The sequence below is a fragment of the Rattus norvegicus genome, chromosome 4 (genome assembly GCF_036323735.1).
Source record: "Rattus norvegicus strain BN/NHsdMcwi chromosome 4, GRCr8, whole genome shotgun sequence".
Classification (NCBI taxonomy): domain Eukaryota; kingdom Metazoa; phylum Chordata; class Mammalia; order Rodentia; family Muridae; genus Rattus; species Rattus norvegicus.
Window position 1 is genome coordinate 166,299,666 of NC_086022.1, and position 144,179 is coordinate 166,443,844.

General features: G+C 38.7%; 2 protein-coding genes and 1 pseudogene across 3 annotated transcripts in view; 1 reads left to right on the top strand and 2 right to left on the bottom strand.

The window, feature by feature from the left end:
• Klra1 (killer cell lectin-like receptor, subfamily A, member 1) overlaps positions 1 to 13,950 on the bottom strand; it is a 21,778-nt gene extending 7,828 nt beyond the window's left edge. The window contains 6 exon segments of the mRNA NM_001009718.1: positions 2,109 to 2,212; positions 4,786 to 4,928; positions 9,352 to 9,570; positions 10,448 to 10,537; positions 12,039 to 12,202; positions 13,879 to 13,950. Coding sequence (NP_001009718.1) covers positions 2,109 to 2,212; positions 4,786 to 4,928; positions 9,352 to 9,570; positions 10,448 to 10,537; positions 12,039 to 12,150 — 668 coding nt within the window. The 5' untranslated portion in view covers positions 12,151 to 12,202; positions 13,879 to 13,950.
• A 7,114-nt stretch (positions 13,951 to 21,064) lies between these two features.
• Positions 21,065 to 106,862, bottom strand: Ly49s8 (Ly49 stimulatory receptor 8). 2 transcript variants are annotated; one of them, XR_010066282.1, is made up of 6 exons: positions 102,408 to 103,179; positions 100,544 to 100,686; positions 97,512 to 97,615; positions 42,166 to 42,369; positions 21,970 to 22,150; positions 21,065 to 21,472 (listed from the first exon to the last, which is right to left on the bottom strand). XR_010066282.1 is itself a non-coding variant. In XM_039108865.2 (6 exons), exons 1-6 carry the CDS (start codon positions 105,343 to 105,345, stop codon positions 83,075 to 83,077), a joined length of 969 nt encoding a protein of 322 aa, XP_038964793.1. In that variant the 5' UTR covers positions 105,346 to 106,862. The 2 variants fall into 2 exon arrangements, 1 of the variants encoding a protein (XP_038964793.1); XM_039108865.2 differs by lacking the exons at positions 21,065 to 21,472; positions 21,970 to 22,150; positions 42,166 to 42,369 and adding exons at positions 83,075 to 83,222; positions 103,501 to 103,590; positions 105,081 to 106,862 and having other exon boundaries at positions 102,408 to 102,626.
• LOC108350824 (peptidyl-prolyl cis-trans isomerase D pseudogene) lies at positions 77,495 to 79,467 on the top strand (annotated as a pseudogene).
• Positions 106,863 to 144,179: the final 37,317 nt, after the last annotated feature.

Here is a 144,179-nt window from a genome sequence, read left to right on the forward strand (position 1 = left end):
GACAAATGTGGATGAGTTCTGGAAAGTAAGGGACAGGAGAAGATAAGGATGGATTAAACATAACTAAGGATGTATAAAAGGACTTATGGAAACCCACTAGTTAGCTAGTTTTTAGTTGGCCAACACAAAACTGCCTCCATATTTCCTTCGTGGTTTGGAGTTTTCCATTTTTAATGTGTGGTTTTGTTTCTGTGTTTGTTTTTTTTTTTTTTTTGGTTCTTTTTTTCGGAGCTGGGGACCGAACCCAGGGCCTTGTGCTTCCTAGGTAAGCGCTCTACCACTGAGCTAAATCCCCAGCCCCTGTGTTTGTTTTGTTTGTTTGTTTGAGTGGGGACATTTTTGTCATACTGTTTTTTATTGTTTTAGTTTTTCCTTGTTTGGTTTTATTATTTTCTTTTCTGACGTTGTTTTTTTGTGGAGAGAGAAAAATCATGACATTGACTATGTAGGAAGGTGTGGACCAAGTAGTATTCAGTGAGGATGGAATGTGATCAAAATCCATGCTATGAAAAAAGTTAGTTAAAACATGAAAGTTTAACTTTAGAAAAGAGTTACAATTACAGAAGATATGAGTTTTTAAAAGAAAACCAAACTGCAAGACAAAGCCTACCCCAAAGGAATCACTGATCAGGGAGATGACAGAAGATTCCAATGCAGCATAGGTATTGCTCCTGCACTTGCTTACCATAACATCATGGTTATGGTAACATTATTGCTCCAGATGCTCCACACTTTGACATGAAGAAATAAAGAAGTCTATCTCAAACCAATATGGAAATATCTTTCCTTGGGCTGGCTTTCATAGGGTTAGTATGTATTTTGCAGGTTGAGGAGAGAATAAATAAGAATAGTCCTATCTGCATTGGATTCTGCATACTACAGTGCTGACCTGCTAGGAAAGATATGTCATAGGGTAGCAGTTTTCTTATTGGAACTAAGGTCTTTACCATATAACAGAATAATGACTGATGTTGTAATCCAAATCAAAATCCCAAGATTTAGCAGAGGTCACATGCCTTAGGTTGGAACTTGCTACAATCGCTCTGTTAAGTGGTCAGTGATTAGAATGCATTCTAAACATTTATAGTTACAGCCTAGACTTGTGCTGCTCTCAACCTCCATCACAGATACTTCTTTAATCAGTGGGCCGTAGTCCTTGCAGATTGACAGAATTGGTAAATGAACTTAGTATAAGTGTTTATGTGTAGAGGCTTAAAGGAGACATCTACATCAACTTCTCCCCCTCCATACCACTAGCATGTCTCATGGAACAGCAGAGAAGAAGACATAGAAAGAATGTAAAATGAGAAAAGAAAAAAAAAGCTTTCTGAAATGAGATTTTCCAGACAAGATGAAATTTCTTCAAAGATTATTCCTTGTTAAGAAATCACTATTTATAGGTGAAAACTGCTAGAAAAGTGAATGTTCTTTACTGAGGGTGTGGCCACTTCTGGGTTTCGTTTGTCCAATAGAGAGCCTACACCAGGCACATATGAACAGTTAATTACAATGACAGGTGTTAGACTGGCAAATGTTGTAGCTTTTAGTGGGACTAGGGTAATGAAATGTTCATATATTTTTGATGTATATGAGATATTCCCAAAATATATATTATTAATAAATATAAGCAGTTAAAATGTTTCTACCAGGTTATAAATAAACAAAAATAGTTGGATTTGCATAACAAAACACCTTAAATGGATGGTATGCATACATATGTATGTGTATATAAACATGTTCATAAACCAAAAATTGTGTAAGATAACTGCAGTAAAAACTATCAAATAACTGTCTGAGACACTCACACTCATTGTATCTGTCATGATGATTCAATCACTTCTCACCATCTTAAGTTGTTGACTTGCTATTGCCCTTTGCTTCTTAGAAGACAGAATCATGAGATGTATACAGTATTATAACACTTTTTGTCAACTTCTTGAACACAACTTTCTTCTGTAAAACTTTCTTAGAGACTGCCTTATGGAACTTGCCTTACACATGAGCTCATAGAAAATAAGGAAAGACACGGGAATTGAGAGAAAACCCTTTGTACACAATCCTTCCAATTCCCACACCAGTGTTAGAGTCTAAAGGGTTCAGAAACTCACAGTTTAGATTCTCCATTGTCAGTCCATGCCCATCCCTTTTCTTCATTATGATATTTCAATCCAATCCAGTAATTGTCTGAAATAACCTGGATCTGAAGGAACTTCTGCAAATGAAACAACACACTTTATGATGAAATTTCTGTTTGATGAGAGAAGGACAAGCAGAAAGAATTCCCAGCATTTATGTGTCATTCTCTGCTGTGCTGTCCTCCCACCACTCAGTCCTACTGTGGTGTTCAGTTTCTAAGTGACTTCCTACTATTAGCACATCTAAGTCAAAATTGATGTCAGTTAAAGAAGTTTTTAAAAAAAGACTTGAGATATTCTGAGATATTGGGATCAGGATATGATGTGTGACTGAGTTTCTTAAACCAAGTCTCACTATGTAACCAAGGCTGTCCTTGAACTCACAATCTCCCTACTTAAGAAAGGAATTTTTTAGATTTAGCACTTTCTATGACTGATGTATCAATTTCTTGTATTGTATCTTCCATGCCTGAACTAAAGAGATAATTCTCAACAGAGGAATCTCAAATGTCTAACAAGCACATTAATAAGTGTTCAAAGTCCTTACCCATCAAGGAAATGGAAATCAGAATAACTCTGAAATCCCATCTTAGAACAATAGGAATGGCTAAGATTAAACAGTCAAGTGATATGACATGCTCGCAAGGATTCAGGGCAAGGGGAATACTACTGCACTGCTGGTGGGAGGGCATATTTGTAAAACTATTTTGTAAACCAATTTGATGGTTTTTCAGAAAATTGGTAATAGTTCTACTTCAAAACCAGCTATCCAACTCCTGGACATATACACAAAAGATGCTCCACCATCTCACAAAGACTCATTTATTGTCAGCTATGTTCTTAACAGTCTTACTCATAATAGCAAGAAACTAGAAATATCTTAGATGTCCCTCCACTAAAGAATGGATAAAGAAAATGTGGTACATGTGCACAATAGAATACTATTCATCTGTGTAAAACAAAGACATCATGAGTTTTGCAGACAAATGGATGGAACTTGAGAATATCATCCTGAGTGACATAACCAAGTCCCAAAAGTATATACATGGTATGTATTCACGCATAAGTGATATTAGCCATAAAATAATGATGCCAATGCCACACACCAAACACTACTGAAGCAATGATGCTTTAGTCTCACTTGGAAACATAAATGCAATTGTTATAGAAAGCTCTTAGAGGGAAGGAACTTTGTAGGAAAAGGGATCATGTGGGAGATGAGGATTCAGGGCCAGTTGTAGGGAGCAGCCAGTAGCGGGGTTGATGGTCTTGAGAATGGAGAGAAATCTGAAACTGATGGGGGGGAGAGTTAGGGGACATCTTCAGGAAAAGATTGAGATCACTACAATCAAAGGGAGTGTTCTTAGCTGAAACTCTATGTAGCCTAGGAAAGCTGCCTCCTATAGGAAAGAACAACAAGGGAGAAATAATAATACCAACAATCTCACAAGACTTTTGACCCAAATTTATCTTGTCTATAAGAAATGCAGGGATTAGGGATGGAGCAAAGACTGAGGGAATGGCCAACCAATAACCAGCTCAAATTGATAGAAAAAAAAGATAAACTAATTTATGGTTAAATTGAATTCTTATAAATTTGCGGTACCTAGAAGTAAATCCAAATGTTTTACAAGATCCCTCTAATTTTTGTAACACGCAAAAAGCAATTGATGACGAGTTTTCAAACACTTTTGAGGACAAGGTTTTAGGTAGCCCAGGAGGATCTCAAGCACGACAGATAGTTGGGGATGACTTTAAACTTCTGATCCTTCTGCCTTCACATCTTGAGTGCTGTGATTAGAGGTATGTACCTCTAAACCTGGTACATTCAATGCTAGGGAATAAATCCATAGCTTCACACATGACAAGCAAGTATTTTACCAACTTGTCACATTTATAGTCCAGATATTCATAATATTTCAATTTTTGTTGTAAATATTAGTTATTTTATTTTTATTATGTGCCATGTATCAGTGCTCAGCGTTCTCTCAAAACCCTCCATGTCTACATCTATTTATTCTATTTTTGTTATTATTGTTTTTACAGTGCTGAAAAATAAAATGCAAAGCCTTGAACATGCTAGATAATCATTTTACCAACCCACCTCCTCCAAAAAAAAAAGAATATTGTGCAGGAAATATTGTGGATAGTTTCAGTGAAAATCACCGTGGAGCTAACTGGTCAAATATTTAATTCCATTTTTCTCATATCATCTCATTTTGCACAAAGGACCAGTCCTCAACTACTTTCCCTATTGTTATATGATTACTCATTTCAAGCAGCCTCATGCAAAGAGCCTCACTCCAGGTTCCAAAGAGCAAATCTTAGATGCTGTGGGGAATTTTTATTTGGCACTCTATTAAGATAAATAACTGGAGCCATAGGATGTATTGTACCAAAAGGTTAAACTTCATGAGGGAAAGACATACTTTCTGAGGGACTCTCCTGTAGACTCCTGAGAAAGTGAGGATATTGAAAGGTACAATGTCTCTGTAGTAATGAGATTCCTCTTAACATACCTAAGTCCCACAGTTTTGTTCAAATGACAAGAAAGCCATAGGCAAATGAAAAAACTGGATTTGGTATCTCATTATTCAGGGCTAGAGAAAGAGTCTACAAGAATAAAGGGGCAAATAAGTGTCTACAGTACCAGTTCTTCTTCATGATCTATCTTCAGAAGGGGTAGGCTGGAATTCTGGCAGGTCTGTTGACATCCATTCCATGATTTTTTGACCATGATGAAATAATAACATTTTATACCATAGCAGAACCAGTGTATTTTAACACCTTTGCCTACAAATGTGAAGTGAAATAGTTAAATTTGTTACTAGTATTCTGATATCAGAACACAATGTTAATTACAGTTGTGGTAAGAGAGAGGGGGGGGGAGGGAGAGACAAAGAGAGATACAGAGACACAGAGAGAGAGACACACAGAATGGGAGGTAAAGTCTTGTAGGTCTCAGAAAATGAGATTCCATAATGCCCAAACATGACTGGATACCCATGATATGCAGCATTATTAATATCTTTACAGACATAGAAGAATTTTCTGTGTTAATCATGGATGAATCAGTAGAGAAAATGTAACACACTCACCCAGAGAGAAGAATACCACTTATCTTTGAACGGAAATGAATCAGCTGGCCATAATGACTTATGCCTATAACTTGAGCATGTCAAAGAGAGAGACAGGAAGATGACTATCTGTTTGGGGTCATCCTAGGCTAAGTAATGACTTCCAGGCCAGCCTTGGCTACATTTTGAGTCCCAAGCCCCCCTGGGCTACACAATGATACTATGTCTCACATGAAACCCAAAAGAAAGATGTTGGCCTATTTGACAAACATTGATGAACTTGAGGATTGTGTACAAAGTGAAAAACACCAGGTGTAGGACCATACTTATGATTCCATGCAGATTATAATTCTAAATCAGCCTAGTTCTATGAATCAGAGGCTTGTGAGATACCAGAAGCCAGAGGGCAGGAAATGAAGTCTTGCTATTCAGAGGCAGTTAAACTAATGAAAGAATTCTAGATCTGCAGTAACGCATTGTACCCACACAAGTCCACATACTACTGTGCACTTAACATTGTTTCATGTCTTTATTAAACACTCTTACTTTAAGTGATATAAGAGATATTCCAGGGTGGTTTTGATGTACATAGTCTGTTCTCCTGAGTATGTTGATGCCTTCAATAATATGCTCAAACGCCCAAATGCTTCAAGTTGAAAACATTAAAATGTGTGCAGTTTGTGTAGCAATATTGCCTCAATATAAATATTTTGTTTAGTGGGGTGCTGGGAATGGCCATGCTCAATTAACAAACTTTATCTTGAACCTACATTTTTCTGTGATGAGTTATCTTTGTGTACCTCATTCAGGCCTGAAATTTCTTTAGATGTCCAGATTGTTCTGAAAGTTATAATTCTCCTCCCTCAAGTTCATAATCATAAAGGTTACATCATTAGGACATCCATTATAAATAATTAAGCTATTGTATAGTAATGATACAAAACCTTTTTGATGGGTCTAGAATACATCAAAGATTTCTTTGAAGCTTTTTACTCCTGTCACATATTTCATAATGTAGCACTTTCAAAAACTCACAAATCATATGAGACACAAGCAAAAAGAAGATTACAAGTGTGGATGCTCCAGTCCTACTCAGAAGGGGGAAAATAATTGGAAGTAAATGGAGAGAGGGATCTGGGACGGAGAAAGGAGGGGGTGGAAAAAGCGGGACTTGTTCAGATATGCAAAGAGTTGCAGGAGAAGTACAGATGGTCAGGAATGTGAAAGGAGGTGTATAGCAGTGGGGGATGAGAAAGTGGGGGTAGCACTAGAAAATCCCAGATTCCAGGGAACCAAGAACTTCCCAGTAGTGAACAGAGGGGACAGTACCCAAAATACCTAACAAAGGGGAGTAGAACCTGCACAGATCATAACCAGTGGATAGACACAGCCCCTGGTTGAGGGTTGGGTCCACACACCAACCTCAAAAATATTAATCCAGAATTCCTTATGTCAAAAGGAAATACAAAGAGAGGGAGTGGAGCAGTGACTGAAGGAAAGCCCATCCAGAGCCTTCCCCATCTAGGGATACATCCCATATGCAGACACCAAACCCAGACACTATTGCTGATACCAAGAACTGCTTACAGACAGGAGCCTGGCATAACTTTCCCCCTGGGAGACTCTGCCAGAGCCTGACCAATACAGATACTGATATACAGAGCCAAACATCAGACTGAGAGCGGGGATCCCAATGGAGAAGTTAGGGCAGGACTGTAGGAACAGAAGTGGTTTGAAATCCCATAGAAAGAACAATAATATCAACCAACCAGATTTCCCAAAACTCCCAGGGACTAAACCATTAGGCAGAGTACACCTGGAGGGATTCATGGCTCCAGGTGGATATATAGCAGAGGACTGACATCTGGAAGCACTAGAAGGGGAGCTCCTTGGTCCTGTGGAGGGTCGATGATGCAATGTAGGGGAATGCTAGGGCACTGATGCAAGAGTGGGTGGGCAGGTAGGGAGCACTCTCATAGATGAAGGGACTGGGGGAAGGCGATAGTGGTAGGTAAACAAGAAAGGAGGTAACATTTGAAATGTAAATAGATAAAACAACCAATATAAAAAAGTAAAAAGATAATAGTCCTTACATAATGAGAATCATCACATCCTACTATCACACCACTGTGAGATTACATACAAGAGCTCATTGTAAATTGTAAATCCTGGAAAAAAAACTATTTACAAATGATTGATAAACTGTGTCAGTTAAAGATGCCAGTCAAAATGAAGGATAAGAGGTTTCTTGGGGAACCTGATAGTTCCCTCTTTCCAGCTTCATTCACTTTGTCATTGACAAAGTTGCAATGTGTATACACCATGGTGAAACTCCCTTTTGTGGTCCAGGGAGCATCCCTTTGTTACAAACAGGGTAACTCTATCAAAAACAGTGAAATAGAAAACGCACATACTCACACACACACACACACACACACATACACACACAAACATACACATGCACACATACACACACACAAACACAGAGAGAGAGAGAGAGAGAGAGAGAGAGATGTTTCTTTAACTGCATCCATGCAAATGTACTAAGTCCATTGCAGTGTAAATAGTTAATAAACACTTTCTTAATTAAAAATAAAACTTCTATATTTTGGTCACCAAAAATTTTGGGACACAGATTTAACCATAGTCCAAAACAATCAGAATGCTCAGGGGTACTGATTTGTAATTCTATCCCCAGGAAGCATTAGGAGAGACAAACTGACACTGACTTCTAGAAATGATAAGATTCTCCTAATCCAAATAGATATTTGTGGGTCTCCAGATCCATACATGAAATAGGAGCACCCAAACCATTAACTCAGATATCACCAGCATCTTATGCCGCTTGTGGCCGTTAAAGCTTCTGGAGAGAATGTGGAGAAAAAAGAACACTACTCGACCGTTGGTGGTATTGCGAGCTGGTATATTCACTGGGGTAGTCAGTCTGGAGGTCCCTCAGAAAATTGGATATTGTATTACCTGAGAATCCAGCTTTACCACTCTGGGGTATATAGCCAAATGATTCTCCAACATATAACAAAGACACATGCTCCACTCTGTTCATAGCAGTCTTATTTGTAATAGCCAGAAGCTGGAAAGAGCCCAGATGCCCTTCACCAGAGGAATGGATACAGAAAATGTGGTACATCTACACAATGGAGTACTACTCAGCTGTCAAAAACAATGACTTCACAAAATTCATAGGCAAATGGATGGAACTAGAAAATATCATCCTGAGTGAGATAACCAAATCACAAAAAAAAACCACACACATGGTATGCACTCACTGATAGGTGGGTATTAGCCCAAAAGCTTGAATTACATAAGATATAATCCAAAGACCACAGGAAACTCAAGAAGAAGGACAACCAAAGTGTGATGCTTCAGTCATTCTTAAAAGGTGGAACAAAAATATTCATAGGAAAAGATATGAAGAGAACGTTTGGAGCAGAGCCTGATGGAATGGCCATTCAGAGCTTGCCCCCACCTCAGGATCCAGCCCATATACATTCTGCCACCAAACCTAGACAATTTTGCTGATGCCAAGAAGTGCAAGCTTACAGGAGCCTGATATAGCTGTCTCCAGAGAGGCTCAGTCAGAGCATGACAAATACAGAAGTGAATGCTAGCAGCAAACCATTGAACTGAGAACTGGGTCCCCACTGGAGGAGTTAAAGAAAGGATTAAAGGAATTGAAGGGGTTTACAACCTATAAGAACACCAATACCAACCAACCAAAGCTCCCAGGAACTAAACCACTACTCAAAGTGTGCACATGAAGAGATCCATGGCTCCAGCTGCATATGTAACAGAGGCTGGCTTTGCTGGGCACCAATAGGAGGAGAAGCCCTTGGTCCTGCCAACGCTGGACCACCCAATGTAGGGGAATGTCAGGGTGAGGAGTCATGAAGGGAGAATGGTTGGGGAGGGAGACACCCTGCTAGAAGAAGGGGGATTGGTTGGCAAGGGGGAAAACCCTGCTAGAAGAAGGGGGAGGGGATGAGATAGGGGGTTTTTGGACTGGAAACCTGAAAAGGGACTAACATTTGAAATGTAAATAAAATATACCTAATAAAAAATTAAAGCTTCTGGAGAGAAAACAATAGATAATAACACAATTTTGTCTTCATGACCCATACCTATGTGCTCTGTGGAATTTAAAATTGTCTTGGTTTTTCTATTCCATCTTTCCTGTTCTCGCTTGAGGGAGTCCAGATATTCACTGCCTGAACGGCACTCAATAGACTTATTTCTCATCATTTCTCCCTTTAAGTCGATGATACTTTGCATGGTGCTACAGTTATGGTGGTGTTTTAGAGTCTTCTGCAGATCATGGTTTTCTTGACTATACTGAATAACTAAATTAGTAACAGATATGTCAAAAATATTCACAGGAATAAATATTGAAATTCAATATTAGAGAAAAGGTTTCATATTGACAGCCAATGCATATCATTACTATCATTGGAACTTTAACATTCATAAATTAGCACTTCAATTAACTCACTCTGGGAAAAGATACATTATTATTTCTCTATAGGTAAAATGACTGTAAAATAAATAATACAGCTGAATAACATTATTGTGAAAATAACTTCCAATTACTTCATTTTTAGGCACAAATTTACTAATAAATACCTAAGTAAAATATTCAGTGAAGTTGTATCACATCATGACAATTTGAACTAAAAAATGAGTTAAGACATTGCACAATTTTTACTGTAGCACATGGAATGCAAAATATCTACATATGTATATATGTTTTAGTACAACCAGGAAGTGATTATTTCGATAAATATAAATAAATCCAATAAGATTTAGTCTTTAATGACTCTTACAGATGAAGTTGTATTACTTAACCATAACCTCGATGTACATTGAAGAAAAACATTAGAGAATGTTGTAGTCCTTTGCACAGCTGTTTCTCAAAAAATGTGTACATAAAATTAGCAATCACATTAGCTCAGAAGGCAGACTATCCCCAAGACCAGAGAAGGAACATGTTTAAGACTGAGAAAGAACAGGGCAACTACCAAGAGTCCCCAGAGCTGACAGATTAGATCTATAAGAGAACAGGACACTGCAGTGTTTCAGGAAAAAAAATATTGAGGTCAAGAGATTCTGACTCTTACCTCAATATAGGCAGGACAATGACCAGAATATGTAACTGCAGAATTCATGTTTAAAATTATTCTTTAGGCAAAAGGTCAAAGAAGATGTATCTCAAATACTCACTGCTCATTGCCAACACTGCAAGAGTTACCAGCAGATGGGAACAGAGGATTCCTAGAGCTATCTTAATGTGCTGCCAGAGGACTGAACACTCTTAAATCAAAAAGAAAACAACGCAAGAAAATCATTAACATAAAAAGAACATCTCAATTCTACATTCAATTCCATATATCATGAAAACAAGGGGAAATTCTGCACATGTTTATGATACAAATTGACTGAAAATGTGCACTCAAAAGTGCAGCTTCCTACCTAAAATGCACTCACTGTATTAATCCTAATATATGTGGGGTTTCAGAAATTTTGAATATTTTTCAGCATTGCCCTTGTATTGTGAATCCTCCTGACTCAGACTAGATGAGGCTAGATGCAGTTATTTGCTCTCACTCAGTTCTACAGGAATGAAAGTACATTCGAAAAAAGGCACTGGAGGCAAAGATACAATCCAAGTACAAGTTACCAAACCAGAGAATGCAGTAAACCAAGAAAGATAACTGAGGATGGAGACAATTTTGTACTCGATTACCCTCCAACTAAGAATATTTTATCCCCCCGCTCTTGTGCATAACAAAGCCCAGATGAAATGGAGCATTATAGGAAAGATGGCTGGATGTTCTTGAGAATTGGTAGGAGATCACAGCTGCTCTGGACCTGACCTGAATACATCCCCATCCTTGAAAGGTCCTATAAGTCAACTATCAATTTTTCCTTGTAATTGTGATTTTGTTGTACACAATACTAAACATTCTCGTGTATCTAAGGCATTTGGAATCTGAAACTCATGCTTCTGATTGCCACTACATCAAGGAAGAAAAGGGTCTCAGTTTGGAGTACTATGTACAAAGTAACTAAAAAAGAAAATAAAAAGTGAGATTTCCTTCTTTTCCTTGATAATTGAAATTATTCTTTGACATTTTCAGGAACTTATACTGGGTTTCAGTCATTTCCACCGTCAGGACCCTGACATCTCCTCTTCTTTCATCTACAACTTTATTCCCAAGAGATTTCCTCTTCTGATGGCCAACTGTTTTTGCCTTGTTGTGTTAGATGTAGGGGATATTTATGACAATTAAGACACTTTCTTCAAGCATGGAAATATTAGTTTTAATGCATAAGTTTCATTTTCATGGGATTTTGTTTCTCTAGAAAATTTAGTATTCTCCAAACCCTCGTTTGTCTCTAAGTTTTAAATTTTTCAGAATAATTCTTGACTAGACTAAATAATAAAAAACATCCTAATAGTTTTTCATTTCTTCTTGATTCTCAAGATTTTTTTTTCTTAAATATATTCCTTGTCCTATTCTGTTGATCTGGTTTCTTCTGTTACAAGCTAACAACTAAAAAGTAGAAGTAGTGTTATAATTCTTCCTTTAATTTTTAAGTTTTAAAACTTGATTCCTTTATTTTCTACAGTTTTGGAAGGTTTTGTGCTTGATTACCCTCCAACTAAGACTCTCCCCTACTTGTGTATAACCAAGCCCAGACAAAATGGTGCATTATAGTTTTTTTATTAAAAGAGGGTAGGATATTTTTAAATTGCTAAAGGTTTAAAATGAGTAAATATCATGTGAATTTGGACACTTAAAACACTTACTTCTGTGGCCAGCTTCTATGGGCCCTTGAGTCTCCTCAGCTCTCTCCTGGTTCTGTAAGCCTGAAGACTTATGAAATCTCACAGTTGAATAAGTGACCTCCTGGTCACACATTTTGGGAATATATAGAGTATGTTCTCTCTTAAAATATGTTCTTGAGTGATTTCTAAAGAAAAAGTTAAAATGTTCACCTTTAGGAAAGTACCAGGATCTGATGATAGGGAGGGTTGGGAAAGGGTGAGGTCTGATAATTCACTTAATGATCCAAATACCCACCCTGACATGGACTGAACCCAATTTCCTTTAGAAGTGAAAACATTTGTAGATTTGTGTTAAAGTTGTTTATATTTCTTATGGCCACAGCAATTATTTTTAGGAAATATGGAAGGAATTAAAATTTATTTTAAGTCATTATAATATTGGCAGGGCCTCTTTGTTTAAAATATTCAGCACATAAAAATATTAGGTAAAATTGGTACAACTGAAAACCATTGAAAAACTTTTAAATAATCTATTCAAATAACTAAGAGTCAAAGCTTTAGGAATAAATTAAAATGCTTTAATATTATTCACACATTTTGATAATTTGCACATGAATTTTAAATATTCTTTTTATTTTATACATGACTCTTGGGCTTTCCAAATACCTTGAAAAGAATATTTGAAGTTTAATACTGCTAGTGATCAAACACACACACACACACACACACACACACACACACACACACACACACACACGCACACATGGGTTTAATCTCTAACCAGCTGAAATGTCCAACCTCTCAACCTAGTCCCAATCTACACATTCCTCTCTCTACTTGGACCTGGTAAATGGATTCACCTGGGAAAGATCCTATTGAGTGGGATTAACCAGACCCAGAGAGAGAAATGCTGAAGATTTGTAACCTTTAAGTAACTGAAGAACCAGAAAAAGGGTCATTGCTGGGTGGAGTGTGGGAGCAACAAAGAGAGGCATAGAGGACACAATATGAAGTTTCATATCAAATCATTCCATGTACACAATTGTGTCACATATAATATACTCGTACATGATATTGCAAGAGGAGGCTATGTGAAAATAAATTTTGTCACTGTGTAGCATACATGAATTAATGTCAATGAAGGATGCAGTCTGATAATAGATATCAATGTATTAGTAAACAGTAAGTATATGTAATTGGCATTAGCCTTACATTAATAACTGAGCTGAGAGGGAGCAGATAATAAAGACAACAAGCTGTTCATTAATAACATTCTTATCTAGTGTTTAATTTATAAAGTTTTCTGAAGTGATTCATCTTTTGTTTATTTCTTGAGGAGAAAAAAAGAATCCTTGAATGACAAAATTAATTTTTGTTCATTTTTCAAAATTGTTGTATTTAATTATTGCTCTTGTGATGGGTGTGCCCAAACCATCGTGCATGTGTCCAGAATACAACTTTGTGAAGTGGGTTCTCCCACTCCAATTACATATGGATTCTAGGGATCAAACTCAGGTATTTAGTCAGGCTTATGTACCAAGTAACTTAAAAATTTTACCTATCTTCCCTGTCTCCTACTGTGACAGTTGTCAGATGGATAATATACAAACTTTTAATGAAGTTAAAGAGTAATGAAAACCATAGGTCTTTCTACCTTAAGTTCTCAGCATACAACACACGTTACAGCATAATCTGAAAGAAAATGACTACTACAGAATAATAGTTTTCACATGTTGCCAGAGTTAACATGATCTAACACAACAAACAGGGCTACCCCATCAATGCCGATGTCACATACCACCATCTGAAATTCTCTACAGTATACTTGATCATTTGATAGAAAAAAAGCTGGTATTGTTACCTGTGTCTCTGCCCCGAAGTGATTCTGGTGGAGGAAATTGATCCCCCAATTGGGGGAAGAGTTGGCCTTTCTTGGTCTGTACACCCTAAGTGGCTCCAAGATGAAAGGCAGAACTAACTTTCTTCTGAGTGATACTCTACCTCATGATTTTCTGCCCCTCCTATTGACCAAAGTGAAAAGAGGAAATTGCTTAATGAAAACTGACTCTAAGATCAGAGGAGAGAAGCAACATATAGTGCCAGATGCAAAACAAATCTCCATAATTAATATTTGAAGACTGAGGAAATGAACTTTCCTGCAAAGAGAGCAAAACCAGTGTCTTTAGCAAAACCACTAGGAAGAAGAGAGTCTGAAGCTCCTCTGCTCCTAGTTTTGAAATAGGCTGTTAGAAATTGTGTCTTATGATACTATTTTGTAAAGTTATTTCTTTATTTTGAATTACGATAATTGCAGCTAAGCATGTATTAGGAATGTCTTTAAAGCACTCAAATTTCCACGGGTAAAGTCTTCCCTTATACTCTTCTAGCATTTGAAGCATGGATAATATTAACTGTTAGCATTGATGTCATTCCGCATAGAGTGCTTTTACTGCTGATGCTTTCAGGGTGTTGACATATTGAATCTAAGAGAATAATCACTCAGTATATACTCTTCTCCTGAACTATGAACACAGGATTTGCTTTTATTTTCTTTTGTTGTTTTGTTTTTGGTTTGTTTGTTGTTCTTAATATTGTTTCGAGATAGTTGTTGTATCTTATTAAGCAGCATGGGCTAATCCTACACTCACAGTTCTCTAGCCTCTCTCTTTTCTGACCGAGAATTACAGCCATATACCACTACACAATTTACAACATGTTTCTGACAGATATTTTTAATTAATAATAAGCAGTTTTTCATTTTATAAATATTGATCTCAAGATTTTTAGTCACCTATAATTATTTGTATCTTAAATACTGAAAATTAAAAAGACAATCTGCTACTGAACATTCTGCTTGTTTTATATTATTTTATTATTATTAGTTTAAAATCTACATGGGATATATTTAGAAAACGCTAAGAAAGACATGTTATGCATAAATTCATGGATTCAAGGAAATTTGCATTTAAGGAACTCTGATATAGATCATCACATGACCTCTAGTTCAATTACAGTTTTTGAGTTGGAGTGAAAATATTCCCAATTGACTTTTTTTTAAAGATGAGATACAGTGATTTTTTTTCTGTGAGTTTGCCCATGGGTTTGTGATGAGAATTCCTAAAAAGAACCTGTTTTAGCAAAGACTGATTTAAACTACAGAGAAGTAGGAATGTTGTGGTGATTTGGGTTTATCCTTTAGCATTCAGAAGCTTCTCTAAGACAGAAACCAGGCCAGATTTTCTATCTGATCATTTCCAGATGTTTAGAAGGACAGGGTAGGGTGAGCACATGAGCAAAAGTGAGAAACTGACACATCTACAGTCTTGAGCTGTTGCTGCTCTATAAAACCCACATTCTACCCTCAAATCTGCGAAAAAATATTTTTGATTCTGAGACATTTTTACACCATAATCATTGTGGAGACAGTAACATCCTTAACATGAGGCTAAGCACATGAACAGGGCACACTTTTTTGTGCTTTCTGCATATTGTTTGCTTCCTCTAACATCAGGCAAAGAGTATGGAAAAGAAGTCCAGAGCTGTTTTTTTCATTACTGTGACCATAGCAGTGGGAGATGAGAGGCCTATCAGTGCAATTGATGAAGGAGGATGTTAGTTAACTGAAACTGAACAAAGAGTTGGTGGAGGTTTTTTTTGTTTGTTTGTTTTGTTTTCCAGTTTGTTTGTTTGTTTGCTTGTTTGAACAGAGATAGAAGAACGCCCATAACTCTAAAGCCAAAGAGCAGCAGCTTCATCTAAGCTCTGTACAATTGAACTCTGAATTAATAGAAAACTGTAAACATTTTTACATTATACAAATGTAATTACAAACATAATTAGCATTGACAGATATAGTAACTTCAGATGAAAGCAATTGACAATCAAATTTTCTTTCTTATATTTTGTCTTTTACATTCATTTTAGTTAAAAGTCAAACACACACACACACACACACACACACACACAATCCTAGTCCCACATTCAAACCTTCCAGTAAAACCCTTGCTCTACAGTGCCATGATTGCATAGGTGAAGGCTGCTCTTCCTGTCCCAGGCAAAAATGAGGAACACCTGGAGTAGTCACCAGCCCACAGGAAAGGATGGCTGATTCACTTGCTTCACTGGAAGTAGTTGATGGTCCTGGCCAGTGTCCCACCCTTTTATACTTGTATCTTAAGGTGGAACTTTCACAACCATGAAATATGGTAAACTTCACAGCTCTTAAGAAAACCAAGTAGAGCTCTATTTTGAGATTTCCTGTGGTGGTAAACAGCCTGAACATTTACAATCACAGCTACTTTAACATTCTGCAATTTTTGCCTACCCAGATAGTCCTTGATGGACTCAAGCACTAGGAAAGGAAGATGATTCAGAAATCTAATAAGCATGATAAAGGGGGCCTACAAAAGTGTTTCCTGTGGCTATCAAGGCTCTTTGGTACCCAGGGATACAATTCACTTAAGGAGAAGACAGTTAGGCAACAATTTGTAAGACCTTTGTCTCTTCAATCCTTATGTTCTCACAGTGTCATACGTCAGCAGACAACTCCACTGCATCCTATGTGGAGTCTGCAGGCTCAGCTCATCCTCCTTAATGCACTCATTTTTAAAGTTTATTTCTTTTTTCCTGATGTGTGGCCTGATATATAGTTCAGGATGGCCAGAATAACTATGTAGCTGACACATTCCTGAAACACTTGATCATACCCCTCTAACTTATGACTTCTGGGAATATAGAGTGATCTACCATTCCTTGTTTCTTTCTTTTACTTTTGATTGTGTATTAGTTTTTCTTATTTTGGTGAGATGTTTTATTCTAGCTTACTGTCCAATATGCCTACACATTTCCCAATTAATACAGGAAATCCTATCTGATTCAACTTATACATTAACCCTTTGTAGCAAACATCTTTCACTCATTTTAAGTAAAGATATAGGAGTCTAATAGCACAATTTTCAAATACTCTCAGCTATCATTCAAAGTTCTAATAAGAATATGGAGTAGCCATATTGCTAATCGCTACTTTTCCATAGCACCCAGTTTTGATTAACAAAAACCACATTTAAGATCGTTGTGAGGTTTTAGTCTAAGGACATTTTTTGTTGTTTTTATTCCAACTTACCACAAATTAGAATCAGCTGATGTTAGAGCCAGAATTTTCAGATTTCCATTATGGGTGAAGAAACAAGAGTTCTCTAGGAACCCTAAAGGAATTCCCTGCATGTACAGAACTAATAAATCCCTATATGTGCTGTCTTAGGGTTCTTAATTTAAAGACAAATGGACCTCATAGGCCTGTTCTGATTCCATGTCCTCAAAGTAGTGAGTCACAGCTAAGGTCACACAGATTGATTCTTGGGCCCCTGCTTATCCAAGTCTCTGTATCTTCCTGGACACTGAACCAAACAAATTTAGTAGAGTGTTGTGGTCAGAGTAAAAAGGCAGTGGAACTTGTTCCAATGAGTACCCTGGCAGTCACTAGTTCTGGCTTCAATGGGCCATTGGAACTAGAGCTAATTTATCTCAGATTAGTATCTCTCCTGGTGACTCTCTGCTAACCTCGACCTCTCTGGTTCCAGCTACCCAGTAAAATCATGGTTCTAGAAGTCCACCAGTGGCTGGCCTATTGTGGCTCCCTGTCATGGACTCTGCCCACACTCCCAGCAACCACCCCCTACCCTGTAGTTAAAGTATAAACTCAGAACTACCCTGCAAAATCAAGACTCAACAAACCATAACCCAACAATCAGATTTATATGTTACATTCTCGATCCAAAATACATCCACAAAGTAAATTCACTGGCAGTTAATAAAGATATAAACCATCCACCTAGTAAAGATAAAATTGACCTAGTCCACCTGGATCTGGATCATCCTGCTCTGTCATTTCCATCTTGATTCCCCCACTTGTCCTTCTCTCTTTTTCCTAGACTTTTTCGCTACTTACCCTTCCTTCTCATCCAATAATAGGCTTCGCCTTATCCCGGACCTGCCTTGCTGCATAACCACATCATCCTACAAGAGAGAATGGTTTATATCACTTTACATGCTACTATTGAATATTAAAGAACTATGGAACATGAATTTAGGTGAAAGTTCAAAGCAGAAACCACAGAGGAACTCTGTTTTTGGCTTGCTCCATGGCTCCGATTTAGCTACTTTTCTTTTCTTCTTTTCATTTATTTTTCCAATAATTTTTTTAATCACCACTCTCCTCTACTACAATGCCCACTCTCACAAGACCCTCCCCTCATTTACCCTTCCCCCTTTCCTCCATAGGTTAGATCCTTCCCTGGTACCTCCAATTGTAGTAGGCACATCCTCTCCCACTAAGGTGAGATAAGGCAGTCCCCCTTGGGAAACAGGATCCAAGGTAAGCAGCAGAGCAGCAACAACCTGCACCCTGATTCTTAAGGAGCCCATATGAAAACCAAGCTTCACATTTGTTAAAAATGTGTAGAGGTATTTGTCTAGCTGTTGCATGTTCTTTGGTTGGTAGTTCATTCTCTGTGAGACCCTAATGGTCCATGTCAGTTGACTATGTAGGTCTTCCTATGGTGCCCTTTACCCATAGGCTCCCTTAATTCACACTCTTCCACAAGACTCCCTAATCCTTGCCTTATTTGATGATGGGGAAACTACATCTGCTTCCATCAGCTGCTGGGTAACACACTCTCAGGAGACAGTTATGCTAGGCCTTAATTTACAGGCATAGGAGAATATCAGCAATCTTGTGAGGGGTTGGCTCTTTCCCATAGGATGGGTGGCAAGTTGGGGCAGTCTTTGGTTGGCCATTCACATGGTCTCTGTCCCATCTTTACTCATGTGCATCTTGTAAAATTAACAATCTTTGGTTGAAGATTTTTTGGGCAGATTGGTGCTCATTTCTCTCCACTGGAAGTCCCAACTGGATGCAGGATGTGGTTTCTTCAGTCTCTATATCACCAGGTGCTATGAGTCTCAACTAGGGTCAAATCCATAAATACCAAGGAGATTCCCCAATCCAAGGTCTCAGGCTATTCCCAAAGATACCCCCAATTGATTTCCTTTCTCTCTCTCTCTCAACACGTTCCTGAACCCCCTCACTACACTGGATTCCTATCCCCATTCTGTTTTTCATCCACTGGACTACTTAGTTCACTCCATTTATCCATCTCTGATATATATTTTATTTCCTCTTCTGAGTGAGATATAAGTGTCTTGACTTGAGTCTTCCTTGTGACTTGGTTTCCCTGAATCTGTGAATTGTAGCATAAATGTCCTGTACTTTATGACTAGTCTCCACTTTAAGTGAGTACATACCATGTGTGTATTTTTGTGTCTTAGTTTCCCCACTCAAGATGATAGTTTCTAGCTCCATTCATTTACCTGCAAATTTTGTGGTTTTTAATAAGCTGAATAGTATTCCATTGTGTAAATGTACCACATTTTCTTTATACATTCCCCAGCTGAAGGGCATCTAAATTGTTTCATGTTTCTGGCTATTAAAAATAAATCTGCTATGAACATAGTAGAGCAGGTGTCCTTGGGATGTGGTAGAGCATCATTTGGGTATATGTCCAAGAATAGTATACCTGGTCTTGAGGTAGAACAATTCCGAGTTTCCCAAGAAATTACCAAATTGATTTTCAGAGTGATTCTACAAATTTGCACTCCCACTACCAATGGAGGAGTGTTCCTCATGCTCCACATCCTTGGCAGCATATGCTGTTCCTTATATTTTTATCATAGCCTTTCTGGTGGCTGTAAGGTGGAATCTGAGTAGTGATTTGCATTTCCCCGTGATAAAGAATGTTGAACACTTCTTTAAGTATTGCTGAGCCGTTCTTGTTTTCTCTGTTTAGAATTCTCTGTTTATCTCTATACTCCATTTTTAATTGAGTTGTTTGGATTGTGGGACTCTAATTTCTTGATTCCTTTGTATATTCTAGAAATTAGTCCCTTGTCAGATGTGGAGCTGGTGAATATTTTTTCCCAATCTGTAGACTGTCATTTTGTCCTATTGACAGTGTCACCTGCCTTACAATAGCTTTTCTGTTTCATGAGTTCCTGTTTATTAAATGTTAATCTTAGTGCCTGAGCTCTGGGTATTCTCCTTAGGAAGATGTCAGCTGTAGCAATGAGTTTTATTCCCACATTTCTGTCCTTTAAGAATCAGTGTAGCTGGTTTTAAGTTGATCCACTTGAATTTGAGTTTTGTGCAGAGTGTTAAACATGGATCTATTTGCATTTTTGACAAGTAGCTATCCAGTTAGACTAGCACCATTTGTTGAAGATGCTTTCCCTTTTTCATTGTATGATTTTTGCTTTCTTTGTCAAAAATCAAGTGTCCGTAGTTGTATAAGTTTACTTCTGTCTTTGAATCACTTACATTGATGAGGCTATCTGTTTTTTAAGCCAATACTATGCAGACTTTATTATTATTGCTCTGTACCACAGCTAGAAGTCAAGCTTGGTGAGACCTCCAGAAGAGCCTTTATTGTAACAGATTTTAGTTATCCTGCATTTTATGGCGATGTTTTTATGAAGTAAAAAATTGCTCTTTAAATGTCTGTAAACAGCTGTGCTGGAACTTTGATGGGAATTGAATTGAATCTGTAGATTGCTTTTGTTAATATAGCCATTTACACTATGATAAATCTACTGACCCATGGGTGGCAAACATCACAACTTTTAAAGCTAAAATCTTTAAAGTATATTGCCAATAATATAAAATTCTAAATGGAGTTTTAGAAAGTCAAAGTTCTTGAATGTGGCAGCTGTTTGATAAAAATTGTGTTACATATTTTGCCATTGGAGATAGAAAAATACAAGACCTAGACATTTTTTTTAAATTTTTTATTTAATCTGTTTTTATTTTTTTAAACTCCTGGTTTTATTCTCCTCCTGGTAAATCCTCTGACTGCTCTGCATCCCATACCTTCTCCCATCATTCCAATGATGAAGTGCACACATACCACCCACACCTACAACCCCAACAGAAATCACACACCCTGGGGTTTTGAGTCTCTTGAGGGTTTGGTGCATTTTGTCTGACTGAGCCCAGATCTGGAAGGCCTCTGCTATATATGTGTTGGGGGCCTCAAACCACTGGTGTATGCTGTCCGCTTGGTGGCCCAGTGTCTGAGAGATCTCAAGAGCTCAGCTTTGTTGAGACTGATGCTCCTCCTACACGGCGGCCCTCTTCCTCAGTTTCTTCCAGCTTTTCCCTAATTCAACCACAGGAGTCAGAAGCTTCTGTCCATTGGTTCAGAGTAAATATCTGCATCTGATTCCCTTGGCTGCTTGTTGGGTCTTTAGAGTGGTAGTCATGATAGGCCCCATTTTTGTGAGCATTCCATAGCCTTAGTAATAGTGGCAGGACTTGGGGGCCTCCTCTTGAGCTGGATTGCAGTTTGGTCCTGTCACAGGATTTTCTTTTCCTCTGGCTCCTCTCTATTTTTGTCCCTGCAATTCTTTCAGAAGGGAATACTTATCAGACAGTTTTTGACTGTGGGAGGGCAACCCTATCCATTACTTGATGCTCTTTCTTTCTGCTGGAGGTGAGCTCTATAAGTTACCTCTCCCCACTGTATGCCATTCCATCTAATGTCCCTCCCTTTGAATCCTGAGAGTCTCTCCCTCCAAAGTCTCTAGTACATTCTGGAGGTGCCCCTCACCTCATACCTCATGAGGTTTCCTGTTTCCATTATTTGTGCTGTCCTTTAGTCCTTCAGTTGTTTTCCTCTACCCAATACATGATCATGTCCCCCTCCTCTACTTCCTGTCCCCTTTCCCACCCAAGTTCCTTTATCCTTCCCCACCTCCTGTGATTGCTTTCTACTCCCTCCCAAATGGGATTGAGACATCCTCACTTGGACCCTTAGGCTTGTTAATATTTTTGAGTTATATCGACTGTATCCTGGGTATTCTGTACTTTTAAGATAATATTCGCTTATTACTGAGTACATACCATGTATGTCCTATGGGTGTGAATTTTCTTACTCAGCATGATATTTTTTAGGTCCATCCATTTATCTGAAAAACTCACAGTGTCCTCCTTCTTAATACCTGAGTAGTATTCCATTGTGTAAATGAACCACATTTTCTGTATCCATTATGTTCTTGTGGGACATCTAGGTTGTTTCCAATTTCTGAAAATCACAAACAAATCCTCTATTAACATAGTAAAACATGTGCTTCTGCGGCATCTTTTGGATATATGCTCAAGAGTGTTAAAGCTGGATCTTCAGGTAGGTCTATTTCAAATTTTTTGAGAAATTGCAGATTTCTGTCCAGAGGTTGTACCACTTTTCAATCCCAACAGCAGTGAAAGAGTGTTCCTCTTTCTCTGCATCCTCACCAACATTTGTTGTCACCAAAGGTTTTTTTTTTTTTTTTGGTTCTTTTTTTCGGAGCTGGGGATTGAACCCAGGGCCTTGCGCTTCCTAGGCAAGCGCTCTACCACTGAGCTAAATCCCCAACCCCGTCACCAAAGGTTTTGATCTTAGCCATTCTGATTCATGTAAAGTAGAATCTCAGTGTAGGTTTTATTTGCCTTTCCATTATCACTAAGGACTTTGAACATATCTTTTGGTTATTTTCTTTACTTACATTTCAAATGTTATCTCCTTTCCTGATTTCCCCTCTGGAATCCCCCAATCCCTTCCCCAATCCTGCTTACTGCCTCTATGAAAGTGTTCGCACACACCTACCCACTCCCTCCCATCTCCCTGCCCTGGCATTCATTACACTGTGTCACTGAGCCTTCACAGGGCAAAGGGCCTCTACTCTCATTGATGCCTGATAAGACCATCCTCTGCTACATATGTGGCTGGGACCATGGATCCCTACATGTGTACTCTTTGGTTGGTGGTTTAGTCTTTGTGAGCTCTGGGGAATCTGGGTGGTGATATTATTGTTCTTCTTGTGAGATGGAAAACCACTTCATCTCTTGTCCTTTTTCTAACTCCTCCATTGGGAACCCCATTTTCGATCCAAAGACTGGTTGAGGGCATCTGACTCCGGAAATCTAAGGCTTTGGCAGAACATTTCAAGAGACAGCTATATCAGTCTCCTGTCAGCATGAAATTCTTGGCATCCACAATATTGTCTGGGTTTGGTGACATTATTTGGGATGGATCTCCAGATGGGCTGTTCTCTGGATAATATTTTCCTCAGACTTTGGTCTATACTTTGTCTCATATTTCCTCCTGTGAATATTTTGTTCCCCCTTCTAAGAAGGACTGAAGCATGCACACTTTAGTCTTCCTTTTTCTTGAGCTTCATGTGATCTGTGAATTGTATCTTGAGTATTTCGAGCTTTTGGAATAGTATCAACTTATCAGTGAGTGCGTACTTGTGTGTTCTTTTGTAATTTGGTTAAGTCACTCAGGATGATATTTTCTACTTTCATCCATCTGCCTATGAATTTCATTAAGTCATTGTTATTGATAGCAGAATAGTACTCCAATGTGTAAATGTATCATGTTTTCTGTATCCATTACTCTGCTGGAGGACATCAGGGAATGCTCCAGCTTCTAGCTATTATGAATAAGGCTGCTATAAACATAGTGGAGCATATGTACTTGTTATATGTTAGAGCATCTTTTAGGTATATGTCAAGGAGTAGTATAGCTGGGACCTCAGTTAGTATTATGCCCAATTTTTTGAGGAACCACCAAACTGATTTCCAGAGTGATTATACCAGCTTGCAATACCACCAATAATGGAGAAGTGCTCCCCTTTCTCCACATCCTTGCCAGCATCTATTGTCATCTGAGTTTTTGATCTTAGCCATTCTGATTGGTATGATGTGGAATCTCAGGGTTGTTTTGATTTGCATTTCCCTGATGACTAAGGATGTTGAGCATTTCTTTAGGTGCTTCTCTGCCATTCAAAATTCTTCAGTTGAGAATTCTTTGTATAGCTCTGTTCCCCTCTTTGAAAACAGTCATTTGATTCTCTGGAGTCTAAATTCTTGATTTCTTTGAATATGTTGGACATCAGTCCTCTATGAGATGTAGAATTTAATGAAAATGAAGGCACAACATACCCAAAGTTATGGGACACAGTGAAAGCACTGCTAAAAGAAAAACTCATAGCACTGAGTACCTCCAAAAAGAAACTGAGAGAGCATAAATCAGCAGCTTGACTGTACCCAATAGAAGTAGAAGGCAGCAAATAATCAAACTCAGGCCTGAAATCAACCAAAGAGAAGCAAAAAGAACTATACAAAAATCAACAAAAATTGGGAGCTAGTTCTTTGAAAAAAATGAGGAAGATAGATAAATCCTTATACAGACTAACCAGAGGGCACAGGGGCAGTATTCAAATTTTTAAAATCAGAAATGAAAAGGGAGACATAACAACAGAAACTGAGGAAATTAAAAAAAAATCATCAGATCCTAATACAAAAGGCTATACTCAAAAAAAAAACTGGAAAATCTGAAGGAAAAGGACAATTTTCTAGACATGTACTAGGTACCAAAGTTAAATAAGGATCAGATAAATCATCTAAACAGTCCCATAAAAACAAAACAACACATACTCCAACATGGCCATACTTCCTATTAATTCCACTCCATAGGCCAAATATATTTAAAGCACTACTTCCCACTCTTTATCCTCCAACGTTTTTTTTTTCTAATACATGTGTCTATGGGGTACATATATAAACATAGCATAATGCAAAATGCACTTGATCTATCATCGAAAGTCCCTATAGTCTATAGTAGTCTCAAAAATGTTAAAAGTCCAAAGTTCTAAGATCTGGTTTGATGTGGAAATCCTTGGTCCACTTGGACTTAAGTTTTGTACACGGCAGTAAGAGTGAAGCAATTCGCATTCTTCTACATTCTAACCTCCAGTTGAACCAGAACCAGTTATTGAAAAGACTATCTTTTTTGCACTGGGTGGTTTTAGATCCTTTGTCAAAGATCAAGTGATCATATGGGGTGTGGCTTCATTTCTGGATCTTCCATTCTCTTCCACTGATCTACCTGCCTGTCTCTGTAGCAATACATTACAGTTTTATCACTATTGCTCTGTAATACTGCTTGAGGTCAGGGATGGTGATTCCCTCACACGTTCTTTTATTGTTGAGTATAGTTTTCACTATCCTGGGTTTTTTGTTATTCCAGATGAATTTCCCAATTGCTCTTTCTAACTTTATGAAGAACTGAGTTGGAATTTTGATGGAGTTTGCATTGAATCTGTAGATTGCTTTTGGCTAATGGCCATTTTTATCATATTAATCCTGTGAATCCATGAGCATGGGAGTACTTTCCATCTTCTAAGACCTTCAATGTATTTCTTTAGAGACTTGAAGTTCTTGCCACACAGATATTTTACTTGCTTGGTTAAAATCAAATGGATGTATTTTATATTATTTGAGACTGTTAATTTTTTTTCAGCCTATTTATTCTTTGGGTAGAGGAAGGCTACTGATGTGTTTGAGTTAATTTTATACCCAGTCACTTTGCTGAAGTTGTTTATCAGGCTTAGTAGTTCTCTGGCAGAACTTTTGGAGTTACTTAAGTATACTATCATATCATCTGCAAATAGTGCTATTTTAACTTCTTCCTTTCCTATTTGTATCCCTTTGACTTCCTTTTGTTTTCTCATTGCTCTGGCTAGGACTTTGAGTACTATATTGAATAAGTAGGGAGAGAGTAGGCAGCCATGTCTAGTGCCTGATTTTAGTGGGATTTCTTCAAGTTTCTCTCCATTTAGTTTGATGTTGGCTACTGGTTAGCTGTATATTGCTTTTACTATGTTTAGATGTGGGTCTTGAACTCCTGACCTTTCCAGGACTTTTATGATGAAGGGGTGTTGAATTTTGTTACATAATTTCTCAATAGCTAATGAAATGATGATGTGGGTTTTTTTTCCCTTTGAGTTTGTTGTATAGTGGATTAAGTTGGTTGGATATATGTATATTGGACCATTCCTACATCCCTGGCATGAATCCTACTTGACCATGATGGATAATCATTTTGATTCGTTCTTGAATTCTGTTTGCCAGAATTTTATTGAGTATTTTTTGGTCGACATCCATAAGGGAAATTGGTCTGAAATCTCTTTCTTTGTTGGGTCTCTCTGTGGTTTAGGTATAAGCCTATGTGTGACATCATAGAAGGAATTGGGTAGTGCTCCTTCTGATTCTATTATGTGGAATAATTTGGACAGTATTGGAATGAGGTCTTCTATGAAGGTCTGATAGAATTCTGCACTAAACCTGTCTGGACCTGGGATCTTTTTGGTTGGGAGACCTTAAATGACTGCTTCTATTTCCTTAGGAGTTATGGGGTTGTTTAACTGGTTTATCTGTTCCTGATTTAACTTCTGTACCTGGTATCTGTCTAGGAAATTGTCCATTTTCTGCAGATTTTCAAGTTTTGTTGAATATAAGATTTTATAGTAAGATCTGATGATTTTTTCCTCTGATTCTGTAGTTATATCTCCCTTTTCATTTTTGATTTTGTTAATTTGGACACACTCTCTGTGTTCTCTTGTTAGTCTGGCTAAGGGTTTATCTATCTTGTTGATTTTCTCAAAGAACCAACTTTTGGTTCTGTTGATTCTTTCTATGGACCTTTTTGTTTGTACTTGGTTGATTTCAGCTCTGAGTTTGATGAGATCCTGCCTTCTACTCCTCCTGGGTGTATTTGCTTCTTTTTGTTCTAGAGCTTTTAGGTGTGCTGTCAAGCTGCTGACATATGCTCTCTCCTGTTTCATTCAGCAGATATTCAGAGCTATGAGTTTTCCTCTTAGCACAGCTTTCATTGTGTCCCATAAGTTTGGGTATGTTGCACCTTCATTTTCATTAAATTCTTAGAAGTCTTTCGTTTCTTTCTTTATTTCTTCTTGACCAGGTTATCATTGAGTAGAGCATTGTTCAACTTCCATGTATATGTGGGCATTCTTTCCTTATTGTATTTGAAGAACAGCTTTAGCCCATGGTGGTCTGATAGGACGCATGGGATTCTTTCTATCTTTCTGTACCTGTTGAGGCCTGTTTTATGACCAATTATATGGTCAATTTTGGAGAAAGTACCATGAGAATCTGAGAAGAATGTATATCCTTTTGCTTTAGGATAGAATGTTCTATAAATATCTGTTAAGTCCATTTGGCTCATGACTTCTCTTAGTCTGTCTACGTCTCTGTTTAATTTCTGTTTCCATGATCTGTCCACTAATGAGAGTGGGGTATTGAAATCTCCTACTATTATTGTGTGAGGTGCAATGTGTGTTTTGAGCTTTAGTAAGGTTTCTGTTATGTATGTAGGTGCCCTTGTATTTGGAGCATAGATATTTAGGATTGAGAGTTCATCTTAGTGGATTTTTCCTTTGATGAATACGAAGTGTCCTTCCTTATCGTTTTTGATGACTTTTAGTTGAAAATAGATTTTATTTGATATTAGAATGGCTACTCCAGCTTGCTTCTTCTGACTATTTGCTTGGAAAGTTGTTTTCCAGCCTTTCACTCTGAGATAGTGTCTGTCTTTTTCTCTGAGGCGTGTTTCCTGTAGGCAGCAGAATGCAGGGCCCTCACTGTTTATCCAGTTTCTTTTTTTTTTTTTTCACTTTCCTCATGAAATCTTTATTTTAGTGTTTATGTTTTTTTAACTTTCTTTTTTTTTAAATTTATTTAATGCTTAATAATAATTCTTCGGTTTCCTGGAAAACATCCCCCTCCCCCTCCCCTTCCTTATGGGTGTTCCCCTCCCAACCCTCCCCCCATTGCCGCCCTCCCCCCAACAGTCTACTTCACTGGGGGTTCAGTCTTAGCAGGACCCAGGGCTTCCCCTTCCACTGGTGCTCTTACTAGGATATTCATTGCTACCTACGAGGTCAGAGTCCAGGGTCAGTCCATGTATAGTCTTTAGGTAGTGGCTTAGTCCCTGGAAGCTATGGTTGCTTGGCATTGTTGTACCTATGGGGTCTCGAGCCCCTTCAAGCTCTTCTAGTTCTTTCTCTGATTCCTTCAACAGGGGTCCTATTCTCAGTTCAGTGGTTTGCTGCTGGCATTCGCCTCTGTATTTGCTGTATTCTGGCTGTGTCTCTCAGGAGAGATCTACATCCGGCTCCTGTCGGTCTCACTTCTTTGCTTCATCCATCTTGTCTAATTGGGTGGCTGTATATGTATGGGCCACATGTGGGGCAGGCTCTGAATGGGTGTTACTTCAGTCTCTGTTTTAATCTTTGCCTTGCTATTCCCTGCCAAGGGTATTCATGTTCCCCTTTTAGAGAAGGAGTGAAGCATTCACATTTTGATCATCCGTATTGAGTTTATTTGTTCTAGGCATCTAGGGTAATTCAAGCATTTGGGCTAATAGCCACTTATCAGTGAGTGCATACCATGTATGTCTTTCTGTGATTGGGTTAGCTCACTCAGGATGATATTTTCCAGTTCTAACCATTTGCCTACGAATTTCATAAAGCCGTTGTTTTTGATAGCTGAGTAATATTCCATTGTGTAGATGTACCAAATTTTCTGTATCCATTCCTCTGTTGAAGGGCATCTGGGTTCTTTCCAGCTTCTGGCTATTATAAATAAGGCTGCGATGAACATAGTGGAGCACGTGTCTTTTTTATATGTTGGGGCATCTTTTGGGTATATGCCCAAGAGAGGTATAGCTGTATCCTCAGGCAGTTCAATGTCCAATTTTCTGAGGAACCTCCAGACTGATTTCCAGAATGGTTGTACCAGTCTGCAATCCCACCAACAATGGAGGAGTGTTCCTCTTTCTCTGCATTCTCGCCAGCATCTGCTGTCACCTGAGTTTTTGATCTTACCCATTCTCACTGGTGTGAGGTGAAATCTCAGGGTTGTTTTGATTTGCATTATCCTTATGACTAAAGATGTTGAACATTTCTTTAGGTGTTTCTCAGCCATTCGGCATTCCTCAGCTGTGAATTCTTTGTTTAGCTCTGAACCCCATTTTTTAATAGGGTTATTTGTCTCCCTTCGGTCTAACTTCTTGAGTTCTTTGTATATTTTGGATATAAGCCCTCTATCTGTTGTAGGATTGGTAAAGATCTTTTCCCAATCTGTTGGTTTCCAATTTGTCCTAACCACAGTGTCCTTTGCCTTACAGAAGCTTTGCAGTTTTATGAGATCCCATTTGTCGATTCATGATCTTAGAGCATAAGCCATTGGTGTTTTGTTCAGGAAAATTTTTCCAGTGCCCATGTGTTCCAGATGCTTCCCTAGTTTTTCTTACTAGTTTGAGTGTATCAGGTTTGATGTGGAGGTCCTTGATCCACTTGGACTTAAGCTTTGCACAGGGTGATAAGCATGGATCGATCTGCATTCTTCTACATGTTGCCCTCCAGTTGAACCAGCACCATTTGCTGAAAATGCTATTTTTTTCCATTGGATGGTTTTGGCTCCTTTGTCAAAAATCAAGTGATTTTTGGGTTCATTTCTGGGTCTTCAATTCTATTCCATTGGTCTATCTGTCTGTGTCTGTACCAATACCATGCAGTTTTTATCACTATTGCTCTGTAATACTGCTTGAGATCAGGGATAGTGATTCCCCCTGAAGTCCTTTTATTGTTGAGGATAGCTTTAGCTATCCTGGGTTTTTTGTTATTCCAGATGAATTTGCAAATTGTTCTGTCTAACTCTTTTAAGAATTGGATTGGTATTTTGATGGGGATTGCATTGAATCTGTAGATTGCTTTTGGTAAAATGGCCATTTTTACTATATTAATCCTGCCAATCCATGAGCATGGGAGATCTTTCCATCTTCTGAGGTCTTCTTCAATTTCTTTCCTCAGTGTCTTGCAGTTCTTATTGTACAGATCTTTTACTTGCTTGGTTAAAGTCACACCGAGGTACTTTATATTATTTGGGTCTATTATGAAGGGTGTCGTTTCCCTAATTTCTTTCTCGGCTTGTTTCTCTTTTGTGTAGAGGAAGGCTACTGATTTATTTGAGTTAATTTTATACCCAGCCACTTTGCTGAAGATGTTTATCAGCTTTAGTAGTTCTCTGGTGGAACTTTTGGGATCACTTAAATAAACTATCATATTATCTGCAAATAGTGATACTTTGACTTCTTCTTTTCCGATCTGTATCCCCTTGACCTCCTTTTGTTGTCTGATTGCTCTGGCTAGAACTTCAAGAACTATAATGAATAAGTAGGGAGAGAGTGGGCAGCCTTGTTTAGTCCCTTATTTTAGTGGGATTGCTTCAAGTTTCTCTCCATTTAGTTTAATGTTAGCAACTGGTTTGCTGTATATGGCTTTTACTATGTTCAGATATGGGCCTTGAATTCCTATTCTTTCCAGGACTTTTATCATGAAGGGGTGTTGAATTTTATCAAATGCTTTCTCAGCATCAAATGAAATGATCATGTGGTTCTGTTCTTTCAGTTTGTTTATATAATGGATCATGTTGATTGTTTTCTGTATATTAAACCATCCCTGCATGCCTGGGATGAAGCCTACTTGATCATGGTGGATGATCGTTTTGATGTGCTCTTGGATTCGGTTTCCCAGAATTTTATTGAGTATTTTTGCGTCGATATTCATAAGGGAAATTGGTCTGAAGTTCTCTTTCTTTATTGGGTCTTTGTGTGGTTTAGGTATAAGAGTAATTGTGGCTTCATAGAAGGAATTCGGGAGTGATCCATCTGTTTCAATTTTTTGGAATAGTTTGGATAATATTGGTACGAGGTCTTCTATGAAGGTCTGATAGAATTCTGCACTAAACCCATTTGGACCTGGGCTCTTTTTGGTTGGGAGACCTTAAATGACTGCTTCTATTTCCTTAGGAGTTATTGGGTTGTTTAACTGGTTTATCTGTTCCTGATTTAACTTCTGTACCTGGTATTTGTCTAGGAAATTGTCCATTTCCTGTAGATTTTCAAGTTTTGTTGAATATAGGCTTTTATAGTAAGATCTGATGATTTTTGAATTTCCTCTGAATCTGTAGTTATGTCTCCCTTTTCATTTCCGATTTTGTTAATTTGGACACACTCTCTGGGTCCTCTCGTTAGTCTGGCTAAGGGTTTATCTATCTTGTTGATTTTCTCAAAGAACCAACTTTTGGTTCTGTTGATTCTTTCTATGGTCCTTTTTGTTTCTACTTTGTTGATTTCAGCTCTGAGTTTGATGAGTTCCTGCCTTCTACTCCTCCTGGGTGTATTTGCTTCTTTTTGCTCTAGAGCTTTTAGGTGTGCTGTCAAGCTGCTGACATATGCTATTTCCTGTTTCTTTCTACAGGCACACAGCGCTATGAGATTTCCTCTTAGCACAGCTTTCATTGTGTCACATAAGTTTGGTTATGTTGTACCTTCATTTTCATTAAATTCTAAAAAGTTTTTAATTTCTTTCTTTATTTCTTCCTTGACTAGGTTATCATTGAGTAGAGCATTGTTCAATTTCCACGTATATGTGGGCATTCTTCCCTTATTGTTATTGAAGACCAGTTTTAGGCCGTGGTCGTCTGATAGCACGCATGGGATTATTTCTATCTTTCTGTACCTGTTGACGCCTGTTTTTTGACCGACTATATGGTCATTTTGGAGAAAGTACCATGAGGAGCTGAGAAGAAGGTATATCCTTTTGCTTTAGGATAGAATGTTCTATAAATATCTGTTAAGTCCATTTGGCTCATGACTTCTCTTAGTCTGTCTACGTCTCTGTTTAATTTCTGTTTCCATGATCTGTCCATTGCTGAGAGTGGGGTGTTGAAATCTCCCAATATTATTGTGTGAGGTGCAATGTGTGTTTTGAGCTTTAGTAAGGTTTCTTTTACATATTTAGGTGCCCGTGTATTTGGGGCATAGATATTTAGGATTGAGAGTTCATCTTGGTGGATTTTTCCTTTGATGAATATGAAGTGTTCTTCCTTATCTTTTTTGATGACTTTTAATTGAAAATTGTTTTTATTTGATATTAGAATGGCTACTCCAGCTTGCTTCTTCCGACCATTTGCTTGGAAGGTTGTTTTCCAGCCCTTCACTCTGAGGTAGTGTCTGTCTTTGTCTCTGAGGTGTGTTTCCTGTAGGCAGCAGAATGCAGGGTCCTCGTTGCGTATCCAGTTTGTTAATCTATGTCTTTTTATTGGGGAGCTGAGGCCATTGATGTTGAGAGATATTAAGGAATAGTGATTATTGATTCCTGTTATATTCATATTTGGATGTGAGGTTATGTTTGTGTGCTTTTCTTCTCTTTGTTTTGTTGCCAAGATGATTAGTTTCTTGCTTCTTCTAGTGTATAGCTTGCCTCCTTATGTTGGGCTTTACCCTTTATTATCCTTTGTAGTGCTGGATTTGTAGAAAGATATTGTGTAAATTTGGTTTTGTCATGGAATATCTTGGTTTCTCCATCTATGTTCATTGAGAGTTTTGCAGGATACAGTAACCTGGGCTGGCATTTGTGTTCTCTTAGGGTCTGTATGACATCTGTCCAGGATCTTCTGGCCTTCGTAGTTTCTGGCAAAAAGTCTGGTGTGATTCTGATACGTCTGCCTTTATATGTTACTTGACCTTTTTCCCTTAATGCTTTTAATATTCTTTCTTTATTTTGTGCATTTGGTGTTTTGACTATTATGTGACGGGAGGTGTTTCTTTTCTGGTCCAATCTATTTGGAGTTCTGTTGGCTTTTTGTATGCCTATGGGTATCTCTTTTTTTAGGTTAGGGACGTTTTCTTCTATGATTTTGTTGAAGATATTTACTGGTCCATTGAGCTGGGAGTCTTCACTCTCTTCTATACCTATTATCCTTAGGTTTGATCTTCTCATTGAATCCTGGATTTCCTGTATGTTTTGGACAGTAGCTTTTTCTGCTTTACATTATCTTTGACAGTTGAGTCAATGATTTCTATGGAATCTTCTGCTCCTGAGATTCTCTCTTCCATCTCTTGTATTCTGTTGGTGAAGCTTGTATCTACAGCTCCTTGTCTCTTCTTTTGATTTTCTATATCCAGTGTTGTTTCCATGTGTTCTTTCTTGATTGCTTCTATTTCCAATTTTAATTCCTTCAACTGTTTGATTGTGTTTTCCTGGAATTCTTTCAGGCATTTTTGCGATTCCTCTCTGTAGGCTTCTACTTGTTTATTAATGTTTTCCTGTGTTTCTCTAAGGGAGTTCTTCACGTCTTTCTTGAAGTCCTCTAGCATCATGATCAAATATGATTTTGAAACTAGATCTTGATTTTCTTGTGTGTTTGGATATTCCATGTTTATTTTGGTGGGAGAATTGGGCTCCGATGATGCCATGTAGTCTTGGTTTCTGTTGCTTGGGTTCCTGCGCTTGCCTCTTGCCATCAGATTATCTCTAGTGTTACTTTGTTCTGCTATTTCTGACAGTGGCTAAACTGTCCTATAAGCCTGTGTGTCAGGAGTGCTGTAGACCTGTTTTCCTGTTTTCTTTCAGCCAGTTATGGGGACAGGGTGTTCTGCTTTCGGGTGTGTAGTTTTTCCTCTCTACAGGTCTTCAGCTGTTCCTTGGGCCTGTGTCTTGAGTTCACCAGGCAGGTCACTTGCAGCAGAAAAGTTGGTCTTACCTGTGGTCCCGAGGCTCAAGTTTGCTCGCGGGGTGCTGCCCACGAGCTCTCTGTGGGGGCAGCAACCAGGAAGATATGTGCCGCCCTTTCCGTGAGCTTCCGTGCACTAGGGTTCCAGATGGTGTTTCGTGTTTTCCTCTGGCATCCGAGATGTGTGTGCAGAGTGCTGTCTCTTCTGGTTTCCCAGGCGTGTCTGCCTCTCTGAAGGTTTAGCTCTCCCTCCCACGGGATTTGGGTGCAGAGAACTGTTTATCCAGTCTGTTTCCTTCAGGTTCCGGCGGTGTCTCAGGCGCAGGGGTCCTGCCGCTCCTGGGCCCTCCCCTACGGGAACCCTGAGGCCTTATACAGTTTGCTCTTATGCCAGGGATGTGGGCATGGGTGGGCCGTGTTGGTGGTCTCCTCCGCCATGCAGCCTCGGGAGTGCCCACCTGACCAGGCGGTGAGGTCTCTCTCCTAAGGGGTTTGGGAGCAGAGAGCTGCTGCGGGCCGGGATTCGCAGGTGTGGGACTTCGGGTAAACACAGGAAGTGCCCGGTCCTACAGGAATTTTGCCTCTGTGTGTCCTGAGTTCACCAGGCAGGTTTCTTGCAGCGGAAAAGTTGGTCCTACCTGTGGTTCCGAGGCTCAAGTTTACTCGTGGGATACTGCCTAAGTCTTCTCCACGGCGGCAGCAACCAGGAAGATCTGCGTCGCTCTTTCTGGGAGCCTCCGTGCACCAGGGTTCCAGATGGCGTTTGGTGTTTTCCTCTGGCGTCTGGATGTGTGCAGAGTGCAGTCTATTCTGGTTTCCCAGGTGTGTCTGCCTCTCTGTAGGTTTAGCTCTCCCTCCCACGGGATTTGGGTGCAGAGAACTGTTTATCCTGTCTGTTTCCTTCAGGTTCCGGCGGTGTCTCCTTATCCAGTTTCTTAATCTATGTCTTTTTATTGGGGCGTTGAGACCATTGATGGTCAGAGATATTAAGGAATAGTGATTATTTATTCCTGATATATTCATATTTGGATGTGAGGTTATGTATGTGTGCTTTTCTTCTCTTTTTTTGTTGCCAAGATGATTAGTGTCCTGCTTTTTGTAGGGTGTAGCTTGCCTCCTTATGTTGGGCTTTACCATTTATTATCCTTTGTAGCGCTGGATTTGTAGAAAGATAGTGTGTAAATTTGGTTTTATCATGGAATATCTTGGTTTCTCCATCTATGTTAATTGAGAGTTTTGCAGGATACAGTAACCTGGGCTGGCATTTGTGTTCTCTTAGGGTCTGTATGACATCTGTCCAGGATCTTCTGGCTTTCATAGCCTCTGGCGAGAAGTCTGGTGTGATTCTGATAGGTCTGCCTTTATATGTTACTTGACCTTTTTCCCTTACTGCTTTTAATATTCTCCCTTTTTTTTGTGCATTTGGTGTTTTGACTATTATGTGACATGAGGAGTTTCTTCTCTGGTCCAATCTATTTGAAGTTCTGTAGGCTTCTTGTATGTTTATGAGCATCTCTTTCTTTATGTTAGGGAAATTTTCTTCTATGATTTTTTGAAGATATTTACTGGTCTGAGCTGGGAGGCTTCATTCTCTTCTATACCTATTATCCTTAGGTTTGATCTTCCCATTGAGTCCTGGATTTCCTGTATGTTTTGGACCAGTAGCTTTTTCCATTTTACATTATCTTTGACAGTTGTGTCGATGATTTCTACGGAATCTTCTGCTCCTGAGATTCTCTCTTCTATCTCTTTTATTCTGTTGGTGATGCTTGTATCTATGACTCCTTGTCTCTTCCTTTGGTTTTCTATATCCAGGGTTGTTTCCATGTGTTCTTTCTTCAATGCTTCTATTTCCATTTTTAATTCCTTCACCTGTTTGATTGTGTTTTCCTGGAATTCTTTCAGGGATTTTTGTGATTCCTCTCTATAGGCTTCTTCTTGTTTATGTTTTCCTGCATTTCTCTAAGGGAGTTCTTCATATCTTTCTTGAAGTCCTCCAGCATCATGATCAAACATGATTTTAAATCTAGATCTTTCTTTTCTGGTGTGTTTGGATATTCAGTGTTTACTTTGGTGGGAGAATTGGGCTGTGGTGATGCCATGTAGTCTTGGTTTCTGTTGCTTGTGTTCCTGTGCTTGCCTCTCGCCATCAGATTATCTCTGGTGTTACTTTGTTCTGCTATTTCTGTCAGTGGCTAGACTGTCCTATAGGCCTGTGTGTCAAGTGTGCTGTAGACCCGTTTTCCTGTTTTCTTTCAGCCAGTTATGGGAACAGAGTATTCTGCTTTCGGGCATATAGTTTTTCCTGTCTACTGGTGTTCAGCTGTTCCTGTTGGCCTGTTTCCTGAGTTCACCAGGCAGGACACTTAGAGCAGAAAAGTTGGTCTTTCCTGTGGTACTGAGGCTCACGTTTGCTTGTGGGGTATTGCTTTTGAGCACTGCGTGAGGGCAGCAACCAGGAGGACCTGTGCGGCCTTTTCCGGGAGCCCCCATGCACCAGGGTCCCAGATGGCATTAGATGTTTTCCTCTGGAGTCACAAATGTGGGCAGAGTGTAGTATCTTCTGGCTTCCCAGGCATGTCTGCCTCTCTGAAGGATTAGCTCTCCCTCCCATGGGATTTAGGTGCAGAGAACTGTTGATCTGGTCCCTTCAGGTCCCGGCAGTGTCTGGAGCACAGGGTACCTGCAGCTCCAGTGCCCCTATCTTCCGGTTCCCAGAGGCCATATACAGTTTCCTCTTTGGCCAGGGATGTGGGCAGGGGTGGGCAGTATTGGTGGTCTCTTCTGCTCTGCAGTCTCAGGAGTGCCCACCTGTCCGGGCGGTGAGCTCTCTCTCCCACAGGGTTTAGGAGCAGTCTCCCTTACTGCTTTTAATATTCTTTCTTTGTTTTATGCATTTGGTATTTTGTCTTTTATGTGACAGGAGATATTTCTTTTCTAGTCCAATCTGTTTGAAGTTCTGTAGACTTCTTGTACATTTGTGAGTATTTCTACCTTTAGGTTAGTGAATTTTTTGTCTATAATTTTCTTGAAGAAATTTACTGGCTTTTTTGGGATCTTTGCTCTCTTCTATACTTATTATTCTTAGGTTTGATCTTCTCATTTTGTCCTGGATTCCCTGGATATTTTGGATTAGGAGCTTTTTGTGTTTTACATTTTCCTTAAAGGTTGTGCCATTTTTTTCTGTGGTACTTCTGCCCCTGAGATTCTGTCTTCTATCTCTTGTGTTGTGTTGGTGATGCCTGTGTCTATGACTCCTAATCTCTTTCCTAGGTTTCGTATTTCCTGGGTTGTCTCCTTTTTTGATTTCTTTATTGTTGCTATATCTTTTTTTAGATCCTGGAATGTTTTGTTCAATTCTTTCACCTTTTTAGTTGTATTTTCTGGTAATTATTTAAGGGAATTTTGTATTTCTTCTTAAAGTGCTTCTACTTGTTTACCTGTGTTGACCTGCACTTCTGTAAGGGAGTTTTTTATGTCCTTCTTAAAGTCCTCTATCATCATCATCATGAGATGTCGTTTTAAATCCAAATCTTGCTTTTCTGGTGTGTTGGAATATCCAGTATTTTCTTAGTTGGAATAAGTGTGCTCTGATGATGCCAAATAGTCTTGGTTTCTGTTGTTTAGGGTCCTGTGCTTGCCTCTGGCCATCTGGTTTTCTCTAGTGTTAACTGGTCTTGCTGTCTCTGATAAGGCATTGACCCTTCTGTTATCCTGCATGTCAAAACTCCTGGAGACCTGCTTTGTCCCAGGGAGATATGGGTACAGAGAGTTGTATCACATGGTCAGCTCTGGGCACAGGCACAAACCAGTAGGATCCTGTCCCAGACTGTTACTGGATTCCTATATCCTGAAGGCTCCAGGCTCTCAGGTGTGTCAGTGCTCCAAGAGGTGATTTAGCATTTTGTTGGACTGAGGCATCAACTTCTTTGTTTGCATATTCTATGCCTGAGCTAAACATGGAATTCTCAACAGAAAAATCTTGAATGTCCACAGGCACATTAATAAATGTTCATAGTCCTTAGCTACCAAGGGAATGCAAGTCCAAGAAAAACCTCTGAGACCCCATCTCACATCAAAGGAATGGCTAAGATTAAAAAGTCAAGTGCTAGCACATATTGGCAAGAATGCAGAGTAAGGGGAAAACTACTTCACTGCTGATGGGAGGTCACACTTGTACAAACACTTTGGAAATCAATTTAGTGGTTTCTCAGAAAACTGGCAATAATTCTACTTTAATATACAGCTCTACCTCACACACACACACACACACATATATGTACATATATGCAAAAATTTCTCTACCCTCCCAAAAAGAATGGTTCATTGTCAGCTATGCTTATAGCAATTTTATTATAATAGTGAGAAACTGCAAACATCTTAGATGCTTTACACAATGGAACACTATTCATCTGTGTAAAGGCATCATGAATTTTGTAGAAAAAATGAGTTGAACTTGAAAATGTCATCCTGAGTGATATAACCAAATCTCAAAAGGATATTCATGGTATGTATTCACTTATTAGTAGATATTAGCCATAAAATAATGATAACCATGAAACATACCACAGACTCATGTGGCTGCACAAGATGAAAGACACAAGCAAGGATGCTTCATTCATACTTGGAAGCAGGCATGGAATAGTCATAGCAGGCATTTGGAGGGAGGGAACAGAGTAGGAGGAGATCATGAGGAGAGTGGGGATTCAGGGTAAGGTGTGGAGAAGAGTTGAGGCAAAGTCTTGATGGCCATGAGAATGAATGGAAATCTGCAACTGATGGGGTGTTGTTAGGGAAGAGATGGAGACCAGTGATGTTGAAGCACACAACAATCTATGGGGGTGTCCTTAGCTGCAACTATATGCAGCCTGGGAAAGTGGCCTTCTCTGGCAAGGAAAGAACTCTGGGGTAGTAATAGTGACACCAACAAACTGACAAAACTTATCTTGTCTATAAGAAATGCAGTGATTGGGGATGGAACAAAGACTGGGGGAATAGCCAACCAACCACCAGCTCAAATAGAGACATATTCCATGAAAAAGCATCAATCCCTGACCCTATTAATAATACTCTGTTATGCCTGCAGACAAGAGTCGCTCATGCTTGTCCTCTGTAAAGCTCCTTCTAACAGCTTACTCATATATACACAAGTGCCCCCAGCCAAACAGTGGATGGGGCTCCGGGAGTTTTATGGAAGAATAGGAGGAAGGATTTTGGGCCCAGAATGTGATAAGCACTCCATAGGAAGGCCAAGAAAATCAACTAACCTGGATCCTTGGGGATCTCAAAGACAGACACCCAAATGTAAAACATACAAGAGGTTGGAACTCTGCTTCCCTGAACATGTACAATTGGTCTTCCTTTAGGTTCTGAACACCTGGATCAGGCACTATTCCAAAAGCTGTTGCCTGTGCATGGGTTATGTTCTTTTAACTGGGCTTCCTAGTCTGGCCTCAGTGGAAGAGGATGCACCTAGAGTTTTGGCAATTTGATGTGTCAGGGTACAGAGATACCTAGAGGACCCCAACACTATCAGAAGAGAATATGGGAAGAAAGGAATTGTGGGAGAGGGTAACCAGGAGCAAGATATAAAATGAATAAGTGAAATACTACTACTACTTTCTACTACTAGTACTACTAATATTATCATTACTACTAGTAGTACTTAAAATAATAACATTAATTATAAAAATTTTAAATTGGTTATGCTTATGGTATTAAATGAAAAACTACACTATTATTTGACATTAAAAATCCTTTTTATGTAGTTGTTTAGAGATGTATTAATTGATGTATAATTATCATAGAATGTCATAATTAACAAAGTTTTCAGGATGATCCAGCAATCATTTCTCTAGAAAAATATAGTCTTCATATTTGAAGAGATTTCATTAGTAACAAAGAGGAAATGGCAGAATCTTGAAAACCTTGTTTTCTTTTAAATAGTCATTTCTAAAGATGGATTTCCTTTTTACAAAACATGAAAAATATTGTTCAGTAAAGATATGGACAATTTCAGTAGAAATCACCATAGAGTTAACAGGTCAAACATTTAATTTGACATTTCTCATATCATCTCATTTTGCAGACAGGACCAGAGCTCAACTATTTCCCTGTTATCATATGATTACTCATTTCAGGCAGCCTCACTCAAAAAGCATCACTCCAGGTTCCAAACAGCAAATCCTAGATTGGGAGGATGAGGTTACTTATCACTCTATGGAGATAAATAACTGGCAGCCACATAATGTACTGTACTACAGGGTTAAACATCAGAATAAGACATGCTTTCTTTGGGACTCTCTTGTAGACTCCTGAGAAGGGATGAAACAGAAATACACAAGTGTCTCTGTAGTAATATGTTTCCTCTTAACAGATCTGAGTCCCACTGTTTTGTTCATATGGCAGAAAAACCATATACAAATGAAAAAAAGAAAAAACAAACTGGATTTGGCGTCTCCTTATTCAGGTCTAGAGATGGAGTCTAAGAGAATAAAGGGGCAAGTGTCTACAGTATTAGTTCATCCTCAGCATCTATCTTCAGAAGAATACACTGTAATTCTGGCAGATCTGTTTACATCCACACTATATTTTTCTGTCCACGATGAAATAATAACATTTTATACCCTAGCAGAACCAGGCTATTTCAATACCTGTGCCTACAACAGTGAAGACAGGTGGTTAAGTTTCTTGTTTACTGGCATTCTGGTATCAGTATACTAATTAAATTTGTTATAAACAGAGAGAGAAGGAGAACATGAAGTAAAATCTCATGAAGTAAAGGTATCAGAAAATGAGATTCTATAATGCCCAGTGACTCCTGCATACTCATGAGCTATGCATGATTGCTAATAACAGACATATAGAGACATATTATGTTGATTATGAACACACCAGTAGAGGAAATGTAGTACATATACAGAAAATAATACTGTTTATCCTTTAAAGAGAAATGAATCAACTGGGCATGATGACTTATGCCTATAACCTTAGCATTCTAAAGGGACAGACAGGAAGAACATTACCAATTCTGGGTCATCCAAGGTTAAATCATGACTTTCCATCCAGACATGGCAACACTGTGAGTTCCAAGTCACCCTGGGCTAGAGAATGACATCATGTCTCAAACCAAAACCAAAATAGATTGTGACTTATGGGACAAACATGGATGAATTTGAGGATAGTGTGCAAAGTAAACCAGACCTAGGACAACAGTTTATCATGCCATGCAGAGAAGGTTTCTAAAACAACCAAGTTCTATGAAGCAGAGGTTTCTGAGATACCAAAGACTGGAAAGCAGGCAGCACTTTCTACTCAGAGACAGCTAAACTTATGACAGAATTCTAGATTTGCAGTAATTCAATGTACCCACATTAATCTATACACTATTCTGCACTTAGCATTGTGCTATGGTCTGCGTTAAATATTCTTACCTTAAGAGAAGTAAGAGATATGCGAGGAAGGTTTTTAGGTTGATAGTCTGTTCTAATTATGGTGATGCCTTCTGGGGTGTACCCACATGCCCAAATGTTTCAAGTTGAATACATTAAAATGTCTGCTATTAATATAGCAAGATCACCTCGATAAGAATATTTTTTAGTGAAGTGCTGGAAATGCCCATTATCTCTTAACAAACTTTATCTCTAGACTTCATTTTTCTGTGAAGCGGCATCATTGTGAAGTTCAGACTGGTCTGGAATTTGCTGGGATGTTAATAGTGTTCTAAAAGATGTAATTCTCCTCCTTCAACCTGGTAATCACAGTGATTACATCAGTATAGTAAGTAGCCTTTACAGACAATGAAGTTATTTTAAAGTAATGACTCAAAATATTTTTCATGGGTCTGGAATATTTCTAGGATGTTTTTGATGCTTTTTCCCTGTCACAAATTTTATAGTGTAGCAATTTTTAATATATTAGTCCTTACATAATGAGAATCATCATATCCTACTATCATAGCACAATGAGATTATATGCAAGAGATCTTTGCAACCTCTAAATCCCTCCAAAAATAATTAATGATGATAAACTGTGCCAGTTAAAGATGACCAGTGACAATGAAGTATGAGAAAAGTTCCTTGTGACACTTCATATTTTCATTTTTCCATCCTCACTGACTGTGTCACTGACAGAGTTGCAACGAGTGTACATCATGGTGAAGCTCCCATGTCTGCTTCAAGGAGGATGCCTTTATTACAAACAGCCAAATCTTTAATACAATTTAGATGGTAAACACACACACACACACACACACACACACACACACACACTTGTTTTTAAAACTGCAACCATGTGAATGCTCTATTTTAGCACAGATAGTTGATAAATACAGCCTTGCTAAAAACTTCCATCTTTGTCAAACACAAAGTTGGAGAATGAGATTTCCCCTCAGACCAAAACAATTAGAATTCTCTGGGAATACAGATTTGTAATTCCATCCAGAGTGAGCAGTAGGAGTGTCAAACTTACACTGAAGTCTAGAAACTATAAGATTCTCCTAACCCAAACAGGGACTTCTGGATTTCCAGATCCCTACATGAAATAAGTAAACCCCAAATCACTAACCCAGACATCACCAGCATCTTATGCTGCTTATGGACTTTAAAGCTTCTGGAGAAAAAAAAAACAAAAAATAATAATGCAATTCTGTCTTCATGATCCTCCCTAGTTCCATACCTGTGTGCCTTGAGGAAGCTAAAACAGGCTGGACGTTGTTGTAGCATCGTTTCTGTTCTCTGTTGAGGGAGTCCAAGTCACTGCCTGCAGACTTATTTCTCATCAATTTGTCCTTTAAGTCAATGTCACATTGCATGATGCTACAGTTACGGTGGCATTTTAGAGTCTTCTGCAGTTCATTTTTTTCTTGACTATACTGAAAAACTAAATTAGTAACAGAAATATATAATAAAAATGTTCATGAGGAATGAATATTTAAATTTAATATTAGAGAAAAGGCTTCATGTTGAAAGTCAACACATCTTACTATCATTGAAACTTTAACATTCGTAAATTAGCACTTCAGTGAACTCGCTGTGGAAGTAGAAACATCAATTTTTCTCTCTAGGTAAATTGACTGTAAAATCAATAATAGATCTGCATAAAATTATGGTGGAAGTAACTTCCAATTACTTCATCTTTACAATATAAATTTACAAATAAATACCTAAGTAAAATATTCAGTGAATATTTAACACACCATGAAAATTTGAACTAAAAAATTGTTAAGAATGGACCAATAGTTGCTGATGGATATGGAATGCAAAATATCCACATAAATAGCTATGTTTTAGCACAGCGCAGAAGTGATTTCCTCTATAAAGTTGAAGGATTCTAATAGAGTTTAGTATTTAATGTCTCTGTATAGATGAAGTCTTTTTACTTAAACATGACCTCAATATACATTGAAGGAAAAGAAGGTCATCAGTTGATTGCATGGCTATTTCTCACAAAATGTTTAATGAAATTCAAAATGCCATGAGCTCAGAAAGTAGACTCCAAAGTCTCAAAAGTCTTAAGTCCTCAAAAGGATCATAGCTAAGAATGAGACATATCAAGGCAGGTCCCAACAGTCCCAGAGCTAACAGATTAGGAATGTAAGTGAACAGAACACTGCAGTGTGTCAGGAAAAGAAGATTAACTCCCAGATGGCTCATCCTATGATTATAGACAGGGCAATGGACAAAGTATGTAACAGCATAGTTCATGTTTAAAGCTATTCTTTAGGCAAAAGATCAAAGAAGAGGTATTTCAATTATTCAATGTTTGTCACCAACACTGCAACAGTTACCAGCCAAAGGGAACAAAATATTCCAAGAGGTGTCACAATGACCTGCCAGAGGACTGAACACTCTTAAATCAAAAAACCAAAACAAGAAGATCATCATCATAAAAGAGCACATCTCAGTACTAACTATAATTTCTATAGCATGAAAATAAAGAGAAATTTTACACAAGCCCATGGTACAAAGCGACTGAAAATGTGTTCTCAAATTTGTAGGTTTCTACTGAAAATGCACCCACTCTAGTTACACTATATGTGTGAACATTCACAAAATTTTTAACTTATTTTAGCCTTGGCATTGTATTGTGAATCCTCTCAACTCAAACTAGAATATGCCCTGATCTAGGAACAAAAGTAAATTCTACAGAAGACCCTGGAGGCATAGATACAACTAAGTACAAGATACCATGTTGTAGCATGCACTCTACCAAGAAATATAACCGAGGTTGGAGAGGAAGGAAAGATGGGTAGATATTCTTGAGAACTGGTAGGAAACCACAGCTGCTCTGGACCTGATATGTATACATCCCCATTCTTGAAAGTGCCTATAAGTCCTTTATTTCTGTAAGTTTGACTTTGCTCAATATAATACTAAATATATTGGTGTATCTGAAGCATTTGTAATCTGAAAACTATGCTTGTGATTACCACTATATCAAGGAAGAAAAAGATCTCAGCTTGGAGCACAGCTGTGACACTGTGCTCAGCATAACTAAAAAAAAATAAAAAGTGAGATTTTTCTCTTTTTTCACTAATGAATGAAATTATTCTTTGACATTTTTGGGAACTGACACTGGAGTTCTCACTCCCAATAATACTATCATCCTCTCTCTCTTCTTCTGAAGCATCATTTCCAGAAGGAGACCTTCTCTTCTGATTAACAACTGATGGTGCCTGTTGCAATAGATATCAGTGCTGTTTATGACCATTAAAACACTTTCTTCAGGAGTGAATGTATTCTTTCTAATTCATAAGTTTTATTTCCTTAGGATTTTATTTCTCTAGAACATTTGGTGGTTTTCCAGACTCTAGTTTTCTGTTATTTTTAAAGCTTTCAGAATCCTTCTTGACTAGACTAAACAATAAAAAAATCTGAGGCTCCGAAAAAAAAAAGCAAAACTAATTCCCTCTGAGTGATACTCAGTGTCATGATTTTTCTGCCCCTCTTCTTGACCAAAATGAAAAGAGGAAATTGCTTAATGAAAGCTGATTCTGAGAGAAAAGGAGAGAAGCCACATATAGTGCCAGATGTTGCAAAACAAATCTCCATAATTGATATTTGAAGACTGAGAACATATAAACTCCTGCAGAGAGAGCGAAACCAATGTCCTTAGCAAAACCACAAGGCAAAAGAGGAACTGAAACTCCTCTGCTCCTAGTTCTATAATAGGATGTGAGAAATTTTATCTTATTTTACTATTTTTTGAAATTACTTCTTGATTACTAATTATGTTAATTGCAACTAAATATGTATGAGGAAAGCTTTTAAAGCACTCACATTACCACTCTTCTAGCTTTTCAGTTATAGATAATATTTTCTGTGAACATTGATGTCATTATATATGGAGTGGTTTTATCGCTGATGTTTTTATGATGCTGGAAAATCGAAACTAAGACAATGAGCATGCTCAGTAAATACTCTTCACCTGAGCGATAGTCTCAGGCCTGTGTTTTGTTTTGTTCCATTGTTTCATTTTTGGTTTGTTTGTTCACTCTTGTTCAAGTTTGAGATAGTTGTATATTGCTATGTAGCATAGGCTGACCTCACACTCACAGTCCATTGGCCTCACTCTTTTCTGTCTTAGAATTTCAGCTGTATACCTCTACAGCAATATGCACTAGTTTTTCTGAAATGTATTTTTATAAGTAATAAACAGTTCATATTATAAATATTGATCTCAAGATTTTTAAAGTCATATATATGTACATATATATATATATATATATATATTATGCACTTATATACAGCATAAATTCTGAACATTCTAGTTGTTTTATAGTATTTCCTTGTTATTAGTTTAAAAACTACATGGGATATACTCTAGAACATACCAAGAATGACATTTATGCGTGAAGTCATGGGATTCAAGGAGGTATACATTTAAGAAATTCTGATATCACATGACAAGTAGTTAATTACAGTCTATCAGTTGGCAAGAAAATATTCACAACTATTTTATAGAGATGAGATGCGGTGATTTTTTTTTCTCTATGAGTTTTACCAATGCATTTGTGATGAGAATTCCTGAAAAGAACCTGTATTGGCACAGACTGATTTAAACTACAGAGAAGTAAGGACATGTTAATGCTGTGTGTCTGGGAACTAATTATCTTATCAGAGACTAGCTCTAGCCCTCTGTGTAACCTGTGTCAGAACTAACATCCTATGACTAAAAGATAAAATCTTCATGAAATTAATGAGCATAGCAGACCATTAACTTCCACCAACCTGTAGGTTAAGAATGCCTTCTAATAAAACACACATGGTATGCACTCATTGATAAGTAGCTATTAGCCCAAATGCTTGATTTACCCTAAATGCACAGAACACATGAAACTCAAGAAGGATGACCAAAATGTGAATGCTTCACTCCTTCTTTTTTTTTTTTTGAGGCATTGATTTATATTAGATATTGCTAAAAGGATTAAACAAAATCACAAATTGAAAATAAACATAAACACTAGTTTTTTTTGTTTTTTTTTTTTTAACTTGAGTATTTCTTATATACATTTCAAGTGTTATTCCCTTTCCCGGTTTCCGGGCAAACATCCCCCTCCCCCCTCCCCTTCCTTATGGGTGTTCCCCTCCCAACCCTCCCCCCATTGCCGCCCTCCCCCCATAGTCTAGTTCACTGGGGGTTCAGTCTTAGCAGGACCCAGGGCTTCCCCTTCCACTGGTGCTCTTACTAGGATATTCATTGCTACCTATGGGGTCAGAGTCCAGGGTCAGTCCATATATAGTCTTTAGGTAGTGGCTTAGTCCCTGGAAGCTCTGGTTGCTTGACATTGTTGTACTTTTGGGGTCTCGAGCCCCTTCAAGCTCTTCCAGTTCTTTCTCTGATTCCTTCAAGGGGGGTCCTATTCTCAGTTCAGTGGTTTGCTGCTGGCATTCGCCTCTGTATTTCCTGTATTCTGGCTGTGTCTCTCAGGAGCGATCTACATCCGGCTCCTGTCGGTCTGCACTTCTTTGCTTCATCCATCTTGTCTAATTGGGTGGCTGTATATGTATGGGCCAAATGTGGGACAGGCTCTGAATGGGTGTTCCTTCAGTCTCTGTTTTAATCTTTGCCTCTCCCTTCCCTGCCAAGGGTATTCTTTTTCCTCCTTTAAAGAAGGAGTGAAGCATTCACATTTTGATCATCCGTCTTGAGTTTCGTTTGTTCTAGGGATCTAGGGTAATTCAAGCATTTGGGCTAATAGCCACTTATCAATGAGTGCATACCATGTATGTCTTTCTGTGATTGGGTTAGTTCACTCAGGATGATATTTTCCAGTTCCAACCATTTGCCTACGAATTTCATAAAGTCGTTGTTTTTGATAGCTGAGTAATATTCCATTGTGTAGATGTACCACAATTTCTGTATCCATTCCTCTGTTGAAGGGCATCTGGGTTCTTTCCAGCTTCTGGCTATTATAAATAAGGCTGCAATGAACATAGTGGAGCACGTGTCTTTTTTATATGTTGAGCTTCACTCCTTCTTTAAAAGAGGAAAAAGAATACCCTTGGGAGGGAATAGGGAGAGGCAAAGATTAAAACAGAGACAGAAGGAACACCCGGTTCAGAGCCTGCCCCACATGTGGCCCATACATATACAGCCATCCAATTAGACAAGATGGATGAAGCAAAGAAGTGCAGACCGACAGGAGCCGGATGTAGATCGCTCCTGAGAGACAAAGCCAGAATACAGCAAATATATAGGCGAATGCCAGCAGCAAACCATTGAACTGAGAACGGGACACCCATTGAAGGAATCAGAGAAAGAACTGGAAGAGCTTGAAGGGGCTCGAGACCCCATATGAACAACAATGCTAAGCAACCAGAGCTTCCAGGGACTAAGCCACTACCCAAAGACTATACATGGACTGAACCTGGGCTCCAACCTCATAGGTAGCAATGAATAGCCTAGTAAGAGCACCAGTGGAAGGGGAAGCCCTTGGTCCTGCCAAGACTGAACCGCCAGTGATCATGATTGTTGGGGGGAGGGTGGTAATGGGGGGAGGATGGGGAGGGGAACACCAATATAGAAGGGAAGGGGAAGGGGCTAGTGGGATGTTGGCCCGGAAACCGGGAAGGGGAATAACAATCGAAATGTAAATAAGAAATACTCAACTTAATAAAGATTTAAAAAAAGAATGCCTTCTGATGGCCTATAAGAAAAGCTTCTCACATCTTGCTGCAACCATCTCTCTGATAAACTCATGAACCTATGCTAAAATTGCCTTGATATATGACTTTCTAGGTTATTTAAAATCACAAAACTTCATGAAACTGCTTCCACATTGTGACTGTGCCATGATCACTCACAATGGTTGCAGAATTTACTCTTTATTTCTTTTAATGGGAAAGATGGTTTTTGAGTCAATAGGCCTTCATCAAAGCTCTTGCTGTTCACTTTACTAGGGATGCTGTTCATGCTGGAGGCTTTAGACACTTCACTGGAATTGAGGGTAGAGTAGAGGCTTGACCTCGTACAATACAATAATCATAATATAACAATAATAATAAAAATGACAAAAATAATAACAAAAACAGCCATAATAGTATTAGGATGAAAAGAGTAGGTAAAAGACTATTTGATTTCAATAGTCTGTTGCCATGGGCTAACCCTTTTCACAATATGTTCAAGTATCTCAGTAAACTGCACATTCATTTGATTGAAACTTTTCCAACTGGCTGGCTTGCTTTTGATGAAAATAATTTGAATTATTCTTCAAGTTAAGTGACAGTGGTTATACAAGCACTGAGAAATGGTGGATGGCTTGAGCAGAGGAGGAACTGAAGAAGCACTGACAAACCTGATGCCTAATAGGGTAGGGAAAAGGGGAACCCGCTGATACTCTCCTCCATTACTAACTTCCAGTCAGCTTTGAATCATCACTGCTCAGAAGCTTCCTTATTTCTTTTTCACTCCCACCTCCAATGTTCTCTCCTACTTCTTAATCTACTCATGTCCTTACCAATAGACTGTGCTGCTGGTTCTTAGATAACCAGCTTCTGTCTCCTAAAATTGTTCTTTTTATATTCCTTTTATACAATTACAAAAAACAACTTTTATATTGAACGTTATTGTTTCACGTGCAAGTGTGTGTGAATGTTTGAAAGAGAGGCAGAAGGAGAGAGAAAAAGAGAAAGAGAGAGGGAGGGAGTCTGAGCACATGCATGCCATGTGATATATATGGTGGTCAGAGTACTACTTTTGGGAGTTAGTTCTTTTCTTCTACAGATGATTCCATGGATCAAACATAGGGGCTTTGTGTGGCCAGTGATCTAAACTGAGATATTTTAAAAGTCCAATTTTTGGTTCTTTAACCAAAATATCTCTGGGTCACCACTCAAGTATGCCATTATCCTGCCCCCAAAGTCCTCTTAAACTGTTGACAGATACTAAATCACCTCAACTTTGTAAGAAAAGTCCCAAGATGCAGTGTAGATGCTTCTGTAATACATGCAGTAAGTCCCTTTTGTCTCTACACCCTTTCCCTTGGAGAAGAGAAGCCCTGTATTTCTAGCCTTCACACACACACACACACACACACACACACACACACACACATCTCTTGAAGGACATGGGAACTGGGAAGTGGAATTGGAGAAGCAGCAGTGTTGAAGAATGTGGCCACAGTGTCCTAGTACAGGCAGATGCCTATGGTGTCTCAGTTTTCCACAGGAAAGACTGAAGAACTCAGCTGACATACTTAAGGACACTGTATAACTAATTCAAGACCTATGTTTCAAATACACCATTAACACATGCACAGAATATGGATACAATGATGACTTAGAAGGACATTAGTTTTAGCTTTCCAAAAAACTTGAATCTGGTAGCTGGGGAGACATGAGTGGAAACACCACCCCAGGTTCTTGTGACTTCATGTATGTTCATCATTCACAAATTCTTTAACTACAAAAAATCAGAAGAGCCATTTTTATAAGGATGCTTTGAAGGCTTAATAGCATGCACAAGGAGCTTTTTATTTTGTTGTGTCTGAAAAGAGGTTTCACTATTTAGCCCTGGCTGACCTGCAACAAACCATATACAAGCCATAACAAACAAGACCTAGTTAGCCTCAAAATCATAGAGAGTGTCTGAGTCTGTTTCCCAAATGCTGATGTTAAGGGATGAATCACAACACACAGTTTCAAATAAAGTTTTTAATCATAACTTGGCAAATGGATTGTAAACCTCATTCAACATTAAATACTATTATTTCCAGAGCAATACTTCAATTTTGCTTAGCATATAAATCTGAGCAAAACACTGAATCTTCAAGCCTATATTTTCAGGAGGTCATCAAGAGTGATTCACTTACCTCCCAGGTTTAGACTAACTATAATCAGGAATATAGACAGAAGCTCATAGACTTCAAGAGAACTATTTTGGAGCCATTAGCCTCCAGAACCTTCTGTAAGACATAAATCACTCTAGATATTTCTAAAAATCTACCATTAGTTTACCATTATAAATAGTACAGGGCTTTGGAATAACAAGACAGAAAGGATATGTGAGCAAACATGAGAAAACGGCATGTCTATAACCATGAGCCATTTCTGCTCTAAAAACCCTACATTCTAATTTCGAATCCGAGAGGTATTTGTCACACTACCCACAGAAATATTGATTGCTCTGAGGCTTTATTGAATTCTTATATCTGCTGGGAGGGTATGATCCTTACCATAGGGGCTAATCACATGCACAGGGCACATTTCTTTGTGCTTTCTGCATATTGTATGATTCCTCTAACATCATAAAAAGACTGTGAGCATAATATTCAGAGCTGTTCGGTAATTAGTGTGACCATAGCATTAGCAGGAAATGAGGGGCCTATCTGTACACTCTAGTTAACAGAAACTGAACACAGAGAATTTGTTTGTTTATTTGGACAGACATAAGGGTGTAGGTTTATTGTGGGGTCTAAAATCTGCTCTGCCACAAGGCTCTTATTTTGATGAGTTTTACCCTAGGTCATTATCCAATAAGCCTAGGGATCCTGCTATTAAAACAGGCAGTTCAACTTATACTTTAGCCTTTCATATCAAACAGCTCAAAGATATCTCTCTCTCTCTCTCTCTCTCTCTCTCTCTCTCTCTCTCTCTCTCTCTCTTAATAAAATATAAAAGTCTAATATCACAGTTGTCAAATAATCTCAGCTATCATTCATAGTCCTGAAAGGAATATGGAGTAGCCATATTGCTAATTATTAGTCTTTCATAGAACCCAGTTTTGATTCCTAGTATCCGCATTTAAACTCACAGTAAATTTTTAGTCTAAGGACATTATTTATGGTTGGTTTTCATTTCAAATAACCACAAATTAAAATCAGATGATGTTAGAACCAACATTTCCAAGCTTCAATCATGGGCTACAAACAGTTGTTCTCCAGGAATCCTAAAGATTTTCCATGCCACACTGGAACTACTGAGGGACACAGCCTTGTGGACTTAACAAACACTGGGTTGTCATCTCCCTCAATGAGAAACAAAGTCTCTGGAATTACTCCAAATATTGAGATATCAGTCACGATCAAGCAAATAAATGGGTCTTCCACTCTTCATTGTGATTTGACTATAGTTAACCTTACAGCATGTGCAGAACTCATAAATCCTTATATATGTTGACATAAGGTTACTAGTTTAAATTCAAATGGCCCTCAGAAGCCTGTTCCACATACCTAATGCAGTATGTCACAGCTAACTCACATCCATTGATTCTTGGATGCCTCTGTCTTATCCTAGGCCTCTGTCTCATCCTGGACAGTGAACCATACTTTGAAGAGAATGGTTTATTGCATTTCAGATACTCTTACTGTATGTTAAAAGAATACAGAACAAAATTTAGGTGAGGGCTCAAAACCGAAACCACAGAGAAGATCTCTTTCTGGCTTGCTCCATGGTTCAGGTTTAGCTATTACTTCTCTTTCTTTTTTTTCAATAATTTATTTAATTATTCACCACTCTTTCCACTTCTCAAACTCATGCCCTTACAAGCTCCTCCTTCCATTTACACTTCCCATTTTCCTCAGAGAAGGGGAATCCCACCATGGGTAAGAACTTGCCCTGGCACCTCCAGTTACAGCAGGCACATCCTCTTCCTCTAAGGCTAGACAAAGCAGTCCTTGTTGGGGAAGATGACTCAAAGATAAGCAACAAAATAGCAGCAGCCTTCACTATAATTCTTAAGGATTCATATTAAAAGTATGTTGGACATCTGTTAATAATGTATAGGGGTCTAGAGTCCAGCCATTGCGTGCTCTTTGACTGGTGGTTCAGTATGTGTGAGGTCCCATGTGTCAAGGTTGGTTGACTATGTATGTTTTCTTGTGGTGTCCTTGAACCCTCAGGCTCCCTCATCCTATTCTCCACTCTTCTACAAGACTCCCTTGTCTTGCCTAATATTTGACTGTGGGGACTCTACATCTGTTTCCATCAGCTGCTCTATGAAGACTCTCATAAGACAGTTATGTTAGGCTTCAGTCTGCAATCTGAACAGTACCATTAGTAGTATCAGGGTGTGCCTCATGCCCATGGGTTGGGTCTCAAGTTGTGTAATTCATTGGTTTGCTATTCCCTTCATCTCTATTCCATCTTTGTTCCTGTCCAGATTGTAAGCTTCACAAACTTTAGGTCAAAAGTGTTGTCAGTATGTTGGGTGTCCATTTCCCTCCAGTGGAAGTCCCATCTATCTGCAGGAAGTGGCCACTTCAATCTTCATATACCCAGTTATTAGAATCTCAAATAGCAGCATCCTCATAAACAAACAAATGCGTTTCCCATCCCAGATCTCTGGCCATTCCCGGAGATGCCCCACCCCAACTGATTTCCTTTCGCTCTCTCTCTCTCAATCATTTCCTACACCACACTGGATCCCCATTCCCATTAGCCTCCTTACCAATTCTCACATTTAGTTTCCTCCATTCATCCACTGCTGATGTATATTTTCCCCTTCTGAGTGAAATACAAGCATCTTCACTTGAATTCTTCTTGTGACTTAGTTTCTTTGAATCTGTTGATTGTAGTATAAGTATCCTGTATTTATGGCTAACATCCACCCATAAATTAGTTCACACCATATGTTTCCTTTTGGAACTGATTTACCTCATTCAGGATGTTATTTTCTAGATCCATTCATTTACCTGCAAATTTCATGATGTTTTTGTTTTTAATAGCAGAGTAGTGTTACATTGTGTTGATGTAGCACATTTCTTCATTCTTCAGCTGAGAGGCATCTAAGTTGTTTCACATTTTAGGCTATTATGAATAAAGCTGCTAGGAACATAGTTGAGCAGATGTCCTTGTGATGTGGTGGAGCATCTTTAAGTAAAAACCTCTACTCACACACACAGATATATAACCAAAGAAACACCAAAATATTTCTGAATAAAAAATTAAAATTATTTGATCTAAATGTGTATGTCAAAACTACATAATTTCTGAAAAAAATACCAGATAAAATCTCTTCAATTTAATGTAGTCAAAGACATATGTTGAAAGCATGAGAAACATACTCAGTCAATGTTCAATGGAAGGTTAAATTATCTGTTATTAAATGATGTATTCCAGAAAATGCTGAACTAGACAGTAGGAACTTGTTCTGATATATTATCAATGGTTTTGATTCCACATTGTGTGTGTGTGTGCGCGCGCACGTGCGCTCGCGTGCACGCACATGTGTATGTATGTATACATGTATATTTTCTGGCAATTTGAAGACAGAAAAATTTAATAAGAAATTAGCTCATATGAGCAGATGCTTAAGACAAAAATGTGGGAGTGACTTACAAATACATGAAAAGATTGTTGGTATCATTAGATATCAGAGAATTAATAAATCATCAATCCGTCCAGATGAAATAAACTCAAGACTATGATATAATCAAATGTTGGTGAAAATGAGGGGTGATGTGGTACAAGTTCCATAAGAAACAAATCTTCACTAAACACTGGAAAACAAATATCATACCTCTGAATATTTACCAAGATAGATGATAGATAGATAGATAGATAGATAGATAGATAGATAGATAGATAGATAGTTGATAGAGAGATAAAAATAAAAGTACACAACGTATTTGCTTCCTGTCTCTGCCTGGAGCTGGAGATGAAAGCCAGTCTCTAGGAGTTGTGACAAGCCTGAGAGCAGAGGTAAGGCCAACACTTCTGCTCTTAGGGATCCACCTGGAGCTCTTAGGATATAGGAACCCAGGATCAGTCTGGGACAGGATCTTTCTGATTCTTGCCTGTCCCTAGAGCTGACCTGGTCCAACAACTCTCTGTACCTATATCTTGTTGGGAGTGAGTTGAACTCTCAGAGGTGTGGACAATCCTGAAAGCTCAGGAAAGAATGCCACTTCTCTTCACATTTCTGACCCAAGAGTACCCCATATGGAGCCCTCTGGAAAGAGGAACCTAGGAACAGTCAGGAACAGGAGCCTTCCAGTCTTTGCCTTCACTCAGAGTTGAAATCTGATCTCCCTGACAAACCTGAGAGCAGAGGTGAGACCAGCACTTCTGATCTGAGGGACCCAGCAGGAGTTCTGAGGACACAGGAACCTGGCAGCAGTAAGGACTAGGATACTTCTGACTTCTGCCTTCATCTGGAGCTGATCCTGTGACACAACTGTCTGTATCCAGATCACACTGGGAGAAAGCTAATATCCAGAATACTGACACACAGGTGTGCCCAGATACCACTGGGAGAAAGCCAGTCTCCAGGAATGCTTACACACAGGCTGACAGGAGTGTCAAGCCACTGTCAGAGACAGCAAGACTAGGTAACACCAGAAATAAACAGATGGTGAGAGGCAAGTGTAGGAAACCAAGCAACAGAAACCAAGACTTCATGGCACAATCAGAGCCCAGTTCTTCCACTAAAACAAATACTAGATATCCCAACAAACCAGAAAAGCAAGATTTAGATTTAAAAATCACATCTCACAATGATGATAGAGGACTTTGAGAGGAACAAGAATAACTCCCTTAAAGAAATACAGGACAACACAGGTAAACAAGTAGAAGCCCTTAAATAAGAAACATAAAGTCACCTAAAGAATTGTAGGAAAACACAACTGAACAGGTGAAGGAATTGAATAAAACCATCCAGGATTTAAAAATGGAAATAGAAACAATAAATAAATCACAATGGGAGACAAGACTAGAGATGGAAAACCTAAGTAAGAGCTCAGGAGTCATAGAAGCAAGCATCACAAACATAATACAAGAGATAGAAGAGAAAATCTTGGGGTAGAAGATATCATAGAAAACATCGACACAACTGTTAAGGAAAATGCAAAACGCTAAAAGCTCTTAACCCAAAATATCCAATAAATGCAGAACACAATGAGAAGATCAAACCAAAGAATATTAGATATAGAAGAGAGGGAAGTTTCCCAAATTAAAGGGCCAGTAAATATCTTCAACAAAATAATAGAAGAAAACTGCCCTAACCTAAAGAAAGAAATGCTCATAGATATACAAGAAGCTTACAAAACTCCAAATAGATTGTCACATAATGGTCAAAACATCAGATACACAAAACAAAAAAAGAATATGAAAAGCAGTATGGGAAAATGGTCAAGTAACATATAAAGGCAACCTATCAGAATTAGAACAGACTTCTCATCAGAAACAATGAAAGTCAGAAGATACATAGCACATGTTATACCGAACTTAAGAAAAAACAAATGCCCACTATACTACTATATCCAGCAAAATTCACAATTAACACAGATGGAGAAACCAAGATATTCCATGACAAAATCATATTTACACAATATCTTTCTACAAATTCTGCCCTACAAAGGATAATAGACAGAAAACTCCAATACAGGGAGGGAAACCACACCATAGGAAAAGCAAGAGAGTAAACATCTTACAAAAACAAAAAACAAAAAAGAGCCACACAAACATAATTCCACCTCTATCAAGAAAAATAACAGGATTCAACAATCACTATTTTTTAATATCTCTTAACATCAATGGACTCAATTCCCCCAATAAAAAGACATAGACTAACAGATTGAATACATGAAGAGGATCCAGCATTTTGCTGCATACAGGAAAAATACTACAGAGACAAAGACAGACACTGCATCAAACTACAAGACTGGAAAACAATTTTCCAAGAAAATGGATCCAAGAACCACCTGGAGAAGTCATTCTAATATGTAATAAAATCGACTTTCAACCAAAAGTTATTAAGAAAGATAAAAAAGACACTTCATATTCATCAAAGGAAAAATCCACCAAGATGAACTCTGAATCATGAGTATCTATGCTCCAAATGCAAGGGTAGCTACATTCATAAAAGAAACCTTACTAAACCTCAAAGAACATATTGCACCTCACATAATAATAGTGGGAGACTTTGACATACCATGCTCAACAATGGACAGAACATGGAAACAGAAACTAAAGAGAGACACAGAGAAACTAACAGAAGTTATTAACTAAATGGATTTAACAGATATCTGGAGAACATGTCATCCTAAAACAAAAGAATATACCTTCTTCTCAGCACTTCATTGTACCTTCTCCAAAATTGGCCATATAATAAGTCACAAAACAGGCCTCAACAGACAAAACAAGATTGACATAATCACTTGCAGCCTATCAGAAAACCACGGGCAAAGGCTGGTCTTCAATAACAACAAAAATGACAAAAAGCCCTCATACACATGAAAGTTGAACAACACTCCACTAGATGATAACTTGGTCAGGTAAGACATTAATAAAGAAATTAAAGATATTTTAGGATTTAATGATAAGGAAGGCACAACATACCCAAACTTATTGGACGCAATAAAGTCAGTGCTAAGAAAAATACTCCAAGCTCTGAGGACCTCCAAACAGAAACTGGCGAGAGCATACACTCGCATCTTGACAGCACATGTAAAAGCTATAGAACAAAAAGAAGAAATACACCCAAAGGGGGTGGACAGCATGAAATAATCAAACTCAGGAAATAATAAATCAAGGAGAAACAAAAAGAAATACACAAAGAATCAACAAAACCAGGAAGTGGATCTTTGAGAAAATCATCAAGGTAGATAGACCCTTAGCCAGACTAACCAAGGAGCACAAACACAATACTCAAATTAACAAAATTAGAAATAAAAAGGGGGATATAACGACAGATTCTGGAGAAATTTAAAAAATCATCAGATCCTACTACAAAAGTTTATATTCAACAAAACTTGAAAATCTGGACAAAATGGACAATTTTCTAGACAGATATCAGGTACTAAAGTTAAATCAGATAAACCATCTAAACAATCCCACAATTCCTAAAGAAATAGAAGCAGTTATTAAAAGTCTCCCAAACAAAAAGAGACGAGGAACAGGTGGATTCAATGCAGAATTCTTTGAGAACTTCATTGAAGACCTCTTACAAATACTCTCCAAATTTCTACAAAATAGAAACAGATGGAGAACTACCAAATTCCTTCTATGAAGCCACAAGTATGCTTATGGCTAAACCACACACATACCCAATAATGAAAGATAACTTCAGACCAATTTCCCTTATAAATATCGATACCAAAAGGCTCAAAAAAGTTATTGCAATCCAAATCCAAGAACACATCAAAATGATCATCCAACATAATCAAGAAGCCTTAATCCCAGGGATGCAGAGGTGGTTCAATATATAAAAATCCATCAATGCATCCACAATATAAAAAAAACTCAAAGAAAAAACATATGATCCTCTAATTAAATGCTGAGAAAGCATTTGACAAAACTTAACACCCCTTCATGTTAAAAGTCTTGGAAAGATCAGGAATTCAAGGCCCATACCTAAACATAGTAAATGCAATATACTACAAACCAGTAGCCAATATCAAACCACATGGAGAGTAACTTGAAACAATTCCACTAAACTCAGAAACTAGACAAGGCTGCCCACTCTTTCGCTCCTTATTCCATAAAATACTTAAACTCCTAGCTAGAGCATTCAGTCAACACAGGAGGGTCAAAGTGATACAAACTGGAAAGGAAGAAGTCAAAATATAACTATTTGTAGATGATATGGTAGTATACTTAAGTGAATCAAAAAATTTCACCAGATAACTACTAAGCTTGAAAAACAGCTTCAACAAAATGGCTGGATAAAAAATTAAGTCAACCAAATCAGTAGCCTTCCTCTACTCAAAGGATCAACAGGTTGAGAAAGAAATTAGGGAAATTATGCCCTTCACAATAGTCACAAATAACCTAAAATACCTTGGTGTGACTCTAACAAAGCAAGTGAAAGATTTGTATGGCAAGAACATAAAGTCTCCGAAGAAAGAAATTGAAGAACTTAGAAGATTGAAAATATATCCTATTCTCATAGATTTGCAGGATTAATATTGGAAAAATAGAGATTGTACCAAAAACAATTTACAGATTCAGTGCAACCCCCCATCAAAGTTAAAACTCATGTCTTCAGAGTTAGAAAGAGCAATTTTCAAATTCATCTGGAATAAAAAAAAATCTCAAGATAGCGAAAATTATCCTCAATGATATAAGAACTTCTGGGGGAATCATCATCCCTGACCTTAAGCTATTTTACAGACCAATTGTGATAAAAACTGCATTGTATTGGTACAGAGACAAGAAGATTGATCAATGGAATAGAATTGAAGACTCAGAAATGAACCTATATACCTATGGTCACTTGATCTTTGACAAAGGAGCTAAAACCATACAGTGGAAATAAGATAGAATTTTCAACAAGTGGTGTTGGTTCAACTGGAGGTCATCATGTAAAAGTATGCTAATCGATCCAGTCTCATCACCATGTATGAAGCTCAAGTGCAAGAGGCTCAATGACCCCCACATAAAACCAGATACACTCAAAGTATTAGAAGAAAAAGTGGGGAAGAACCTGGAACACATGGGCACTGGGAAAAAGTTCCTGAACAGAACAACAATAGCTTATGCTCTAAGATCAAGAATTGACAAATGGGATCTCATTAAATTGAAAAGCTTCTGTCAGGCAAAAGTCACTGTCATTAGGAAAAAACGGCAACCAACAGATTGGGAAAAGATCTTTACCAATCTTACATCTGATAGAGGGCTAATATCCAATATTAACAAAGAACTCAAGAAGTTAGACTACAGAGAGCCAAATAACCCTATTAAAAATGGGGTACAGAGCTAAACAAAGAATTTTCAGCTGAAGAATATCAAATGGCTGAGAAGTACCTAAAGAAATGTCCAAATCAGGGAAATGCAAATCAAAAAAACCCCTGAAATTCCACCTCACACCAGTCAGAATGATGAACATCAAAAATTCAGGTGATAAAGATGCTGGTGAGGATATTTGGGATGGTATGCTGGTATAACCACCTTGGAAATCAGTCTGGAAGTTCCTCAGATAATTGGACACAGTACTCCCTGAGACCCAAGCCTTACCACTTCTGGACTATACCCAAAATATGATCCAAAATGTAACAAGGATACATGTTCCACTATGTTCATGACAGCCTTATTTATATTAGCCAGAAGCTGGAAAGAACCCAGATGTCCTACAACAGAAAAATGGGTAGAGAAAATGTGGTACATCTACACAATGGGGTATTTTTCAGCTATTAAAAACAATGACTTTAGGAAATTCACAGGCAAATGGATAGAACTAGAAAATATCATTCTGAGTGAGGTAATCCAATTATAAAAACACATATTTTATGTGCTCACTGATAAGTGGATATTAGCCCAAAAGCTTGGATTTCCCGAGATAGAATCCACAGACCACATGAATCTCAAGAAGGACAACCAAAATGTGGATGCTTCCATCCTTCTTAGAAGGGGGAACAAAAGTATTCATAGGAAAAGATATGTAGACAAAGTTTGGAGCAAAGACTTAAGGAATGGCCATTCAGAGCCTGCCTCACATGGGTATAGAGCCCATATATACACATCCACCAAAACGTGATAAGATGGATGAAGCAAAGAAGTGCAGGCTGACAGGAACCGGATGTAGACCCCTTCTGGGAGACACAGCCAGAATATGACAAATACATAGGTGAATGCCAACAGCAAACCACTGAACTGAGAATGGGACCACTGTTGAAGGAATCAGAAAAAGGATTGAAAGAGCTTGAAGGGACTTGAGGCCCCATATGAACAACAATGCCAACCAATCAGAGCTTCCAGGGACTAAGCCACTACCCAAATACTGTACTTGGACTGACCCTGGGCTGCAAATGCATAGGCAGCAATGAATAGCGTAGTAAAAACACCCGTGGAAGGGGAAGCCCTTGGTCCTGCCAAGACTAAACCCCCAGTGAAAGTGATGGTTAGGGGGAGGTCGCTAATGGGGGGAGGATGTGGAGGGGAACAGCCATATAGAAGGGGAGGGGGCGCGGTTAGGGGCATGTTGGCCTGGAAATTGCAAAAGGGAATAGCAATTGAAATGTAAATAAGAAATACCCAAGTTAATAAAGATGGAGGGGAAAAAAGAAATGTAATAAAAAATATAATTAAAAAAAAAAGAAAAAAAGAAGCTTTAACCAAAACAAAAGATATATGAAAATACCTTATGGCAACTGACTAGTTAGTAAGGTCATAATTGACAACACAAAAGAAACTCCAAGTTTCTAAGGTGGGTTGTGTTTTTTGTTTGCTGTAGGTTTTTTTTTCCAATATTTGCTTTATTTTGTGTTCTTAGTTTGTTTCCTTGTTTCATTTTCACATTTTGTGTTGTTTTTGTTCATTACGAGAGAGAAAGAACATGAAATTTGGTGGGTAAGAAAGTTGGGGAGGATCTAGGAGGGTGTGGGGTTGGAAAAACTTATCACAACATAGTCTATGAAAAATGCAAATAGAAGACCAAAATAGACCTGGGTGTGGGGTATTACCTGCCTTCTATCTTAGTACTCAGGGTTGAAGACAGGCATATCTCTGACACTGTGGTCAACATGGTCTACAGAGTAAGTTTCAGCACAATCAGGACTACACAGAGAAACTCTGTATTCAAACATCTAAAAACATAAAATTAAAATATGACTGTTAAGAAGAATTAAACCACAGAAGCATGAGTTATTAAATGAAAATTGAAGTGCAAGGCAGGGTCCACAGAGGTCTCCCACTCAGCATAGGCTATTGCCTCTAGATTTGCTTATTCACCACAGCTACATGGTAACACCCAATTGCTAAAGACACAGAACAATGTGGCACCAAGACATAAAGATTTAATCTCAAATTAATCAGGAAACATCTTTCCATTGGCTAGCTTTCAAAGGGTCAAAGGTGCATTGTAGCCTGTTGGTAGGAGAAAATGTATCAATGACATTACTCCTACCATACCTAGGTAAATACGTGAAAAGCAGAGTATATCCAGTGGAACCATTGTGAGAGGTTAAGTAATTGCTTTGTAAAAGGATTTGAAACACCACATGAGGGATGTCATGTTTTAAATTCTAACTAAGTGAAAAGCACATAACTGGAGAGACCACGGACGCTAGGGCAGAATATTCTATAATTCTTGTTACACAGTCATGTGGACAATTCCATTATTCATCATTTATTTTTATTGCCCAGACCTGGTAAAGGTTTCAGGTTTACGAAGACACCATGATCAAGCACATCTTATAAGGGAAAACATTTAATTGGGATTGGCTTACAGGTCCATTATCAAGATGGGAGCATGGCAACATCCAGGCTGGAGGAGGAACCAAAAGTTCTACATCTTCATCAATAGGCAGACAGGAGAATATTGGGTTCCACGTGGCTAGGAGAAGGACCTTAAAGTACACCCCCACTCCTTAGTCTCCAAACTCATGAGTCTATGAGGGACAGACATACATAAGCATAGCATAATGCAAAATGCATTTGTCTAACATCAAAAGTCCCCATTGTCTATAGCAGTCTCAACAATGTTAAAAGTTCAAAGTCTTCTCTGAGATTCAATCACTTAAAAGTATCTCCTATAAAATCAAAATCAAACAACTGATCACATACCTTTGACATAACAGGACATGTAATACCTTTCCAAAGTTCTATATACAGGAAATACTAGACTAAAGCAAGATAGGAAATTAGCTAGGCAATCCAAGTTCTGCATCTCCTTGTCTGATAACAAAGCATTCTTCAGAACTCTGAGTCCCTTTTCATCTTTGTTGACTACAACAGTCTTCTTTCTCCTGGGCTGGTTCCAACCCCTGTTAGCAGTTTTCTTTAACTCACAGCTTGTTCCAATATCTGGGATCCACTTGTGATTTTATGTGTACCTTCAGAGGGCTTGCTACCCTTCGTAGCATTATAGGTTGTGGTTGACTCCACTCTGCTGTTGCTGCTGTTCTTGGTAGGCATCCCATGATTCTTGCATCTTCAATGTTCTAGGGTCTTCTGCTGGCCTCTCCAATAGCCTCTCATAGACTCTGTTTATGGTGCCAAACCACTGTTTCTTTTTAGGACCTCTGCCATCAACTGCAACAAATGATGCACCGTGTACCAATGGCCTTCTTTGGTCTCTTATAGGGCCAAGTCTCAGCTGCTCTCCGTGAACACTTCTTATCTTCAAAACCAGTATTGCCTGGGTGATTCTTACACATTACCAAATCCATCTGCATCATGAAATACAACCTTGGCACTCTCAAACACAGCTTCTTTGTGCACTAAGAGATTTCTTCCCAGATTTCATCACAGTGATGTGAATTTCTTCTTAATCACTTCTGTTTTCTTAGGTCCACCTACCCAGCATCAAGTATTCCAGTAGTTTCTTTTATTCTTTATTCTATAGCCACATCCATATGGCTGAAGCTACCCAGTTCAACTACTATGTGGTGCTAGAACATGTCCCTCCTCTTTATTTGATTACATACTCTGTATTTTCCAACTCCATCACTGCGTGAGCTTGACTATTCTGAAACTTGCTCTGTAGATTGACCTTTAACTCAGAGATCTACATGACTTTGCACCCTGAATGCTTAGGATAAAGGCATATACCACCATGCCTGGACATAAACTTTTCTAAACCTAGAACTTGTTCTTTCCCTGGCTGGTAGTCTTCTGAGATTAAAGGTGGGTGTACCACCAAGCCTGGTCCTAAGCTTTCCATGGACCCTGTTCCTCAAGATGTAGATAAAAAGTGTGTATCTTTCAGGCTCAAGATCTAGATCACAAGTGTGCCCTCGGTTTCTAGACTGTAGTTCATTCCATATTAAAAGTCCAAACTATTCCCTGTTCAATGGCAAAAATAACAACAACCTTAGCTAAATGGGAACTGGCCCTGAGAGCACCACTCACTTAATCTCTTTATCTCCTCAGACCAGGCTGCAGATCCATTTTACTTCCTCCTGTCCTTTTATTGTTCCTTGAACCACACACTTCGTTTTTTTTGCCTTTTATTTTTTTCTTGCTTGATCAGAATTCTCTTCATGAGACTAAACCAGAGAATAAAGCCTCTTCTCTCTCTCTGTGTGTGTGTGTGTGTGTGTGTGTGTGTGTGTGTGTGTGTAACTTCCTTCATCGAATCAATTAATATTAATCTCTTTAACTTAGCCTCAGTTAGACACTATGGACATGGGCAAAAAGCAGTCACATTCTTCACTACAATATCACAAAACAGTCTCTGGGCCATATACTAAAATTCTTCTCCACCAATACCTCTTAGACCAAGTCTTCACAGTTCAAATCACTCTCAGCAAAACCAAACAAACAAACAAAAAAAAAAACCCGAAAAACCAGTCTTCCATATTACTAGTAGGATAGTCTATTAAGCCCTGCTTAAAACATTCCACTACTTCTGAAATCCCCATCCCTCAAATCTACACTCTTCCAAAGAAAACCATCTTCATTCCTATCACAGCAATGCCCTATTCCTGATACCAACTTCTGTCTTAGGGTTTTTACTACTGGAAAGAAACATCATGAAGAAGGCATCTTTTATAAGGGACAATATTTAATTCAGACTGGCTTATATGTTCAGAGATTCATTCCATTATCAAGGTAGGAATGCAGCAGCATCCAGGCAGATGTGGGACCGGAGGAGGTGCTGAAAGTTCTACATCTTGATGCAAAGACAGACTAGAGAAATTTGACTTCTGCATGGCTAAGGGAAATTTCTCAAAGTCCATTTCAACATTGATACACTTGCTCCAACCAGGGCACACTTCTACAACAAGGCCACACACTCTAATAAGCCACTCCCTGGGGCAAACATATTCAAACTACCATACTGATATACACTGAGTCTTGGACAATAAGCTTCATCTTGTAGAAGGCAACAGTCAGTACCAAGCAACAGGACTGGTCAAAGTCCCAGTAGGAAATAATGCTCAACACTATAGGGCAATTATCATAACCCTCTACCCCAAACACAACCACCAAAACTCAGAGACTAGCAGGGAATAGGAAGTAGAAAGAAAGTAAGAGACAGCTCATGCAGAAAAGCTCTGTGAAATGCTGACATGTGAAGATGACCTAGTTAATGAACTCACATCAGCTGTAGTTACCTATATGCAACTACACAAGATCAAGACCACCAAATTCCTACTTGGACAAGGAGGATCCTCTGCCCTTAATCAATTTCTGTTGTTAGGTGATAGGTGCTACAAAAAAGAAGATTCATTCTTAAAAGGGGAAAAATATCCATAGGAGGGGAAATGGAAACAAAATTTAGAGCAGTGATTCAAGGAATGGCCATTCAGAGCCTGCTCCACTTGTGGCCCACATATATACAGCCACCAAAACTAGATAAGATTAATGAAGCTAAAAAATGCATGCTGAAAGGAACTGGATATAGATCTCTCCTGAGAGACATATCCAGAGCATGTACAATACAGAGGTCAATGTAGCAGCAAACCACCAAACTGAGAATAGGACCCCTTGTGGGGAATTAGAGGAAGTATTGAAAGAGGTAAAGGAGCTTGTAACCCCATAAAAACAACCATGCCAACCAACTAGAGCTTCCAGGGACTAGACCACTAACAAAAGACTATACATGGACTGACCCAGGACTCCAACTCCATATGTAGCAGAGAATAGCCTTGTTGGTGCACCAGTGGAAGGGTAAGCCCTTGATCCTGCCAAGTTTGGACCTCCAGTGCAGGGGAATATGGGGGGCAATAAGGGGATGTATATGGTGAATACCTGCATGGGGGGATGGGAGCTTATGGACAGGAAAGCAGGAAGGGGAATAACATTTGAAATGTAACTAAAGAAATATATCTAATAAAAAACTTTGTTAAAAAAGAATGTATCAACTTTCTGGTGTTTCTTCTGCTGACATACAGCTTTAATTCATGATTGATAAGATACAAGGTATTATTTCAATTTTCATGTATTTGCTGATGTTTGCTTTGTAGCTATGTGGTCAACTTTGGAAAAGGATCCATGAGGTGCTGAGAAAAAGGTATTGTATTTTGTGTTTGAGTGGAATATTCTATAGTTGACTGTTAAGACCATTTTATTCATAATGTCTGTTAATTTCTTTATTTATCTGTTTAGTTTTTGTCTGGAAGACCTATAAATTGATGAGGGCTGGGTCTTGAAGTCTCCCAATATTAATGTGTAGGTTTCAAATTGGGATTCATACATTAGCAAAGTTTCTTTTACACATACTGGTGCCCTTGTATTTGGGGTGTATTTTACAGAATTGAGATATCATCCTGGTAAATTTTTCCTTAGATGAGAGCAAAGTGTAATTCCATATCTCTTTTTATTAATCTTGTCTGAATGTCTATTTCATTAGATGTTAGAATGGCTACTACCGCTTGCTTTTTTGATCCATTTGCATAGAAAACTTTTTTTTTCATCCGTTTATTCTGAGGTAATATCTATCTCTTATAGGTATCCCTTTCTTATTGGGGAATTTTTCCCCTGATTTTTTGAAAATATTTTCTGGGCCTTGGAGCTGGGACTCTTAACCTTTTTCGATTCCATTTATTCTTAGGTTAGTTCTCTCCATGGTGTCCCAGATTTCTCTATATTTTGTGTCAGGAATTTCTTAGAGTTAACATTTTCTTTTTCCTGGTGTCTCAATTTCTTCTACTGTATTTTCTACATGTGAGATTCTCTTGTCCATCACCTGTACTCTATTGTTGATAATTGTATCTGTTGTTCCTGTTCTCTTCACTAGGTTTTCCATTTCCAGGATGCTCTAAATTTCTGTTTTCTTTATGGCTTCAATTCCTATCTTTCTTTAATGATTCTGCTCTTTCTAAAAAAGATGTTCCTGGTTTGGCTAGTCTCTGATGGATATCCTTGTCATGTATGATTCTGGATCCACAGGTTTGTATGGTTCAGGATCTGCCGGTCTGTGTGGTTCAGAAGCCACAGTTTTGATGAAGGTGGGCAAGGTAGTAGGTGGGGAATCCTAGTTGTACCTGGTATAGGAGGCTGGCCAGGGTAGCTTGGCTTACTCCAGAGGACTCAGCAAGCAGGGAAGATCGGATGTGAAGGGCTAAATTTTACCTCCTAAGTGTGCTTTCAATTGAGATGAATTATTTTACTCATAATGAGATAAAATATCATCCTGAGTGATGTAACCCAGTTACAAAACATACACATTATATGCACTAACTGATTAGTGGATGGTATCAAAAAAGGAAAAGATAAAAGCTCAGAATATCCACAATAAAACTTACAAACCATATGACCATATGAAATCCAAGAAGAAGGAAGACCAAAGTGTGGATGCTTCCGTTCTACTCAGAAGGGGAAAGAAAATAATCTAAGAGGTAAAGGGAAAGAGGAGTCTGGGAGGGAGAGGAGTGGGAGAGGAAAAAGGAAGGCAGGATAAGGTGTGGGTAAAAACTGGGTTGGAGTACAGAGGGTGAGGAAATTGAACGAATGCATGTAGCAGTGGGGGATGGGGAACTGGGAGTAGCCACTAAATAGTCCCAGATGCCAGATTCCCAGGATCTGATAGGGATGGCATTAGCCGAAATTCTCAAAAAAGGGAGAGAGAACCTGTAGAGAACATATTTAGTGGATAGGCACATCCCTGAATGAAGGATGGGGCTACCCACCCACCTCAAAAATATTAATCTGGAATTGATCCTGTTAAAAGTAAATGCAGGAACAAAAAGTAGAGCATACACTGAAGGAAACACCATACAGAAAACACCAAGGATTCCATCTCATCTGCAGATACCAAACCTAGACACTATTGCTGATACGAACAAGTGCTTGCTGACAGGAGCCTGGTATAGCTGTCCCCTCAAAAGCTCTCTACCAGAGCCTGACCAATACAGATGATGACACATGGAGCCATACACTGGACTAAACACAGGGACCTGGATAGAGGAGTTTTGGGAAGGAATGAAGGAACTGAAGAAGTTAGCAATCCCACAGGAAGAACAATATCAACAACAAAACCCAGCCAGAGCTCTCCGGCACTAAACTACCAACTACAGTGAACACATGGAGAAACCTATGGCTCCAGCTGCATATGTAGCAGAGGATTACCTTATCTGGCATCAGTGGGAGAGGAGCCCCTTGGACCTGTGGAGGCTTTATGCCCCAGCATAGCAGAATGTTAGGGCACTGAGTTGAGAGAGAGTGGGAGGATCGCCCTCATAGAAGCAGTGGGGACAGGTGAGGTGAGAAGGGGTTTATGGAGGGTAAACTGAGAAGGGGGATAAAATTTGAAATGTAAATAATTAAAATAACAATAAAAAAGAAATACAGGCCGCTTACTAGGGTTCTTTATTTAGTTCTATGGGAGCTTAAGCAAACAGAACAGATTTCTCCAGGCTATGGGGCAAAGCCTTTCCATGCACCAGAGAAGATCGGTCTTGTCTCCACTGGGAAGGAAGATGTCTTATGCTTGGTCAAGTCTGATTCCAGAGAACATTCCCAAAATCTTTGAGAATGTCTCTGTTTGCACAGCAGACTAAATTGTATAATAAAAACATGTATTTTAAGGAGTCATGAAGTATTACAGGAAACAAATGAGAATCAGGACATTTCATTTTTGTACCTTTAACACTTACTGGAGAGTCAATCAAGGAGTTTATCCAAAATTTCTTCCCACAAATACAGCTGTATGAATTACCACAATTAATATTGTCTAGTCTTGTTTTAGTCAAGAACATACATGCACCTTCCTTTACATTGTATTTCATTATGTTAAAGGCACTAGAGAACAAAAACAATGGACAACTGGAGAATTTTGAACTGAAATAAGTCATGATTTAAAAATTCTATTCACCCATGTAGACAGAATATGTAACTATTATCATAAGTTCATCACTAAAGTGATTTTCCCTAAGCACATTAAAAAAGATGGTCTCCTTGTCACAACAAAATCTCCATCTTATTTCATACTTACAATTTTTGGCCATCAGGGAAAACTGATTTTCAGTATTTTCAGGGAATTACTGTATGGTGAACTCACTCTCCCACTTATATCTTGTGAATAAAAGTACTAGGATAAAAGTAAAAACAGATGTGTGGGACACACAGGAGGACATGGTCTCAGATGTCCAAGTTTTAAGAACAAAGGGAAGATTTGAAAGTCAATAACAGATGAAGGATTATCACTAAAATTTTGGACTTTTCTATCCTTTCCCCTTCCCTACATCCTAGCTAAGGGCTTTCACAGAAACATGGTAATCTACAGGGTGGTATATTACAGGAGATAAATACCCTTCTTTAAAAAATGTTAAATGCTGCAAAATCTAAAAAAATAAATTAGAACACAGAGCAAATTAGCTAAAAGCTGAAACAGGAAGACCATGTGTTCTACATAGCTAGAGCTATGTAGCAAAAGCAGAAGTTACAAAATAATTATGTAATAAATAAGATCTTCTTGTAAAAATCAACATAAATCAGATTTTTACTCATGCTGACATATTATCAGGGTTTGGATCAAAGCTCAGATTGTTAGAGATTGCAACCAGTTTTATCCCCAGTAGAGAACTCTGACAAAAGAATGTCTCAAAATGGAGTTCCTCAACATTAAATCCATACAGGCCTAGTGGGACACATGTGTATTCCCAGGATTGAGGAGATGAAGGTAGGAGGATTCAAGGTGCAAGGCTAACCTTCAATACACAGCAATTTTGAGGCTGGTATCAGTAAATGAGGTTCTGTCAAAGAAGGAAAGAATGAAACCCACCTTAAATACATGGGACTGAGACTTCAAAGGGATCAGTCTTTAGCAAAATATGTCAGTGCCTTAAGATGAGAAGAAATCTAATATTCATGTTTAGCTTATGTAGGAATGTAAAAGAAACAAGGAAGATGAATTAAATCAGTGTTTTCGGGAGCAGAGACAGAACAGGTAAAATATATTTGGAATGGAAATGCACATTAGATAGCCAAAAAAAATTCTCATAAGTACAAAGAAAAAAATCATGTGTGAATGTTGAATACGGGCAAATGGAAGAAAGAACCCAACAGACAACAGGTCAGAAAAGATAATTACTAAAATGAAATAAAATGCATGTTTACATAGTGACTTGCACATAAATAAATGACAACTTTAATAATTGCCAAAAATTCATAATTGTTAAAATTTAGAAACTCATTTGTTCATATGTGAGTGGAGAAATATTGTAGAATATTTGTGCAACCTAAAAGAGCTTTCTAAGAAGGAAAATGAAACCCTGACGTACAAAATAAGCTTGAGTTAATGAAAACATCACAGGGACAACAATAATAGGGAAAGACGCAGGGAAATACAAAGCCAATCACAAATCTGTACATAGAACAAGCCACTTTGCACTAGGCCAAACTCATTTACAGTACAAGAGAGCACGTGTCTTCTTGTTCAGGGCCGGGTGTGGGTAAATGTGCAGAAAAGAAATTAAAGGGGTAACAAAATTGCTATTTTAGTTTGATGGTTTCTATTGCTGTGATAAAACACCATGGAACAAACCAGGTTGTGAAAGACAGAATTTATTTGCTTAACTTCTACATCACCATCCACAATTGAGAAAAGTCAGGGCAAGAGCAACTCTGGGCAAAAGCTGGTCAGCACAGTCTGATGCAGATGTAAGGAAGGAGTGCAGTTTACTGTCTGGCTTCCCATAATTTGCTCAGCCTACTTTCTTACCATACGCAACACCACCATTCCAGGAGTGATACCCACAATAGGCTGGGCTCTCCCACATCAGTCAGCAGTTAAAGAAATGCACTACAAGCTTGCTAACAGCCTTGTTATTGAAGCAATTTCTCAGTTAAGATTCTCTCATCTTGCCTTCTGACAGTTAACATAAAACTAGTTTGCACAATTATGCTTGAAAAGGTGTACATATTTGTTAAATTCATATATCTCATAGTGTACAATAGGTTCATTTTATTACATGCTGACCCTAACCTTAAGACTGGATTATTAAAAATGAAACTTTCAAAATATTAAATGAACAAACAATGGGACAAATCATTTCAGAACAAAAGGACATTACAAGTAAATGCACTGCATGACCCTGAAAAAGATCCAGAAAATTGATAATTATGAATATGGGTTATGATTAAAAGTTATGGGTTATTGATATTAGCAGATCTATACTGAGATTTTTGAGGCTTTATCATTTTAGTGTGATGACATAAAATTTTGCTTAACACTAGAAAATACTTCTGGGCAACTTAGTATTTTTATATTACCATTATTATTATTAGGCTTCATGAGACAGTGTCTCTGGAGAAAATGTTTGTGGTGGCCACAGGAAACCTCTGACCACTGGATTCCCTTACTCAAACCTCATGTCTAGCCCTAGTAACAACACCATCATCAGGTAATAATTCTGTATGTAGCACAGTCAAGATCCACACAGATCTTTTAACTGGGACGCAGGCATCTTCTCTTCCTCTGTCACCACACTCCAATTCTTACCATTTGATTATCTCTGACTCTCTGTACTTCTATAGGCTACAAATAAATTTGTTAACTCTGTTGTAGTCACAGTGTCAAATACCAGAAATCCAAGTGCTCAGGAGACAGAGCCATAAAGAGTAGGGCTAGTCTGTGTGAAAGGATGCTTCATATGAAAAAAAAATAAAATCAATAACAATATTAATAATCTCTGTTAATTCATCTTATAAAGCTGTCTGTTCTCTGGATACTTTTGTGTCAGTCTCCTTAAGAGTGTCTCTCAAAGAGAGAAAGGAAGATATTTTTGTGAAGATTTAGAACCTAGCTGTCAACACTGACAGGGCCACATTTACAATATAAGTAAACCAGAACTAGACCAGTCATGTTCCAAGTCACTGAATGTCTTTCTCAGATTCCTATGAAAATTATTGCTGTGGGTACATGCTTCAGATATTTTTTGTAGCTGCTGAACAAGAAACTCAGTGAACATCATGAACAAAAGACAACAGAAACAGTACATGAAAGACACACACACATACACACACACATATAAAAACAGACAGTAGGATTAAAAATTATCACATGTAAAATAAGTATGATGGACATCTTCCAAGTGATAATTGATGGGCCAGATATGTCTACTTGTAATTAAAACCTCAGGGAGATGGAGATATAAGGATCAAGAACAGCCTTGGGAAGATGAATTCCTAACTCAAAATAACAACAAAATAATAAAAAAATTATATTTTTAAATTACAGAAAAATCAACATAACATAAAGTAAATAAGAAATTTATGAAAGTGCAAACAGAATTATGAGGTGGTTTCCTAAAGTTTGTATTTAAAAAAATCAACAATCAGCAAATACACTAAAAACATGCTATGAAGGCAGAAGGGATATTCTGGGGATTCTAGTACAAAGGTGGATGAGTATTGGAAAATAAGGAAAAGGAGAAAATAAAGGATGTGGTAACCAAAACTAAGGATGTATAGAACATCTTATGAAAACCAAGGAGTTAGTAAGCCTACAGTTGACTAACCCAAAACACACTCCATGTTTTCTAGGTCGTTTGGAGTTTTTTTGCCTTGTTTTGTTTTATATGTGGTGTGTTTGTGTGTTTGTCTGTTTGGGGGTAATTTTTTTCTTACTTGGTTTTTGCTTGCTTGCTTGGTTGGTTTTATTTTATCTTTTGTTGTTTTGTTATTGTTGTTGTTGCTTTGGAGAGAGAGAGAGAGAAGTAATATGAAGTTGAGTGGGCACAAAGGTGGGAAGGAAGAAAGAGTATTTATGGAGATGGAACCGGATAAAATATAGTCTATGGAAAAAATCTAATTAAAAAATAAAACTTTAACATGTAGTTGAAAGAGTCAGATGCAAATACTTCCACCTAACCAGTGGACTGGAATCCCTGTGGTTGAATTGAGAAAACCTGAAAGATCCTGAGGAAGAGGTGGCCTCATATGAAGACCAGTAGTCTCAACTATGACCCCCAAGATCTTTCAGACACTGAGCCACCAACCAGGCAGCATATACCAGGTAATAAGAGGCCCCAGACACATATACAGCAGAGGACTGCCTGGTCTGGCCTCAGTGAGAGACGATGCATCAAACCCTAGAGAGACTTGAGGCCCCGGGGAGTGAGGAAGTCTGGTGGGGTGGTGGGAGGTAGATGGGGGTCATTCACTTGGAGACTTGGGGAGGAGGTATGGGATGAGAACAGTCAGTCAGAAGGCAGACCTAGAGGAGGATAAAGGCTGGACTTTAAAAAAAATTAAAGAATAAGGTTTCCCATTCATAAACCCCCTATAACATACACCCCACCCACTTCATCTGTAAGGGTGCCCTCCACCAACCAACCACCATTTCCTGCTCCATTCCTTGACATTACCCTACATTGGGGATCCAGCTTTGGCAGGACCAAGGGCTTCTCCTCCCATTGGTGCCCAATAAGGCCATCCTCTCCTACATATGTAGCTGGACCCATGGGTCAGTCCATGTGTACTTTTTGGGAGGTGGTTTAATCTCTGGAAGCTCTGGTTGTTGGTATTGTTGTTCTTATGTAGTTAAATACCCCTTCAGCTCCTTCAATTCTTTCTCTAAGTCCTCTGATGAGGACACTGTTCTCACTTTAATGGTTGGCTGTTAGCATTCACCTCTGCATTTGACATGCTCTGGAAGAGACTCTCTGGAGACAGATATATCAGTCTCCTGTAAGCATGCACTTCTTGGCATCAGCAATATTGTCTGGGTTTGCTGGCTGTGTGTCTATGAGCTGAATCTCCAGGTGGGGCTTCAATCTCTTCTCCAAACTTTGTCTCCATATCTTCTCCTATGAATACTTTTGTTCTCCTTTTAGGAAGGACTGTCGCATACACACTTTGGTCATCCCACTTCTTGAGCTTCATGTAGTCTGTGGATTGTATTTTGGGCAATTTGAACTTTTGGGCTAATATCCACTTATCAGTAAGTGCATACCATATTTGTTCTTTTGTGATTGGGTTACCTCACTCAGGAAGACATTTTCTGTCTTGATTCATCTGCCTAAGAATGTCATGAAGTCATTGTTTTTTTTTTGTTGTTGTTGTTTTTTTTTGTTTTTTTTTGTTTTTTGTTTTTTTTTTTTTTGGAGCTGGGGACTGAACCCAGGGCCTTGCGCTTCCTAGGTAAGCGCTCTACATTGTTTTTAATAGCTGAATAGTATTCCATTGTTTAGATGTACCATATTTTGTGCATCCATTCCTCAGTTGAAGGGCATCTGGGTTCTTTCCAGCTTCTGGCTATTATAAATAAGGCTGCTATGAACATAGTGGAGCATGTGTCTTTGTTATATGATGGGGCATCTTTTGGGTATATGCCCAAGAGAGGTATAGCTGGGTCCTCAGGTAGTTCAATGTCCAATTTTCTGAGGAACCTCCAGACTGATTTGCAGAATGGTTGTCCCAGTCTGAAATCCCACCAATAATGGAGGACTGTTGCTCTTTCTCCACATCCTAGCCAGCATCTGCTGTCACCTGAGTTTTTGATCTTAGCCATTCTGATTAGTGTCACGTGGAATCTCAATGTTGTTTTGATTTGCATTTCCCTTATGACTAAAGATGTTGAACATTTCTTTAGGTGTTTCTCAGCCATTCGGCATTCCTCAGCTGTGATTTCATTGTTTAGCTCTGAACCCCATTTTTTAATAGAGGTGTCTGTCTCCCTGCAGTCTAACTTCTTCAGTTCATTGTATATTTTGGATATAAGTCCTCTATCAGTTGTAGGATTGGTAAAGATCTTTTCCCAATCTGTTGGTTGCCATTTTCTCCTAACCACAGTGTCCTTTGCCTTACAGAAGCTTTGCAGTTTTATGAGGTCCCATTTGGCGAATCTTGACCTTAGAGCATAAGCCATTGGTGTGTTGTTCAGGAAATTTTTTCCAGTGCCCACTTTTTTCTATTAGTTTGAGTGTGTCTGGTTTGATGTGGAGCTCCTTGATCCACTTGGACTTAAGCTTTGTACATGGTGATAAGAAGGGATCAATTTGCATTCTTCTACATGCTGACCTCCAACTGAACCAGCACGGTTTCCTAAAAATGCTATCTTTTTTCCATTGGATGGTTTTGGCTCCTTTGTCCAAAATCCAATGACCATAGGTGTGTGGGTTCATTTCTGGGTCTTCAATTCTATTCCACAGGTCTATATGTCTGTCTCTGTACCAATACCATGCAGTTTTTAATCACTATTGCTCTGTAATACTGCTTGAGTTCAAGGATAGTGATTCCTCCGGAATTCCTCGTATAGTTGAGGATAGTTTTAGCTATCCTGGGTTTTTTGTTATTCCAGATGAATTTGCAAATTGTTCTCTCTAACTCTATGAATAATTGGGTTGGAATTTTGATGGGCATTGCATTGAATCTGTAGATCGCTTTTGGTAAAATGGCCATTTTTACTAAATTAATCCTGTCAATCCATGAGCATGGGAGATCTTTCCATCTTCTGAGATCTTATTCAAATTCTTTCTTCAGAGGCTTGAATTTCCTATCATACAGATCTTTCACTTGCTTGGTTACAGTCGCACCGAGGTATTTTATATTATTTAGGAATATTATGAAGGGTGTCGTTTCCCTAATTTCTTTCTCGGCTTGTTTCTCTTTTGTGTAGAGGAAGGCTACTGATTTATTTGAGTTAATTTTATACCCAGCCACTTTGCTGAAGGTGTTTATCAGGTTTAATAGTTCTCTGATGGAACTTTTGGGATCACTTAAGTATACAATCATATGGTCTGCAAATAGTGATATTTTGACTTCGTCAGTTCCAATCAGTATCCATTTGATCTCCTTTTGTTGTCTGATTGCTCAGGCTAGGATTTCAAGAACTATATTGAATAAGTAGGGAGAGAGTGGACAGCCTTGTCTAGTCCCTGATTTTAGTGGGATTGCTTCAAGTTTCTCTCCATTTAGTGTAATGTTAGTGACTGATTTGCTGTATATGGCTTTACTATGTTTAGGTATGGGCCTTGAATTCCTTTGCTTTCCAGGACTTTTACCATGAAGGAGTGTTGAATTTTGTCAAATGATTTCTCAGCATCTAATGAAATGATCATGTGGCTTTTATCTTTCAGTTTGTTTATATAGTGGATTACATTGATGGTTTTCCATATATTAAACCATCCCTGCATCCCTGGAATGAAGCCAACTTGATCATGATGGAAGATTGTTTGATGTGCTCTTGGATTCAGTTTATAAGAATTTTATTGAGTATCCGTGCATCGATATTCATAAGGGAAATTGGACTGAAGTTCTTTCTTTGTTGGGTCTTTCTGTGGTTTAGGTATAAGAGTAATTGTGGCTTCATAGAAGGAATTCGGTAGTGCTCCATCTGTTTCAATTTTGTGGAATAGTTTGGATAGTGTTTGTACAAGGTCTCCTATGAAAGTCTGATAGAATTCTACAGTGAACCCATCTGGACCTGGGCTCTTTTTGGTTGGGAAACTTTTAATGACTCATTCTATTTCTTCAGAAGTTATGGGGTTGTTTAAATGGTTTATTTGTTCCTGATTTAACTTGGGTACCTGGCATCTGTCTAGGAAATTGTCCATTTCCTCCAGATTTTAATGTTTTGTTGTATATAAGCTTTTGATGTAGGATCTGTTGATTCTTTTTTAATTTCCTCTTATTTTGTTGTTATGTCTCCCTTTTCATTTCTGATTTTCTTAATTTGGACACACTCTCTGTGTCCTCTGGTTAGTCTGCTAAGGGTTTATCTATCTTGTTGATTTTCTCAAACATCTAGCTTTTGGTTCTGTTTATTCGTTGTCCTTTTTTTTCTACTTGGTTAATTTCAGCTCTGAGTTTGATTATTTCTTGCCTTCTACTCCTCCAGGGTGTTTTTGTTTCTTTTTGTTCTAGAGCTTTTAGGTGTGCTGTCAAGTTGCTGATATATGCTCTCTCCTGTTTCTTTCTGCAGGCACTCACAGATATGAGTTTTCCTCTTAGCACAACTTTCATTGTGTCCCATAAGTTTGGGTTTGTTATACCTTCATTTTCATTAAATTCATTAAATTTCCATTAATTTCTTTCTTTATTTCTTCCTTGACCAGGTTATCATTGAGTAGAGCATTATTCAACTTCCATGCATATGTGGGCATTTTCCTTACTGTTATTGAAGACCAGCTTTAGCCTGTGGTGGTCTGATAGGATGCATGGCATCATTTCTATCTTTTTGTATCTGTTGAGGCCTGTTTTATGACCAATTATATGGTCAATTTTGAAGAAAGTACCATGAGTTGGTGAGAAGAAGGCATATCCTTTTGTTTTAGGATAGAATGTTCTGTAAATATCTTTTAAATCCATTTGGTTCGTGATTTCTCTTAGTCTGTCTGTGTCTCTGTTTAATTTCTGTTTCTATGGTCTGTCCATTGATAAGAGTGGAGTGTTTAAATCTCCTACTATTAGTGTGTGAGGTACAATGTGTACTTTGACTTTTAGTAAAGTTTCTTTTATATATGTAGGTGCCCTTGTACTTGAAGCATAGATATATAGGATTGAGAGTTCATCTTGGAGGATTTTTCCTTTGATGAATATGAAGTGTCCTTCCTTATCTTTTTTGATGACTTTTGGTTGAAAATCTATTTTATTCTATATTAGAATGGCTACTTCAGCTTGTTTCTTCCAACCATTTGCTTGGAAAGTTGTTTTCCAGCCTTTTACTCTGAGGTACCATCTATCTTTGTCTCTGAGGTGTGTTTCCTGTAGGCAACAAAATGTTGGGTCCTCATTGCATATCCAGTGTGCTAATCTGTGTCTTTTTATTGGGGAATTGAGTCCATTGATGTTGAGAGATATTAAGAAATAGTGATTGTTGCTTCCTGTTAAATTCATGTTTCGATGTGAGATTATGTTTGTGCTTGTCTTCTCTTTGTTTTGTTGAAAATTGATTAGTTTCTTGCTTTGTCTATGCTGTAGCTTGCCTCCTTGTGTTGGGCTTTACCATTTATTTTCCTTTGTAGTGCTGGATTTGTAGAAAGATATTGTGTAAATTTGGTTTTGTCATGGAATATCCTGGTTTCTCCATCCACTTTAATTGAGAGCTTTGCTGGATACAGTAACCTGGGCTGGCAATTTTGTTCTCTTAGGGTCTTTATGACATCTGTCCAGGATCTTCTTCTGGCTTTCATAGTCTCTGGTGAGAAGTCTGGTGTAATTCTGATAGGTCTGCCTTTATATGTTACTTGACATTTTTCCCTTACTGCTTTTAATATTCTTCCTTTGTTTTGTGCAATTGGTCTTTTGAGTATTATGTAATGGGAGGAGTTTCTTTTCTGGTCCAATCTATGTGGAGTTCTATAGGCTTCTTGTATGTTTATGGGCATCTCTTTCTTTAGGTTAGGGAAGTTTTCTTCTATGATTTTTTGAAGAGATTTACAGATCCTTTAAGTTGGGATTCTTTACTCTCTTCTATACCTATTATCCTTAGGTTCGATCTTCTTATTGAGTCCTGGATTTCCTGTATGTTTTGGGCCAGTATTGTTTTCCGTTTTACATTATCTTTGACAGTTGTGTCGATGATTTCTATGGAATCTTCTGCTCCTGAGATTCTCTCTTCTATCTCTTGCATTCTGTTGGTGAAGCTTGTATCCACAGCTCCTTGTCTCTTCCTTTGGTTTTCTATACCCAGGGCTGTTTCCCTGTGTTCTTTCTTTATTGCTTCTATTTCCATTTTTAATTCCTTCACCTGTTTGATTGTGTATTCCTGTAATTCTTTCAGGGATTTGTGCCTTTCCTTTCTAAAAGCTTCTGCATGTTTATTTATGTTTTCCTACATTTCTCTAAGGGAGTTCTTTATGTCTTTCTTGAAGTCCTCCATCATCATGATCAAATGTGATTTTAAATCTAGATTTAACTTTTCTTGTGTGTTTGGATATTCCGTGTTTGCTTTGGTGGGAGAATTGGGCTCTGATGATGGCATGTAGTCTTGGTTTCTGTTGCTTGTGTTCTTGCGCTTTTCTCTTGCCATCACATAGTCTCTGGTGTTTCCTTGTTCTGCTCTAGGCCTGTGTGTCAGGAGTGCTGTAGACCTGTTTTCCTGTTCTCTTTCAGCCAGTTATGGGAACAAACTGTTCTGCTTTCATGTATGTAGTCGTTTCTGTCTACTGGTCTTCACGTGTTCCTGTGGGCGTGAGTACTGAGTCCACCAGGATGGTCACTTGGAGCAGAAAAGTTGGTCTTGCCTCTGGTTTCGGGCCTAAAGTCATATCTCAAATCCAGCTTTCAGCTCTCCGTGAGTGCAGCAAGCAGAAGGCCCTGCCCTGCCTTCACTCGGGACCCAGTGCACAGTGGCACTAGGCATTTTCCTCTAGGATCAGAAATGTGGTCTTTAGCGTGTCCCCAGCTTATAACATAGACGTGCAGTAGAGTTTGAACCCGTCTCGAGCATGAGGAACTCCTTTCCTGCTTTCCAGTGCCTGCAATGAAGAGGTCCCATCCATCCCCAGCAGCCAAGCCTTCTAATTCCAAGAACCCCCGAGTCTTCTTTGACGTGGACATCGGCAGGGAGCGAGTTGGATGAATTGTTTTAGAATTGTTTGCAGTTATTGTTCCTAAAACTGCAGAAAATTTTTGTGCATTGTGTTCAGGAGAAAAGGGCACTGGATCGACAACTGGAAAACCTCTGCATTTTAAAGGATGTCCTTTCCACCGAATTATTAAGAAATTTATGATTCAAGGTGAAGAATTCTGAAATCAGAATGGGACAGGTGGAGAAAGTATTTATGGTGAAAAATTTGAAAATGAGAATTTTCATTATAAGCAAGATCGGGAGGGTTTGCTGAGCATGGCAAATGCAGGCCCCAATAAAAATGGTTCTCAATTCTTTATCACAACAGTTCCCACTCCTCATTTGGATGGGAAACGTGGTATTTGGTCAAGTAATAAAAGGACTAGGTGTGGCAAGGATGTTTGAAAATGTAGAAGTGAGTGGTGAAAAACCTGCCAAACTCTGTGTTATTGCAGAATGTGGAGAATTGAAGGAAGGGGATGACTGGAAGATTCCACAAAGATAGCTCTGGGGATAGTCATCCAGATTTCCCTGAGGATGCAGACATAGACTTAAAGGATATAGATAAAATTTTATTAATATATGAAGATTTAAAAAACATTGGAAATACTTTTTTCAAGTCTCAGAGCTGCGAGATGGCTATTAAAAATATGCAAAGGTTTTAAGGTACGTGGATAGTTCAAAGGCTGTTATTGAGAAAGCAGATATATCCAGACTGCAATCTATAGCCTTAAGTTGTGTGCTGAATATTGGTGCTTGTGAATTGAAGATGTCAAATTGGCAGGTGGAAACTGACAGTTGTTTGGAGGCTCTTGAAATGAACCCTTCAAACACTAAAGCACTATACCAAAAAGCACAAGGATGGCAAGGATTGAAAGAATATGATCAAGCATTGGCTGATCTTAAGAAGGCGCAGGAGATAGCCCCAGGAGATAAAGCTATCCAGGAAAAATTGCTTAAAGTCAAGCAAATGATAAAGGCACAGAAAGATAAAGAGAAGGCAGTGTATGCAAAAAAATGTTTACTTAGTAAGGACACTGGTTCCTTCTTAATAAAGTTACAAATTACAGTGAAAAAAAAAAGAAATGTGGGCAGAGATTAGTCTCCTCTGGCTTCCCAGGCCTGTCTCCCCCTCTGAAGGTCTACTCTCCCTCCCACGGGATTTGGGTGCAGGGAGCTGTTTGATTGGGTCCCTTCAGATCCAGGCGGTGTCTGGACTACAGTGAGGAGTACCCCTATCTTCCTGTTCCCAGAAGCCCTATAGGGTTTCCTATTGAACCAGGGATGTGGGCAGTGGTGGACAGTGCTAACGGTCTCTCCTGCCCTGCAGGAGCAGGAATACCCACCTGTCTGGGCGGTGAGCTCTCTCACCCATGGGGTTTGGGAGCAGAGAGTTGTGGGACTGGATCAGCAAGGTTCGGGCCCCAGCTAGAAACTGGAAGTGCCTGGTCCCAGAGTAATTTTGCCTTTGTGAGTCCTGAGTCCACCAGGCAGGTCACTTGGAGCAGAAAAGTTGGTCTTATGTCTGGTCTCAGGCCTTGAGTCGCTTCTCAGATCCATGGCCATACTTCCTAATACTACCACTCCATAGTCCAAAGATATTTAAATGACTATCTTCCATTCCTTACCCTCTATAGCTTTTGTTCAAATACATGAGTCTATGGGGTAGATACCTAAACATATCATACTGCAAGATGCATTTGACCCATCATCAAAAAATCCATATACTCTATAGCAGCCTCAACAATGTTAAAAGCCCAAAGTTTTAAGACTTTTCTGAGATTCAATCACTTAACTGTAATCTGTCATGAAACAAAAATCAAACAGGATATCATATACCTCCAGCATTTAATACCATTCCAAAATTCCTTATACAGGTATTACTAGACTAAAAAGACAGAAAACTAGCTAGGCAACTCTGAACTTGCCATCTCCAAGTCCAGTATATCAAAGCAGTCTTCAGATCTCCGACTCCTATTTCATCCTTGTTGACGGCAACAAACTTTTAAGTTCACAGCTCCTTTTTCCACAATCTGGAATACACTTATGAATATCTATGTTCCACCAAAGGGCATGCATTACTTCTCCAGCTGTGCCCTTTATAAACTATTCTTTATTCAGTGGCAAACACAACAATAAATTAAGCTGGGTGGGATCTGGCCCTGAGAACACCAATTTATTAATCTTCTTTCCTTTAAAACAGGACTCAGCTCCATTTCACTTTCTGGTTCTTCTTTATTATTATTTGAAGTTTATTATTTTTTTTTCTTTTTTAACTTGCTATGCTAGATCAGAATGCTCTTCATGAGACTAAACCAATAAGTAAAGTCTCTGCGTGGCTTTTTGAGACTTTCTTCATCACAGCACTTAATATAAAATTCTTCTTTTTTTGCCTTTGTATTTTGTATAATACATTTTTTATCTTTTCTTTTACTGGATATTTTTTTAACTACATTTCAAATCTTATCCCCTTTTCCAGTTTCCCTTCTCTCCTGCTTCTATAAGGGTGTTCCCACACCTCCACCCCCACCCACTTCCTCAGGCCTTCCCACCTTGGCTTTCCTCCACACTGGGGCATTGAGCCTTCAAAGGACCATGGGCCCCTCCTCCCATTGATGTCCAACAAGGACAGCCTCTACTATTATATACACAGGTGGAACCACAGGTCCCTCCATGTGTAGCCTTTGATTAGTGATTTAGCCCCTGGAGACTCTTGGGGGGGGGGCTCTGTTTGCTTGATATTGTTGTCCTTCGTATAGGGTTGCAAAGCCCTTCAGCTTCTTCAGTCCTTTCTCTAACTCCTTCATTAGGGACCCCATACTCAGTCCAATGGTTGACTGCAAACATCTACCTCTACATTTGTCAGATTCTGGCAGAGCCTCTCAAGAGATAGATATACACACTTTGGTCTCCTTCTTTGTAACCATCATGTGATCTGTGAATATAAATCTCTTTAAATTAGCCTCATATAGACTCTATGGGCAAGTGAAAAGAGCAACCACATTCTTCACCACAATACCACAAAACAGTCTCTGGGTCACATACAAAAATTCATTTCCACTGAAACCACCTGGGCCAAGAATGCACATTTCAAATCAAACTCAGCAACAAAGGCATCCCTATTCCTACTAGGAAAGCCCATTATGTCACACTTAAAACATTCCAGTGCTTTCCAAAACCATAGCTCCCAAATCAACAGTCTTCCAAACAAATGCATAGTCAGGCCTGTCACAGTACACTACTTCTGATACCAACTTCTGGTTTAGTTAGTGTTTTATTGCTTGGGAAGAAACATCATGACCAATGCAACACTTAAAAGACACAACATTTGAAATGTAAATTAAAAATATCCAGGGGTTGGGGATTTAGCTCAGTGGTAGATTGCTTGCCTAGTGATCGCAAGGCCCTGGGTTCAGTCCCCAGCTCAAAAACAAAAAAAAATTCCAAGAAAAAAAGATGCAACATTTAAACGGGACTGGCTTATAGGTTCAGAGGTTCACTCCATTACTAACACAGGAGTATGGCAGCATGCAGGCAGATCTGGTACCAAAGGAGGATCTAAAATTTCTAAAATTTCAAAATTTCATTTTGATCCAAAGGCAGACAGGAGAAGAATGGCTTCCATATGACTATGGAAAGGGTCTCAAAGCCTACCTCCACAGTGACACACTTGCTCCAACCAGGGAACATATTCGCCAACAAGGCCACACTTCCTAATTATCCATTCCCTAGGTCAAGCATATTCAAACTACCATACTGGGATATACTCAACCTGGGTCAAGAAGCTTCCTCTTCTAGTGAGCAGTAGTCAGTGGTGTGAAGTAGGTCAGTTCATAGTCCAAGTGGAAACAGAATGTGTGCTCAGTCGTATGGGACCATTGCGATAAACCTCTTCCCCAAACACAAACACCAAGACTCTGAGAATAGCATAGAAGAGGAAGTAGGAAGAAAGCAAGAGCCAGCTATTGCAGAAAAGCTCTGTGAAATGCTGACATGTGGAAATGAAATAGCTATCACACTCACAAACTCACAGGAGCTGTGGTTACCTATATGCAACTGCACAAGATCAAGAAAGCTAAATTCCTGGGAAGATGTGGAGGGCCTTCAGTTCCTAATGAATGACTTTCGTTAGGTGACAGGTGCTACAAAAATAAAATTACTTCTTTGTTGAGACCATGGATGCTGGTAGTTTTTCTTGCTCCATTAGGTGCCCAACAACCATGCACCTATGACAATCACTAATTAAGAATATGTGATTTAAAGGAGAATATGTTAGAGCACATGCAGGAGAAGCTAGAGAGGTTCATTTGTTTGGAAGGCTTTTTCTAGTAATTTATTCTGAGGTGATTCTATCTTTATTTCTAAGTCATGTTTCTTCTATGCAGCAGAAAGATGAATCCATTCTGCCAGCCGGTGTCTTTTATTAGGGAAATGAATCCATTGGCTATATGCTAGTTCTTAATTGTTCTTGGAATAAAGATGATTTATTCTACTAATAATAAAGTACTCATGCTGTTTATTAGGGTTATTTCTTTAGTTCTATGGTAATTTTGAAAACAATTAATACATTCATCCAGGCTTTGGGGGAAAGCCTGTCCAAAGATCTATCTTGTATCCACCAGGAAGGTATATGTCCTCTGGTCTGTCAAGTCAGATTCTAGATTCCAGAACATTCAACAGTCTTCAAGATTGTCTCTCTGTTTTCACTGCAAATGAAGTTCTATGATCAAAACACTTATTTCTAGGGAGTTATGAATTATTACAGAAAATAAATAAGAAACAGGACATTTCAGTTTTACCTTTCATACTAATTGAAGAGTAAATCTGGGAATTTATTCAATCTCTTCCCACAAATACAGCTGTATAAATTTCTACAGTCAACATGGTCTAGTCTTGTTTTAGATAAAAATACACATCCTCCAAGCTTTTCATTGAATTTCACTGTGTTTGAAGCACTAAGGAACAAAAATAACAATGGGCAACTCTTTAGTTCTGAACATTCACTGAAATGTCATGATATTAAAAATTCTACAAGCCAAAGTAAACGTAATACGTAATTAATCATAGTTCATTCCTAAAATTTATTCTTTTGTTTAAGCTCATTAAAAAACATTGTCCCGAGAGACCACCAACTCTGCTCACCCCTGCCCACATCCGTGGCCCAAGAGGAAACTGTATAAGGCCTCTGGGCTCCCGTGGGGGAGGGCCCAGGAGCGGCAGGACCCCTGCCTGAGACACCACCGGAACCTGAAAGAAACAGACCGGATAAACAGTTCTCTGCACCCAAATCCCGTGGGAGGGAGAGCTAAACCTTCAGAGAGGCAGACAAGCCTGGGAAACCAGAAGAGACTGCTCCCTGCACACACATCTCGGACGCCAGAGGAAAAAGCCAAAGACCATCTGGAACCCTGGTGCACTGAAGTTCCCAGAAGGGGCGGCACAGGTCTTCCTGGTTGCTGCCGCTGCAGAGAGCCCGTGGGCAGCACCCCACGAGTGAACCTGAGCCTCGGGACCACAGGTAAGACCAAATTTTCTGCTGCAAGAAAGCTGCCTGGTGAGCTTGGGACAGACGGAAGCAGAATTTCTCTAGGACCCGGCACGTTCTGTGTTTACCAGAAGTCCCACACCCGCGGATCCCAGCCTGCACCAGCTCTCTGCTCCCAGACCCGGTGAGAGAGAGACCCAACCGCCTGGTCAGGTGGGCACTCCTGAGGCTGCAGAGCAGAAGAGACCACCAACACTGCTCACCCCTGCCCACATCACTGGCCCAAGAAGAAACTGTATAAGGCCTCTGGGCTCCCGTGGGGGAGGGCCCAGGAGCGGCAGGACCCCTGCCTGAGACACCTCCAGAACCTGAAAGAAACAGACCGGATAAACAGTTCTCTGCACCCAAATCCCGTGGAAGGGAGAGCTAAACCTTCAGAGAGGCAGACAAGCCTGGGAAACCAGAAGAGACTGCTCCCTGCACACACATCTCGGACGCCAGAGGAAAAAGCCAAAGACCATCTGGAACCCTGGTGCACTGAAGCTCCCGGAAGGGGCGGCACAGGTCTTCCTGGTTGCTGCCGCTGCAGAGAGCCCGTGGGCAGCACCCCACGAGCGAACTTGAGCCTCAGGACCACAGGTAAGACCAAATTTTCTGCTGCAAGAAAGCTGCCTGGTGAACTCAAGACACAGGCCCACAGGAACAGCTGAAGACCTGTAGAGAGGAAAAACTACACGCCCGAAAGCAGAACACTCTGTCCCCATAACTGACTGAAAGAGAGGAAAACAGGTCTACAGCACTCCTGACACACAGGCTTATAGGACAGTCTAGCCACTGTCAGAAATAGCAGAACAAAGTAACACTAGAGATAATCTGATGGCGAGAGGCAAGCGCAGGAACCCAAGCAACAGAAACCAAGACTACATGGCACCATCGGAGCCCAATTCTCCCATCAAAACAAACATGGAATATCCAAACACACCAGAAAAGTAAGATCTATTTTCAAAATCATATTTGATCATGATGCTGGAGGACTTCAAGAAAGACATGAAGAACTCCCTTAGAGAACAAGTAGAAGCCTACAGAGAGGAATCGCAAAAATGCCTGAAAGAATCGCAAAAATCCCTGAAAGAATTCCAGGAAAACATAAATAAACAAGTAGAAGCCCATAGAGAGGAGACACAAAAATCCCTGAAAGAATTCCAGGAAAACATAAATAAACAAGTAGAAGCCCATAGAGAGGAGACACAAAAATCCCTGAAAGAATTCCAGGAAAACACAATCAAACAGTTGAAGGAATTAAAAATGGAAATAGAAGCAATCAAGAAAGAACACATGAAAACAACCCTGGTTATAGAAAACCAAAAGAAGATACAAGGAGCTGTAGATACAAGCTTCACCAACAGAATACAAGAGATGGAAGAGAGAATCTCAGGAGCAGAAGATTCCATAGAAATCATTGACTCAACTGTCAAAGGTAATGTAAAGCGGAAAAAGCTACTGGTCCAAAACATACAGGAAATCCAGGACTCAATGAGAAGATCAAACCTAAGGATAATAAGTATAGAAGAGAGTGAAGACTCCCAGCTCAAAGGACCAGTAAATATCTTCAACAAAATCATAGAAGAAAACTTCCCTAACCTAAAAAAAGAGATACCCATAGACATACAAGAAGCCTACAGAACTCCAAATAGATTGGACCAGAAAAGAAACACCTCCCGTCACATAATTGTCAAAACACCAAACGCACAAAATAAAGAAAGAATATTAAAAGCAGTAAGGGAAAAAGGTCAAGTAACATATAAAGGGAGACCTATCAGAATCACACCAGACTTCTCGCCAGAAAATATGAAGGCCAGAAGATCCAGGACTGATGTCATACAGACCCTAAGAGAACACAAATGCCAGCCCAGGTTACTGTATCCAGCAAAACTCTCAATTAACATTGATGGAGAAACCAAGATATTCCATGACAAAACCAAATTTACACAATATCTTTTACAAATCCAGCACTATAAAGGATAATAAATGGTAAAGCCCAACATAAGGAGGCAAGCTATACCCTAGAAGAAGCAAGAAACTAATCGTCTTGGCAACAAAACAAAGAGAATGAAAGCACACAAACATAACCTCACATCCAAATATGAATATAAAGGGAAGCAATAATCACTATTCCTTACTATCTCTCAATATCAATGGCCTCAACTCCCCAATAAAAAGACATAGATTAACAAACTGGATATGCAATGAGGACCCTGCATTCTGCTGCCTACAGGAAACACACCTCAGAGACAAAGACAGACACTACCTCAGAGTGAAAGGCTGGAAAACAACTTTCCAAGCAAATGGTCAGAAGAAGCAAGCTGGAGTAGCCATTCTAATATCAAATAAAATCAATTTCCAACTAAAAGTCGTCAAAAAAGATAAGGAAGAACACTTCATATTCATCAAAGGAAAAATCCACCAAGATGAACTCACAATCCTAAATATCTATGCCCCAAATACAAGGGCACGTACATACGTAAAAGAAACCGTACTAAAGCTCAAAACACACATTGCACCTCACACAATAATAGTGGGAGATTTCAACACCCCACTCTCATCAATGGACAGATCATGGAAACAGAAATTAAACAGTGATGTCGACAGACTAAGAGAAGTCATGAGCCAAATGGACTTAACGGATATTTATAGAACATTCTATCCTAAAGCAAAAGGATATACCTTCTTCTCAGCTCCTCATGGTACTTTCTCCAAAATTGACCATATAATTGGTCAAAAAACGGGCCTCAACAGGTACAGAAAGATAGAAATAATCCCATGCGTGCTATCGGACCACCACGGCCTAAAACTGGTCTTCAATAACAATAAGGGAAGAATGCCCACATATACGTGGAAATTGAACAATGCTCTACTCAATGATAACCTGGTCAAGGAAGAAATAAAGAAAGAAACTAAAAACTTTTTAGAATTTAATGAAAATGAAGATACAACATACCCAAACTTATAGGACACAATGAAAGCTGTGCTAAGAGGAAAACTCATAGCGCTGAGTGCCTGCAGAAAGAAACAGGAAAGAGCATATGTCAGCAGCTTGACAGCACACCTAAAAGCTCTAGAACAAAAAGAAGCAAATACACCCAGGAGGAGTAGAAGGCAGGAAATAATCAAACTCAGAGCTGAAATCAACCAAGTAGAAACAAAAATGACCATAGAAAGAATCAACAGAACCAAAAGTTGGTTCTTTGAGAAAATCAACAAGATAGATAAACCCTTAGCCAGACTAACGAGAGGACACAGAGAGTGCATCCAAATTAACAAAATCAGAAATGAAAAGGGAGACATAACTACAGATTCAGAGGAAATTCAAAAAATCATCAGATCTTACTATAAAAACCTATATTCAACAAAACTTGAAAATCTGCAGGAAATGGACAATTTCCTAGACAGATACCAGGTATCGAAGTTAAATCTGGAACAGATAAACCAGTTAAACAACCCCATAACTCCTAAGGAAATAGAAGCAGTCATTAAAGGTCTCCCAACCAAAAAGAGCCCAGGTCCAGACGGGTTTAGTGCAGAATTCTATCAAACCTTCATAGAAGACCTCATACCAATATTATCCAAACTATTCCACAAAATTGAAACAGATGGAGCCCTACCGAATTCCTTCTACGAAGCCACAATTACTCTTATACCTAAACCACACAAAGACACAACAAAGAAAGAGAACTTCAAACCAATTTCCCTTATGAATATCGACGCAAAAATACTCAATAAAATTCTGGCAAACCGAATTCAAGAGCACATCAAAACAATCATCCACCATGATCAAGTAGGCTTCATCCCAGGCATGCAGGGATGGTTTAATATACGGAAAACCATCAACGTGATCCATTATATAAACAAACTGAAAGAACAGAACCACATGATCATTTCATTAGATGCTGAGAAAGCATTTGACAAAATTCAACACCCCTTCATGATAAAAGTCCTAGAAAGAATAGGAATTCAAGGCCCATACCTGAACATAGTAAAAGCCATATACAGCAAACCAGTTGCTAACATTAAACTAAATGGAGAGAAACTTGAAGCAATCCCACTAAAATCAGGGACTAGACAAGTCTGCCCACTCTCTCCCTACTTATTCAATATAGTTCTTGAAGTTCTAGCCAGAGCAATCAGACAACAAAAGGAGATCAAGGGGATACAGATCGGAAAAGAAGAGGTCAAAATATCACAATTTGCAGATGACATGATAGTATATTTAAGTGATCCCAAAAGTTCCACCAGAGAACTACTAAAGCTGATAAACAACTTCAGCAAAGTGGCTTGGTATAAAATTAACTCAAATAAATCAGTTGCCTTCCTCTACACAAAAGAGAAACAAGCCGAGAAAGAAATTAGGGAAACCACACCCTTCATAATAGACCCAAATAATATAAAGTACCTCGGTGTGACTTTAACCAAGCAAGTAAAAGATCTGTACAATAAGAACTTCAAGACACTGAGGAAAGAAATTGAAGAAGACCTCAGAAGATGGAAAGATCTCCCATGCTCATGGATTGGCAGGATTAGTATAGTAAAAATGGCCATTTTACCAAAAGCAATCTACAGATTCAATGCAATCCCCATCAAAATACCAATCCAATTCTTCAAAGAGTTAGACAGAACAATTTGCAAATTCATCTGGAATAACAAAAAACCCAGGATAGCTAAAGCTATCCTCAACAATAAAAGGACTTCAGGGGGAATCACTATCCCTGAACTCAAGCAGTATTACAGAGCAATAGTGATAAAAACTGCATGGTATTGGTACAGAGACAGACAGATAGACCAATGGAATAGAATTGAAGACCCAGAAATGAACCCACACACCTATGGTCACTTGATTTTTGACAAAGGAGCCAAAACCATCCAATGGAAAAAAGATAGCATTTTCAGCAAATGGTGCTGGATCAACTGGAGGGCAACATGTAGAAGAATGCAGATCGATCCATGCTTATCACCCTGTACAAAGCTTAAGTCCAAGTGGACCAAGGACCTCCACATCAAACCAGACACACTCAAACTAATAGAAGAAAAACTAGGGAAGCATCTGGAACACATAGGCACTGGAAAAAATTTCCTGAACAAAACACCAATGGCTTATGCTCTAAGATCAAGAATCGACAAATGGGATCTCATAAAACTGCAAAGCTTCTGTAAGGCAAAGGACACTGTGGTTAGGACAAAACGGCAACCAACAGATTGGGAAAAGATCTTTACCAATCCTACAACAGATAGAGGCCTTATATCCAAAATATACAAAGAACTCAAGAAGTTAGACCGCAGGGAAACAAATAACCCTATTAAAAAATGGGGTTCAGAGCTAAACAAAGAATTCACAGCTGAGGAATGCCGAATGGCTGAGAAACACCTAAAGAAATGTTCAACATCTTTAGTCATAAGGGAAATGCAAATCAAAACAACCCTGAGATTTCACCTCACACCAGTGAGAATGGCTAAGATCAAAAACTCAGGTGACAGCAGATGCTGGCGAGGATGTGGAGAAAGAGGAACACTCCTCCATTGTTGGTGGGATTGCAGACTGGTAAAACCATTCTGGAAATCAGTCTGGAGGTTCCTCAGAAAATTGGACATTGAACTGCCTGAGGATCCAGCTACACCTCTCTTGGGCATATACCCAAAAGATGCCTCAACATATAAAAGAGACACGTGCTCCACTATGTTCATCACAGCCTTATTTATAATAGCCAGAAGCTGGAAAGAACCCAGATGCCCTTCAACAGAGGGATGGATACAGAAAATGTGGTACATCTACACAATGGAATATTACTCAGCTATCAAAAACAACGACTTTATGAAATTCGTAGGCAAATGGTTGGAACTGGAAAATATCATCCTGAGTGAGCTAACCCAATCACAGAAATACATACATGGTATGCACTCATTGATAAGTGGCTATTAGCCCAAATGCTTGATTTACCCTAGATCCCTAGAACAAACGAAACTCAAGACGGATGATCAAAATGTGAATGCTTCACTCCTTCTTTAAATGAGGAAAAAGAATACCCTTGGCAGGGAAGGGAGAGGCAAAGATTAAAACAGAGACTGAAGGAACACCCATTCAGAGCCTGCCCCACATGTGGCCCATACATATACAGCCACCCAATTAGACAAGATGGATGAAGCAAAGAAGTGCAGACCGACAGGAGCCGGATGTAGATCGCTCCTGAGAGACACAGCCAGAATACAGCAAATACAGAGGCGAATGCCAGCAGCAAACCACTGAACTGAGAATAGGTCCCCTGTTGAAGGAATCAGAGAAAGAACTAGAAGAGCTTGAAGGGGCTCGAGACCCCAAAAGTACAACAATGCCAAGCAACCAGAGCTTCCAGGGACTAAGCCACTACCTAAAGACTATACATGGACTGACCCTGGACTCTGACCCCATAGGTAGCAATGAATATCCTAGTAAGAGCACCAGTGGAAGGGGAAGCCCTGGGTCCTGCTAAGACTGAACCCCCAGTGAACTAGTCTATGGGGGGAGGGCGGCAATGGGGGGAGGGTTGGGAGGGGAACACCCATAAGGAAGGGGAGGGGGGAGGGGGATGTTTGCCCGGAAACCGGGAAAGGGAATAACACTCGAAATGTATATAAGAAATACTCAAGTTAATAAAAAAAAAAAAACATTGTCCCTTTGTCACAACAAAATCCCCATCTTTTTTCACATTTGCAATTTTTGGTCAGCAGGAAAACTAATTTTCAATATTGCCAAGGAATTATTTAAGCTGACTCTCCTCTCCCATTGTTATCTTGTGTTTAAAAGTACTAGCATAAAAGTAAAAACAGATTGTGACATACAAACATGGTCTTACATGCTCGTGTTGTAAGGAGAAAGGGAAGACTTATGTGGTAAAATAGACAGAACTAGCAGAATCTCATCTTAAGAAAAGAGAATGAGATATTCAGTAGAAGAAATCACAAAGGGAAATACAGAGAACATAAACAGAATAGATTTGCCCACAATGGTTAACACAATGCTGCTCATGTGTACAATTAGGGTGGTTGTTTATTCACTGGGAGGTCATGTTGGCTTGTATTGTTGGTGTTATGGAGTTGCAGACCCATTTAGCTCCTGCAATCCTTTCTCTAACCCCTCCATTGGGGACTCTGTTCTCAGTGCAGTAGTTGGCTGCAAGTATTTGTCATGCTCTGTCATAGCATCCCAGAAGAAAGCTTCCTGTTAGTATGTACTTCTTGGCATCAGCAATATTGTCTGGGTTTGGTAGCTGTATCTCCAAGTTAGGTAGTCTCTAGATGGCCTTTCCTTCAGTCTCTGCTCCCAACTTTGCCTCAGTATTTCCTCCTCTGAATATTTTTGTTTCCCCTTCAAAGAAGTACTGAAGCATCCACACCTTGCTTGTCCTTCTTCTTGACATTCATGTGGTCAGAGGATTGTATCTTGTGTAATCAGTGATATTGGGCTAATATACACTTACAAGTGAGTATACACCCTGTGTATCATTTTGTAATTGGGTTGCCTCACTCAGGATGACATTTTCTAGTTCAATCTATTGGACTATAAATTTCATAAAGTCATTATTTTAATAGCTGAATAGTACCCAATAGGGAAAATGTACCCCATTTTCTGTATTCATTCGACTGTTGAAGGTGCATCTGGGTTCTTTCCAGGTTCTGGCTAGCATAAACAAGGATGCAGTGAACATACTGGAGCATGTGTCCTTGTTATATGTTGGAGCACCTCTGCAATATATGCTTCAATATATGCCCAGGAGTGGTATAGCTTGGTTCTCAGTTAGTACTATGTCAAATTTTCTAAGGCCAGACTGATTTCCAGAGTGGTCGTACCACATTGCAGTCCTACCATCAATGGAGGATTGGTCTTCTTTCACTACGTCCTCTGTAGTATCTACTTTCACTGAATTTTTGATCTTAGCTATTGTGATTGCTGTGAGGTGGAATCTCAGGGTTGTTCTGACTGACTTGCATTTTCCTGATGACTAAGTATGCTGAACATTTCTTTAGGTACTTCTCAGGAATTCGATATTCTTCAGCTGAGAATGCATTGTTTAGATATGTACCCATTTTTAATAGGTTTATTTGATTATCTGGAGTCTAACTTCTTGAGTTCTTTATATATATTATATATTAGGCCTCTATCAGATGTATGATTGGTAAATATTGTTTCCCAATCTGTTGGTTGTTGCTTTGTTCTAATGACAGTGTCATATGTACTACAGAAACTTTTCATGTTTATGAAGTCCCATTTGTCCATTCTTGATCTTGGAAAATCAGCCATTGAAATTTTATTCAGGAAATTTTCGTTAGTAACTACGTGTTCAAGGCTCTTCCCCAATTTTTCTTTTATTAGGTACACTATATCTGGTTTCATGTGGAGGTCCTTGATTCACTTGGACTTAAGCTTTACACAGGGTGATAATAATGGTATTTTTTGCATTCTTCTACAAGATGATCTCTAGTTGAACCAGAACCATGTGTTGAAGATGTTATCCTTTTTAACTGGATGGTTTTAGCTCCTTTGACAAAGATCAAATGACCATCAGTGTGTGGGTTCATTTCTGGATCTTCAGTTCTATTCCATTGATCTACCTGCCTGTCTCTGTACAAATACCGTACAGTTTTTATCATTATTGCTATGTAATACAGCTTGACGTCAGGGTTTTATTGTTCTAACAACAACAGGGAAGTTCTTTTATTGTTGAGAATAGTTTTAGCTACTCTGGGTTTCTGTTATTTCAAATGAATTTGCAAATTACTCTTTCTAACTCTATGAAGAATCGAGTTGGAGTTTTGATGGGGACTGCATTGAATCTGTAGACTGCATTGGGCAAGGTTGCCATTTTTACAATATTAATCCTGCCAATCCATGAGCATGGCATGTCTTTCCATCTTTTGAAACTTCATCAATTTCTTTCTTCAGCGACTTGTCTTACTTGCTTGGTTAGAATCACGTGAGTTATTTTATTTATCTGTGACTGTTGTGAAGGATGTCGTTTCCCATATTTTTTACTCAGCTTGTCTATTTTTTGAATAAAGGAAGGCTACTGATTTGTTTGAGTTAATTTTATATCCAGGAGCTTTTCTGAAGTTGTTTATCAGGATTAGTAGTTATCTGGCGGAATTTTTGTGTTCACTATAGTATACTATCATGACAATAGCACATACTGATATGTTGACTTCTGCCTTTCCAAGTTGTATGTGTTTGACCTCCTTTAGTTGTCTGATTGTTCTGCCTAGGTCTTGAAATAGTATATTGAATACTTAGGGAGAGAGTGGACAACCTAGTCTTGTCACTGATTTTAGTGGGATTGCTTCAAGTTTCTCTACATTTAGTTTAATGGCGGCTAATGCTTTGCAGTATATTGCTTTTATGATGTTTAGATATGGGCCCTGAATTCCTGATCTTTCCAAGACTTTTAATATAAAGGGGTATTGAATTTTGTCAAATGCTTTCTCAGCATCTAATAAGATTATCATGGGGTTGTTTTTTAAGTTTATTATACAGTAAAATTAGTTGATTGATTGCAATACATTGAACCATCCCTGCATCCATGGGATGAAATGTACTTGACCTTGATTGATGATCATTTTGATGTGTCCTGTGATTTGGTTTGTGAGTACTTTATTGAGGTTCTTTTTTTCATTGATAGTCATAAGGGAAATTCTTCTGTAATTCTTTGTTTGTTGGGTCTTTGTGTTGTTTAGATACAAGCATGATTGTGACTTTTTAGAAGGAATTGGGTAGTGGTCCTTTAGTTTCTGTTAGGTGAAATAATTTGGACAGTATTGGTATTAGGTTTTCTATGAAGTTCTGATAGAATTCTGTGCTAAACCCACTTGGCCCTGGGCATTGTTTTTGGTTGAAAAACTTTTAATTATTGCTTATATTTCTTTAGGAGTTGTTGAACAGTTTATATGATGTATCTGATATTGATTTAAATTTAGTACCTGATATCCGTCTAGAAAACTGTCCATTTCATCCAGATTTTCAGGTTTTGTTGAGTATAGGCTTTTGCAGTAGGAACTGATTTTTTTATAATTTCCTCAGATTCTGTTTTTCTGTCTTCATTTTCATTTCTGATTGTGTTAATTGGATACTATTTTCCCTCTGGTTAGTCTGGCTAAGGATTTACATATTTGGTTGATTTTCTCAAAGAATCTGATTCAGGTTTTTTTTTTTGATGCTTTGTAAAGTTCTTTTTGTTTCTACTTGGTTGATATCTGCCCTGAGTTTGATTATTTCCTTCAGTCTACTCCTATTGGGTGTATTTGCTTCTTTTTGTTCTGGAACTTTTAAGTGTGTTGTCAAGGTGCTAGTATATGCTCTCTCCAGCTAACTTTTTGGTGCCACTCTGAGCTATGAGTTTCCTCTTAGCACTGCTTTCCTTGTGTCCCATAAGTTTGTATATATTGTGCCTTCATTTTCATTAAATTCAAAAGTCTTTAATTTCTTTATTTCTTTCTTGACAAATATTTCAGTGAGTAGAGCATTGTTCAGTTACATATGTATGTGGCCTTTCTGTCATTTTGTTGTTATTTAAGATCTGCCTTAGATCATGGTGATGTGATAGAATGCATGGAATTACTGCAATCTTCATATATCTGTTGAAGCCTTTTTAGAGACTGCCTATATGGTCAATTTGAGAGAAGGTACCATGAGGTGCTGAGAAAAGGGTATATTCTTCTGTTTTAGAATGAAATTGTCTATAGACATGTTAAGTCATTTGCTTCATAACTTCTGTTAGTTTAACTGTGTCTCTGTTTATTTTCTATTTCCCTCATTTGTCCATTGTTGTGAGTGGTGTGTTGTAGTTTCCCACATTTATTGTGTGAAGTGTAATGTGCCTTGAGCTTTAGTATGTTTCCTTTTATCAACGTAGGTGCCCTTGCATTTGGAGCATAGATATTCAGGATTAAGAGTTCATCTTGCTGGATTTTTCCTTTGATGATTGTGATATGTCAATCATGGCCTTTTTTGATAATTTTTGGCTAAAAGTCGATTTTATTTGATATTAGAATGGCTACTCCAGCTTTTTTCTTGGGACGATTTGCTTAAAAAATTGTTTTCCAGTCTTTTACTCGGAGACACTGTCTGTCTTTGTCACTGAGGTGATTCCTGTATACAGCAAAATGCTGGGTCCTTTTTCGTATACAGTCTATTAGTCTATGCCTTTTTATTGGGGAATTGATCCCACTGATGTTAAGAGATATTAAGGGATAGTGATTGTTGTTTCCTGCTATTTTTGTTGTCAGAGGTAGTATTATGTTTGTGTGCCTCTTTTCTTGTGAGTTTGTTGCAAGAAAATTAGTGGATAGTTTCCCTCCTTGTGGTGGAGTTTTCCATCTATTTTCCTTTGTGGGGCTGGCATTTGGAAAGATATTGTGAAACTTAGTTTTTGTCATGGAATATCTTGGTTTCTATATCTATGGTAATTGAGAGTTTTGCTGGATACAGTAGCCTGGGCTGGCATTTGTGTTCTCTTGGTGTCTGTATGATGTCTGCACAGGATCTTTGGCTTTTCATAGACTCTGTTGAAAATTGGGGTATAATTCTGATGCATGTGCCTTTATAATTTATTGAGCTTTTTCCCTTATAGCTTTTAATATTCTTTTGTATTGCACATTTGGTGTTTGGACTATTACGTAATAGGAGTAATTTCTTTTCTTGTCTAATCAATTTGGAGTTATGTAGGCTTCTTGTATGTTTATGGGAATCTCCTGACTTAGTTTTAGGAAATTTTCTTCTATAATTTTGTCGAAGATATAGACTGCCTCTATAAGTTGGGAATCTTTGCCCTATTCTATTTCTATTATCCTTAATTTGATCTTCTCATTGTGTCCTGGATTTCTGGGATATTTTTGTTCAGGAGCTTTTTGTGTTTTACAATTCTTTCTGTTTTATCAACATTTTCTATCATATCTTTTGTCCCTGAGATTCTCTCTTCTATCTCTTGTATTCTGTTGGTTATGCTTGCATCAATGACTTATGCTCTCTTCCTAGGTTTGCTATCTCCAGGGTAGTCACCCTTTGTGATTTCTCTATTGTTTCTCATTCTGTTTTTATTTACTGGATGGTTTTGTTCAATTCCATCACCTGTTTGAATGTGCTTTCCTGTCATTTTTGAGGGATTTTCATGTTTCCTCATTAAGGGCTTCTACTTGTTTATATCTGTTGTCCAGTATTTCTTTAAGGGAGATATTTATGTCCTTTTGAAATCCTCTATCATCATCAAGAGATGTGAGTTTTTATCCAAATCCTGCTTTTCTGTGTTCAGATATCCAGTATTTGTTTTTGGTGGAAGAACTGAGCTCTGATGATGCCACGTGGTCTTGGTTTCTATTTCTTATGTTGCTACACTTGCATCTCGTCATATAATTATCTCTGGTTTTACCTGGTCTTGCTATCTCTGAAAATGGCTTGAACCTTTTGCAAGACTATGTGTCAGCACTCCTGGAAACTGGTTTTCTCTCAGTGAGATCTGGATACAGAGAGCAGTGTGTCAGAATCAGCTCTAGAATAGGCAGAAACTAGAAAGATCCTATTCCAAACTGTTCCTCGGTGCTTGTGTCCAGAGGGCTCCAGGTGGGTCTCTCTTGAGCCAGGAATGTGAGCAGAAGTGGTTTTCTCAACTGTGCTCTCAGGATTCTCAACACTTCTGAGAGTCCCACTCTCTCTGTCACAGGATCTGGGTACAGAGCGCTGTGGAACTGGGTCACTCCAGGAGCAGTCTGAAATAATATTTTCTGACCGAACACCAGATGGCAAATTATTTGCAACCAAGTACTGCAACACCACTGATTTCCTTTTATAAGATTTTTATAGATGAAGCCAATTGCAATAACAAATCTGGTACCATTATTTGCAACAAAGTTTTGTAGAACCCCTAACTTCCTTTCATATAATTTTCATAGCTAAAGCCTATTGCAACTACAAATCTAGTACAATGGGGAAAAGTTCAGCTAGACAAAAGCTAATTAGTATCAAAATGCAAATCTTGGGAGTGTACACATTTACATACTAGTTTTTCTTCTTTATATGGGAGATTCAATTCTTTACTGAGCGTGTGGCCACTGTGAGTTTCCTCTTCCCAGTGAATAAACTACAACCACATACCTATGAACATTACGTTATAAAGAGTTAGCACAACACATGTAAAGAGCTTTAAATAGTAGTATAGGGTGATATGATCATACATTTTTATGTATATGAAATAATTCAGAAAAAATATAGTTAATAAAGATAATCAGTGAACAGTTTTCTATTAGATTAAAAATTAACAAAAGAATTTGAGATTTCCACAATACATTGAAATGGAAGGTTTAGGTGTATATAAACATGTTCTTATATTTATAAATAATCACCAATTATATAAGATACCATCAATAAAAAAAGGCACATGAATGTGAGAGACTCACACCATTTTATCTGTCAAGATCATTGAGTCACTTCACACCATCTCAAATTGTTGACTTTCTAGTGCCCTTTGCAACGTAGATAACACAATTCTGAGATGTATGCAGTATTAACCTACTTTTGCTCAGTTCCTTGACCATACATATTCCCTTTATAAAATCTTCTAGAGACTTCCTTTTCCAACTTTTCTTTACCAATGAGCTCATAGAAAATGAGTAAAGCCATGTAAAAGGAGAGAAAAGCCTTTGCACATAATTCCCACACCAGTGGTAGAGTCTGAAGAGTTCAGAAACTCACAGTTTAGATGGTCCATTTTCAATCCATGCCCATTCCTTTTTTTCTTTATCATATGAAAATCCAATCCAGTAATTGTCTGGAATAAGCTCTTGCTGAAGGAACTTCTGTAAAGGAAAGAGCACACCGTATAATGAAATTTCTGTCAGTTAGATGACAGAACAAGCACGAACAGTTCCCTTCATTTCTATGACATTCTCTGATGTCTTGTCTTCCCAATGGTCAGTCCTACCACTTCTTTAGTGTCTTACTACTAGTAGCAGATTTATATCAATACTATGTCAGCTCAATCAGTTTTTTATATAAACATTTCAAGTGTCCTGAGATCTGGGATTTGTGACTGTGTTTCTTAGACCAAGTCTCACTATGTAACTAAGCCCTTTCCCTGAACTCACAATTAAGGCAATAATATTTTAGAGTTGGCATTTTGTTTCACAGACAAATCAGTTTCTTCTATTACAATTTCTATGCCTGAGCTAAACACAAGAAATCTCAACAGTGAAATCATGAATGGCAAACAAATACACTAGTAAATGTTCAAAGTCATTAGCCACCAGGGAAATGCAGATCAGAACAACTCTGAGATCCCATCTTATACCAAAAGGACTGGCTAAGATTAAAAACTATAGAGATAGCACATGATGAAAGGATGTGGAGAAATTGGCTTATACCCAAAAGATGTTCCACCTTCCCTCAAAAGAGACACTTGCTCAGATATGTTCAAAGCAGTTTGATTTTAATAGCCAAGAAGTGGAACAACTTAGATGTCCCTCAACTGAAGAATGAATAAAGAATGTGGTACATTTTCAAAATGGAATATTATTCCTCTCTGAAAAACAAAGGCATCATGAATTTTGCAGGAAAAAATGAATAGAACTTGAGAATTTCATCCTGTGTAAGATAGGCAAGTCCCAAAAGAGTTTACATGGTATGTATTCACTTATAAGTGAACATTAACTATAAAATTTGGACACCCAGGCTATACACTCCATAGATGCAATTGGATTGACAAAAAGAAGGGTACAAGCAAGGATGCATAAATCTCAGATAAAAGCAGGAATTAAATGGTCAAAAGGCTGAGAGAGGGAGAACTGCATGGAAGATGGGATGATGAACAAAGTGTGGGTTCTATATTGGGTATGAGGAGGGGAGGAAGGGAATGCCTGATGGCAATGATAATGAATGGAAATCTGCAACTGATGGGGGCAGTGTAGGGGACATCTCCATGAAAAGATGGAATCCAGTGATATGGGAAGCACACAAGAATGAACAAGGTTATCCTTAACTGTGACTAAATGCAGCCTAGGGAGTCTCCATACTGTGGTCAATAAAAAACCCCAGGGAATGATAGGCACACCAACATGCCCTCAAACTTTTGACCCAAAACTTACACTGACTACAAGAAATGCAGTTATTGGGGATCGAACAAAGACTGAGGAAACAGCCAACCAATAACTGGCTCAACTTGAGATACATCCCATGGAAAAGCATCAGTCTCTGACACCATTAATGATACTCTGCTATCCTTGCAGACAGGATTCTGTGTGTAATCTGTGAGGATCCCTCTAACAGCTGAATCATACATACACAGATTCCCATAGCCAAACAGTGGATAGATCTTGGGGACTTATAGAAGAATATTTGAAAAGATGGTGGGCTTTGAAGGGAACAGGAATGCCACAGAAAGACCAACAGTAACCTGGACCGCTGTGGCATTCAGAATCAGAACCACAAAGCAAAGAAAATACAGGGGGCTGAACCTAGGCTTCCATGCACAAATGAAGTGTGGTTTTTCATAGGGGTCCAGAACAACTGGGATGGGGCAATCTCAAAAACTGAAGGCTGTACATGGCTTATGTTCTTCTAACTGGGCTGTGCCTTGTTCTAACTCAGTGGTAAAAGATGCAGCTAGTGTCATGGACAATTGATGTGCCAGGGTACTAGGAAACCTTGGGGCCCACGACCTTATCAGAGGAGAAAGAGAAATGGGATATAGATTATGGGAGGAAGTGACCAGGAGTGAGTAAGTGAGAAATTAATAAGTAAAAGACTAATACTATTACAACCAGTACTACTACTATTACTACTACTACTACTACTACTACTACTAATAATAATAATAATATAATAATAATAATAATAAACGTTAAAAATTGGTTATGGCTACTGTATCAAGTGGAAATTAGTGTATTTATTGACATTAAACTCTGTTTATAACCAGGAAAGGGAATAATATTTGAAATGTAGATAAGAAATACCCAATTTAATAAAGATGGAAAAAAATAAAAAAATTTAAAAACATTTTCTGTTGTTCTTTAACCATGTATTAAATTTTTGTCTAAATATTGTACCATGTTATGAATACCAAGGAATCAAAGTGATTCTGAAATCATTCCTCTAAAAAAGTATACTCTTAATATTTTAAGAGATTTGATTAGTAATAATTTAAACATGAATTTCAGAAACTTGAAAACCATGTTTTCTTTTAAATAGTGATTTTTAAAATGGATATGTTTTTTATCAAAACATAAGAATACTATGCTGTAAAGATATGGGCAATTTCAGTGAAAATCTCGATTCAGCTAACTGGTCAGCCATTTAATTCCACATTTGTCACATCATCTCATTTTACAGACAGGCCCAGAGCTCAGCTACTTTCCCTATTGTCATCTGATTACTCATCTTAGGCATCCTCACTTCCACATTCCAAAGAGCAAACTCAAGAAAGTGGGGGTTTATTTGGCACTCTAAGTAAATAAAAAACTGTCAGCCACAGGATGTACCTTAACAAAGATTTAAACTTCATCAGCGAAAGATGTGCTTTCTGAGATATTCTCTTGTAAACTTATGAGAAAGGGATAAGACTGAAAGATACAAGTGTCTCTGTAGTAATGAGGCTCCTCTTCACAGACCTGGATCCCACAGTTTTGAACATGTTACAGGTAAACCATATACAATTAAAAACAAATCTGGATTGAGTAACTCATGGTTAGATACAGATTCTAAGAGAGTAAAGGGGCAAGTGTCTACAGTACCCGTTCGTCCTCATCATCTATCTTCAGGAGGAATAAACTGGAATTCTGGCAGGTCTGTTTACATTCATCCCATGATTTTCCATCCTTGATGACATAATAACATTTTATACCATAGCAGAAACAGTATGTTTCAATTTCACTGCCTACAACAGAGAAGATAAATGGTTAAACTTATTACTTTCTGGTATTCTGTTGACAGATCAATATATTTATTAAGACTGTGGGTGGGGAGTAAAATCCCACTGATCTCATAAATTGAGATTCTAAAATGCCCAGAGACCCTTGCACACCCATGTTCTATATGACATTGTTTGTAATCGTAGATATACAAAATTATGTTATGTGTTGATCATGGATGAATCAGTAGAGAAAATGTAGCATGAGCACAAAAAAGTATACAATTCATTCTTTAAAGGGAAATGAATCAGCCCAGCACGATGACTTATGCGTATAACCTGAGGACTCCAAAGAGAGAGGCAGTAGGGTCATCACTATTTTAAGGCCAGCCAAGGCTAAGCAGTGAACTCCAGTCCAGTTCTACATATACAGTGAGCTCCAAGTCACCCTTCACTGGAGAATGACATCATTTTTTACACTAAAACCCAAATGGTTGATATGGATGAACTTGAGGATGGAACAACCTTATGATTCCATGCAGATCAGGTTTCAAAAGCAGCCCAACTCTATGAATCAGAAGCTTGTAAGATACCAGGGGCTAGAAGAGAAGAAATGAACATGTGCTACTCAGAGACAGCTAAACTGATGGCAGAATTCTAGATCTGTAGTAGTGTATTATCCCCACAATGATCTGCAGAATACTGTGCTCTTAGCATTATTCCATGGTCTGTGCTACATGCTCTTCCTTAAGAAAAATAAGAGACATATAAAGGAAGTTTTTTTTTTGTTGTTCATAGTCTATTTTCGAGATTATGTTGATGCCTTCAATGGTATGTCCACATGCCAAATGTTTCAATTTGAGTATATTAAATGGTGTGCACTTTTGGTGTCAAAGTCACTTCAATATGAATATTTTGATTAGTTATGGGCTGGGAATGGCCATTCTTTACTAAAAACTTTTTCTCCAACCTTCATTTTTCTGTGAAGAGATAGCCTTGTTGTCCTCATAGTGGCCTGAAATTTTCTGGAATGTCTGGATTGTCCAGAAAGTTATAATCCCCCTCCCACAACCACATATTCATAATAATTAAATCACTATGCTACCCTTTTCAGACAATGAAGTCATTCTAAAGTAATGAAACAAAATATTTTCCATGGGTTTGGAATACTTCAAATATGTTCTTAGAATTTTTTTCTGTCACATGTTTTGTAATGTAGCAATTTTAAATATATTAGCTTCAGTCACTGTCACTCACATAGCTGCACTGCATGGACACCATGTTGAAGCTCTCCTGTTTGCTACAGAAAGGGTTGCTTTGTTACAAACAGGCCAACTCTCTCAAAAAAATGTCAGATATAAACAGGTACACACATATACATAAACACACACAAAACACACACACATATGCAAATTATTTTTAAAACTTTATCTTTGTAAATGCTCTAAGTTCATTTTAGCATAACCAGTTGATAAATACACTCTTATTTAAAAAAGTTCAATGTCCTGTCAGCAACAAAGTTGTAGACTAAAATATTCCCAAAGAAACAATCAAATTTTCAGGGGTAGTGGTTTGCAACTTCATTTCCATGGAGCAGTAAGAGTCAGTGTCAGACATAAGGATCCACCAAATGATTAACCCAAAGATCACAAGCATCTTAAGTTGCTGGTTGGACTTCAAAGTTTCCAGAGAAGAAACAGTGGCTACTAATGTCGTTCTGTATTCATATTCCTCATTTGACTACATACCTGTGTGCTGTGAGGATTTTACGACAGCCTTGGTTTTGCTGTACCATCTGTTCTGTTCTCTGTTCAGCGACTCCAGAAGATCATTGCCTGTACTACAGTCTATTGACTTGTTTCTCAGCATTTCTTCATTTAAGTCAATGTCACTTTGCATGGCGCTGCAATTGTGGTGGTAGATTAGAGTTTCCTGCAATTCATGTTTTTCTTGAGTATACTGAAAAACTAAATTAGCCACAGATATAATATCAATAATTCTTATAAGAGTATATATTAAAATTTAAGAATAGACAAAAGCTTCACGTTGGCAGCCAATACATATCATTACTTTCATTGGTACTTTAACATTTATAAATTAGCACTTCATCTAATTCACTATAGAAACAGATATGTCAATTTTCTCAAAGGTAAGTTGCATGTAAAGTAAATAATACAACTGAAAATTTTTGGTGGTAGTAACTTCCATTCACTTCATTCTTTGAAGCACAAATTTACACATTATAACCTAAGTAAAATATTCAATAAATAGTTAACACACCATGAAAATATGAACTAAATATGTTAAGAAATAGCACAATTCTTTTCGGGGAATATGGAATGCAATATATCCACATGCATAGCTATGTTTTAGTACAGCCTGGAAGTGATTTCCTCTGTCAATGTGGAGTAATCCAATAAACTTTAATCTTTAATTCCTCTGTACAAATGAACTCTTTTGACTTAAGCATAACCTCAATGTATATAGAAGAAATAGGAAAATAAGGACACCAATTCTTTGCATAGTGGTCTCTCATAAAATATTTATGTAAGATTAACAATCACATGAGATCAGAAAAAAAGACTATCACCAAGTCCTCAGAAAGTACATAACCAAAAACATGACAGAAAAAGGCAACTCCCAAGAGCCCCAGATCTAACAGATTAGTTAGGAAAGAGAACAGACACTACAGTATGTCAGGAAAAAAATACTAATGTCCAGAGATTCTGTCTCATCCAGTGATTAAAATCAGGATAAAGGATAGAGTGTAAAACTGCATGTTTCTTGTCTAAAGCTACTTTTTAGGCACAAGTTCAAAAAAGATGTATCTCAATTACTCACTGTTTGTCACCAACACAGCAACGATTACCAGCCGAAGGGAACAGAGGACTACAAGAGCTATCACAATGAGCTGACAGGGGACTGAACACACTTAAATCAACAAAACAAAGCAAAAAATTCTCCATGAAAAGACCACCCCTCAGTACTAATTACATATTGTGTTGCATGGAAACAAGTGGAATTTTATACAAGTCTATGATCTGAACTGACTGAAAATGTGCTCTCAAAATTGTACATTTCTACCTAAAATGTAGCCACTCAAGAAATCACATAGGTGTGAAGTCTCACAAAAGTATGAACAATGGTTGTCCTGTATTGTGAATCCTCCTGACTCAGCCTAGAGCTAGATGATAGGCATGTGCCCTCACCCAGTTCTATATGAACAAAAGTACCTTCTACAGAAATCACTAGAGGCATAGATGCAATCCAAGTACAAGATACCAAGCAGGGGCATGCAGTCCACCAAGAAAGTTAACTTAGCATGGAGAGGAAATAAAGAGGTATGGATGTTCCTGAGAAATGGTAGAGAACCACAGCTGCTCTGGTCCTCAACTCTCTCTTTTTCCGTGTAATTTCAAATTGCTCAATATAATACTAAATATTTTGGTGTATCTAGTGTATTTGGAATCTGACACTCATGCCTCTAATTACCACTACAAAAAAGAAAAAGATCTCAGCTTGGAGCACAGCTGTAGCAGTAGCTTGTGCAGAGTAAGTAAAAAAGAGTAAAAATTGAGATTCCTCAGTTTCATTAATAAACCAAATTATTCTTTGATAATTTTGGGAATTCACATTGGAGTTTAGTCAACCCCACACAATCTAATCCTCTCATCCCCTCTCCCTTCATCTGCAACTTTATTCTCAGGAGGAAACTTCCCAATTTGATGGACAATTCTTTGCTAGTTGCACTAGATGTTGGGATATTTATGACAATTAACATGCTTTCTTTGAGAGTGAAAGTATTGTTTCTAATGCATAAGCTTCATTTCCTTAGAATTTTCTTCCTCTAGAACTTTTTTGTGTTTTTTCAGACCATAGTTGTCTGTTAGTATTAATGTTTGGATATTTATGACAATTAAAACACTTTCTTTGAGAGTGAAAATATTGTTTCTAACGCCTAAGTTTTGCTTCCTTAAGAGTTCATTTCTCTAGAACATTTCATGTATTTTTAAGCACTGTTAGGTTTAAAGGTTTTGGAATCCTTCTTAATTAGACTAAATAATAAGAAAACCTCCAAATGTCTTCTCACTTCTTGATTCCCAATAAATTTTTCTTACACATTTACATTATACTAATCAGCAAATCTGATTTATTCCTTTACAAGCAAACATCAAAAAGTAGACGTAGAGTTATATTTTTTCCTTCTGTTTCTTTTTATTTTAAATCTTGCTTTATTTTTTCACAATTTTGTACATAATTATCCTCCAATCAATGTTCTTTCATTACCTCTCACCCTGGTGCTTAACGAAGCCCAGATGAAATGGAACATTATACATTTCAATAAAAGCCAGTAGGATATTTTTAAATTATTAAGTTAAAATACATTTTTAAAAGTGATTTTAGACACTTAAAACACTTACCTCTGGGGCCAGCTTTTCTGGACTGCTGAGTCTCCTCAGGCCTCACCTGGTTCTGTAACCCTGAAGACTTATGAAATCTCTCAGTGGAGAAAATGACCTCCTGCTCACTCATCTTGGGAGTATGTAGAGTATGTTCTCTATTATAATATGTTCCTGAGTGTTTTAACAAAATGTTAAAATATCCACCTTTAAAAGGTACATGGACTGGTAATACCGAAGGTTGGGAAAGGTGGGGTCTGTCTAATTCCCTTAATGATCCAAACATCCTGACGTGGAATGACCCCGATTTCCATTTGAGGTGATTTCCCTTTGCAGACTTGTATTAAAATGGTTTATAATTCTAATGGCAACAACAATTTCTAGTAAATATGAAAAGAATTAAAAATTTACTACTAAGTCATTCTGGTATTAACACAGCCTGTTTGTTCAAATTATTCAGCACATAGAAATGTTAGGTAAAATTGGTATCAGTGAAAAACATTGAAAAATTATGCAAATAACAAAGTATCAAAGCCTTAGAAATAAATAAAAATGTTACTTTGAAATTATTTGCATATTTTGATAAATATATTAATATTGAATGTTATTACAGTCTTTATATATATACATATATATACATGACTCTCAGAGTTCCCCATATACTTCTGCAGGTGATCTAAGACGCTTAAATATCTCTTGGGTTGAGGCCCAATCAGCTCAGATCTCCAACCTCTCTACCCAGCCACTATGTACACATTCCTTTCCATGCTTAGACCTGGTAAATGTATTTAACTAGAAAAGATCCTATTGAGTCAGATAATCCAATCCAGGCCATCTCATCAGGAGCTCCTGATTCAAAGTCTTCAGAAATGCTTTGTAATTTTTAGTAACTGCAGCAATCAGGAAAGTAGAAAGGGGACTTTGCTTGGTGGGGTGTGGGAGCAACAGAGAGAGGCATAGAAGATACAATATTAAGTTTCAATCCAAAATCATTCCATGTACACAGTCATGTCACATATAACATAAAAATAACAATAACATAATGCATTAGTAAACAGTAAGCATTTGTAACTGGCCTTTCCCTCACATTAAAAACTCAGCTGAGAACCAGAAGACAATAAAAACAAGCTGCACATGCATTCTTTTCTAGATTTTTAATGTATGAAGTTTTCTGAAGTGATTCTTCTTTTGCCTTATTCCTTAACAAAAGAAAGAATCCTTTAATTACAGAATTATTTTTCGATTTTTTTTATTAATATTGCTCTTGGGATAGGTGTGCCCAATCCAAGTTGCAAATAACAACTTTACAAAGTGAGTTCTCTTACCCCTCTACATGTGAGTTTTAGGAATCAAACTCAGGTATTCAGTCAGGCTGCTGTAAAAGTATATTTACACGCTGACCATTTTACCTGGATCCTATTAGCACATCTTTCAGATGGATAGTATATAAACATTTAGCACAGTTAAAGACTCATGAACTCCATAGATTCCTCTACTTTAATTTCACAGTACACAAATAATTATTCCCAGCCTACTCAACAAGAAGATCACCAGTGCAGAATTACAATTTTCTCGTGCTGCCAGAGTTAACATGATCTAACACAACCAACAGGGCTTCCCGCATCAATACCAATCTCATGTTACACTATGTATAATTTTCTGGAATATATTTGATCATTTTGTAGAAAACAATAGTGCAGTTATTGTTACCTTGGTCTCTACACTGAAGTGATGCTGGTAGAAGGAATGGATCCCCCAATTGGGGAAATGTTTACCTCTCCTGGTCTGTATACTGTAAGAGGCTCCAAGATGAAAGGCAGAACTAACATTTCTCTGTGTGATACTCAACCTCAAGATCTTCTGCCCCTCCTCTTGACCAAAGTGAAAAGAGGAAATTACTTTTGAAAGCTTACTCTGAGAGCAAAGAAGAAACATATTGTTCCATATCCTACGAATGAAATATCCATAAATGATATTTGATGTTTAAGAACTAGAATCCTCCTTCAGAGAGAGCAAAACAAGTGTCATTAGCAAAACTACTAGGAAAAAGAGGGACTGAAGATCCTCTACTTGCAACTTTTTTTCTTTTTTCTTTTCTTTTCTTTTCTTTTCTTTTTTTTTTTTTCGGAGCTGGGGACTGAACCCAGGGCCTTGCGCTTGCTAGGCAAGCGCTCTACCACTGAGCTAAACCCCCAACCCCTACTTGCAACTTTTTAACAGACTGTTGGAAATTTTTTCTTATGCTATTATTTTTATATTTAATTCATGATTATGAATCATGCTTGTTGCTTCTAATTATTATTAGCAATGCCTTTAAAGAATTCACATTTCCACTGATAAAGTCTTCCTTTACACTCTTCTAGCTTTTTAATTATAAATGGTAGAATCTATGAACATTGATGTCATTGCATGTGCAGTGGTTACTGCTGGTGTTTTCATGATACTGGAATATCAGCAAATACTCCTCCCCAGAGCTACAGACCCATGCCTCAGTTTGGGTTTCTTCCAGTGTTGTGTTTTTGGCTTGTTCGTTTTTGTGGTTGTTGTGGTTGTTGTTTTGATATAGCTGTACCTTGCTGTGGACCACCAGCTGCTCTCACACTCACACACCTCTGGAGTAACACTTTTCTGCCTTTGCTTTACAGCTGTACATGACTACACCAATTTCATACATGTTTCTGATAGTAATTTTTCTAATAAATAACAAGCATTTCTTCATTTTCCATATATTGATCTCAAGATATCTTAAGCCTTACATATTTATCAATAATTTATGTATGACATACATTAATTAGATAATGTTCCACTGCTGAACATTCTTTTTCATTTATAGGTTTTGTTGTTCTCAGTTTTAAAACTTGAAAAAAAACATTCTTTCATAAATACTAAGAAAGACTTTCTATGTATGAAGTCATGGGATTCAAGGAGATAGAACTTTAGAAATTTTGATGTATATTATCGAATGACATCTAGCTCATTTGCAGACTATAATGATTTTGGAGCTGAAATAAGGTATTTTTTTCTATGAATTTTGCAATTGCATTTGTGATGAGAATTCCTAGAAAGAAAGGGTTTGAGCAAAGACTGCTTCAAACGACAGAGAAGTGGTGACTTGGTGTGGGCCTAGAGACCAATTATCTTAGAAGTTAGCTCTAGTCCTCTAAGTAACCTGTGTCAGAACTAACATTAATAGATTTGATTAATAGAAAAAAACTTCATGAAATTTATGAACATAGCCAACCACTAACTTCCACTAACCTGAAGGCTTAGAATGTCTTCTCCCATCATTCTGCAAAGACCTCTCTGACACCCCAACAATGGATGATGAAAATTTCTTGATTTATGAATTTCTAGGTACTTCAAAACTCCAAAAAACTCGTTATACATTGAATGTGGAGGCATGGTCATTCAAAATGTTTCCAGAATATATTGTCTTTTATTCTTTTTACTGTGAAAGCTGGTTTTTGCATCAATAGGCCTTCGTTTAAAGCTTTCTGTGCGCACATTGCTCCTGAAGTTGCACATTCTAGTGATGCTTCACATGCTGAATATTTTAGACAATTCACAGGGATAGAGGGTAGAAAGGGTTGAGCTCATATAACAGAATAATCATAATAACAACAATAATAATACAAATGCCAGTGATAGTAACAAATCAATATTAGTAACAGAATAAAAAGAAGATGGAAAAGATTATTTGATTTCAATAATCTGTTGCTATGAGCTCACACTTTTCAGAACATGTTCACATCTATCAATAAACTTTAATTTCATTTGATTGTAGATTTTCCACGTTGGTTCTTGTTTTTGATGAAATCAAATTAACCTCTTCTTCAAATAAAGAGACAGTGTTTAATCAAGCCCTGGTAAATGGCAGATGGCTCAAGAGTAGAAGGGGAACTGACAATGCACTGACAAGCATGATGCCTAAAAGAGTACGTCAGAGAGGACCTTTGATTCTCTCCTACATTACTAACTTCTATCTACCCCCCACAGTTCTCCCTCATCTGGGAGGTTTATATCACAATGCCCACAGAAATATCAAGGGTGCTGAGACCTGTTTGTATCTTATCCCTAATGAGAGCGTGTCATCTTTCCCAGAGATGATCACCACATTCACAGGGCACATTTGTATATGCTTTCTGCATATCGTTGCCTCCTTGAACATCATAAAAAGACTGTGGGCAAGAAGTCCATAACTCTTTGGTCATAATCGTTACCATAGCATTAATGGGAGATAAGGGGCCTACCAGTGTGATTGAGGAAGGAGGAGGGTAATTAACAGATACCAAACACACAATGGGTGGTTTTTGTTTGTTATTTGTTTGTTTAGATAGATAACAGCATGTCTATAAATGTAAACTCAAAGAGCAGCAGCTTTTGCTTAGTTTTGTACAATGAGCTCTGAATTGTCTGTAAACTGTTAAGTGGCATAAGATTTAATGATTGCAGAAGAATTGAAAATGATTGACAGTCCAGTTTTGTTTCTTTAACTAAAGTGAAACATAAAACATGAAGCACCAAACAAAACAATGACATGAAAAACTTGAAGATATTATTGTTTTCTTGACATTTGTCTTAAATATTTTGTGTGAAAAATCAAACAAAAAACACACACAGAAACACATATTCACACAAATACATATTTATTTTCCTGGCTACTTTGCTGTAAAAGCATTTACTTATGAAACCTCAAGTGTCCACTCCTTTATGTTGAGGCAGACACAATACTAGTTCCACATTCAAACCTTCCAGTCAGAACCTCAGACCTCACTGACATTGCTCAGCTGCAAGCTGCTCTTCCTATACCAGGCTGAGATGCGGGACACCTGCTGTAGTTAACAGTCCATAGGATAAGGCTGACCACTTGCTTCACTGTGAGAACTGACTGATCCTGGCCAGAGTCCCATTTCTTGGTGACTCTGTTTTTGTTTTTGTTTTTATTAGATATATTTCTTTACTTATATTTCAAATGTTATTCCCTTTCCCGGTTTCCTGTACATAACTCCCAACCCCCTACACCTACCCTATACCGATGTTCCCTGCATCCACCCACCTTACCACCCCTACCCCAGGCATTCCCCTGCACTGGGGGTCCAAACTTGTCAGGACCAAGGGCTTCCCCTTTCACTGGTGACCCAAGAAGTATATTCTCTGCTACATATGCAGTTGGAGTCCTGGGTTAGTCCATGTATGGTCTTTGGGTAGAGCTTTAGTCCCTGGAAGCTCTGGTTGGTTGTCATTGTTGTTCTTAAGGGATTGCAAGCTCCTTCAGCTCTTTCAATCCTTCCTCTAATTCCTGCAAAAGGGGTTCTGTTCTCAGTTTAGTGGTTTACTGCTACATTTACTTCTGTATTGGACCTTTTCTGGATGTGTGTCTCAAGAGAGATCTATATCCAGTCGCATTCAGCATACACTTTTTAGCTTCATCAATCTTATCAAGTTTTGGTGGAAATATATATATATGCCACATGGGCCCCATGTGGGGCAGGCTCTGAATGGCCATTCATTCAGTCGCTACTCTAAACTTTGCTCCCATATCCCCTCCTGTGGATATGTTTTCTCCTTTTACTAAGGAGTAGGAATATCCGCATTTTGGTTATACTTCTTCTTGAGATTCCTGTGGTCTATGGATTACATCTTGGGTAATTCGAGGTTTGGGGCTAATATTCACTTATCAATGAGTGCATACCATGTGTGTTTTTATATGAATGGGTTACCACACTAAGGATGATATTTTCTAGTTCATTCCATTTGCCTATGAATTTCATGAAGTCATGTTTGTTGATAGCTCAGTAGTACTACATTGTGTAGATGTACCATATTTTTGAATACATTCTTCTGTTGAAGGGCATCTGGGTTCTTTCCAGCTTCTGGCTATTATAAATAAGACTGCTATGAACAAAGTGGAACATGTGTCTTTGTTGTATGTTGGAACATCTTTTGGGTAAATGCCCAGGAGAGTTATAGCTGGGTCCTAAGGTAGTGGAATGTCCAATTTACTAAGGAACCTCCAGACTGATTTCCAGAGTGGTTGTACTAGTTTGAAATTCCACCAATAAAGGAGTAGTGTTCCTCTTTCTCCACATCCTTGCCAGCATTTGGTGTCACCTGAAATTATATCTTAGCCATTCTGACTGGTGTGAGGTGCAATCTCAGGATTGTTTTGATGTCCATTTTCCCGATGACTAAGGATGTTGAACATCTCTTTAGATGCTTTTGGATATTAGCTCTCTATCAGATGTAGGATTGTTAAAGATCTTTTCCCAATCTGATAGTTGCTGTTTTGTCCTCACAGTGTCCTTTGTCTTACAGAATTATGAGGTCCCAATTGTTGATTCTTGATCTTAGAGCATAAGCCATTGGTGTTTTTTTTTTCAGAAAATTTTCCCAGTGCCCATGTGTTCAAGACTCTTCCCCCACTTTTTCTTATTTAATTTCAAGAGTATCTGATTTGATGTGGAGGTCCTAGATTCACTTGATCTTATGCTTTGTACATGATGATAATAATGGATGGATATGCATTCTTCTACATGCTGACCTCCAACTCAACCAGCATCATATGTTGGAAATGCCATCTTTCTTTCATTGGATGTGAGTTCATTTCTGGGTCTTCAATTCTGTTCCACTGATCTACCTGCCTGTCTCTGTACCAATACCATACAGTTTATATGACTATTACTCTGTAATACGTCTTAAAGTCAAGGATGGTGATTCCACCAGAAGTTCTTTTATTGTTGAGTATACTTTTTGCTATCTTGTGGGTTTTTTTTGTTATTCCAAATGAATTTGCAAATTGCTCTTTCTATTTCTATAAATAATTGAGTAGGAATTTTGATGGGAATTGCATTGAATCTGTAGATTGCCTTTGGCAAAATGGCCATTTTTTACTGTATTTATCCTGCCAATCCATGGGAGATCTTTCCATCTTCTGAGACCTTCTTCAATTTCTTTATTCACAGATGTGAAGTTCTTGTCATACAGATCTTTATTTCACTTGCTTGGATAAACTAACACCAAGGTATTGTATAATATTTGGGACTATTTTGAAGGGTGTCATTTCCCTAATTTCATTCTAAGCATGTTTAGTAGTTTAGTAGAGGAAGGCTACTGATTTGTTTGAATTAAATTTATAACCCGACACTTTGATAAGTTGTTTATCAGGCCTAGTCATCATTCTCTGGTGGAACTTGTGTGGTCACTTAAGTACACTATCATATCATCTGCAAATAGTGATATTTTTATTTCTTCCCTCCCAATTTCTATCCCTTTGACCTCCTTTTGTTGTGTAATTGCTTTGGCTAGGATTTCGAGAACTATATTGAATAAGTAGGGAGAGAGCGGGCAGCCTTGTCTAGTCCCTGATTTTAGCAGAATTGCTTCAAGTTTCTCTCCCTTAGGTTGATGTTAGCTACTGGTCTGCTGTATATTGGTTTTAGTGTGTTGAGATATGGCCTTGATATCCTTATCTTTCCAGGACTTTTATCATGAAGGAGTGTTGAGTTTTGATAAATGCTTTCTCAGTATCTAATGAAATGATCATATGGTTCTTATCTTGGAGTTTGTGTATATAGTGGATTATGTTTATGGATTTCCATATATTTAGCCATCCCGTCATCCCTGGGATGAAGCCTACTTATCGTGATGGATGATCCATTTGATGTGTTATTGAATTCGGTTTGCAAGAATTTTGTTGAGTATTTTTGCGTCAATATTCATAAGGGAAATTGGTCTGAAGTTCTCTTTCTTTGTTGGGTCTTTGTGTGCTTTTGGTATAACTGGTGTTTCCATTTTTTAAGTTAGAAATTTGACCAGCAAGCAATAGATTAAAGTTCATATGTCTTAAGAAACCCGAAACAGCTCTCTTTTGAGATTTCCCATGCTTGTATCCACCCTGTGCATTTATAATGACAGTTATTTTAACACTCTGCCTTCTCTGCCTACCTGCATAGTACTAGATGGGCTCATGCACTGAGAAGAAATGAGGAAGATGATTCAGGAACATACTAAGCATGATAAAGGGACATAAAGGGACGTGCATATGGTGTATGGTGGATTTATGAGCTCTTCAATGCCCAAGGATACAAGTGCCTCTTGAAGAAGAAAGTTAGGCAACAATATATAAGACCTTTCCTCTTCAGTCTCTCTTTTCTCACTGTGTCATACTGCAGAGCAGAGACTCTCTAATCTAGCTCCACTGCATTTCCTGTGGAGTCTGAAGGCTCAGCAAATCCTCCGTAAAGCACTCTTTAAAGTTTGATTCTTTGTCATAATGTTTGGTCTCACATAGTTCAGGATAGCCCATATTTTCTATGTAGCTGAGACAACCCTGAAACACTTGATCTTCTACCTTCTAACTTGTGAGCTCTGGAAATACACAGTGATCTGCCATATCCAGCCTTCATATCATTTTTCTACTTTTTATTTTGTACTTATTTTTCTTATTTTGATGAGAAGTTGTATCCTAGTTCATATTCCAATAAGCCTATGGATCCTGCTATTAAGACAGGCAAATTTATCTGTGGTTAAACTTATACCTTAGCCCTTTGTAACAAACAGCTCTCTCTTATATTAAGTAAATATATAGGAATGTATTAGCACAATTTTCAAGTAATCTCACCTATCATTCACAGTCCTGTCAACAATATGGAGTGGGCATATTGAAAATGGCTAGTCTTCCGTAGAACCCAGTTTTGATTCCCAGAACTGACATTTAATATCTTGGTGACCTTTAAAGTCTACGAACATTTTTATGGTAAGTTTTCTTTTCAATTCACCACAGATTAGAATCAGGTGATATTTGACCCAGCATTTCTAGCCTTCTATCATGGACTAAGAAAGAGCTGCACTTCAGGAAGATTAAAGGTTTTCCATGCCACACTGGGACTACTAAAAGTCACAGCCTTTTGGGCTGAACAGCCACTGGCTTGTCACCTCCCTAGATGTGACATTGTGGAACTACTCCAAGTATTGAGAGAGTAGCCAGGAAGAGTATTCTATTCTCTGTCATGATTCAGATGTTGTGAATTGTACAGCATGTGCAGAAGTATTAAGTCCTTATATATGTGATCTTTGGGTTACTAATTTTAATACAAATAGCACTCATAAGCCTAGTTAGGTATTGCCAATGTAGTGAGTCATAGCTACACCCATTGATTCTTTGGCAACTCCCTTATCCTAGGTCTCTGTACATACTGGACAATGGAGCATACAAACTTTGAAGGGAATAGTTTATTTAATTTCATATGTTATTCCTGGATGTTGAAGAAATATGGAATAAAAACTTAGGTGAAGGTTCAAAGCAGAAATCACAGAGAAACTCCCTTTGCCCTGGCACCTCTAACTACAGAAGCCGTATCCTCTTTCACTAAGGCTAGACAAGGCACTCCAACTTGGGGAAGAGGATCCAAAGGTAATCAACAGGATAGCAACAGCTTCCACCCCAATTCATAGGGGGCCATATGAATATAAAGTCTTATATCTGTTAAAATATGTAGGAATCCTAGAACCTGCCCTTACATGCTCTTTGGTTGGTGCTTCACTCTCTGTGAGGCTCCATGGGTCCATGTTAGTTAAATATGTGGGTTTATTTTTGGCATCCCAATCCTAACCCCTACTCTTCAAAAAGATGTCCTGAGTCTTGCCTACTATTTGAATGTAGGGACACTACATCAGTTTCCATCAGTTAGTTAATGGTTGAAGACACTCAGGAGTTACTCTACATGCCACAGTGCAGGCATAGCAGAGTATCATTAATCATGTCAAAGTTTGGATTTTCCCAAGGATATTTGAGGCAATCATTGGTTGGCCATTCCCACAATCTCAACTCTATTTTATTAAAGTGTATTTTGCAGGCTGGACAAACATTGAGTGAAAGGTTTTGGGGTAGATTGGTGGTTTTTTCCCTTCAATGGAAGTCTATCTGTCTGCTAGACATGGCCACAATATGGTGAACTCCATATCCCCAGTTGTTAGGAGTGTCAACTAGGGTCATCCCCATAAGCAACCAGATGATTTTCCCATCCCAGGTCACAGGCTCATCTCAGAGATGCCCTCCAACTGAGTCCCTTTCTCTCTCTCAATCCTTTTCTACACTCCCTCACCACACCACACCCTCATCTCCACTAGCCTCCTCACCACACTCACATCTATTTTTCTCTCTTCATCCAACTCTTATGTATAATTAATTTCCCATTCTTAGTAAAATACAATCATCTTCACTTGATTCCTTCTTGTGACTTAGTTTTTTGAATCTTTGGATTGTGGTATGGGTTTCATATACTTTCTGGTAAATGCTCACTTATAACTGAGTGCATACTATGTGTGTTTTCGGTTTCTGAGGTTCTTCATTTAGGATAATATTTTCTAGTTCCATTAATTTACTACAAATTACATGACATTATTTTAAATAGCTGAATAGCATTCTATTGTTTGGATACACCACAATTTCTTAATACATTCTTCAGCTGAGGAGTTTCTAAGAAGTTTCACATTTCTGGCTGTTATGAATGAAGTTGCTTTGAACATAGTTAAACAGGATGTGATCGTGATGTGGTAAAGCATCTTTTAAGTATGGACCCATGGTCCCATGAATGATATAACTGAATCATTAATTAGAACGTTTTTCAATTTCCTGAGAAATTGTCCAATTTATTTCCAGTACAGTTGTACATTTATTCCTGCCACCACTGGGCAAGTAGTCCTCATGCTCCACATCCTCACTAGCATGTGCTCTCCCTTACGATTTTTATCTTGGCAATTCTGATGGGTATAAAATCTTTTCATCGATGAAAAAGATGCTGAACATTTAAGTGTTTCTCAGCCATTTCAGATTCCTTTGTTTTGAATTCTCTGTTTATATCTGTACTCCAATTTTAATTGGGTTATATGGTTAATGTGTGTGCAACTTCTCAATCCTTTATATATTTTGAATATTAATCCTCTGTTAGATGTAGGGTGGGTTAAGAGCTTTTCCTAATCTGTAGGCTATTGTTTTGTCCTATTGACAGTGTACTTTTCATTACACAGCTTTTCAGTACCATAAGCTCCAATTTATTAGTTGTAAATTAATAAATTAATAGAATAATTGCCTGATATATGGATGCTCTCTTCAGGAAGTTGCCCATTTTACCAATGATTTGAAGGCTATTTACAACTTTCTCTTCTTTTAAATTTTTTGTTTGTGGTTTTAGGTTGATCCAATAGAACTTGAGTTTTGTGTCGAGTGATAAATGACGGTCTATTTGATTTCTTCTACATGCAGACATCCAGTTAAAGCAACATCAATTGTTGAAAATACTCCCAAATTTAATTGTATAATTCTCTTTCTTTGTCAAAAAATCAAGTAGCTATTGGTGCGTGGGCTTATTTCTGTTTCTTAGATTTGATTCTTTTAATCAGACTATGTGTTTCTATATTAATACTGTGCATATTTTATTTCTTTTTTTCATCTTTATTAACTTGAGTATTTCTTATTTACATTTTGATTGTTATTCCCCTTCCCGGTTTCACGGCCAATATCCTCTTCTCCTCCCCTTCTGGATGTGTGTTCCCCTCCCCATCCTTCTCCCATTACCACCCTCCCCCATCAATCACGTTCACTGGGGGTTCAGTATTGGCAGGACCAAGGGCTTCCGCTTCCACTGGTGCTCTGATTACGCTATTCATTTCTACTTACACGTTTGGCGCCCAGGGTCAGCCCATGTATAGACTTTGGGTAGTGGCTTAGTCCCTGGAAGCTCTGGTTGCTTGACATTGTTGTTCATATGGGGTCTCAAGCCCTCCAAGCTCTTCCAATCCTTTCTCTGATTCCTTCAAAGAGGGTTCCGTTCTCACTTCAGAGGATTGCTGCTGGCATTCACCTATGTATTTGCTGTATTCTGGCTGTGTCTCTCAGGAAAGATCTGCATTTGGTTCCTGTTGGCCTGCACTTTTTTGCTTCATCCATTTTATCTAGTTTGGTGGCTGTATATGTATGGGCCACATGTGGGGCAGGCTCTGAGTGGGTGTTCCTTCTGTGTCTGTTTTAATCTTTGCTTCTCTATTCCCTGCCAAGGGTATTCTTGTTCCCCTTTTAAATAAGAAGTGAAGCATTCATATTTTGATCATCTGTCTTGAGTTTCATGTGTTCTGTGCATCTAGGACAATTCAAGCATTTGGGCTAATAGCGACTTATCAATGAGTGCATACCGTGTGTGTTTTTCTGTGATTGGGTTACCTCACTCAGGATGATATTTTCCAGATCCATCCATTTGCCTATGAATTTCATAAAGTCATTGTTTTTGACAGCTGAGTAATATTCCATTGTGAAGATGTACCACATTTTCTGTATCCATTCCTCTGCTGAAGGGAATCTGGGTTCTTATGAACATAGTGGAGCACGTGTCTTTGTTATATGTTGGGGCATCTTTTGGGTATACGCCCAAGAGAGGTATAACTGGGTCTTCAGGTAGTTCAATGTCCAATTTTCTGAGGAACCTCCAGACTGATTTCCAGAATGGTTGTACTGTCTGAAATCCCACCAACAAAGGAGGATTATTCCTCTTTCTCCACATCCTCACCAGCATTTGCTGTTACCTGAGTTTTTGATCTTAGCCATTCTCACTGGTGTGAGGTGAAATCTCAGGGTTGTTTTGATTTGCATTTCCCTTATGAATAAAGATGTTGAACATTTCTTTAGGTGTTTCTCAGCCATTCCTCATTCCTCATTCCTCATCTGTGAATTCTCTGTTTAACTCTAAAGATAATTTATTAATAGGGTTATCGGTCTCCCTGCAGTCTAACTTCTTCAGTTCATTGTATATTTTGGATATAAGCCCTCTATCTGTTGTAGGATTGGTAAAGATCTTTTCCCAATCTGTAGACTGCTGTTTTGTCCTAACCCCAATGTCCTTTGCCTTACATAAGCTTTGCAGTTTTATGAGATCCCATTTGTCGATTATTGATCTTAGAGCATAAGCCAATAGTGTTTCGTTAAGGAAATCTTCTCCAGTGTGCATGTGTTCGAGATACTTCCCCACTTTTTCTTTTATTAGGTTGAGTATATCTGGTTTGATGTGAAGGTCCTTGATCCACTTGGACATAAGTTTGTACAGGGTGACAGCATGGATCGATCTGCATTTTTCTACATGCTGACCTCCAGTTGAACCAGCACCATTTGCTGAAAATGCTATCTATTTTCCATTTGATGGTTTTGGCTCCTTTGTCAAAAATCAAGTGGCCATAGCTGTGTGTGTTAATTTCTTGGTCTTGGACCCTGGACTCTGACCTCATAGGTAGCAATGAATATCCTAGTAAGATCACCAGTGGAAGGGGAAGCCCTTGGTCCTGCTAAGACTGAACCCCCAGTGAACATGATTGAGGGGGGAGGGCGACAATGGGGTGAGGATGGGGAGGGGAACACCCATACAAAAGGGGAGGGAGAGTGGTTAGGGGGATGTTGGCCCGGAACCCGGGAAAGGGAATAACACTCGAAATGTAAATAAGTAATAGTTAATTTAATGAAAAAATTAATAAAAAATGGTTTATCTGTTTCTGATTTTACTTCAGTACCTGGTATCTGTCTAGGAAATTGTCCATTTCCTGCAGATTTTCAAGTTTTGTTGAATATAGGCTTTTGTAGTAGGATCTGATGATTTTGAATTTCCACTGATTCTATAGTTATATCTCTCTTTCCCTTTCTGATTTTGTTAATTTGGACACACACTCTGTGTCCTCTCATTAGTCTGGTTAAGGGTTTATCTATCTTGTTGATTTTCTCAGAGAACCAACTGGTTCTGTTGATTCTTTCTATGGTTCTTTTTGTTTCTACTTGGTTGATTTCAGCTCTGAGTTTGATTATTTCCTGCCTTCTACTCCTCCTGGGTGTATTTGCTTTTTTTATTCTAGAACTTTTAGGTGTGCTGTCAAGCTGCTGATATATGTTCTCTCCTGTTTCTTTCTGCAGGCACTCAGAGATATGAGTTTTCCCCTTAGCATGGCTTTCATTCTGTCCCATAAGTTTGGGTATGTTGTACCTTCATCTTCATTAAATTCTAAGAAGTCTTTAATTTCTTTCTTATTTCGTCTTTGACCATGTTATCATTGAGTAGAGCATTGTTCAACTTCCATGTATATGTGGGCAGTCTTCCCTTATTGTTGTTGAAGACCAGCTTTAGCCCCTAGAGGTCTGATAGGACGCATGGGATTATTTCTATCTTCCTGTATCTATTGAGGCCTGTTTTATGACCAATTATATGGTCAATTTTGGAGAAAGTATCCTGAACTCGTGAGAAGAAAGTGTATCCTTTTGTTTTACGATAGAAAGGTATAAAATATCTGTTAAGTCCCTTTGGTTCATGACTTCTCTTAATCTGTCTATGTCTCTGTTTAATTTCTGTTTCCATGATCTCCTCATTGATGAGAGTGGGGTGTTTAAAGCTCTTACTATTATTGTGTGAGGTGAAATTTGTGCTTTGAGCTTTAGTAAGGTTTCTTAAATGTATGTAAGTGCCCTTGTATTTGGAGCATAGGTATTTAGGATTGAGAGTTCATCTTGGTTGATTTTTCCTTTGATGAATATGACATGCCATTCCTTACCTTTTTTGATGACTTTTAGTTGAAAATTGATTTTATTCGATATTAAAATGGCTACTCCAGCTTGCTTCTTCAGACCATTTGCTTGGAAAGTTGTTTTCCATCCTTTCACTCTGAGGTAGTGTCTGTCTTTGTCTCTGAGGTGTATTTCCTGTAGGCAGCAGAATGCAGGGTGCTCATTACGTATCCAGTTTTTTAATCTATGTCTTTTTATTGGGGAGTTGAGTCCATTGATGTTTACAGATATTAAGGAATAGTGATTGTTACTTCTGTTATATTCATATTTGGATGTGAGATTATGTTTGTGTGCTTTTCTTCTCTTTGTCTTGTTACCAAGACATTTAGTTTCTTGCTTTCTCTAGTGTGTAGCTTGTCTTCTTATGTTGGGCTTTGCCATTTTTATCCTTTGTAGGGCTGGAATAGTAGAAAGATAATGTGTAAATTTGGTTTTGTAGTGGAATATCTTGTTTTCTCCATCTACGTTAATTGAGAGTTTTGCAGGATACAGTAACCTGGGCTGGCATTTGTGTTCTCTTAGGGTCTGTATGACATCTGTCCAGGATCTTCAGGCTTCCACAGTCTCTGGTGTGAAGTCCGGTGTAATTCTGATAGGTCTGCCTTTATATGTTACTTGACATTTTCCATTACTGCTTTTAATATTGTTTCTTTATTTTGTGCATTTGGTGTTTTGACTATTATGTGACAGGAGGAGTTTCTTTTCTGGTCCAATCTATTTGGAGTTCTATAGTCTTCTTGCATGTTTATGGGTAACAATTTCTTTTTTTTCTTTTTTATTTACTTGAGTATTTCTTATTTACATTTCAAATGTTATACCCTTTCCCGGTTTCCGGGCCAACATCCCCCTAACCACTCCCCCTCCCCTTCTTTATGGGTGTTCCCCTCTCCACTCTCCCCCCATTGCCGCCCCCCCCCCAACAATCACGTTCACTGAAGGTTCAGTCTTAGCAGGACCCAGGGCTTCCCCTTACACTGGTTATCTTACTAGGATATTCAGTGCTACCTATGAGGTCAGAGTCCAGGGTCAGTCCATGTATACTCTTTAGGTAGTGGCTTAGTCCCTGGAAGCTCTGGTTGCATGGCATTGTTGTTCATATGCGGTCTCCAGCCCTTTCAAGCTTTCCAGTTCTTTCTTTGATTCCTTCAACGGGGGTCCTATTCTCAGTTCAGTGGTATGCTGCTGGCATTCGCCTATGTATTTGCTGTATTCTGGCTGTGTCTCTCAGGAGAGATCTACATCTGGCTCCTGTCTTCCTGAACTTCTTTGCTGCATCCATCTTGTCTAATTGGGTGGCTGTATATGTATGGGCCACATGTGGGGCAGGCTCTGAATGGGAGTTCCTTCTGTGTCTGTTTTAATCTTTGCCTCTCTATTCCCTGCCAAGGGTATTCTTGTTCCTCTTTTAAAGAAGGAGTGAAGCATTCATATTTTGATCATCTGTCTTGAGTTTCATGTGTTCTGTACATCGAGGGCAATTCAAGCATTTGGGCTAATAGCCACTTATCCATGAGTGCATACCATGTGTGTTTTTCTGTGATTGGGTTACCTCACTCAGGATGATATTTTCCAGTTCCAACCATTTGCCTACGAATTTCATAAAGTCGTTGTTTTTGATATCTGAGTAATATTCCATTGTGTAGATGTACCACATTTTCTGTATCCATTCCTCTGTTGAAGGGCATCTGGGTTCTTTCCAGCTTCTGGCTATTATAAATAAGGCTGCTATGAAAATAGTGGAGCACATGTCTTTTTTATATGTTGGGGCATCTTTTGGGTATATGCCCAAAAGAGGTATAGCTGGATCCTCAGGCAGTTCAATGTCCAATTTTCTGAGGAACCTCCAGATTGATTTCCAGAATGGTTTTACCAGTTTGCAATCCCACCAACAATGGAGGAGTGTTCGTCTTTCTCCACATCCTCACCAGCATTTGCTGTCACCTGAGTTTTTGATCTTAGCCATTCTCACTGGTGTGAGGTGAAATCTCAGGGTTGTTTTGATTTGCATTTCCCTTATGACTAAAGATGTTGAACATTTCTTTAGGTTTTTCTCAGCCATTCCTCATTCCTCAGCTGTGAATTCTTTGTTTAGTTCTGAACCCCATATTTTAATAGGGTTATTTGTCTCCCTGCTGTCTAACTTCTTGAGTTCTTTGTATATTTTGGATATAAGGCCTCTATCTGTTGTAGGATTGGTAAAGATCTTTTCCCAATCTGTTGGTTGCCATTTTGTCCTAACCACAGTGTCCTTTGCCTTACAGAAGCTTTGCAGTTTTATGAGATCCCATTTGTCGATTCTATGTCTTAGAGAATAAGCCATTGGTGTTTTGTTCAGGAAATTTTTTTTCCAGTGGGCATCAATTTCTTTATGTTAGGGATGATTTCTTCTTTATTTTGTTGACGATATTTACTGGTCCTTTGAGCTGGGAGTCTTCACTCTCTTCTATACCTATTATCCTTAGGTTTGATCTTCTCATTGAGTCCTGGATTTCCTGTATGTTTTGGACCAGTAGCTTTATCTGTTTTACCTTGTCTTTGACAGTTGTTTCGAGGATTTCTGTGGAATCTTCTGCTCCTAAGATTCTCCCTTCTATCTCTTGTATTCTCTTAGTGATGCTTGTATCTACGGCTCCTTGTCTTTTCCTTTTGTTTTCTTTATCTAGGGTTGTCTCACTTTGTACTTTCTTTATTGCTTCTATTTCTATTTTTAATTCCTTCACATGTTTGATTGTGTTTTCCTGGAATTCTTTCACGGATTTTGTGATTCCTCTCTATAGGCTTCTATTTGTTTATTTATGTTTTCCTACATTTCTCTAAGGGAGTTCTTCGTGTCTTTCTTGAAGTCCTCCATCATCATGATCAAATTTGATTTTAAATCTAGATCTGGCTTTTGTGGTGTGTTTGGATATTCTGTGTTTGCTTTGGTGGGAGAATTGTGCTCCGATGATGCCATGTAGTCTTTGTGTTGCTTGGGTTTCTGTGCTTGCCTCTCGCCATCAGGCTTTCTTTGGTTTTACTTTTTTCAGCTATTTCTGACAGTGGCTAGATCGTCCTATAGGCCTGTGTGTAAGGAGTGCTGTAGACCTGTTTTCCTGTTTTCTTTCAGCCAGTTATGGGAACAGAGTTTTCTGCTTTGGGGCTTGTAGTCTTTCCTGCCTACTGGTCTTCAGCTGTTCCTGTGGGCTTCTGTTCTGAGTCCACCAGGCAGGTCATTTGTTGCATCAAAGTTGTTCTTACCTGTGGTCCTGCGGCTGATGTGGCTCCTGGGTGTGTGCTTTTGAGCTCTCCATGAGGGCAGCAACCAGGAGGGCCTGCACCACCTTTTCTCTGGGTCCCCCGTGCACCAGGGTCCCAGATGGCATTAGGTGTTTTCCTCTGGAGTCAGAAATGTGGGCAGCGTGTAATCTCTTCTGGCTTCCCAGGCATGGCTGCCCCTCTGAAGTTTTAGCTCTCCCTCCCACTAATTTGGATATAGGGCACTTTTGATCGGTTCCCTTCATATCTAGGTGGTGTCTGTCCTCCAGAGGACCTCAGTCTGTAACCAGGAATCCCACTCCATTAGAAGCATCCCTTGCCTCAAATTGTGAAGGTTGGCCTTGCTTAAGCATGCCAGGAGCCCAGCCCCAGTGCACTTCCACTGAGGTTCCCATCTGAATCCTCTGGAGGAACTGTTTCCATTTGAGATATACCAGAGATTCTGGCCAGGACTAGCTGCTTCTCAGAACCAAATTCCATAACACCTGGCCAAGAGATCCAGGGTGCTGCAAGGAGCCCCTGGAGGTGGGCAGCAAGCCGGGGGCATGGCAAGGATCAGCAAGGCCTCGACTGACCACTGGTGAAGGTCCAAGTCCACACCTTTGAGGACAGGCTTCTGCTTGTCCCTGCTCCAGTATGATACTGCTGAAATTGCAGGGCTCCCAAAGATGCCCTGCCACCACCTGGGAAATTCCTCCTTCCCATGTCCTTGGTAGGTGGGAGAGCCCTGGTGGACGGGGGACCCTGACTGATAAGGGTTGTCGCAAACCTTGAGGCTACTGAGGGGTGTGCGTGGACCAAAAATAAACGCGGGTGCGTGCACTAACATGCATGTGAACGGGTGCGTGCACATGCGTGCAACACAGACACACACACACACACACACACACACACACACACACACACACCGCATATTTTATTTCTATTGCTGTCATGAAGCTTGGAGTCAGGTAGATAATAATTACATTTTTTTCTTTGCAGAATTATTTTAGCTCTCTTGTACTTTATGGGGTTTCCTGTTTTTCTATATTGAGAAAAGTTGAGAATTACTCTTTCCTGATCTGTAAAGAATTGTGTTGGAATTTTAATGGGAAATGAGTTTAATTTTAGATTGCTTTACGTAAGATAGCCATTGTCACTATGCTAATTCTAGCCATCCATGGGCAGCACATATTATAACTTTTAAAAGTTAAAGATATATTTTTATAGAATTCCAATAATTTAACATTACAAATGGTTTTTCAGAAATGCAATATTTTTGATTGTGGCTAATGTTTGATTAAAAAATTATGGTACATAACTTCTTAACTGAGGAAGAAAAATACATGACCTAGAAAATTATCTCTACATAAACCCAAAAGTAGTTATGTCAATCCATTTTCTGTAGTAATATTTGTCTTCAGAAATGCACCCAGGAGCTTCTAGACCCAAAGGACCCAGGCATTCACACTTCTCTGCACAGCAAATAATAAGACAACCAGGAGTCTACATTGTGAGACAACAGAAGGCACAACCAACAAATATGGAATAAGTACATTTAAGCTGAATGAACAGTCCAGAAAATGATATTCCACTGACAACATAGAGGTAAGTATTACTCAAGAGTTTTCTGCATACCCTGTGCTACTTAATATGGAGAGGGGTCTACAAATGGTTTCTTCAAGGCACATGATTCCTATGAGTGTTCTTGAACCCTTCTATTCTCTCTCCTTGAGGGAAGCTAATGTGAAAGATGTCAAGAGAGTCTTCTGTGGGTGATCCCAGCTTTTCTTGTTCAAGTTATGGCAATAGTCAAGCCCAAAGCAGAACTAATAGCTACACATCTGGCTTCCCAATGGAGCTTCGATGTACACCTACAATCTTGGCAAACAGAAAGCCTTGAAGGTGGATCAACAAGTCAAATCCATTTTCTTCTGTAGAGTGAGTTTGAGAGTAGCCTGGCCTATGGAATCCTGACCTCTCAAAACAAACAAGCCAAATGTAAGCCCTATACAGTCAGCAAATAAGCACTGTTTTTTTATGATCTACAAAGTGTATTCTCTTCATTACAACACCCCTAAGAAACTAACACACATTTTAAAAATAGCAGAAGTCTAACAACCTAACATAAGACACAAATACATTAAGGGGCAAATTTGCCCAAATTAACAGATAGAATATCTAAATTGCATTAAGTCTATTAAATAAAATATTAAACAGTAAATAATTTTCCCCAAAGCCATCTTCAAGCCACATCATTACAAGGTGTGTAAAATTTAAGAAAGTGAAAAAAAAATTCTTCCAAAATCTATACTTTCAAAAGTACAAAAATGCCTTCTAAAAATTCCCAATATGCATTAAAGACTAATATTTTCCCCATGTCATGAACACAAAAAGGTGGGGAACGCATGCACCTATTATTAATCAAAGTTTCTAGGAGTTAGAGGCAGGGAGGTTTCTGTGATCTTGATATCAATATGTTTAACATAGTGAATTCCAGGCCAGGGAAGGCTATATGAGAAGACCTTGCCTCAAGAAAACAAACAAATTAAACAATTTAACCCTTAAATGGTGATAGGAGACGGGAAAGGAAAAAAAATTCAGAGCAATGTGATTTAAATATAAATACATGCATAGTTGATATACATTACCCAAAGAGATAGAGAGAGGGAACAACTATCACAACACACTTTTAGGGATGGCATGTAGATGGCATGAGGTTACAGCTTCTTTGACTGTTTGCGTAGAGTGTGTACAAGACTGACCCTAGTCATTGACCCTAATTCATGGATTGGAGCTGTTGATGAGGCTGTAGAAGAAATCCTGCAAATTAAGGTACTGTCTCTCTGCAGCATCTGAAGGAAAGAAAGTCACTGTATTTAGTGATGTGGCCCCTTCTGAGTTATTCTGACACCAGTGGATCATCCATATCATGTACCTTTGAGTGACTAAGGTTAAATCCAGCAGGTAACAAAAAACAAAACAAAACCACAAAAAAGGATATAAAGAGGGATGAGAACTTCACAGGAAATGGAATGATGGGGTAAGCAGGGATCAGAGTCAGGCAGAAAAGTGTAACCACAATAGATTGAATAGATATCAGAAACTTTCAAAGACAAAATTCCTTTCATATAAACACATATTTTAAGAAGATAAGGTTATGTAAAAGAGATAAGTATAATAAGAACAAGTGTTATGTCTCCACATGAAGAAGCTTATTTAACATTCACACAAGACTGAATGCAATTGTGTATGGATACAGACATAAATATTAAAAAGTATGTTCATGGGGTTGGGGATTTAGCTCAGTGGTAGAGCGCTTGCCTAGCAAGTGCAAGGCCTTGGGTTCAGTCCCCAGCTCCGAAAAAAAGAAAAAAAAAAGGAAAGAAAAGTATGTTCATGCAATTTCAATTTATCAAAAAATAATATCCAGTTCCCCACTTGAGAACATCATATGTCAATCCGTGGGTTTTGACCAGATTAACAATAGCAGACATGAACACTCTTCTGTGTAATAGGTCTCATGACAACCATAAAGGCTGTTTTCCTTCCACAAATGTCATATTATTATTGCACAAGGTGGTACATTGTGAGGAGCTGTCCGAGGAGCTGTCCTCACAGAGATGTGAGGAGCTGTCCGAGGAGCTGTCCTCACATATGTGAGGAGCTGTCCTCACGAACTCCATTACAAGATGGCACCGGCATCCAGCAGAACGCACCTAGTAAAAAGGGCAATACGCAGGCGCCTGGTAACTTCCCTACTCAAAGGGACACGTACGTTTTGGTACGTCATCTGGCATAATTGGCAGCGACCAGTCAGAGAGTGACACGTCCTAGGCGAGGATAGTTTCCTATATAAGGGACGGTTATTCCTCACTCTCCGTCTCCGCATTGTAAGCTTATGCTCTCCCTCTCAAGATGCATTAGAGCTTTTCTGTAGTAGGATCCTGTGTGTGCCGCGTCGTTCCTGCTGGCGAGACGTAGCGTGGGACATCTGGTGCCGAAAACCCGGGAAAGACCTCACCATCGTCAGCACCTTCGGAGATCCCTTGGCGACAAGGAGGATTCAGAACTGCAGGTAGATACGTTCGGAGAGGCAGCCCTCTCTTGGACTTTGGTCTGGGGTTGTCACCGCCTTGGGAAGGATTTGTTGAGGCTATAGTATTTGTCCTGGGAGCCACCCTACCCTTTATGTTCTGTTTTCACCATTTTCGCTGTTAAAAGGACGATCACAGCAGCTGAAGGCGCGTCTCAGTCTCTCGTATATAAGTGAGCTTCGCGCAGCTCCCTTTTACCTTCGATTTTGACTGTTGAGGAGCAAGGACGCGATAAGGCCGACGTAGATAAGCGGCACCGTCCGGGGAGGCACGTGTAAGACTCCCGTACATAAGAGAGCAGCGTGTCCGTCTCTACCCTTTCACCTCACGCCTTGTCAGACGGACGTAGATAAGCCGCCGGCGTTCCTGGCCCATCATGGGATCCTCACAGTCTGTGGTCACGGCCTTGGAAACAGTGTTAAAGCAGAGGAACATCAAAACCGGAGGAGGAACACTTAAAAACTTTGTGAAGGAGGTGGAGAGGGTGGCGCCTTGGTTTGCCTGTTCAGGCTCGTTTACGATTGCCTCATGGAACAAACTTGGAAAAGACCTTGACAGAAAATTGGCGGAAGAGGATCTGCGCCTAGGGACCAAAGCTATATGGAAGCTGGTTAAGAATTGGTTAAAGGATGAAACGTGTAAGGCAGCAGTAGTAGAAGGACAGGCCACTCTCGAGGTAGTCCGGGAAAGTCTGTCAGAAACCGAACGTAGTGAGAGGTTGGGCGCGCGCAAGAAAAAGGACGTCCTAAGAAAGAAAAAGTGTCCTCCCGGTAAGTCCGCAGACAAGGGAGCGTTGAAATTTTCAGATTCCAGCACTTCCTCCTCTACACATAAACCAGGAGGGGGAGCCAGCCTATACCCTGTGAAAGATCTAGAAGCGCTGAACCTCGACAGTTCTGAAAGCTCTGAAAATAAAACCTTAGACTTAGAGGAGGAGGCCGAGCTAGTGCTGTTAGTATTCTTGAAACCGCTGGTATAATTAAAACCACTAGTAAGGTGGCAGATATTTTCCGAAAAATCCAAATTATACATTACTCATATATGGGCCCATTCTGGACTCCCTGGCCCAATGAGTTCAGAGAATGATTTGGCTGACAAAGCCACAAAAATGATAGCTGTGGTCCTGGCCTCTCCTTTAGAGGCCGCTAAAGCCTTTCATGGCAATTTCCATGTCACCTCAGAAACTTTACTCCGCCGCTTCTCTATAACTAGAAAAGAGGCACGTGATATAGTCACCCAATGCCAACAGTGCTGCCAGTTCCTCCCAGTTCCTCACATCGGGGTCAACCCGAGAGGAATACAGCCATTGCAAATCTGGCAAATGGATGTTACTCATAATTCTACTTTTGGAAAATTACAGTATGTGCATGTACAACCCAAACTATCAATGATTTATCGGCCACCATCTCTGTGGCTCGGGACAGACAGGCCTCGGCCAATACTCAGATATAGGGAGGCCTTATGCTTGTCAACCAACGTATAGATCTGGTCTGAGAGCAATTAGACATTCTATGGCAACTGGCCCAGCTTGGCTGTGAGCAAAAACTCCCAGGCCTTTGTGTCACCTCCATATAATATGACAAATTTACCCGAGCTGCTAATCTGTCTAAGAGTCTTTCACAGCATCTGTTACAGAATTGGACCTCGAAGTTTGAACAGACACTTCAGGAGCTGAGAGCGACCATCATTCAAGTAAATTCTACCCGACTGGACCTGTCTTTGACGGAGGGAGTGTCGTCCTGGATCACCTCAGCAGTCTCTTATTTCAAGGAATGGGTGGGAGTGGGACTTTTTGGAGTGATCCTCTGCTGTGGATTAGTGTTACTCCTCTGGTTGCTTTGCAAATTGAGATCTCAAACAAGAAAGGACAAAGTAGTGATCGCCCAGGCGCTTGTAGCCCTTGAACAAGGAGCGTCAGCCGATATCTGGTTGACCATGCTCAAGCAACAGGTCGCCAGCTGGACAGCTCTTGCACTCCTAGAACCTCGGTTCATTGCACAGGATTAGAGTGTCCGGCTTGAGCAGCCCATGAGGGGTGACGAGCTTAGCATCGCACAGGGAAGTTCTACCAAATACGCTCCCTGGAAGGCATGTCATATCACATGAGGGTTTCTGCCCCAGTTTTCCCTCCCTCGAAAAATGGCAGTGCGACGGGTCGGGAGTGCCCTGGGTCCCAACAACAGCCTAAGAGTATCTCTCTTGTACAGGTTTGCCAACTTTGTACGAGGATATGACCTCTGTCTTCACCCTCCTATATCTGGGTGTCCTGTTTGCTTAAAAAAAAACAGAAAAGGGGGAGATGTGAGGAGCTGTCCGAGGAGCTGTCCTCACAGAGATGTGAGGAGCTGTCCGAGGAGCTGTCCTCACATATGTGAGGAGCTGTCCTCACGAACTCCATTACAAGATGGCACCGGCATCTGGCAGAACGCACCTAGTAAAAAGGGCAATACGCAGGCGCCTGGTAACTTCCCTACTCAAAGGGACACGTACGTTTTGGTACGTCATCTGGCATAATTGGCAGCGACCAGTCAGAGAGTGACACGTCCTAGGCGAGGATAGTTTCCTATATAAGGGACGGTTATTCCTCACTCTCCGTCTCCGCATTGTAAGCTTATGCTCTCCCTCTCAAGACGCATTAAAGCTTTTCTGTAGTAGGATCCTGTGTGTGCCGCGTCGTTCCTGCTGGCGAGACGTAGCGCGGGACAGTACATCTTGGCCGGAATGCTGAATAGCTAGCCTTCATGGTACATAGTTCCATTAGAATGTTTGTAAATTTCTTCTTCCTTAGTCTATATATCGACTTCTGTCTCTTTGTACACAAGGAACAACAAAAAAGCTTCTAAATTAAAGGTGTGTTCCAAATTGATTTCTCTATATGCTGTAACCCACGTGTTCAGTGATAGAGTCTTATAATACTGTTCTGGTGAGAAACCAAAGGCAAAAGCAATATCTTATGTTGCTTTGGGGGCCTCTGGAAAGTTTCTGACCAAAACCTGTCCCTTAGACTTTTCTTTGATTGCTTGTGACTGTCATTGTCTGGAACTGTCATAATCAATCATCAAAAAAGAACCTCTATTCACCTATAACTGTCAGTACTCAGCACAAGTTTCATTCTGTCAATACTGTCTTGTGTAGGCTAAAGTTTCCTGGGACATTATAGCCCTATTTGGAAACTATTGACTATTGATGAATGCAAGGAGGAGGGGTTCATTATTTTCATTTGAGTCCCTACCAGTAACCACAGCAGCTTCAATGGATAAAACTTTTCCACCTACACTCTGCATGGATGCAGGAATTGACCTAACTGGAGCACTTAACAAATTAAGACAGTCATATAGATGGATATAGAAAAGCTATGATCAGATGGTCTGGGCTCTTTGAAACAAGAACCATTTGAGGGGTTGTTGTTGTTGCTGTTGCAGTTGTTGTTGTTTGTTTGTTTGTTTTGTTTTTATTACTATTCCTTCATCGTTGATTTCAGTCCAGGCTTTATCCCATCTTGGTCCACTCTCTGACTGTTGTTCATCCCATATGGTCTCCCATGTCTCCAAGAGGATTTCCCCACCTACTCAGGCCCACCCCACTAGACCTCCTCACCCCCTGGGGTCTCAAGTCTCTTAAGGGGTAGGCACATCTTCTTTCACTGAGGACAAACTAGACATTCTTCTGCTGTATGTGTGTCCAGGTCCTCATATTAGCAAGTGTATACTTGGCTCAGTATCTGAGAGGTCTTGAGAGTCTAGGTTTGTTGAGACTGCTAGTCTTCCTATTGGATCACCCTCTACAGCAGCTTCATCCAGTTCTTCCCTAATTCATCTATAGCTTCTGTTAATTGGTTTGGTATAAGTATCTGCACCTAATTATTTCAGCTTCATATTGGGACTCGCAGAGGGCAGCCATGCTAGTCTCATGTCTATAAGCACACCAAAGCACTAGTAACAGTTTCAGGCCTTGGAGCTTCCCCTTGAGTTGAATCCCAATTTGGGTCCATTGCTGGACCTTCAAACTATTGGCCCCTTCTCCATTTCCATCCCTACAGTACCTTCAGACAGGAACAATTCTGGGTCAGAGCTTTTGGCTACAGAATGGCAGTCACAGACCTCCACTTGATGTCTTGTCTTTCTACTGAAGGTAGACTCTACAAGTTCCCTCTTCCCACTGTAGGGCATTTCATCTATGATCGCTACCATTGACGCCTGGGTGTCTCTCACACAGCCAGAATACAGCAAATACATAGGCGAATGCCAGCAGCAAACCACTGAACTGAGAATAAGACCCCCGTTGAAGGAATCAGAGAAAGAACTAGAAAGCTTGAAGGGGCTCGAGACCCCATATGAACAACAATGCCAAGCAACCAGAGCTTCCAGGGACTAAGCCACTACCTAAAGACTATACATGGACTGACCCTGGACTCTGACCTCATAGGTAGCACTGAATATCCTAGTAAGATCACCAGTGGAAGGGGAAGCCCTGGGTCCTGCTAAGACTGAACCCCCAGTGAACGAGATTGTTGGGGGAAGGGCGGCAATGGGGGTAGGATGGGGAGGGGAACACCCATAACGAAGGGGGGGAGGGGTTAGGGGGATGTTGGCCCATAAACCGGGAAGGGGAATAACACTTGAAATGTAAATAAGAAATACTCAATTTAATAAAAAAAATAATAAGGTTGTGTTTATCAATTCTTGATCCTAGAGCATGAGCCATTGCAGTTTGGTTTAGGAAATTTCCCCTTGTGTCAATGTTCCCACTTTCTCTTTGATTACATTCAGTGTATCTGGTTTTGTATGGAGGTCTTTAATCAACTTGAAGAGTAGATGGCAGGAAAGAGTCAAACTGAAACTCAGGGCTGAAATCTTCCAAATAGAAAGAAAGAATTCTATACAAAGAATTAAGAAATCCAGGAGCTGTTTCTTTGAGAAAATCAAAAAGATAGATAAACCCCTAGCCAAACTAACTAAAGGGCACAGAGATAATTACCAATTAAAAAAATCAGAAATGAAAAGGGAGACATAACAATAGAAACTGAGGAAATTCAAAAGATCATAAGATTCTTCTACAAAAGCCTATAGTCAATAAAACTGAAAAATCTAGATAAAATGGATGGCTTTCTACACTCTTCTCATATTCATGCAATATAATACTCAAAGTTCTTCCTTGAGCAATAACACAACAAAAAATATCAAGAGAAAAAAATTGGCAAGAGGAAGTAAAGTTATCACTATTGGCAAGTGATATGATAGTGTATATAAGTGACTCCAAAAATACTCCGTGACAATTTCTACAGCTCATAAACAACTTTGCCAAAGTACTGGATGTAAAATTATCTCAAATAAATCAGGAGCCTTCCTTTATAAAAATGATAAATTGGTTAAGAAACAAAATAGGGAAACAACACCCTTCACAATAGTAAAAAATAATATAAAATATCTTTGGGTAACTCTAACCAAACAAGTAAAAAGATCTTCATACCCAGAACTTCAAGACTCTCAAGAAAAAACAAAGAAGACCTTAGAGAATGGAAAGATCTCCCCAACTCATGGATTGGTAGAATAAATGTTGTAGATATGGCCCTCCTACCAAAAGCAGTCCAGAAATTCAGTGCCATCCCAACAAAATTCCAACAAAATTCTTCAAAGACATGGAAAGAGAAATTCTCAAATTCATCTGGAGAAATGAAACAGGATAGTGAAAACAATCCTTAATAATAAAAGAACTTCTGGGGGAATCACCATCCCTGACCTCAAACTAAACTACAGGGCAATAATAATAAAAAACTGCATGGTATTGGTACAGAGACAAATAGGTTGGTCAATGGAATACAATTGATAACTCAGAAATACAATCACACACTTGATTTTGACAAAGAAGCCAAAAATATACAATGGAAAAAAGAAAACATCTTCTGTAAATGGTGCTGATCTAACTGGCAGACGGTATGTAAATAAATGAAATAGATCTATATTTGTCAACTTATAAAGACTCAACAAGAACCATATGCAAAGGAAAATGAATGTATTCCTATAGATTCTCACTATATATAAAAATTTAAATCCAGACCCAATGACCTACAGTAGATGTCAACATAACATGAATTCAATGGCACTTTTGGAAGATCTTTGTCTCACAATGTCTCAAGTATCAGACCATATTTTTTTTCTTTGTTCATTATTGGCCTTTGGGTTATATACTAAGGATTCTAGTTTTGTGAATATAGTGTTTCTCTGTGTGGAAATGTGTATGTCTAAGTATATATTTGTGCTTTATAAGGTTTTTCCTTATGTTTCTTCTGCTCTTTGTTTTTTTTTTTTGTTCCAATTTGGATTGTTTATATAATTTTATGTTACTATTATTCTATTATTGTATATGTCTGTTTGGACACAAAAGAGAGAACAAAGGGAAGGGTATTACTTTGAGATTCTGAGGGTGATCAGAAGGAACTAAGAAGTGTGGATGGGAAACCATAATATTAATGCATGCTATTACAAAATCCATTTTAGTAAAAATATATTTAAAATAGAATAAGACTTCTTTGAAAACTAAAGTCACATTTTAGTCTCCATCCCATTGGTGAGCACACAGAATGTGTCCAGTGAAAATGTGTTATAACATTTTGAACACAGGAAGAAGTATGCTACTCTTACAGAGGAACTGAGTTTAGTTCCAACCAAACGATTTGTTTACAACCTTCTAAAATTACAATTTTAGAAGATCCAGTGCCCTATTCTGGCATCTGCACATACTCACATGCAAAAGGCATATGGACACACAGATTAATACAAATAAATTCATAAATAAAAATTAAAATTTAATATTATTTGATGAATGAGTGTAAGTTAAAACTACATAATTTATGAAAAAGTAAAAGATAATATCTCTGCAATCAAATACTTCAGTTAAAATCGTGAAAAACTGGCCCCTTGGGTTTAATGGATTCAGAGAATGGTCACCTCCCCCAAACCAGCTGCCCACCGACTATCAATCCCCTTCTTTGTGGTACGTTCTGCTGGGACAGACTATCAGCTAGTCTGCTCCCAGGAAGGTGCGATATCCTGAGGCATACTAGAGAATCTACTGCAGTCAACATTTGATAGCTACAACCACCCCACACAAAGTGCAACAGCTGAAGTTGGAAGCCAGTGGACTCAGGGCCCAGCATCCTCCCAAACTCCTCACCTACCAAATATCAATCTCCTTCTGCCTGGTCTTTCTCCTGGGACAGATTTCTAGCTAATCTGCTCCCAGGAAGAGGCTATATCTTGAGGCTTTCCAGAGGATCTAGTGCACTCAGAACATTTGACATCATATCCTGAAGCATACATACCAGAAGAACCACAGCACTCAGAACATCGATACCATATCCTGAGGCATCCCTGGGAGCTCTATTGCACCCAGAGCAACTGACACCAAAACTAGAGACACCCCAGTAGCTCCACTCTACCCAGGACACTACAGCTTGAAGGCACCGCAGGAGTTTCTCTGTATATAGGGCAACAGAGCAATTGACAGCACATTCTGAAGACCACCCAGGGACCCTGTGACATGCAGAACAACTGACTCAAAAGACAGAAAGCCTCCCTAGAGGCTCAGGGAGTACAAATGTAATTAAGTATTGCCAACAGAATACAAGAGACTATACACAAGGAAACAGAAATTACAGTCTATTGACACACACACCCCCATCCGCTGGAGAACAGAATCATATAGGAAAACAGTGTGACTGCTCCCCTGAATACCCAAGAGTCTGAAGGCCTCCCAGAAGTTCTACTGCAGCCAGGCAGCAAATCAGCAACTTCTCTGTTCCTCTGAATACTGTGCAGTTGGAAGGCTACTTAGGAGGTCTGCTACAGGCAGGGCCATAGCCCTAACAGGAGACCTGTTTCAAGCAAGGGACAAAACAGGCAGACTCCAGAGAGAGTCGTCCAGACCAGCAAACATGAGGGGTAAACAAAGGGCAAAAGGCAAGCACAAGACCATAAGCAACAGAAGCCAATATATCTGGGCATCATCAGAACACAATTCTCCCACCACAGCAAGCCCTGAATATACCAACACTCCTGAAAATCAGGAAGCTGAACCAAAATCCTATCACATGAAGATAATAGAGTCCTTTAAAGATGATATAAATATCTCACTGAAAGAAATACAGGGAAACACAGGTAAACAGGTAGAAGCACTTAAAGAGGAAACAAATAAATCCCTTAAGAAATACAGGAAAACATAATCAAACAGGTGAAGGAATTACATAAACTGGTCCAAGACCTAAAAGAGGAGATAGAAAAATTAGATAAAACATAATTGGAGGCAAATCTGGATATGGAAAACCTAGGAAAGAGGTCAGGAAGTACAAATGTAAGTAAGTATTGCCAACAGAATACAAGAGATAAAAGAGAGAATCTCAGGTGTAAAAGATACTGTAGAAGAGATTGACACAGTAGTAAAAAGAAAAATTCAAAACATAAAAAACTCCTAACCCAAAATATCCAGGAAATTTGGGACACAATGAAAAGACCAATTCTAACAATAATTGAAATAGAGGAGAATGAAGATTCATAGCTCAAAGGTACAAGAAACCTCCAGAACACCAAAGAAATGATATCAGAAAAGAAAATCCTCTCATCCCATAATAATCAAAACACTAAACATACAGAACAAAGAAAGAATATTAAAAGCTGCAAGGAAAAAGGGCTAAGTAACATACAAAGCAGACCTATCAGAATTAGACCAGATTTCTTAATAAAGACCATGAAAGCCAAAAGAGCATGGTCAGAGTTCATGCAGACTATAAGAGAACACAAATGTTAGCCCAGGCTTCTATACCCAGCAAAACTCACAATCAACATAGATGTAGAAACCAAAATATTCCAGGACAAAACCAAGTTCAACCATTATCTATTTAACAATCTATTTCTTCAGAGGATTCTAAAGAGAAAACTCCATTACAAGAAAGGTACCTGCACCAAAAAAGAGAAAGAAAGAAAGAAAGAAAGAAAGAAAGGAAGGAAGGAAGGAAGGAAGGAAGGAAGGATATAAAAGATATTAAGCATCTAACAAAAAGTCAAAAGAAGAAAATCACAAGGACAGAAAGCTACCTACAAAAACAAATATAACAAGGACCAACAGTCATCTGACTTTAATATCTCTCAATATTAATGGGCTCAACTCACCTATAAAAAATCATAACCTAAAAGATTAGATTTGCAAACAAGATTCAGGATTTTGCTGCATACAAAAAACACACTATAATAACAAAGATAGACACTATCTCAGAGTAAAAAGATAGAAAAATGTATTCCAACAAAATAGTCCCAAGAAAAAAACTTGAGTTGCCACCCTAATATCCAATAAAATAGACTTTCATCTAAATATTATCAAGCATGATGAGGAAAGACACTTCATTAAAGGGGAAATTCACTAAAAGAAAGTCTCAATTCTGAACATCTGTGCCACAAATACAAGGGCACACAAATTCATAAAATAACCTAAAGTAAAGCTTGAAGACTCATTAAACCCCACGCAATAGTAATGGTAAACTTGTCTGGCTGTGCCCAGGAACTGAACTGATCCCATCTCTAAGCAGCCTGCTCCCAAATCTCATGGGGGAGAGAGCTGAACACCCAGAAGTGTGCACAATCCTGAAACAGCAAGACAGACTGCCACTTCTGCCCATCTTTGCCCACTTCCCTGACCCAAGAGGAAAGTGCATAATGTGTCTGGACACAGGAATATTGGAGCAGTCAGCAGCAGGAACCTGTGGTTCAGGTCTGCACCCAGAACTGAACTGAACCAGTCAAACAACTCCCTGTACCCAAATCCCATGGGAGAGAGCTGGACCCTCAGGAGGACAGACACTCCTGAAAAATCAGATTACTCTTGGCAACATTCCCGAACAAAGAAGAAATTGCCTAGTGCCATCTGTGCCCTAGGAGCAGTCAGGAGCAGAATTCTTCTGGTTCCTGCCTGCACCAAGAGCTGAAGGACTATCTACAGGAGTGCCTACACACCTGAGAGAAGAACACTCTGTTCCAAGAACCGGCTGAAAGAAAACAGGAAACCTGGTCTACATGAGTTCTGACACACAGGCTTACAGGAGGGTCAAGTCACTGTTAAAAACAGCAAGACAAGCTAACAACAGAGACAACCTGATGGTGAGAGGCAAGTGCAGGAACCTCAGCAATGAAAACCAAGCAACATCAAAGTCCAGTTCTTCCACAAAAGAAAATACTGGATAGCCAATCACCCCAGAAAAACAAGAGTTGGATTTAAAATCACATTTCATGATGATGATCAAGGACTTTAAGAAGGACATAAATAACTCCCTTAAAAATACAGGTCAACATAGGTAAACAAGTAGAAGCCCTTTAAGAGGAAATACAAAACTCCCTCAAAGAACTACAGGAAAAAACACCCAAACAGGTGAAGGAATTGAACAAAACCATCCAGGATTTAAAAATGGAAATAGAAACAATAAAGAAATTGCAAAGGGAGAAAACCCTGAAGATAGAAAACCTAGGAAAAAAAATCAAGAGTAATTGGTGTAAGCATCAGGAACAGAATACAAGACATAGAAGAGAGAATCTCAGGGACAGAAGATACCATAGAAAACATTGACACAACTGTCGAAGATAATGTAAAACACAAAAAGTTCCTACTATAAAACATCCAGGAAATCCATGATACAATGAGAAGATCAAACTTAAGGATAATAGGTATAGAGGAGAGCAAAGATGTACAAATTAAAGGAACAAGTAAATATCTTCAAAAAATTATGGAAGAAAACTTCCCTAACCTAATGAAAAAAAAATGCCCATGCATATACAAGAAGGCTACAGAACTCCATATAGATTGAACTAGAAAAGAAACACCTCCTGTCACATAACAGTCAAGAAGTCCTCAGAAGATGGAAAGATCTCCCATGCTCATGGATTGGCAGGATTAATATAGTAAAAATGGCCATTTTACCAAAAGCGATCTACAGATTCAATGCAATCCCCATCAAAATACCAATCCAATTCTTCAAAGAGTTAGACAGAACAATTTGCAAATTCACCTGGAATAACAAAAAACCCAGGATAGCTAAAACTATCCTCAACAATAAAAGGACTTCAGGGGGAATCACTACCCCTGAACTCAAGCAGTATTACACAGCAATAGTGATAAAAACTGCATGGTATTGGTACAGAGACAGACAGATAGACCAATGGAACAGAATTGAAGATCCAGAAAAGAACCCACACACCTATGGGCACTTGATTTTTGACAAAGGAGCCAAAACTATCCAATGGAAAAAAGATAGCATTTTCAGCAAATGGTGCTGGTTCAACTGGAGGTCAACATGTAGAAGAATGCAGATCGATCCATGCTTATCACCCTGTGCAAAGCTTAAATCCAAGTGGATCAAGGACCTCCACATCAAACCAGACACACTCAAACTAATAGAAGAAAAACTAGGGAACCATCTGGAACACATGTGCACTGGAAAAAGTTTCCTGAACAAAACACCAATGGCTTATGCTCTAAGATCAAGAATCGACAAATGGGATCATATAAAACTGCAAACTTTCTGTAAGGCAAAGGACACTGTGGTTAGGACAAAACGGCAACCAACAGATTGGGAAAAGATCTTTACCAATCCTACAACAGATAGAGGCCTTATATCCAAAATATACAAAGAACTCAAGAAGTTAGACCGCAGGGAGACAAATAACCCTATTAAAAATGGGGTTCAGAGCTAAACAAAAATTCACAACTGAGGAATGCCGAATGGCTGAGAAACACCTAAAGAAATGTTCAACATCTTTAGTCATAAGAGAAATGCAAATCAAAACAACCCTGAGATTTCACCTCACACCAGTGAGAATGGCTAAGATCAAAAACTCAGGTGACAGCAGATGCTGGTGAGGATGCGGAGAAAGACGAACACTCCTCCATTGTTGGTGGGATTGCAGACTGGTACAACCATTCTGGAAATCAGTCTGGAGGTTCCTCAGAAAATTGGACATTGAACTGCCTGAGGATCCAGCTATACCTCTCTTGGGCATATACCCAAAAGATGCCCCAACATATAAAAAAGTCACGTGCTCCACTATGTTCATCGCAGCCTTATTTATAATAGCCAGAAGCTGGAAAGAACCCAGATGCCCTTCAACAGAGGAATGGATACAGAAAATGTGGTACATCTACACAATGGAATATTACTCAGCTATCAAAAACAATGACCTTATGAAATTCGTAGGCAAATGGATGGATCTGGAAAATATCATCCTGAGTGAGGTAACCCAATCACAGAAAAACAAACATGGTATGCACTCATTGATAAGTGGCTATTAGCCCAAATGCTTGAATTACCCTAGATGCCTAGAACAAATGAAACTCAAGACAGATGATCAAAATGTGAATGCTTCACTCCTTCTTTAAAAGGGGAACAAGAATACCCTTGGCAGGGAATAGAGAGGCAAAGATTAAAACAGACACAGAAGTAACAGTCATTCAGAGCCTGCCCCACATGTGGCCCATGCATATACAGCCATCCAATTAGACAAGATGTATGAAGCAAAGAAGTGCAGGCAGACAGGAGCCGGATGTAGATCTCTCCTGAGAGACACAGCCAGAATACAGCAAACACAGAGGTGTATGCCAGCAGCAAACCACTGAATTGAGAATAGGACCCCCGTTGAAACAATCAGAGAAAGAAATGGAAGAGCTTGAAGGGGCTCGAGAACCCATATGTACAACAATGCCAAGCAACCAGAGCTTCCAGGGACTAAGCCACTACCTAAAGACTATACATGGACTGACCCTGGACTCTGACCTCATAGGTAGCAATGAATATCCTAGTAAGAGCACCAGTGGAAGGGGAAGCCCTGGGTCCTGCTAAGACTGAACCCCCAGTGAACTAGATTGTTGGGGGGAGGGCGGCAAGGGGTGGAAGGACAGGGAGGAGAACACCCATAAAGAAGGGGAGGGAGGGGTTGGGGATTTGGCTCAGTGGTAGAGCGCTCACCTAGGAAGCACAAGGCCCTGGGTTTGGTCCCCAGCTCCGAAAAAAAGAAATTAAAAAAAAAAAAAGAAGGGGAGGGAGGAGGGGGATGTTTGCCCAGAAACCGGGAAAGGGAATAACAGTCGAAATGTATATAAGAAATACTCAAGTTAATAAAAAAAAAAAAACAGTCAAAAGCACAAATGCACAAAACAAAGAAAGAATATTAAAAGGAGTAAGAAAAAAAGGTCAATTAACATATAGAGGCAGACCTATCAGAATTACATGAGATTTCTCAGAAGAAACTTTGAGAGCCAGTAGATTCTGAGCAGATGTCATACAGACACTAAGACAGCACAAATGCCATCCCAGGCTACTGTATCCAGCAAAATGCTCAGTTAACTTAGATATTCCATGACAAACCAAATTTACACATTATCTTTCCACATGTTCAATCCTACAAGAGATAACAGATGGAAAATTACAACACAAGGGGAACTACATCCTAGAAAAAAACAAGAATTTAATCTTCTTTCAACAAACACAAAAGATAACCTCACAAACCTAATTCCTCCTCTAACAACAAAAATAACAATAAACAACAGTCAATATTCCTTAATATCTCTTAATATCAATGGACTCAATTCCTCAATATAAAAGACATAGACTAACAGACTGGATAAGTAAAGAGGACCCAATAATTTGCTGCAAACAAGAAACACACATCAGTGAAAATGACAGACACTACCTCAGTGTAAAGACTTGAAAACAATTTTCCAAGCAAAAGGTCCCAAAAAATAAGGATGAGTAGGCACTCTAACATAAAATAATTTTGACTTTCAACCAAAAGTTATGAAAAAAATATAAGGAAGGACTTTATCCTCATCAAAGGAAAAATCCAACAAGATGAACTCTCAATTCTGAATATCTATGCTCCAAATTCAAGGGCACGAACATTCATAAAAGAAACCTTACTAAAGCTCAAAGCACACGTTGCACCTCCCCCAATAATAGTGGGAAACTTCAACACCCCATTCTCAGCAATGGACAGATCATGGAAACAGAAACTAAACAGAGACACACAGAAACTAAAAGTAGTTATGAACCAAATGGATTTAATATATATCTATAGAACATTTCATCCTAAAGCAAAACAACATACCTTATTCTCAGCACCTCATAGTACCTTCTCCAACACTGACCATATAATTGGTCACAAAAGAGGACATAACAAATACATAAAGATTGAAATAATCCCATGCATCCTATCTGATCACCATGGATTAAGGCTGCTCTTCAGTAACAACAATAATGACAGAAAACCCACATAACCATGGAAGTTGAACAACACTCTAATCAATGAAAACTTGGTCAAGGAAGATAGAAAGAAATTAAAGACTCTTTAGAATTTAATGAAAATGAAGCCACAACATACCCAAGCTTATGGCACACAAGGAAAGCGTTGCTAAAAGGAAAACTCATAGTTCTGAGTGCCTACAAAAACAAGCTGGCAGAGCATACACTAACAGGTTGACAGCAAACCTTGAAGCTCTTGAACAAAAAAGGGAAAATACACACAGGAGGAGTAGACAGAAGGAAATAATAAACTCAGGGCTGAAATCGAGCAGATATAAATAAAAAAACGATAGTAATTGTCAACAAAACCAGAACTTGAAGCAATCCTAATAAAATCAGTGACTGGACTGGGCTGCACAATTTTTCCTCACCCATTTAATATAGTCCTGAAAAACATGACCAGGGCAATCAAACAACATAAAGGAGATCAAATGAATACAAATTGGAAAGGATTGCAGATGATATGATAGTATATTTAAGTGACCCCTTATGTTCCAATGGAAAAATGCTAAACATGATTAAAAAAAAAACTTCATCAAAATGGCAGGATCTATAACTAACTCAATCAATTCAATAGGCTTCTTCTATGCAAAGCATAGACTGGCTGAGAAAGAAATTAGGGAAATGACACCCTTCACTATAGTCACAAATAACATAAAATACCTCGGTGTGACACTAAGAAAAGAAGAGAAAGATCTGTATGGCAAGAACTTCAAGTCCATGCAGAAAGAAATTGAAGAAGATCTCAGAAGATGGAAAGATCTCCAATGATCATGAATTGGCAGAATTACTACTGTAAAAATGGCCATCTTGCCAAAAGCAATCTAATGATTCAAAATTCCAACTCAATTCTTCATAGAATTAGAATGAGCTATTTGGAATAACAAAAAATCAGAAGAGTGAAAACTGTACACAACAATAAAAGAACATCAGGGAGAATAACCATCTCTGATCTCAAACTGTGTTACAGAGCAATAGTGATTAAAAACTGTATGTTATTGGTACAGAGACAGGCAGGTAGATCAAATGAATAGAATTGAAGACCCAGTAATGAACCTGCACGCCTATGTTCCCTAGTTTTTAACAAAGGACCTAAAAGCATCCAGTGGAAAAAAGATAGCAATTTTGACAAATGATGCAGCTGGAGGTCAGAATGAAGAAGAATGCACATCAAACTATTCTTATCACCCTGTACAAAGTTCGAGTTCTAGTGGATCAAGGAGCTACACATAAAAACTGATATACTCAAATTAATATAAGAAAAAGTGGAAAAGAGTCTCAAATACATGGGCACTGAGGAAAATTTCCTAAACAGAACAGCAATGGCTTATGCTCTAAGATAAAAAAGAGAAAAGTGTAACCTCATAACATTTTAGAACTTTTTAAGACAAAAGACATTGTAATAGGTTAAAAAATGGCAACCAAAAGATTGGGAAAAGATCTTTACCATCGAGGCAAAAAATGCAAAAAGTTAGACCCCAGGGAAACAAATAACCCTATTAAAAATGGGTTACAGAGCTATACAAAGAATTCGCAACTGAGGAATATTGAATGGCTGAGAATGTTCAACATCTCTTTTCGTCGGGGAAATGCAAATCAAAACAACACTGAAATTCCACCTCACATCAGCCTGAATAACTAACATCAAAAGCTCATGTCAGAGCAGATGCTGGCAAGGACATAGAGAAAGGGCAACCCTCCAACATTGTTGGTGGAATTGCAAGCTGGAACGATGACTGTGGAAATCATGCTGATGGTTCCTCAGAAAATTGGATATAGAGGACACAAGTATAACAATCCTGGGCACATAACCAAAATATGTTCCAAGATATAACAAGGACACATGCTCCACTATGTCCATAGCAGCCTTATTTATAAGATCCAGAACCTAGAAACAACCCAAATGTCCTGCAACAGGAATGATTACAGAAAATGTGGTACATTTACACATTTACTCATCGATTAAAAACAATAATTTCATGAAATTCTTAGACAAATATACAGAAATAGAAAATATCCTGCGTGATGTAACCCAGTTACAAAAGAATGGGCATGGTATGCACTCACTGATAAGTGGACATAACCCCAAAAGCTTGGAATGACCAGGAAACAATCCTCAGACCACATGAAGCTCAAGATAAAGGAAGACCAAAGTTTGGATGCTTCAATCCTTCTTAGAAGAGGAAACAAAATACTCATGGTTGGAAATTTGGAGAAAAAGTGTGGAGCAGAGACTGAAGGAAAGGCTAACCAGAGATTGACACATCCCATACTAAGAAACCAAAACCAGATACTATTGTGAATGCCAAGAAGTGCTTGCTGAGATGAGTCTGATATGTCCATGCTGAGAGGCTCTGCCAGTAATTGACCAATACAGATCACATCTGTTCATTGAACTAAGGAACAAATCCCTAATGGAGGTATTTTAGAAAGGACTGAAGAAGCAGGATGGGTTTGCAACCCATAGGAAGAATATCAACTAAACAGACCCCCGAGAACTCCCAGGAACTAAACAACCAACCAAAGAGTAGACATGGAGGGACCCATGTCTCCACCTGCATATGTAGCAGAGGATGGCCTTGTTGGGAGAAGCCCGTGGTCCTGGGGAGGCTTGATATCCCAGTGTAGGAAAATGCCAGAGCAGCAAAGTGGGAGTGGGTGTATGAGTTGTGGGGGAGCACCCTTATAGAAGCATGATGAAGGAAGATGGGAAAGGGGATTTCCAGATGGAAACCTGGAAAGGGGATAACATTTGAAATGTAAATAAAGATGATATCCAATTCAAAAGGAAGAAAAGATCTTTGGGAAGTAAAATTTCTCTGTTAGGGCTTGATAGCTCTCTTTGTTTGGCTTTCTACTGTTATGAA

Coding starts and splice junctions, on each gene's coding strand:
- Ly49s8 (XM_039108865.2), bottom strand. CDS start 105,345: ATGTTTGGATCATTAAGGGAATTAGACAGACCCCACCTTTCCCAACCT. Junction 103,591..105,080: donor CAGAAAAGCTGGCCCCAGAG/GTAAGTGTTTTA, acceptor TGTTGATTTAAG/TGTGTTCAGTCCCCTGTCAG. Junction 83,223..97,511: donor GAAAATGGACCATCTAAACT/GTGAGTTTCTGA, acceptor TTTGTTCCTTAG/TGCTTCAAACACAGTGAAAT.